We start from the raw sequence: 144,179 nt of genomic DNA, 5'->3' as shown, positions 1-144,179 counted from the left end.
GAGAAACTGTATTTCTCACAAGCAACACCAGCCTCCAGGCAGCAACTCCCAGCCTGGAACCCACCACCTACATTCCAATACCCCAGGATTCTAGCTAAGCCCAAGAAAATCATAAAACCCAACATTAGGGAAATAATAATAAATATTAGGATTTACTAGGGCTAGCAGAGCCCTCAGCAGCCACATTGGTGGTTAGCACCTCCTACTGACCAGCTTTTCCCAGACCCACAATGTCCCTCTTCTTTACCTTGGGTGCTGATGTGAGAAATGAAGAAGATAAAAAAACAGATTAGCGATTCAGTTAATCTCCACAAAATTATTATGACAGGCAAACGCAGTCACAAAATTGCGCTTCTCTAAAAAAAGTCACCTAAAGTACTAGTTTTGAGTCTATTGACTATCATTGAGTTGCCCACACTAATCTTAAAATCCCTATTATAAATTTCCTTAACAAAATCTACATTTTGAACTACTGCTTCGCAGAAAATGATCTTTGATTCTATTCTTGTTTTACAACCCCCTTGATGGACCAACTCAGTCTCCCTTTTTTGTAATGCTTAGATACAAACTACACATCCCTGTGAAATGGCTCAAAACTGTATAAGCTACATAAACAAATTCATAGGGAGAATGCACTACTCACTGATATTACTGATTCACTATGGTGACAGAAGGGCAGAAGAGACTGCATTGGCTTCTTAATTAATCAGCTAAAGTGAGTGCCAATGATGAGCTCGACTGGGTAGCGCTAAGCACCTGCCTAGCAGAAACTAGAAGCTGGAGCACATAATAATAATATTCCAATGTAAACTAAATGTAACTTACCTCTGAGTGTGAGCAGCATGCTTTTTGGAAACAAAATGTCAGCACTGAATAACATGCATACGATAAATAATTAATACTCACCGAGCACCAGAATTGATGCCTAGCAGGTCGAGCAGGTCCTGTTCTTGGTCCAAGATACCCACCCATCAGTGTGTACGCTGCTGGACTGTGTCCAAAACCTGGCTGTTGCGCCAAGCGCAAAGGAGCACCCTTCCCATTGCAGCTGACGCACCCACAGAGGGTATCTGCTGCTAGGCTTACTGCCTGCTAAAAGCATAGAGGGGAGGTGGCGCTACAAAAAAACACTAGTGCTGCCACTTCCTCCTCGCTAAAGATTGCCAAGGGCTGCACAGGGAAGTAGTCTCCCTGCCATGGTGCCGGGTGGAGTAGAAAAAAGGAAAAGGAATGGAAGGGAGAGAAGAAATAAGGAAGTATGGGGAAACTAACAAAATACAAAAAGTCACGAAAAACACCTACTAATATAATAAATAAAAATGAGAGGTAGATAAGTTCTAAAAGGGGAGGATTAAAGAGATTAAAAGGGATTAAAAAAATAGGCCCAGCACCATAACAGGGAGTAGAAAAACAAGATGGCCGTGCCCATGTGAACTGCGTGATGGTGTTCGCTCTTGAATTCCAATGCGAGGACGCGCACAAGAACAACGTACTGCTGTTCATGTGCGAGTTGCGACACAAGTACGCACTATGCATGGCAACACAAATAGGAGCCCAGCAAACTTAGCCCGCATTGCGGAGTTTTTTGCAACTTCACCTATACTTAACTCTTCTCCCATGTGCTGTCATAGATCCTTCTTTTTAAAAAAACAGTATCCTGGATATATGAGGATAAGTTTTGGACATAGTTTGGTAGAAAAAAAATCAATATATGTGGAGCTACTTTCACAAAGGCCTCCAATGGCTGAAATTATTGGCCTACCAGAGGGTGCAGTTGTGTTCTTATGGACCTTAGGTATAAGGTAAATATGGACATCAAGGCGCAAATCTCTTCTCAAGAACTGAGATTCCTGAACCTCATCATTGTGAAATTTCTATATGATAGGTCACCCTTGCACCACCACTGATCTATCAATTTTACAGTAACATTGTCATTCAGTTTCATAAGTGCCTCCATTTTATACATTGACAGCAGCCAAAGGACAATGTTTCCACCTTTATCTGACTGCCACACAACCACATCATTCCCACATTTCAATTTGACCATTAGTTGAACATGTTTAGTCATTTGTCTGTCCGTGGGAGTCTTCATCCTTCAATTGATGGCAGTCTGAAGACACTTCAGGTCGTGCACACCTAGTTCAGAAAAGATGTCTATTGAATCCCTAGGTAGAATTAGGATGAATGAAGACGTGTGTTTAAAGGGCATTAAGACATTGTTCAGAAATCAACTCTTGCTCAGAGACTTCCTCTGCCATTGATGTACTCTCTTTTTCGATCATATCCATCTCCATCATAAGCCTAATTTGTGATACTTTTAGGTTTATCATTTCCCTCTGGGAACCCATTCCGTGCTTTTGCCCAGTTGATGCTTATTGTGATGATATTTGCACAATTTGAGTCTTCTTCCACAAGTTCAATGTCAGAAAGTTTCACAATAGTCAGAGCATTTCTCCTAATCATTTCTTTGCTGGTTTGTTCAGTTTTAGCTTGTATGCTTTCTGTTCGGTACCTCCTGTTTTTTCTTTGTGGTCTCTTTGGGGTTTCTTTGTCAGTTTGGGTGTGGTCTGAGATTGATCGTCCGGTCTAAGCACAAATAAAATGCAGCTCCTCTTCTACAGAGGAAATATCTTTGCATGATCTGCCCTCTTCCGGATCTGTTTCTACCTTTGAGCTTAACTCTAAGCTGGTCTGCTTATGTTTGGATTGTGCACCACTTGGAGCACTTGCCTAAATTTTTTGTTTCCACAAGTTATATAGAAACATCTGGAGAAAGTAAATATTTTGCCTCTCTGTTAGACAAGCTTGTCCCATTTACATTTAATCGCCTTCCTGGCTTTGATTGCTTACAATTTCTCAAAATGTACTTTTATCTCACTCTCAGTTTTGCTGATCAATTCTTGCTTAGGATTCTCCTTCAGTTCTTGCATAGGAGTTTCCATCTTCTCCAGTAAAGTGATGTGGTCTATATCTGTGTATTTAATTAGAATCGCCATCATTCTCCTCGACGAGTCAGAGTTATTCTCAGCCCATTCCCTCTATCAATCAACCAATCAATCAATCAATCAGGGAATTGTGAAGTGTGCTGGGTGCAGCTCCGGGTCAGCCGAAGAGCCAGATCTTGAGGCTCTTCCTGAAGGTGTGTAAAGTAAGGGAGTGTTTCATGTTGACTGGAAGCTTGTTCCAGGCCTTAGCCATGACATAGGAGAAGGCTCTTCCACCCGCTCTGGTTCTTCAGATACACGGGGTTTCTGCTAAGGCGAGGTCAGCGGAGCAGAGGTTTCTTTTGGGTACATGGAAAGAGACTCTTTCGTTGAGGTATTTGGGAACTGTGTTGTGGAGAGATTTGTAGGCATGGTCAAGTAGTTTGAAGGTTGCTCTCTTCTAGATGGGGAGTCAGTGGAGGTCTTGCAGGTGTTGGGTGATATGCTCATGTCATGGGTGCCGAGGACGAGTCTGGCCGCGGTGTTCTGGATGGTCTGGAGTTTGCGTAGCAGGTATTTGTTGATTCTAGCGTAGAGTGAGTTTCTGTAGTCCAGTGTGCTTGTTATGAGTGCGTGGGTGACGGTCTTTATGGCTTCGGGGGGATTCACTTGAAGGTCTTGCAAAGTATGCAAAGGGTGTTAAAGGAGGTGACGGTGTTGATCTGGTGAGTCGTGTGAGGGAGGAGTCGAGTATGATGCTGAGGTTACAGGCGTGGTTTGTTGGGTTTGGGGGTTGCTGAGGGCAGTGGGCCACCAGCTCTTGTCCCAAGCTGAGGGGGTGGGTCCAAGGAAGAAGACTTCTGTCTTCTCCGAGTTGAGCTTCAGACAGCTGCTGCTCATCCAGGCTGCAACATCTTTTATTCCTTCCTGGAAGCTGAGTCTGGTGGATTTGGGGTCCTTTGTGAGGGAGACGAGGAGCTGGGTGTCCTCGGCGTAGGGTAATATGCTCACTCAATGCTGTATGACGATGGCGACAAGGGGGTCATGTAGATGTTGAAGAGCGTGGGACTGAGCGACGATCCTTTAGGTACTCTGCAGTTGATCTCAGTGGGTTAGGAGAGGAAAGGCAGGAGTCTGATCCTTTGGGTTCTGCCGGCAAGAAAGGAGCAGAGCCAATCAAGGGTGGTTCCCTGTATTCCAGAGTTTTGGAGTCTGGCTGTGAGAGTGTGGCGGGAGATGGTGTTGAAGGCTGCAGAGAGGTCTAGTAGGATGAGGGCCGCTTTGTGGTGTTGGTCGTGGAGCATGCGTATGTCGTGTGTGGCGGCAAGGAGGGCAGTCTCGGAGTTGTGTTTCGATTTAGATACCCGTACATCGGTTTCCCTAAATCATGTCCTTATATAGGTACAATTCGCATTGCCCCTATTTGGACATAGAATCCCCGTACTTATTTAGGCATTTGCCATGCTATCCAAATACAGGCATGGCCACCTACATCCGTCCATCCCACGTCACAACGAGTTCTTAGAAACCGGACCCTTAAGCCATCGGGACTTTCCCTAGCTAGGATTATTGATTTCTCCACGAACTCATCTATTATGCATGAACTACTATTCCTTAGGGGTTCATCCATGACGTCTTCCTCTGCCTGACTTTACGTCAATGCTAGCATTCCTAAGTACCTTCCAGGTATAAACATACCTTCCCTTATCATGGCACCGTTTGGCACGACTTGACTGCACGGTTCGCCACGAAAAGTTCGGAAGAGACCATATCCCAGCCTGATGCACTGACTAGACGCTGTCATCCCTGCTTGCAGAGAATCCAGCTTCCAGTGTTCTGACTCCCTTCGCGGGGTGTTAGAGCTTGAGACCCTGAAAGAGATTCCCACCTCTCTCATTATAAGGTATGGAGTTGACAAGAACCTAGAGGGACTCTTGGCATACAAACTTAGGGGCTTATTTACAAGCCACTTGCGCCACTTTTGCGGCACTTTTCCCATGTTAAAAGTGACGCAAAAGTGGCGCAAGGGGCTTGTAAATCTGCCCTTTAGTATATACCATACTATACAAAACAGCACCTACTTCTTACCTGGTACTATACTTAGGTTAGGTATACTGGGGTAGAACTATTTAGAAGCATCTGACGAGTATTCACTTTTTAGCCTGTGTTATTTATGTATGTATGTATGAATATATGTCATAGCTAAAAGACAATGCTATTACAGTATTATTTCTTTTTACTGCTTACGCTGTGCGTATTATATCTTGCTTACTGTCTAATGATTGTAACAGCTCATATCTCTTACACGAGAAACAAGACTGTTCAATATATCCCTTTTATTGAAACGCCCGTCTATCTATTTCTGTGTAACTCTAACTCTAAGAAACTAAGCATGCACGATTGACTGTTATCTATTGTTTCCATGATTCTGAGACGCGTTCTGATTCTAAGGGAAACAAAGTTGTCATGTTTATGCGGTTGTCAGAAACAAATCCCTTCTTGTTTATTCAAGAAGTTTCTAGGGACCTCTGAGTTAGCTGGCACACACAAGTAATTAAGTTTAATCTACTCGATAGGAGCATACTTACCTTAGTCCTATGCAAAAAATATAGTGCGTATTATTCCAATGTGCAGAGCCTATAAGGGAAATAGGAACTACACTACATGGCGCCCAACGTTTGGTAAGGCACTAATTTAACTCTAGATACTGAAGTAACTCATTTGTGCTTTTCTTAGAGACCCCTACTCATAATACTCCATAAAACATCTGGAGTGGGTAGGAATAATATCCGCCATAGCTGAGTAGGACGAGAATCCTATGTATTAGCTGTTTGGTTTGCTAAACTTTGAAGGATACAGTGTTCCAAAATATTGTGCACCTTCTCTCTGTTTCCTTGAAACTTGTTCTACATTTTTCATTAAACAAATGTCCCATAACGGGGATACAGAAGCAGCGGCTGACCAAGTTGCAACAGCTTTGAATGCTACAGGTTTAAATGAAATCGATGAGGGTGTTATAAAAATCTTTAAACTTAAGGAGAGCCATCACTCTAAAACTTATAAAACATGACCTAACACCAAGAGGTGGTAGAGCAGTTTTTGTGATAGAGGCACATGAATCTTTTCAGACAGAGGTATTCTATTTGTGGATTAAATTCCCAGAATCAAATCCAGTAACACATGTGTTTCACTTCTTCAAAGAAGATGAACCACCTGAGGAATACATTCCCTTCGAGGATATGGAAATTCCACTCACATACCAGGAGCATAAGCTCTGGTTTAAAGGCGCCCTAAAACATAACAATCACATTGCCAGGCTCGGTCTACTAGGTAGACCAGGAGCAACATGGCTGATTTTAGCCGGCTACACACCTCATTCTGACATTGAAGCAATGTCAGACGAGGAATTACTCACTCAACTTAAAGAGTTAATAAAAATTTACAGAAAGTTAGAACAATATGTCAGGCAGACTTTAACAGTCCAACCAGCAATAACCATTCCAAATCAAACCCCTCACCAGGGAAATACACTAAAGATTACTCCACAGACTTTACACGCAGTCATGGGTAAAATGCCCACAAAATGTGAACAAATTCCATTCTGGATAGCTCAAAAAATTACTCAAATCGAAGCAGTATTTCCTAATACTAGCCCTTGTGAGAAACACAGAATCTTAACAATCTGTCTACCAATGGGGATCACACCACATCTGGAAGACTGCACCACTTGGGGCACAGTTTTTGCTGCCACCTATACTAAAACACATGGTGTTCCGTCGATTGTGGTAATACCTCATGTCCTGAAACAAATTCAAAATGAATACGGGGCAGAGCCTGCTCTGAATCTAGGTATGAAATTACTAAAGAAATTCGACCAGGTCTCAACAATAATAATTTCTAATATTAAAGTGGAGGCAGCAGCAATGGCGATCTGCCAAAAATTAAGAGAATTTGATGTAACAGAACATCAACATTAACTACCCAGAATAATAGAAAAATCCTATGAAGAATTAGTCAGAGACAGTTTGGGTGGAAAACCGGTTAAACCACAACTGTCTGAGGCTCCTGAAAAGAACTCAATTAAACACAACCCTACATCTTCTAAAAAGAAGTGGGAAAACAACAAACAACTTTCAAAAGAGAAACGTTTTCAATGCCGAGGTAGGTCTCTGACAGGAGGTATAACCTCAGGAATAGGGATAATTTGAAAAAACCTTGACAGGTGTCAAGATACTGATACACGTTCCTCTCGTACCTTTCAGACATCTTCGCAGACATCCGAAAGAAGAGGACGGTCAGATCACAAAGAAGAACGTGTGAAGTCCAGAGACGATCAACACGTTCAGAAAAACAAACCAAAACCTCAATTCACTAAGAAAAAGGTGCAGGTCTGAAGATCAGACATGCAGAGAATTCTGAGAACACAACTCAAGAATGGAGAATGGGCTCAGATAATGCTGGACGGTGCAGCAGAAGTAACAATAGCTCACCAGAACCTGAAGGAACTTCTGGAGATAGTGGACTTGAATGAGTACATCACAGTTGAGACTGTGGACACCAGGGTTAGTTCTCCACGAAAGTTATATGAAATAACACTCCGGATGGAGGGAGACATACCAAGAAAAGTGAAAGCACTCTTTTGAAAAAACTTTCAAGGGGTTATGACATACTTCTAGCAGAACAAGACTAGCCACCAAAATGTGTCAGGGAGTGCCCACATGGCGAAAAAATCATTATGCCAGCCTTCTCCAACCATGTTCCTATACATTTAAAATATATTTATGCCAGTAAATGGGCCGTTGCCCAGGCCCCAGCATTATGCACAAATCATGTAGGATGGGATGAGGATTCACCTCACCATAAAATCCAATTAAAATGTCAACCTACTGCACAAAGACAGTACCCAATTAAGCAAGAAGCTAAAAACAGGTCAGGGAGATCTTAGATAAACTTGAATTCCAAGGGGTGATTGAAACATGCACCTCATCAATAAACAATCCTTTGTTTCCTGTTTCCAAACCAAACAACATGTGTCATCTAGTTTTGGATTACAGACACCTGAACACTTGTTCTAAAACCTTTGCAATACAAAATGCACACAGTACAGCACTAATGAATAACATTGTGCATAAAAAATATAAAACCACATTGGATATTTCAAATGGTTTCTTTTGTCAAAACATAGCACCTGAAAGTAGGTACTTGACAGCTTTCTCGATGATGGGGACACAGCGTCACTTTTGTTGACTTCCACAAGGGGTCAAGAACAGTCTGGGGTTATTCTTAGCGAGAGTAACAGAGTTACTACAAATTTTTGATGACGAGGCATTGTCATATGTCGATGATATCTATCTAACAGATGATGACCTGGATAGGCACTTGAACAGGGTAAATACAATTATACTGGGCTTTGCCTCTGAGGGCTACAAATTCAATTTAAAAAATCAAGAATTGCCCATCTCAATGTCCTTTTCCTAGGATATGAGCTTTCAAGTGAAGGCAAAAGCCTAGCAGCTAACTTTGTAGAAAAGTGTGCGCTGCTCCAATCTCCAAAAACGCTGAAAAACTTACAGTCGATTCTAGGTTTCCTGAATTTTGGAAGAACTTACATTCTAAATTACGCAGAAAGGGTTACCTCTCTACGAATTAATCAAACCTGATTTCAAAAACAAAGATTGGACACAGGAACACACAGAAAAACTGCGTTCACTTCAAGCTGACATGTTAGCAACAGATCACTTACAAACACGCGTAAATACACTCAATTTAGTGATCCGAATAATTTCAGGTCAATGCGGATTTACGTACTTAACTTTTAATGAAGGTGAAAAAGTACCAATTGCATACAAATCATATTTGTATACACAAGCGGAAATGCTATTCACTTTGACGGAAAAAATTCTGACAGCAGTTCAAACCGCTGTAGCAAAAGAAAGAGCTCTAGCTCAGGGGAAACACATTATTGTTGTGACTCCGGTATCAGCCTTAGAGGCAGTTACAAAATCGAGCATTCCAAATGCAAAAGCTTTACATCCAAGATGGATACAATGGGTTAATTCTCTTGCTGCAACAGATGTTGAATATGTATTTTATCCTAATTTAAAAACACAAACATTCCTGCAATACGAACATGTATGTCCTCTGCCGATTGCGATTCTCCCTCTTGACCAGTATGAATTCATAATTTATACGGATCAGCACAACCCGCTACAGAGAGTAAGCAATCTTACAGTGCAGCATGCGTGATCGTTAAAGGTCATATGTGTAATGGTAAATTACGACCGATGGTCACTAAAACACAATCTCTAGGAGATTATACAGCTCAGCGAGCTGAACTACAAGTATTCAATTTGGCACTTGAAAATACGGATCGCGAATTCCCCACATTTATAGTGTGCGATTCTTTTTACTGTGTTCAGTATTAATATTTACAGAATTGGATTCAAAATGGTTTCAAAGATGCAAAAGGTGGCACAATCAAGCATAAAACGCTTTGGGAGCAAGTAGTTCAGTTGTGAAACGGACTACAAAACACTCACGTGATACACACGGCGAGTCATCAACGTGATGGCGTTCACATTGCAGGGAATTAATTGGCTGACGAAGCCGCAAAGGGGGCTGTGCAAACGGCTTCCGTAGCTGCGATCACTCGTTTAAAAACGAAAATAGACAGTGACATATTGTTGGCTGTCAATGCTTCAAGCAAAGGCAGTGGTGCAGAGTTACTTAAAAACTTTCCACTCAAATAATCATATATAATTGATGCGAACAACGTTCGGTTTACCCAAATCGCTGGAGTGTGGGATAGAGTAATAACAAACATGGAACGTGGAGCAGCTTTATTTATGAAGCACATCTGGGAGAGGGTCTGTCACATCATGGGATCTCTAAAACAATGTTAACATTAAAAGAGATGTACTGGGGGCCTGGAATGAATACACTTATTCACATCTTTATCAATAACTGCATAGACTGCAATAGAGATCGCAGGGCAGAACGCCACAAGAAACCAGGCTGTGAAGTAGCCTACCCAGTACAAACACCATTGTTAGACAGCATTAGACTGTCTACGTGCAGGCGTTCTCTTGGACAAATGCAATCCTACAAACACTAAGTCAAGGTTCCTATGGATATGGCCTCAGCGCTCGGCTGACGCTCGAACTGTTATAAAAGATTTGCGAGTCTTTATCGGCACATACGCAATAGGCACGCTACACTCTGACCAGGGCGCTGCGTTTAGCTCTCGGGCTTACAAAGAAGCCATGGCCAGTTTGGGCATTGCATTGCGGTACTCCTCTCCATTCCATCCTGAGGGAAATTCTGTTGTGGAAAGGAAAAACCGGGACATAAAGCGGTCTATAATAGCTAGGGTATTGGGTTCGGGTGATGGGTGGGTCAAACATCTTCATGGGGTCCAACGCAATTTGCCAAAAAGTTCTCTGGGGGGTCACTCCATATGAGACCCTACTTGGGACAAGAATGTGGGTTCCTGATCTCGAACGTAAAGGCACAGTGGTGGAAAATAAACCCTTTGATATCAAAGATCGTTTGGCTGTTTTACAGGACTTAAATGAACTAAGATCGAAACAAAGAAACATGTTCCTGAAACAAACCACCACTGGGGAAAATCCAGCCGTCCCAGCAAGGCCTGTCTGGATCCCAAAGCTCGGGGATCTAGTCAGAGAAAAGATCATGGACAAGAAGGAATTTGGGCCTTCTTACAGACAACCAGTACCTGTCCTCGTGATCCACGGATCAAGAACAGTACTTCTGCCACCCCTTGCTGGTAAAAAGGAGAAAAGATTTGTGTCCACACTATGTGGCCAATACTAAGCAGTAGGCCATGTTGACTCCGACCAAGTAGCAGATGCACTCCTCTAGCTACTATCCAAGAGGTTCAGACTGAAAGACTCATCACCATTGAGAATCCAAAAGTAAGAAATTAAGGTCTAAGCAACAATGCTATGAAACTCATTTCTCTTGAAACCCAAATAACAAGTTCGTCCTGAAACACCTGTCCACACCAACGTAGCAAGTAATCAACTGGTTCCAGCTATTTCAATGAATTCTGATGCAATTACAACCATTGACAGAACTGCCTCTGGCTATTTCATTAACTTTGATACGTTTTCTGAGGATCCCAGCGAACCTGAATCGACGCCAGCCAAAAGAACTTTCAAAGAACAAGCACAAGACTTCTTTCATCACGTGAAAAAGACTTATCTGGTTTCACCATGGATTGAAATATGGATTATTTCTGAAATATTTTTCTTTCTGCTTTGGCTAGCTTTAGTAATGACTCTGAGCATGTTGATAAATGGAAGATATATTCAATTGGACACAGAAAGTTAAAATGTTAACTTACTTTTGAAACCACACAAATCATCCCATCGTGAAGCAAGAGACTTGTCAGCAGTGAACATCACAGCTGTTCCTTTACAAGATGGTATAGTTTGGGACAAAACGGATTATGATATATTTGGTCCATCTGAACTTTTGAAGATTCCACACTTATTTAAGATTTCATTCAGTGACTTTATTACCTCCAGTACCTATTCTGATGATTGGGACTTTGAGACTGTTAATAACATGATGTCTGATCTAGAAAGGTCTGCTGCATTCTCTAACCATGAATACTTAGAGGGTTCAACTGACTATGAACAGCTTTTTTGTTACAACCACTATGGTCATCATTGCTTGCATAAATCTGACACTCCTAGAAATGCATTATGTATAACCAATAGGAACATTGTCCTACACCACCAAGGGGTAGCTCAAAAATGTTTGAAATTAGGTTTCCATATTTTTCAGGATACAAAACATCCAATCCAGAAACGTTTTACTTTAAAAATGTGAACAAAAGAAGAACGAAAAATATGTTAACAAATACCAAACAGATTTATTCTGCAGCCTTTATTACCCAACTGTCTAGACAGGGTTTTGAGTTTTGGAAAAACACAATCAACACAAAATCCGTCTGGGGTACAAAAGTTTGGCAAGTACAGGGGATAGAAGCTTTGTTTAGAGCCAGCATCATCCCACAGCAGATAATGTCTTTGAATGACACTGTCCAACAAACGTCTTGCCTTGTGTTAGCCAAGATCAAAGACATGAACACACTGTCCATACCAGCACCTGCAAGTAATAGCACTACACAGGGGGAGGTCGACGTACATACTATTTTACAAAACAACAGATCAGATTCCAAATGGAAAAAATGGTTGCTCTGGCCCACAGACACAAACATCTGTCAAGAAAGATTCCTGAGCAAGATATAAGGTTTAACAATCAATAGGCCAGATCCATGCTATGTTCAAAGACAGCATCCAGGGGTAGTAACAACATACAGTGTAGGAAAACTATGCCTTGATTGGCTGCAGACATCTGCACTAGAGGATGTGAAACAACACTTATCTTTACTTAAAGAAGACGCAAACCTTAGGGAATTCTTGCTCGGTCCAAGAAAGCCGCGTCAAAAACGTTTCATATATGCCGGCATCTATACTGCTTACAGTGAAAAGAAAGAATATGAGAAATTGATCGTATTAATTTAGAGGAATCTCTCGCTGTGGTCGACAATGGGTTAATGACTCTGTCATCCAGGATATATTCATTGGGCAACATTGTATCCTCTGCTATAGACATTGTGGAACAAGATTTGGTCCTGCTGCGTCATGGCCAGTCTCAATTACGCTCTATTCTGTTATTAGACTGGACGCTACAAAACTTGCGTGCAGGCTATGTGCCTTGGCGTTTCATCAACACTTCTTCTCTGTTTTCTGATTGCAATCTCACTAATAAACAGATCGAACTGGCACAAAGGGGAGCAAAGTATACAGTGCTGAGCATTGAAAAACTGGAAAAATTGCCATTTACGGTGGCAGAGAAACCAGCTACAGAATGGATCATACATGGCAAAATATCTATCCCTGTTACAACTTTCCATTTTCAGTATTGCCTTAAACACATGCCAGTTGGCAAATATGAAAGGTTGGGTAAAGAATACATCAGGACATCCTGGGATTTACCTTACACACACAGATGTTGGAGTGGGGGGGCGTGAAGTATTTATTAGCGGTACACACTGTGAAAATGCACTAAGCGGTTCACTCATATGTCAGGATATTAGTTTACACGGGGCCTGTAGCGGTTCCACTGCAAATGTATCCTGCCACCTGCAAGGTTCACCAGCCGCTGTGATTAATCCAATGTTTGGACAACTTTCAAATGGGAGTTACCTCATGTTGAATGATCACAGCTGTTGCGGCATGTTGCCAGGTATCCCATCTCTAGTAACGCTTACTTCCAGGGTCACTTGCTGTATGCAAGTCTTGTTCCCCCAAATAGACACAGTCAGGGAGTCGCCTTAGTGGCCTTCACTGAACATCTCTTCTATACGAATTGATACTTTAAGCAGAATAAAAGCCATTCTTTTACAACAAGCCGTGCCTTTGACCTCGGCCAAAGAAACCTATGATCTACAAGTCGCAAGGACTTCGGCTGACATACAGGCTCTGTTAAGGACAAATTGCCCTACACATTTCACAGAAATGTTGGGACGTATCTTAAACATGTCTGATACGAGTGGTATTGTGCATATATTTAAGACCATATATTCTGGACTGTTAACACCTTTTCAAGCAGTCCTCGGAATCATTACAACCTTCATGCAATCGGTGTTTGGTGGTCTGCCGCTAATTCTAACACTCGCTGCAGGAATCCTGTTTTTATTCCTACTGCTATGCTATGGCAAGCCAATCCACCAGCATCACTCCCAGCACCTTGGAGAATGCTCTCCTGGAAAGGAAATGTCGTGAGCACATAGTGCAACTGTTGGGTTTACCTCATCTACGAGAACTAAATACCACATGGTTTCTGTCGTTCAGACCAATCTGTCAAGATTGCATCTTACCTGTTCTACGCTGCCTGCTTTGCGGTGAAGAATGCGTGCTAGACATCTGTCTAACACTCCCATCAGTCATGCCAATGGATATCGATACTCTGCTGGACCCGATAACGGCCCATGCTCTGTGTTGTCCCCAGAGGCTACCGATCCTGATGACGGCATTCATTGAGATCTCACAGACGCAACATGCTACTGCTGAGGTACGAGATGGATCAACAGGCACACAGGTAACATCGGCAACGAACACTGCTACTGACGATGCATCACATCTATGTGCAGTTAGTCTTCTAAACGAGGTAATCGACCTATCACCGACAACAGTAGACACATTTTTGTCTACAGGAATAGAGGATTTCATGTTTTCTCCAGCATCTTCAAATAACTTTTGATTTGGCTCACAGTGTACCATGTAATCTATGAATTCGGCCTTCAAACATTTTTTTTTCTTTCTTCCAAAACAAAAGACTAAATTGGGACTTTCCTACGATCACTTTTTGTGAATATTGACTTTTTCTTTTATGGCTAAAAACTCTGTTTACATGAGAACTGACTTCTTTGAAACACTTCCAGGGACATATTGTCACCATTCTGCGCATGTATGTAATCATGACATGAAATGGCTCTGAACTATTTGTTTTTCCTTTCTGTAAAACTAGACCATTTCATTACATATGTATATATGTTTTGGTTCCTTCGCTTAGCATTCACTGTAAATATATGCTTAGAATGAAACATTGCTTTCATATGTACAGCACCTTTGCATTTTATGTCTAGCAAAGTTTTTTAACAAACAACTTCTTTTAGTATGCTTTTACGAATGTTTTTAGTGAACATATGATTCTCGATTTTATGTGTTTAGCATGTTTAGCATTTAGTAATTATCGATCATTCGTCAATGGAGTGGGTTCTTGTGTTTCGATTTAGATGCCCATACATAGGTTTCCTTAAATCATATCCTTATATAGGCATAATTCGTATTGCCCCTATTTGGACATAGAATCCCCATCCTTATTTAGGCATTTGCCATGCTATCCAAATACAGTCATTGTCACCTACATCCGTCCATCCCACGTCACAACGAGTTCTTAGAAACCAGACCCTTAAGCCATCGGGTCTTTCCTAGGATTATTGATTTCTCCAAGAACTCATCTATTTTGCATGAACTTTTATTCCTTAGGGGTTCATCCATGACGTCTTCCTCTGCCCAACTCTACGTCAATGCTAGCATTCCTAAGTACCTTCCAGGTATAAACCACAGCACGGCTCCCCACGACTTGACTGCCCGGTTCGCCACGGCAAGTTTGGAAGAGACCATATCCCAGTCTGACGCACTGACCAGACGCTATAATCCCTGATCGCAGAGAATCCAGCTTCCAGTATTCTGACTCCCTTCGCGGGTGTTAGAGTTTGAGACCCGGAAAGAGATTCCCACCTCTCTCATTCTAAGGTATGGAGTTGACAAGAACCTAGAGGGACTCTTGGCATACAAACTTAGTATATACCATACTATAGAAAACAGCACCTACTTCTTACCTCGTACTACACGTAGGTTAGGTACACTGAGGTAGAACTATTTAGATTCATCAGACGAGTATTCACTTTTTAGCCTGTGTTATTTATGTACGTATATATGAATATATGTCATAGCTAAAAGACAATGCTATTGCAGTATTATTTCTTTTTACTGCTTACGCTGTGCATATTATATCTTGCTTACTGTCTAACGATCGTAAGAGCTCATATCTCTTACACGAGAAACAAGACTGTTCAATAAATTCCTTCTATTGAAATGCCCATCTATCTATTTCTGTGTAACTCTGAAGAAGCTAAGCATGCACGATTGAATGAGTAAAACTGTTATCTATTGTTTCCACGATTCTGAAATGCGTTCCGATTCTAAGGGAAACAATGTTGTCATGTTTATGCGGTTGTCAGAAACTAATCCCTTCTTGTTTATTCGAGAGGTTTGTAGTGACCTCTGAGTTAGCTGGCATACACAAGTAATTAAATTTAATGTACTCCATAGGAGCATACTGACCTTAGTTCTATGCAAAACTATAATGTATATTAATCCAATGCGCAAAGCCTATAAGGGAAATAGGAACTACACTACACTGTGGTTACTGCGGAATCCGGATTGGGAAGAGCTGAGGATGGCATTCTCTTCAATGAAGTTTGTCAGCTGGGCATTGATGATCTTCTCGGTGACTTTGGCTGCAAAGGGAAGGAGAGCGATGGGTCGGTAGTATTTCATGTCCATCGGGTCCATGAGCATGTCAGGGTTGGGATTCTCATAAGTAGCTGTGGAGAAGTGTGGCTCACTGGTTAGAGTAGGCAGACCTGGAAGCAGAGGTCAGCCCGGGACCAGGGTTCAATTCCCGGCTCGGCTGGGTCTTGAGTCCATAAATTGTCCATGGACTCGATAATTCTCGCTCCAGTGCATACTCGATTCATGGGTTCACACTCTGTGACTCTGGGCAATAGCTTGCTTAATCTCCACAATGGCCCCTCGCGGCGGGATGCCTGGCTTTCACCTTGTGGATGTCCTGCTGGGTTATTTCACAGGGGAATACCAGGACGGGTTCCCTAAGCAAGTGCTTAGAGACCGGTTGGTGATTTGTGCTATATAAATATCTGTACATTTACATTTACAGCTGGTATAAGAACGCGCATTCCCCATGAATTATGCCCTACTTCCATATATCTCTGGAGAGACTTGCCCTCCCGCCAAAATGAGATTTCCGTCCTTTGAAGCTTTTCTAGCCTTCTCAATTTCCCCCGTATATCGGTTTGTTGATCACCACCTCCTTGTGCTCCTAGCATGACAGTATTGTTGGGTACATCTTTCTCACTGAACATCCTTTCAGGTTCACTTTCTCCCTCTCATTCACTCTGTAACCATATAGATGCATATATAATTATTTCAAATATTGTTTAAATATTTGTAGCTTTTAAAGATATTTAGTTAATTGATTTTGTGATTTATTTAGTTCAATTGGAATTTTGCGTGATTGATATTTATTTTAATAATGTTATAAGATAATTATGTTGATAAAATATGTTTATATGTTATTTAATGTTTATTTTCCACATTTTGTTTATCGGAAAAAGTTGTTATTTTTGTGTTTTGCAGTTATAATTTGATTATTTTGCCAATATTTATGTAGTCAATATTGTGTGAGGCAATATTTTTGACTACTTATATGTTTATTTAAGGGTCATGATATTTCTAATTCTAATATTTTTGTCGATATTAGTGAAAACCTATATTTATAACACCAATATTTTTGTTGTCGATATTTGTGATTCTCTTAGTTAATTATAGGACGTTGATATTTCTTGAGCAATATTTTTTTCTGATATTTTTGTGAATCGATATTGTAGGCACTGATATTTGTCATTGATCCGGCGTTGAAAGTTTATCTAGCTGTTTTTATTAATCTTCTAAATCTCCTTCTTATGGGAAAGTATTGGCAGGATATTACTACTGTTCCTTTCGAGACGTATAATATGTCACTTGATTGTATATCAGAATGCCACAATAGAACAATCACTGCTATGTATGTTTCCATTCAAGGGAGTGGTGGCCCGATTGTTGATTTAGAGTTGCATTGAGTCGGCCAGTCATTCTGCAAATCTCATTCATTTTATTTTCTGGATTAGTATTAGGAGTGCAATTATGCCTCAGCCTAGTCATTAATAAAAAAATAAAAAATTGAACAAAGGGTGAGAACTTAGTTTACAGTAAGTGCTTCGAAACCCTTTAGCACCAGTCAATTCCAGGAGCAAAGTATAGAAAAGTCATTCTGCAGCCTGGGAAATGTTTGCCGCTCTCAAGAGTCATTGGCTGTGTGCAGATACATTATGCGTTTGTGAAGCGTACATGCACACGGTACATGCGAAGTTAAAAACTCATCTATGACCTGAAAAATGAGCACATGCTAATGCAATTCAACATACTTCATATGTACATAAAACTATGCCCAAGGTTAACGATCGTACACCCCATGGTAAAGCATTTTTTTGTTCCGTAAATTAAAATTAAAATCAGATCACATATTGTTATATCACAATGACCTACATATTTTTCATTAAAATTGGACATTTTGCAGGGCAGAGTTGAGTCTTGTTGGAAACACGTACTGTTGTGCATTTCAGGGGATATCAGGCAGCTCTGTTGAAGGACGAGATGAAAAATTCATTTTAAGCGCACTGTTTTGCAAGCATAATGCTAGGAAGGCATACAACAGTTGTCATGGAAATGTGTTTCTCATTTTGGAAAAGATGTAACCATGAATGTCCTTGCCAGGGCATGAATGAGAAATGACTCAAATGTCCCAGATGACAGTGCCATCAAAATCCCCTATACAAGCATTTCATTCTGCACATATGTCCCTGGCACCATTTCTATTGCAATCGTACTCCAATGCCTCCTTTCATCGACAAATAACGACCCATCATCATTCACTGAAGTTAGAGATGGCATTCTGTGGAATTTTGTTTTCTGCTCTCATTATTATAACTTTGCTCTAGTTGGAATAAGCATTATTGTGCTTTTAATGTGCTCTAAATGTGAAACTCACATATTTAATGGGAGTGTTTTTGTGCTCCTTAAGCATGTTTGTTGCGGCTGCCTTCATCTAAGTCCTGTCTCTGCAACAGCAAATTCTCTGGTTTGATTCAGTGCCTCTAAAGTTTGAGATGGCTGACCCGTGCCAGTGTTGGGGCAGACATCAGCTTGATGGAGAAGTTAGCACCGTAGCTGCTCTCCAGGACTGCCTGTTCTATGCGGATGATGGAATATCAATATAGTGCTGCCCAATGGCAGGTGCCCTCTACTCACTGGCCTCAGAACTGCTGTGGGCTCCCTGGGCTTACAGGGCTTGGCTGGGGGGGGGGATGGAGGGCACGCCAATCTACTGCATGGCTTCAAGCTTCTGTGCACACAAAAGTATCTTCAGCATAATGCAATGTTTGCCCCACATATACCTCAGACCCAGGCCTATCTCAAAGGTGCAGTAGGATATTTTGGAATCTAGAAGCCACAGAGCTTTTCTGCCCTCATGCTTGGTCTGGTGGAATCTCTGGCCAAGAGAGGAAGCCAAGGCAGAGACCGCCAGTTCTGCCCTGGAGGTGTCTGGTCTACATGATCACCTTAAATACATGGTGTTGCTTGAATCGAATAGTGCCCTTGCCAAAGCAGGCTGTTCTAGAATTTCAGACAAATTTTAATCTGAGCAAAATTCGAGTGCTTCTATTAGCAATCTCATGACCAGTCTGTAGAGAGCTGGCCCTACATCACAAAAAGACCCATTTGAAAGCCAACACTGACAGCCTGATAATTGGAGAAGCTGATACACCTTCATAGGAAGCGCATTGCTGCAGTCTGTGCTGTGTCCTGCCTTGCTTGATAACTTTGACAGATACTGAACAGATCTTGAATACAGATGAGTCTTGATGATGGCAGGCTTAGCGCTGCACATAGATCAAGGGCTAAAACATAGCCATTGATCATCACTGTTTATGCAATGGGTAATTGTAACATTGATCATCACTGTTTATGCAATGGGTAATTGTAAGAAACTGGCTTCATATATACTACACTAAAATGAGGTATAGTGTGTATAGCGTCCAAGGGATATATTAACAAGGACTTATCTCGTATTTATCTCCACCTTAACGCATCAAAAGTGGAGACAGATTTAACACCCCATTCACAAGGCTGTGCATACTGCAGACATCACCAGTATTTCCGCGATAACTGCCCCAGAATTTATCTCCACGGTGGACACCACCAACTAACCCTAATGAGATGCAGAGTAGGAGTTCCAGGGCAAAAACACAAGAAAAAACCACAACACCACCTTCACAACGAACTGCCAGATCTGCGATACGAACCAAAAACAGGCGACAAGCCGCGATAGCACCAGGGAATTAACACCTGCCTTTTGCTGGTGTTAAGAAGGACGACCACCTGCAGCATAAAAGGGAGCCCAGCCAAGAGTCACACCGGAAGACCCACAGATGTCATGGAGACAATGAACATGCAACGCGGATACCCATGAGGGCCACAACAACCACCGCAACCACCCCCAGCCCCCCCACCCAACCACCCCGAACATACACATACTTTGCATAACACAAGAGCCACAAAAAGCGCATGATGACGCACATTGCCAAAACTAAACACACAAATGTGGCCTGAAGAACGAGAAACAGCACTGAAGTAACAACCAAAAACTTTATTGAAATACAACACAAAACACAATGCGGAAGGCTCCTGTTGGGTCTGTCAGGGACAACTCAACGTCACAGCCTGGAACATAAAGCACAAAATCAGGACGTGTGTCATGCGCTCACCAAAGGAGCGAGACACGGAGAAACAGAGAAGGAAGGAAGGCCAGAGAGAGAAAGAGAGGGAAGGAAAGGAAGGGAGAGAGAGAGAGAGAGAGGGAAGGGAGAGAGAGAGAGACACCGCCTCCCCTGCGCACCCAGGCCCCACTGCTCACCTGCTGCTAATGGTGTGTCCATCAGTGGGCACACCACATGCCCATGCAAGCTCCAGGCCCCGGTCCCGCCACCATGGCATGGTCCACATAATGCAGATCTGCCCCGCGGCCCAGCAGGTTCCACATATGATGCTGAGTCCTGAATCATCAGTGGCGGACACCACATCAGTGCACACGTCATCATCGGAGGCTGCACACCCGCTCAGCTATTTCGGTGCCACTAACCCTGTGCAATGCCAGTCAGCGCCACATAGTGGTAGGCCTGTGACGGCCTCAAGGCTTCGGGTGCCACTAACCCTGTGCAACGCCAGTCAGCGCCACGTGGTGGTAGTTCCGTGACGGCCGCAAGGCTTCGGGTGCCACTAACCCATTTCTCAACAACTCATGGGCCCATTATAAATGAGAAATGTGGAGCATCCGTCATCCAGTCACCACCGGCAGAGGGGAATGTGACATTGTCGCCACTTATATTTGCGGGGTCACATGGCCTGTGACGCCTGTGCCGGATGGGTGTGGTGTGTGTGCAAACCTGCCCTAAGGGAGTGGTCGTGACATGCTGACAACTAGACCAGTGACCAGCACACCACAAGCGAGTAAGCCTGCGACAGGTAGCTATGTTGGTCCCCCCTCGGAGTGTAAGCGGAGTGCGAAGGGCTTGCAACAATGACTTGGGGGCTCTGGGCGTGGTTCAGTCCATGTCCAGACAAGGAAGTGACTAATGCGTGTGTCCCTGCTGTAGTGTCCACGGCACCCGGAACACAATAGGCAATGTAGCACACTGAGACTGGCATCCCACTAGATGAGCATTATTGACGTAAGGGGAATCTCTGTCCCTACCTCCATCCACGCTTTTATACATGAATGATGAAAGACATGACACAGCAGTGGAGTTTTGCAGCTGGAGCAGTACAGGGCCATGCCAAGCACACCACACAAAATGGGCCCGTGGAGTGCCAGCCACAGTCCATCGGGGATGACAAGCACTGCGGAAGAGGAAGGGTACAGTCTGCAGTCTGGTTGCCGTGTCATTGGTCATCGAACAGAAAATGGCAGTCCATGTTGCAGTCCAAAGTGAGCGCAGCGGAGTGTATCAGGAGTCAGTGGAAGGTCATGGGGACATGTGCGGCACCAAGCAGAGACAGGCCAGGTGGCGGAAATGAATGCTAGTGCCTCCTTCTGAACTCAACCCAATCCACGTCCTCGTCCTCGGATGTGTGCTCTGCCCCACCTGTGGGTGTTGCAGTACCGGCTGCAGCACTGTGTGCCACTGACACATCGGGTGCGGAGGAGGATTGTCGGCCGCACTCAGTGGCAGTGACACATTAGGTGCCAGAGTGGATACGGCTGCCGCACTGTGAGGCACTGACACACCAGGGGGCAGAGATGTGGATGGTGTGGGGGCAGCAGCATTCATCTGCACCACGCCTTGTGGAAGCAATGCCATGATGAGGATCTGCTGGGCATGGTAGATCCCAGCTACATTTTGCTGATGTGCAGCGGTGGCTGCCATCCTTTCCGCCTCCATCCGCATGTATGTGTGCCAGCTCACGGCTGGCATCGCTGGAGCCACTCTGAGCAGACCGGTTTTCTTCTCTCCACGTCAGGACTCCAGCAATGTCAGGCAGGGCTCATTGGAGACCATGGAGCGGGCCTCTACACCCATGGATGGTCTCCAGTTTGGTAGCCATGATGCCGAACCCCACCCGCACCTGCTCAGCCATCTCCCTCTGGCCCTCCAGCACACGGTGTTGGAAGGCCATGTATTGTTCCTGGGGTCGAGGGACTTCCAGGGCTGTGGGTGCCTCCTGCTGGGTTGTTTGGGTAGTGGGTGGGGTCTCCTTGATGTAGCTGGGCTGCCCTGATCCTGGAGGTGAGTTGCGGATGATGTCAATGATGTCTTGGAAGGCTTGGGTGTTGATGCTGGGGGTGTCCTCCTCGTCATCAGTGAAGAGTGGCTGGGACTGCTCTGCTGGAGATGTTGAAGGTGCCCCCGCAATATGAGGTGGATATGGTGTATTACAATGTGTTCACATGTATGTAGCCGCATGGTACATGTTGACATTCAGACAGCATGGCATTGTACATTGTGACAGTCTGTGGATCAGAGCCATGACCCAGAGTCATTGTGGATGTGCCCTGTGTTCTGCTTCAATGTGCATGTGTACAATTGTGGCCATCTTCACCCATCCCCCCAGTACCTGGTGGTCACTCACCCTGTTGCGGTTGTGTTGTGTCCTGTCAAGCAGTGTCCAGTCCCCCGACTCTAGCCACAGTCTCCACACTGATGACTGTCGACACCAGCTCCTCCATGTCATCCAGCACCAGCTGTGGTGCTTAGCTCCCACCTCCAGTCTGCATTGCTGCCTTCTGGTTGGCTGCGAGTTTCTCCTTGGTCTTCTGCTTGAAGAAAATGGCCTCGTCCATTGATCTCTTGTGCTCTCCGACGGCATTCACCTTGTCCACGATGTCCCGCCATATTCCATTTTTGGTGCCCAATGACACGTTAGAGGTGACAAACAGTTGTTGATGGGGTTCCATCACCTCTGTGACTAGGATCCTGTTTTCCTACGGACTGAACTTCGTCTTCCTCTTCTTCTTGTCCTTGCCCTTCCCTGTCCTTGAGGTCCCACGCTGGCCGTCCGCGGTGCTTGTGAGGTTGCGCTCGTCCTCTGCACATGCTCCGGCTGCCTACATGGTGCTTGGGTGTTGGTCAGTTTGTGTTTGAGTGTTTTTCTACTTTTATAGTGATTTTTCCCGCCTGCCATTTGTGTATTGCAGGCCTGGCACTGCTTATCGCTAATACCTCATCGCGCTTTGGCCCATCGCATGTTTTTTCACGTTGGGGTTTGTGTTTTTATCTCCGTTGAGGTGGTTGTCTCGCGGACATTGGCTGCGTTTTTGGCGGACTATCACATGGTACCGCTGTGTTGTGAATTCCACGTTGACACAGGGTTATTTTCCCACGATAGGCTGTGATGCGTAAAGTTGCCGTAGCATTTTTCAGTGATGTTTAGCACACCTTCTTGTGAATATACCCCCAAGTGTCCCCAGAGGTAGGCCGACATTAAAGTTAGATAGAACCTTACTCTCTGTTTGTGGTAGAGTGGTCGAGCAGTAAGGCACCGCTGAAAAACCATCTCAGCAGGCTCGGCAGCAAGAAAGCCTCCTGGTTCAACGACGACCTCAAGGACTCCAAGAAGAACTGCCGTACCCTCGAGAAAGCCTGGCGAAAAAACCCGACTACAGACAACATGACCGCCCTCAAGCACGCCACCCGCAAACAGCACCAGCTGATCCACACCACCAAGAAGACAGCATTCAAGGAACGACTAGACAACAACGCACACAACAGCAAGGAACTCTTCAGCATCGTCAAAGAGCTCTCCAACCCCAGCGCCGGAAACAACGACATCACTCCCTCACAAGACCTCTGCGGCTCACTCGCCTCGTTCTTCCACAGCAAGATCGCCGACATACACAACAGCTTCGGCGCACAGACCACGCACCCAACCACCGAACCGACGCCCCCCACCACCACCCTCCGCGCCTGGACCCCGGTCAGCACCGAAGACACCATCCACACAATGAACACCATCCACTCCGGATCACCAACCGACCCATGCCCCCACCACGTCTTCATCAAAGCCGACTCCGTCATCGCACCCCAACTCCGGGACATCATCAACTGCTCCTTCAACACCGCCACCTTCCCGGAGAGCTGGAAGCATGCCGAACTCAGCGCCCTACTGAACAAACCATCAGCAGACCCCACCGACCTCAAGAACTACCGCCCCATCTTGCTCCTCCCATTTCCTGCCAAAGTCATCGGGCCCGATTCACAGAACAAACTTAAGACAAAATCCTAAACTTAGTACCATTTTGGTATTCACAGAATGCACTTACTACTTCTGGTATTCACAGAATGAACTTACTACTTTTGCGATTCACAGAATAAACTTACTACTTTTGCTATTCACAGAATGGATTTACGACTACTAACTCTACGTCCGCACTCGGGTCGGAAATTCCGGCCCGGAGGCGGAGCTTCTGGCCCGGAGGCGGAGATGGAGATGGAGATTTTGGCCATGGCTAAATCTCCGCCACTGGCCGGAATCCCCACCTCCGGGCCAGAAGCTCTGCCTCTGGCCCGGAAGCCCCACCTCCGGGCCGGAAGCCCCGCCTCCGGGCCGGAAGCCCCGCCTCCGGGCCGGAAGCTCCGCCTCCGGGCCGGAATTTCCGGCCCGAGTGCGGACGTAAAGTTAGTAGTCGTAAATCCATTCTGTGAATAGCAAAAGTAGTAAGTTTATTCTGTGAATCGCAAAAGTAGTAAGTTCATTCTGTGAATACCAGAAGTAGTAAGTGCATTCTGTGAATACCAAAATGGTACTAAGTTTAGGATTTTGTCTTAAGTTTGTTCTGTGAATCGGGCCCATCGAGAAGACCGTCAACAGACAGCTTGCCGCCTTCCTCGAGACGAACGGATCCCTCGACCACTCGCAGTCCGGCTTCCGAGCCAACCACAGCACCGAGACCGCCCTCATCGCAGCCACTGACGACATCCGAGCCCTGCTCGACAACGGGGAAACAGCGGCCCTCATCCTCCTGGACCTCTCCGCAGCGTTCGATACTGTCTGCCACCGCACCCTAGTGCAGCGTCTCAGCAACATCGGAATCCAAGAGAAGGCACTAGAGTGGATCATCTCGTTCCTCGCCGGAAGAACCCAGAGAGTCCGCCTCCCCCGTTCAGATCCGAGGCCACCGAAGTCATCTGCGGCGTACCACAAGGATCATCACTCAGCCCCACCCTCTTCAACATCTACATGAGCCCCCTCGCAGCTATCGCACGCCAACACAACCTCAACATCATCTCCTACGCCGACGACACCCAGCTGATCCTCTCCCTCACCAACGACCCAGCCACCGCCAGAACCAACCTACACGAAGGGATGAAAGATGTAGCAGAGTGGAAGATGAACAGCCGCCTGAAACTGAACTCAGACAAGACGGAAGTCCTCATCCTTGGATCATCACCCTCTGCCTGGGATGACTCCTGGTGGCCCCCTGCCCTGGGCAGCGCACCCAAACCAACGGACCACGCACGCAACCTGGGCTCCATCCTGGACTCCTCCCTCTCGATGACCAGACAAGTCAACGCCGTCTCATCATCATGTTTCAACATCCTACGCATGTGCCGAAAGATCTTCCGATGGATCCCCACCGGAACCAGGAAGACGGTCACCCAGGCACTGGTCACCAGCCGACTGGACTACGGAACCACCCTCTACACCGGAACCACAGCCAAACTGCAGAAAAGACTCCAACGCATCCAGAAAGCCTCCGCACGACTCATCCTGGACATCCCCCGACACAGCGACATCTCCGGACACCTGAGAGACCTGCACTGGCTCCCCGTCAACAAGAGAATCACGTTCTGACTCCTCACCCACGCACACAAGGCCCTCCACGACCTGGGCCCCAGGTACCTCAACAACCGCCTGACCTTCTACACTCTCACCCGCCAGCTACGATCGACCAGCCACGCCCTCGCCGCCGTTCCACGCATTCGAAGAGCCACCATGGGAGGAAGATCCTTCTCCTACCTGGCAGCCAAGACTTGGAACTCCCTCCCCATCCACCTCCGTCTGACCCAAGACCACCTCTCCTTCAGGAAGCAACTCAAGACCTGGCTGTTCGAGCAGTAGCGGACCCCCTTCCACCAAGCGCCTTGAGACCCTCCGGGTGAGTAGCGCGCTATACACATTTCTTGATTGATTGATTGATTGAGGACAGTGTTAAGCATTTGATGTTCACACTCAGTCAGCAAATGAATTCACGCACTCAAGAATTGAACTCTAGGCCAATTGTTTTTGTATAAAAAATATACTGTTGTTTTATTTTTAGAACCAAGCAAGCCTGGCACAGGTAAGCATAAATATTCCACGGACCTGATAATTCTCGCCTCGGTGCCTATTCCAATCATGGAGCCCCACTCTGCAACTCTGGGCAATAGCTTGCTTAATCTCCACAACGGCCCCCACAACGCTAAGGATGCCTGGCCTCCACCTTGGGGGTGCCCAGGAGTGGACGCCTCACAGGGAAAGCCAGGATGGGTTCCACAGCGGTATTCGTACAAGCGCCTTGAGACCCTTGCGGGTGAGTAGTGCGCTATACAAGTATCAAATTTACAATTTTTTTACTTTGTAGCAATAAGTTGCTGATTGTAGAACAGTTTGAAAATGCAATCGAAATTGTACTTGTTTTGATTTACAGGGAACGCAGTAGGTTGCAACACTTAGCAAAAACAGTGCATTGTAATGAATAGGGTTTTTTCAGTAAATTACAGGTAAGTTACTGTTCTCGTTACTTTTCTTACTCAGTGCTGGATACCTCGATTCAGCACTAGGACATTTCCTGCTAACAGGTAAGTAAATACGTTTTGGCTATTTATGTGATTTGTAAAGAATATTTTTAGATTTCAAAACTCCACACTTGGAAACTTTTTAGGAAGAAAATTGTTCATGTTATTGTATGGAGGAAAAACAGGTTATCGGTTCACAGGTAAGTGATCGACTGTGGGAGTTAAGGTTCTGGGGTTATACTCAGGGGTCCCCCAGGGTCAGTAATGCACTGTTTTTGCACCCTCAGCGGCACTAGGACGGCCGGGTGCAGAGTGTTGAGGCCTTATGTTATACTATGGAGGATAGGCGGTCGCTGGGTGGTGGCTGCTGGCAAGCAGACCACGGGGTTGTGGGAGCAAAGCTCCTGGACTTTAGCTCAGGGCAAATGGAGAAACAAGTAGGCACAAAAAGTGCACCCTCAGCAGCACTGGGGCGGCCGATGCAGAGTGCTGTTTTGACGTCGGACGCCCTGTTGTTTTCTATGGAGAACCTCCGGTTTGAAGAAACACTGCAGGCTCGGGGACAAGGACCTTCTGGGTGCGACCACCACTTCAAGGGGTAAGTTGGGATGTCTTGGGTTGGTTAGGCACTGTCGGTTTGGGCACACAAGGCCGTGGGGCATCGGGTGCAGGGGTGCCTTTTAGGGTCGGATTTTCTTACCTGCTCTGGTCGCGGTAGAGTGGATCCTCTGGATTGAGATTGCAGGCGTCGTCTGGAGGCAGGTCTAGAGTTGCAAGATCTCGGGTCAGGATCGCCGGGGTGACCTCCTTGTGGTGTTTTTCCACTCGAGCTCAGGCCGGGTGGTGAGTGGGCTGGATTTGCGGTATCCGGCCGGAGCCAGAAGCTGCAGTTTGAACAAGTCCGGTGTTCACGGGAGATTCAGTCTTTGAAGTGAAGGCAGGCAGGGCCTCCGGGGTTTTTGAGGTTTCTGGCTGTAGGACACACCGGGATTTCACAGGAGCAGGTTCGAGGGGAGACAGGCCTGTAGGATTGGGGCCAAGTCAGTGGGCGTCGTCCTCTTGTTAGCTCTTCACGGCTCTTCGGTCCTTCTTCTTATATTCTTTTCTTGTCGTTTATTGATCTGAGGAAGCAAGGTTCAGGATGCCCCCTAAATACTAGATTTAGGGGTGTTACAGGTAGGTAAAGGGCAGGGACCAATGGGTCCCTTCCCTGGTGTGGTTACACCCCCTATTCTGCCACTCTCCTGTGGGATGGGGGCAGGAGCCTGTCCCCGGTAGGCTGGGTCCACCCATCCTCAAGATGGCGGGGACTCGAGGTTGTGCTTCATCTCGCCTCCCCCACCTGAGGGGTGGAGTTGGCAGAGGTGGGCTCACCTCTCTTCCTCACTTGTTTTTCCCGCTGGTTCTCCTGCCCAAAGTGGGGGGTAGAACCAGTGGGGACCAGTTGCTGAAAGCATGCCTCTGAAGCTTCTTCTTCGTGAACCCAGCCCATCCTGGGGGAGGAGGCTTGGCATCTCGTCCCAGGATGTGTATTGTTTCAGGCCCACAAGAGCAGCTGCTCTCGACCCAGATGTCCAGAAACATGTCTATTGGTGGCAGCCTAAGCAGCCACTCAGTCAGGTCACTAGAAGTTGGTCGAGTTTTCAGGGGGCATCTCTGATATGCCCTCTGTGTGCATTTTTCATTAAATCCCACACTGGCATCGGTGTGGGTTGAATGTGTTGAGAAGTTTGATACCAAACTTCCCAGTTTTTAGTGTAGCCTTTATGGTGCTATGGAGTCTGTAATCACAAACTCCGAGCACCATATACTCTTAATGGCAACACTGCACGTCCAATGCCCAAGAATGGACTTGGGAACTGTAGGGGCACAGATCTCATGCCCTTGTGCCCTCATCACTGGCATAGTGCACCCAGCTGGAGGGGTGACTGACCTAGGCTAGGGTAGTGCTTTGTAGGCATGGCACACAGGGATGTGTGCCATGTTGTCTTTTCACTTTGTTCTGCACCAAAACACGCAGCCTGCAAAGGCAGTGTATGAGTGTAGTGGCACAGGACCTCTAAGGATGGCACAATAAGTGCTGCAGCCCTTAGAGGCCTTCTCTGGTCACAGTGCCCTGGGTACCCGTGGTACCAGTTACCAGGGACTAACCTGTGGCCAGAGATGCCAATTGGGTTTGTTTTGGGGAAAAAACACAGGCTCTGGAAACCTGATTGACAGGGACCCAGGGCACACCAAGTAAAAGTGCATCAGTAGTCTGGCAAAAAGTGGGGGGGGGGTTACTGCAACAGAAACCCACTTTCCTACAGTAATCTAAAGAAGAGTTGTGACATACGTTGTTCCTTTGCTGCTGGTATATTCAACTGAGTACTCAATTCGGAGAACTACATGACAGTCTCTGATCACATAATACAAGGTGATCGCAATGTTTCTGCTCATTGATCAATCGGTTTGTGTATTTATTCTCCAATCAGGTGCTATTTATCAAATACAATTTTTCAATAGTGCAATGGCACAGTGCTCATTGGATGTGTGTATTCTTCATATACTGTGGGCCCGATTCACAGAACTAACTTAAGACAAAATCCTAAACTTACTACCATTTTGGTATTCACAGAAGGCACTTACTCATTTTGGTATTCACAGAAGGCACTTAGTAGTAGTAGTAGTATAGTTAGGACTCCTAACTTTAGGACTCCTAAATGCCTTCTGTGAATACCGAAAGTCTTAAAATTAGGATTTTGCTTAAAATGTTTCCCAACCCAATCCAGGTTTCCACAGGCAGCTGACAACTACAAATGTGCAGATGCACTAGTAAGTCGGCGAACCTGGATTTGGTCAGGATGCATTTTTTTCCGAAAGTTGAGATCTAGGAGCACAATTGCATGAACTTTCAACTGTCTCCTGGGAGCTGCATAGCCCCCTTGATGAGGTGTGAACTTGCTCTCAGAGCTGAGATAAAGGCTTTGGGTGTGGGGAGACGCTTTGCTCTTCTGGCAGGCTGGCCATCTGGTCTGTGCCCAGGAACTTAATTATCTTCAAGGAGGCCTACCCTGTCACAGGTAAATGTTAGCTGACCCCTGGGCAGGGCCCTCTTTTGTCCACCTAGTCAGCACCAATCTCAGTGGGAGGGAAGCTGACTCCAGAACTAGTTTGAAATGACCACAGAGGTTGTGTTCCTTTCCCTGGCCGTACATCTTGAGTGGGCAAAGGAACTTTGCACAGGGGAAAAAGGTACTGCCATCTTCGTTTTAGGTAGAGAGGGATATGCGGGAATGTTTGCAGTAGGGCACACAGTAACATCTGCAAAAATAGTTAGGGTTATCCCTGGGAACTTTTTCCCTATTGGGTAGCGAGGGTTTAGGGGTCACCCAACAAGTCTACACAGCACCGGTGGAGAGGTAAGAGTTCAAGTGGTATGAGTGTGGCTTTGACAGCTGAGTGATTTAAGGAGTAGAAGAACTAATGCATGAGTGTGTAGGGAAATTGAGCACCCCACCAAAAAACAACTATTACTAGATGGAAATAGAATGTAAAATAATGATTAGAAGTTTTTCTTTCATATCATGTTCACATAGAAGATGACTGATGTTGTTTACTTTCATTTATGAGCATAGCCAATTGACTAAATCTTATATAAACAATTCTGTTACTCATTCTAACATATGAATAAATAGGTACTTGTGAACAGGATATAGACTGCAAAATAATTTTCATGCCTGGATTTCCTCTGCTGTCCTCTCAAAAGTAATTGTTTGTCAAATCAGAGATTGAGGGCTCAGGTAAAAAGAAATCTGTACCATAAGCCAAGAAAAAGCAGAAAGCAAAACATAGAACCAGAACTGGATCCCCACTGAAGCAGGAGTCCGGTAAGGGTGGTTTTAATTTGAGGGAGTGTCCAGCCAAGATGGCGGAGTGGACCTGATCCACTGAGGCTCCGTGGCGAGCAAGCGAGAAAAGTCACCCACGGCAAGCATAGAGGGGACTCGCTGACATGGGAACAGCTCAGAGACAGCGGAGAGCAAGGAGGGTCTAAAATCTCACTGGATCTCTGCCAGAGAAATATCGAAATCGACAGAGAGGCAGAAGCTTGTGGAGGCCTGAGGCAAGGGGGAGAGGCTCTGTGGAGGAGATAAGCCTGCGGTGTATCACAGCGCCTCATTGCAGAATGGGATGATCATCTTGAAGCAGCAAGTTACCGGTTGAGCCGCCGGTGGTTAGGCTTTCCCCCCCCCCACGGGAGGAACGACAAGAGCGCTACATCAGTGGGGGGGAGCGTTGAACTGCAAGGCTCTGGGCATCGCGGGTCTGGCAGACTGGAAATTGAAATTCAGCCCACTAGACTAACGAGCGGGCAGTTGTAGACCTGGAGATTACCCTGGTTAATGGAGGCATCTGGGGGCAGCAAAGGAGGGATTTCAGTACACCAGGGTGCCTGACCTCGACATGGCCGCCACACCAAAGGCCTGAAACAGCCTGGCTTCTACCTACAATTTTTGACACTCATGAATGATCTTTAGCTACACAAGCAGGGAACATACTCAACGAGGGGACCCACATGGAGCAGAAGGAAACTAGCCCCTAGCAATGACAGACTCAAGGGAGGAAGAGGTCTGGAAGAAGAGGGTCCCAGTCTACAAGGACCAACTAGGCAGGCTGATCAGCAAAAGGAGAGAGGGACGGTGCAAACCCCTTGACCCTAGTGGGGGAAGGACTCCCCTCTAAAAGCAGGCTCCCCCCTGAAGTTGTGGGGACACCTACACAAGGTGAATCTAAGGTGATTAACCAAATCGGCACACAGAAGCGATGAACCTCCCATAGTTCCCAGATGCTCGTGCTCTGCCAAAGATCACTGCTCAACGGAGAAACCCCAGCCAGGAGGGTACTGTCCACAAGAGGAGGCAAAGGCCAATGGAGCTACACCGCAATTGACACTATAGGCTCTATGCCACCCAAAAAGGCACAGTTAAATAGCGTGTCTCTATTTTACCCTGATGGAGACGAGAAGGCAAGAAACAGGAGGCAGACAGGAGGGAGAGATGGCGCTTACTAAAGAAGACCTGCTAGCCTCCCTAAGGGACTTCAAGAAAGAACTTAGAGTAGAGCTTAAAGCTGATTTAAAGGGCTCATTGGAAGCCCTCCCCTTTGGCATTCAGAGCAAGCTAACATCGCTACAGCAAGATGTTGACTCTGTTAGCAGTCGCACACTGTAAGTGGAATCTAAGGTGCAAGAAATGGGGCGTAAAATGGTGGAGAATGGAAAACACAACAACTCCTAGTCAATACCCTGAAATGAGAAGATCTCCAGAACAGAGCTCGAAGAGACAATGTTTGACTGAAGAATCTGGAGGAGGGAGCAGAAGGAACAGATCTGGAAGCCTTTGTCTTGGGGGTATTCAGAGAAGTGCTTGGATGGGAGGCTCGAAGATAAAAATTGACAGGGTGCACAGGGTTGGCCCACCACTCTCGGAGGGAACAAGCGACCAAGGGACACCCTGGCTAAACTACACTCCCACAAGATGAGGGAGGCGATCCTTCAGGCAGCAAGATCGAAAGAGGAGATATCCTTCCAAGGATTTAAGTGTGAGCTATTCCAGGATGTGGCTCCAGCGACACTGGCGTGCAGGCAACAAATGCGAACAGTCACGCCGAGATCATATAAAATACAGAGGAACCTACCCCTTTGGAATCGCTTTTTCACTACATAATGAGCAACACCACTGCACCTCCTATGTGGAAGAGGCGGAACATTTGGGCCTGGAGAATCCAGAAGAGCGGGGACATGGTTCCTCAATAGGCGACCCAGGTAGAAAGGCGGTGGAGAAAAATGGAGAGGGACAATGGCAGCTGAAGAGAAGGTCGGAATCCCTAAAAGAAAAATAACACCGAAGGGGGGAGCATCGATCGACAGAGAGGCGGACAAGGGATGAATTCTGAACACTTTGCCAAGTGTGAGGGATAAGGACGAGGGCCAAAGAGTGAGGTGAACTAATGGGGGTTTTATCTTCTCATGGCCTTGCTATGTTGACGGAGTCCGGCTGTTTCTGGGAGTTCACTCTTGACGCCTCATAGTGTCTGGGGCTATGAGGGGTCTGGGCATCTTCTAGGTATAATGATATCAGAGGGAGGAGGTCAGGATGCCTTGAGGGAAGGAAGAGTACTGGAAGGGGGAACACACTGTTTACTATCTCTCCTGATGCTACCTAAACCAGGCGTCTAGAAAGTCATACTTTACAGCTCGCCAAACATGGAAAAGGACCAACGTGTGCACCATTAAACAAACAATAAATGTACTTTATCACTGTTAACCCGGTGGAGTTGGGTCATGTTGACCCTACAAGTTTAGACTTTGAAATCTCTTGTTATTATTTAGGGAGGGAGTGGTGCACAGATGATTGTTTACTCACAAGAGGCAGGTGGGGCGGGGGCCATGGATCAGCGGTGGAGACTGCTAGGAGGGAGGCAAAGGGGGAGAGAGACCCCATAAAAGGCTTATATCTACAGATTATATGATGGCAGAGCTCCTCAAACACTGATTATAAATGGCACTTACTTTGCTAACTTGGAATTTGAAGGGGCTTAACTCCCCTGGCAAGCACCAGAAATTGTGGAAGTATCTCCAAGACTAGAGGCATGATGACGTTGCAGTGCAGGAAACACATATGAAAAGGGTGGAGGAGCATCGATTAGGACACAGGACATCTCCCCATTATCTATCATTTTTCAACCATGACCAACCACAATGAGGTGGCGCTCCTCTTTCATAGAGCCCTGAAGTTCTAGCCGGAAGGCAGCAAAATGGATACTGAGGGCAGGATAGTGATGTTTAAAGGGAAGCTGCAGGGGAGACTTTGCACATTTGTCTGAGGCCTGGGCGTAGTTCGCGAAGTAGCACTTCGCGAAGCTACGCAAAGTGAAGTTCGCACTACGCGAGCTACGCGTAGCACTTCGCGAACTGCGTAGTACCTTGTTCGCACTGTGCCAGATGTCGTTTTCAATGATTGCACAGTGCGGACAAGCAACCGGCACTGTGCAATCATAGAAAATGGCATCTTGCACAGTGCGAGCTGTAGTTTTCTGCTGCTCGAGTAGATTTTTACTCGAGCTTCAGCTTTCTCAACGCGAACTGGTAGTTTCTCATCGCGAACGGTCGCGAGCATACGCGACCACTCGCAATGAGAAACCTGACCTCCTCGCGTTGGGAATCTCGCCGGGAGGTTTATTTTCCATGCTCGCGATCGGCAACTTGAAGTTGCTTATCGCGAACAAGGAAAAAGTCTCACCGGGATGTCATTTTGCTTGCTCGCGGTCGCCAACTTGACGTTGAGGACCGCGAGCAAGCAAAAAATGACCGCAGCACTACGCAACACTACGCTACGCGTGTTCGCACTGTGCTACTTGCAGTTCGCGTAGTGCGAAGTAGCGCGAACTTCGCAAACTACGCGAGCGTAGCGTAGTGCTTCGCCCAGGCTTACTAAATATGCACCTAACACCAACCAAACTACTTTCATATGGAAGGTCCTATTTTGGCTGGGGGGGCTCGCTGAGGGCGACATTTTCCTAGTAGGGGATTTCAATTCAACATGGTACGTAGGTTTAGACAGCAAGCAATCCCAAAAGGCAGCCTCAAGCACCTTTACCAAGCCTTGAAAAACGATGCTTCGGCATTGGGCTTAGTAGACATGGTGCACAATGAACCCAATAGATAGGGACTACACTTTCTTTTCTCATAGATATAAGTCCTACTCTAGGATCGATTACATATTTGCAAGCAAGACGTTAATCCCAGTGCTGCAGGCCACTTCCATACACCCAATCAATATCTCAGACCATGCCTCATGCACACTGACAAAGGCTTGGGATGGCCCTCCTCTGAAAGACAACAAGTGGTTTTTCCCGGTGGCCCTCACAAGGGATCGATTATTACGCAATGAATTACCTAGGGGTAAACTGAACGCTACCCACAACAATAGGCTGAGTTAACTCTACTACGTCTCAAAAGCACTACCTATGAGAAGGGCAAAAAGGTGGGGACACATCTGGCCAGACAGTTGAGGGTGAAAAGGGAGAGGGATATATAGGAGATATAAGGCTACAGGGAGGGATTTTGTGACTGCGGAACCTGATAACCAAAATCTGTACCAGGCAGAGAGGTACGAGCTGAATGACCAGGAAAAATACTTGAGGGAAGTGGAGCTACCGAAGGTGTCGGCCTCACAGAATGAGGAACTGGGAGCACCTATAACCCCGGAGGAAGTAAGCAGTGCCATAGCCAACCTAAAACCACATAAATCGCCAGGTCAGGATGGCTTGACGGCCCAGTTCTATAAAACTTTTGGGCCGGAGATAATCCCACAGTTGGTATATTTATATAACTCCTTCGTGGATTTGGGGGGGGGTGACAACATCTATGGGGGAAGTCCTTATCTCGGTTCCGCCCAAGACCGGGAAGGATCCTCAACAATGCAGCTTCTACCGCCCCATTGCGCTCCTCAAACTAGATGCCAAAATATATGCAAAGATATTGGCCGGTAGGCTAGAATCACTAATGCCAGAACTAATTCACCCGGACCAGTGTGGGTTCATTTGAGGCAGGCAAATTCACAATAATCTAAGACGGGTCTTTCATCTCGTGGAAAAGGCGAATAAAAAATCAGACCCAGCAGTTCTTCTGGTGCTCGACGCCGAGAAGGCCTTTGACCGAGTGGACTGGTCTTTCCTCTTTCGGGCTTTGGGGAGGTACAGGTTCTGCGACAGGTTTATTGATATGATGAAAGTGAACTATACATGCCCCAGTGCTAGGGTCTGGTTAATGGGGTGAGCTCAGGGATGTTCCCACTGACAAGGGGTACTTGCCGGGGATGTTCCCTTTCCTCACTCCTTTTTGCCCTAAGCATAGAACCTGTGGCTGCCAAAATTCGCATGTTGCTGGAGATACAGGGTTTTATGTTTAGGGGAGATGAACATAAGATTTCTCTGTTCGCAGATGATATGCTCTTATCACTCACGGCCCCGGAAACCTCACTAATAGAAGTAATGGAGGAATTGAGGCACTTTAAACTAGTAGGTGGGTTACGAGTTAACCTCACTAAATCTTACCTGTTGAACCTCACATCGCCACAGGGGGAGATGGAAGCGCTGGTCGATACCACTCCCTTTCAATGGGCAAAAAAGGAAATCAAATATCTGAGAAGTAAAATAACCTCTAGGATACAAGACCTTTTTTAAAAAAAATATTTTTATTAGAACAGGAAAATAATTAAAGTAGATAATTTACATGGCGGTTTACATATCAATAGCAAGACCAATAAATTAAACAAGCATAGTCAACAGTTATAAAAAGCATTCCATATTACAATTTCAAATGGCAACTTATAAGGAATCAGACTCCCACAGCCCTCAACTAGAACAACCTGACTAAACTTTTAATTAATATGTTACATTAAATAGAATTAATAAATAAAGTGCAAAGTGCCAAGTGCAAATCATTTTTATTTTGTGTCTGATGAATATAGGAATACCCTAACTTCTACAAAGTGCCGCGTGCATATATAATTTATTATTAACTAGTTCATGGTCATCAGGCTTCACCTATGAACCCATAAGGGAAAAAATGTCACCAAATACCCTTAAATCTTACCACAGCTCCTATACGTTTGGAATAGACCTCTTCAAGTCTATAAGTCCTGGTCATTTTATTAAACCAATGTTCAATGCTAGGTTGTAGACTGGTTCTCCAGTTTTGCAGAACAAGTGATCTAGCAACTGCAATGGCAATTAATATAAAATATTGCAGATTTTTTGTAAAACATTTCACTTCTCCTGAAGAATCAAATAACACCAGGATGGCTGACGGACTGATTTCCAAGGAGAAAATCAAAGAAATTTCTGCAAAATCCATCTTCTAGAAATTTTGTAAATCATTACATTCGAAAAATATATGTAGTCAACCCCCTTCACCCTCTCAGTTACAGCAAAAGCATTTATTCGGGTAGATTACAAACATTTTAGACAATTTCAGGGGTGTGAAATATATAAACCATCTAGATAAAAAAATTCATTCTTTTAAAATTTGCGCCTCTGAGAGCTTTTTGATGAAGTAACTGATACCAACAGCCAGCCCCTACCATTTTATTTACTATCGGCTTGACAATTGGCCTTATCGTCTAGCATTGAATAGTTAATTTTAAGGAAGTTGGAAATTTGTACAAAGCTCAGGGCCAGTGTGGTATTCGGTGTAATGGCCTGGAGACAAACCGTTTCCCAGTTAATTAAGGAATCAAGGTTATAGAAATCCCCGAGCTAGAGATAACCCAGTTCCTGCCAGTCTTGAAAAAACCCTCTGGAGAGTTTAAGACCTCCTAGTGCCCCATCCTGTATAGGGGTGTAAGCGTGAAATAAAGGGTCATCTCGTGATTTAAAAAATAACTGCATTCTATCAGCCAGTGAGAAGATAACCTTATATCGCGTTTTTTTGGGGAGTTTCGCCAAGCGTAGGAACGCAGGGAGTCCAATGGCGCTTTCGTTCAACACATGTATCAAAAAAAATTTATCAAAGACAGAATTCTCCTTAGCCAATTAGGAAAACAGATTAAGTAAAGAAGCCTGATGATATGTTATAAAATGTGGGAGTGCCAGTCCTCCTATACACGACCTTTACAAAGATAATTACCCCCCACTTCTCTAACAAGTGAAAGCAGACCTCGGTAGATGGGCGCCGTGTATCTCTCATCGCTGGGTCGCATTCAGGCGATCAGATGATGATTCTGCATAGAGCCTTGTTTCCAAGGACTCCCATCCAGGATAGAACAAGGGATCTTTGCTACATTAAAATCAATGATCATCTGCTTTATCTGGGGAGGGAACAGAGCACGGTTGATATATCGACAACTTTGGTTCCCCAAATACTCGGGAGGTCTTGCATTACCAGACATGAATCTCTAATATAAAGCAGCCCAACTCAGAGTGATTACAGAATGGTCTTCCCGGGTATCTGATAAACATTGGATAAACATGGACAGGGCAGTGGCGGGCAGGAGTATATGGGACCTACTGTGGAAACCCAAAGTGTAATGTTTACCTAACGTCTATTTGAGTACGCCTCCCAGAACTGTCTTTAAGGTCTGGGATGATATGCATGATATGATATGCACAGGGTAACTGCCTTGACCACATTCCCATCACCATTCACACCTGTACACTATAACCCAGCATTTCCACCTGCGCACGCACCGGGACTTTTCGATGCATGGAAAGAGGGGGGATGCAATACGATTTCTGATCTGTTTCACAACTGGACAATCCTCACATTCAATCACTGCCAGAGGGAGTTTAAACTCACACCCAACAAATATTATCACTACACTCAACTTAGACAGTGGATGCTCTCTAAGGAGGTCGGGAAGGCCGCATCCAGGAAACTCACTCACATAGAGAAACTAGTGAAATTGGAGAAGGGCACAAAAGGAACAATATCACATCTCTATAATAGTAACAATAATAACCTTGAATTTGTAAAGCGCACAGCTACCTCCGAAGTGGTTTCCTGGCACTGGGGGTCCTTAGGACGATTAAGCGAGGTATTGCCCAGAGTCACATGGTGCTGGGCTGACCTGCCATCGGTGCCGGGGATTGAACCGTGAACCCTGTGGGCTGGAGTCAGGCACCCTGGCCGCTGCGCCACACCTCTTCCACAAGATCCTTCTATAAGATACTACAATATGCATTGCATAAATTCAACCACTCTATGGGAATGAAGGAAGCTTACTATAAAGTACTTAACAGCAGGTACATGCACCCCGCAAAACTTTAATTGATCTTTCCCAAGACATCTGATTTATGCTGAAGAAGTAGTGGGCTTCAAGGGGGTTTTAGGCACCTTTGGTGGGACTGCCCATCGCTCCGACCATTCTGGGCAGAGATTCTAGCACAGATTAAGGATATCCAGGGTCACCCCATCCCCATTAATCTGGGATCAACCCTACTGGGGCTTAGAGCTGATGCACTCAAACAACAAATGATCAGCAACAGGTCGATTCTTTGGCTATGTTTGAGAGCAGCCAAAATGGCACTAGCGGCACGTGGAAGCAGAGGGAGGCCCGTCAATGACCCAATGGCATGGCTGACTCTGGCAGGCCCTCACTATGGAGAGAATGTCAAGCGTAACGGCGGACACCTTCAAAAACTTCGAATACACTTGGGGACCCTTAGTAGAGTTCTTATAACAGGCACTTCCACTGTTTGCGTGCCCTATACGGACACTGGCGCTTCCTCTCTTCCAATTCTAGGAAACAGGGGGGCTAGTAGAGAACAAGGGTAGGCGATCTGGGTAAATCGCCTTCAGGGGACCCTATGCGGAGGTCAGGCAATCCATGCATCCAAATACACTTCAGTGAATCACTGTGCACCCTCAAAGGTGGGGGGAAGAGTGGGAGGGGGGAGTTAAGAGGGTTTTTAATGTTTACTGATTAATGTATGAGAAAGATTAGTAGTGTTATTGTACAATCGTCCTTAAAGTTATTTGCATTTCTCTTCTTCAAAACATAGTAACTGTATTATCCTATAGCTCATTATTGTGGGAAGAGAGCGAAGGGACAGAAATGGCACTATGTATGATATGCTTTTGAAAAATGTAATAAAAAGATTGCTGGAATACTGTCAGTATTCTGTCAGCCATTCTTCCTGTTCTTTGCAGGACTCTTGGGACAGTACAATTAAAGAAAGGATTGGACTTACTGAGTATCACAGAAAGGGTGAATACATCGAACAGTAAAATGAACCTGGCATGTGAAGTTGAAGTTAGTAAGAAAGGTTTGGACCCAAACACACATTTTAAAAGGAAGAGGGTGGCTGCTTTAGCAAGAAACATGCATTTGAGGGATCAATGAAACATGACACCCTAACAGGTGTGTGAGGGCATTAAGATCTGAAATATAGATCCCCCCGAGATCATAAACAGCAGGCAGATAGTGATTCTTAACACCTCGGCCAAAAGAGAGGAACTGTCTCCTTCTGACAAAAAAAGAAAAGCAGTATCAACAACTGCACCCTCTACACTTCTGGTTTTTCATGGACCACCAACAGAAACAACATCAATTCAAATGGTGCAGCTGCAAGAAATTATTGTATACAAAAATTGCTCTAAATCAGGTTTTAAAGCAAGAGAAATAATCATCCCTCAAGTAAGTCAGTGCTACAAATGGCTTCTTGCTTGCTTTTCATTCCGTGATAGATATGTATTACCACCATGTTTCATATATCTGGATTGTTACTGGAGTTCTGGCCATTCTATTGGGGATTATGATACTGATTATCATTTTGCTACTGATACATGGGAGGTACATTCCTGATAAAACTGTACTATTTCCTGTGTTTTAGACATTGCAGCCGCTTACACAACGGGACTGTGATGCTGTGAACATCACTGCATAGCCTGTGCTGGATGGTGTTGTATGGGATAGAGTTAATTGTCAAATTATGTATCCAACAGAAATGATTAAACTCCCCAATGTTTTGAAAATTTCTCTGGATGACATCATAATTAATGGCTCTTTGGCAAATCAATCGGACAGACATGCTTTTAAACAATCAATCAATGAAGGAATTGAGTTGATATGGGATGATGAGGGTCACTTTTTAAATGCAGAAAATCATTAGGACCTGCATTCTTAACTTCATTAAGGCACCAATATATTCGTTGTCAAGCTGCCTAAGAAAAATATATAATTACACCCAGTTGTAGCAACGTCAGACCCCACCAAATTTAAAAAGATCAAAAAACACAGGTTAGTTTATTAGAAAGTAAAAATAAATGAAAAGTGCATGGGGCACTGCATTTTGGCACATTAAGGGTACTGATAACCTGATTGACTTTTGGGGGCCACAGCCCACAAGAATATAAACACTGTATATAATCCTGATATATGTTGTTGCAAAAAAATAAGAAGGCATATTATGAAAGAGAATTGGCAGTAAGAATTAGAGAAGCTGCAAAGAGATAATTTAGAGCTCATTTAAAATTACAAATGATATAGTTGAAACACTATCACATATGTATCATTTCAACTGACATTGCTTTCTCTCCATATATTTAAAAAAAATCGGAATCTCTGTTAGCAAAGGCAGGATCAGATGTGGGTAATAGCACAAATAAATTGGGCATTAAAAACTCTGAAAACAAATAAGGTGCCATGGCAGCTCATAAATGAATCAGCTACATTTTTCTCTGTAATTTGACCTCAAAACATATAATGTTCTCAAAGAAGAAACAGATAGAGAGTACATGTAGTAAATGAGTATACAGGGTAAGCAGTAGAATAGGTGATATAGGATCAGGTATATTCTCATGGTAGGGGTCTCAGGTTACAGGTAAAGATGGCAGTAAGGAAGCAGGGAGGCAAGCCCTACCAGCAGCAGCATCCTTGCTGCTCAGCCCACACACTCCAACTATCATTTACTCCACCAGACACACATCAGCATTCTAGTTACATGCCAGTCACTCTAGCTGAGCAGCAGGGGATAGACACTAAGGGTAGAATGCAAGGCATAGAAATGAAAGATACCACACACTCCATTCTCTATGGCAGAGGATAGATAGCACATGGGGCTCCTACATGGAGTAATCACCTAGCCAACCACTGCTTTCCATTTTTGTAATTGTCAGAAACACACATCCTTGAGTTGGTATGATAACATACACAGGATGATGATACACAAAACTTATGATCATCTTGTCTGTTTGTGCTGAGCTGTTGCATAAAAACAATCCTGCATTCTTTAGTACATATGTATGCACCAACCCACAAGGACATTCACCCCTTCGTGATTATGTCACTCTGCACAACACGTTAACCCTTTGAAGCTCGGCCTTGCTTGTAAACGTCTTGGAGCACCTGTTTCATTCATTTCTTCCTATAATACACCCCTAGGGAATGGTGCATATTCAATTAGAACAAATGAATCTTGCTTTTTAGTTAACCCCAGATTTCATCTATCAAAAAACTGTTAAATAAACATTGAAATGTTGTGGCATTACATTTTATCCTCTGCTGAAAAATGTGTTTGGAAGAGTTTCCTAGCAAAATGTAGACATGATAAATACATGCGTTGATAAATTAAACATGCTTGTTGCAATTCTGACACCAAAAGAGAAGTCTTTAACCTCTGCGTCAGAAACATTTGCCCTGTAACAGGCCGGTATGCATCTGAAATTCAACAGCTTTTGCAGGCTCAGTTCTGAACTCATCTTGTTGATTTAATGCATACAATCTTCCATGAATCAGACACAATAGGCAAAGTTCATGCTTTTAAAACAATGAATCTGGACTATTGACTGGCTGTTTGGTGACATCTCAGCTGCAGTTCTGCTAGTTGGTTGTGCTATTCTTATTTTTTCTTAGGAAAGGAATTAAGCTAGCATGACTGACAAGAATGAAAGTGAATTCTATTCAACTGAGAAAAAATGGCATAAAGCAATGAAATCCTACTTTGGATTAGAACTGTTGAACAGGTTGAGTGAGAACTGGAATATGCAATTGTATATGTTTCTGGCTCCCCAAATGAGACCTGCTTTCTGGTGCATGATCTGTTTATTTTGACATTCCATTGGAGCAACTGCCAGTGATGTCCCTTAACATTTTGCAAATAATTTGACCAATCAGAGTGCCTCAAGCACATGAAGCTATTCATGACAATCCACAAAGGCTGTCACTGGGTGACCATCACCCATGCTGAGACCGGTAAGCATCATACTGCTAACAATATCTGTATTTTCAGATTCAAATGGTATTGCCATGGAAAATGCACTAATTAATCTTCAGTATTTGCGATTTAGGATTCAACTGGTGTCTATTTACAGAATGCTTTAGCTTAATCTTCAATTTTGCCAATACAATGTTAACAAAAAGTGATAGATGGAATGCTTTAAATAATCTCAGGGATTTGTATTCTCAGATATGGGTCCCGTGAACACCGCCACTATAACCAAGCTATACATGGCTGATGAGCCCTAATTAGGGCACAACTGTTCCAGGGTTGCTCTTGTTCTGGTTCAGGTTGGACCTGGGCTGGCAATTTGGACTGGATTGTTCCCTTTGAAGCAGGGTCAAGACCGGTTCGCATTTGGTGGGGTCCAAACTGAAGTGGCATCGTGTGGAAAATAACAATGGATTGGCGTTGGATTTGGCCCTTTTTGCAGGGTCATCCCTGAACTTTTTGCCTTCCTCCTGTATTTTCTCTGACCTGTTTTTGTTGGTTTTATGACTCTGGGCACTTTACCACTGCTGATCAGTGCTAAAGTGCATATGCTCTCACTACTGTAAATTGACGTATGGATTAGTGACTCCATGATTGGCTGGTTTGGTTTCCTTGTCAGACCCTAGTACAATGCACTGAGTGTGCCCAGGTCTTGTAAACCAAATGCTGCTGGTGGGCTTGCAGCACTGGTTGTGCCAACCACATGAGCAGCCTGTAAAAGTGTGTCTCAGGTCTGCCATTTCAGAGCCTGTGTGCAGTCTGGTACTGCCATGCTGACTGGGCAATTGCACCCACTTGCCAGTCCCTACACCTTCCCTTTTCTGCATATTAGTTACCCCTATGGTAGGCCCATGGGCAGGGTGCATTGTAAGTATAAGGTAGAACATGCCCTGGTGTGTGTGGCATGTCCTAATAGTGAATTACAGCCATTTTCGTTTTTCTCTATTGCAAGGCTAGCTGTTTCCCATAGGCCAGAATGGGCAGTTTGATTATTACATCTTATAATCCTAACTGAATCAGAGAACGAGGTAGAAATTTGCGTTTAGTATGCCTGAACTCAGAATGATCAAATGCATCTTTTAGTGAAGTTGGTTTTAAGATTCTGTGTTTTAAAATACCACTTTTAGAAAGTAGGTAATTTCTTGTCTAAACCATCCAAGCCTGCCTCTGCTAGGTTGTGTATTCCTTGTCTGGAGTTTGAGTGACGGGGGCTGGGAGATTCCAGGAGACAGTGTGAGACAGTGTGAGTCAGCACAGGGCTGAATAGAGAGACCTGCCTGTAGATGGGTGGGAGGAGTTGCACCTGGGACCTGAATAGGGCTGTGCCTTCCCTCCACATTGTTGGCTCCACCTTCTGTGGTGCGTCTGATGTCTCTGCCCTGCACTGTGAAAGGAAAGAAGGAGTGATGTCAACAAAGTGCTCCAGGACTGACCAGAACTGGTTTGGACTAGGCAAGGGCCTCTCTGCTTTCAGAGAACAAAGAGAAACTGAGTATAAATATTGGGACCCAAACCCAAGAACTTCAGATCACTTTTGGGAAACAAGAAACGTTTGCTGAGGAGAGGAACCAGAGAGACTGAGGAGAGACTATCCCTAAGCTTGAGGGATTGGCCTGCAGTGGTTGCCTGACTGCTAAAGAGAGGAGAAAGGAACTTTGTGCGTACTTTATTCTACTTGTGAAGGATCTCCAAGGGCTTGAGAAAAGAGCTTTCCTCCTGCTGAAGTCTCAGGGACAACAGACTTCACCAACCAGCTCCCCAATAGTTCTTTGGAAGTACCTGCAGTTGTGCTGGGCTTTGTGAGGGACTGCGTGTCGCAAGGAGCTGGAAGCGTTATTTGCGAGCAAGAAGCATGACGCAGAACTGCTGCTGTCGCTTCACAACACGAAAGCACCTCGTATCGCCGGAGAAGAGGATCAACGTCGCATCAGATGCCGCCGCATCACCGGGAAGCGTGTCGCAGGGCATGTTGCGGCTCAGAAGAATGTTTGAGTCACCGCAGGGCCGTCGCATCATTGCCGCAGTGTCTCGCATCGCCGGAGAAGAGGATCGACGTCACATCAGACGCTGCTGCATCACCGGGAAGTGGGTCGCAGGGCCTGTCGCGGCTCAGAAGTATTGTTGAGTCGCCACGTTGCCGTTGAGTGTACACGCATCGTGTAGCATCCAGAAGAAGACGCCATCTTTGTCCCATTGTACCGGATCTTCATCGCATCACGGCGTTGTGGGCCGCATCGTAATAGAAGCGCAGTAAGAAACCAACGCATCACCTCCCCTTGCAGAGAAGAACCAACGCATCCCCTACGCAGCAGTAGGGACCCGATGCATCACCTTCCCTGCAACACTTTCGTTGTATAGCTTTACGCATCCTAAGGTACATTGAACTCAAAGTGTCGCATTTTAACATCTAAAGAGAACTAAGCTCATTCTACCATTTTAAGTACTGTATTGTGTATTTTTGTTGCTTATGGTCTTGTGTTAAGTCTATATAAAGAATACCTATTTTTGATATAAAACTTGTGTGGTATCCATCTGTAGTGTTGTCACTTGGTTACTGTATGTATTCACAAATGCTTTACACACTGCCTCTGAGATAAGCCTGTCTGCTCGTGCCAAGCTACCAAGGGGGTGAGCAGGGGTTATTTTAGGAGTGTACCCCCTTACCATGACTAGACGCAAGCGTCCCTATTTGTCAAACGTACCTACCTCTGCCTACTAGAGACCCCCAAATCTAACAATTGGGATGTGGCTGAGTGATTGCCAGTGAATGACGTTAATTCAAGCATTCCATCCATTACTTATTGTTTTGTATACTGCAGTGCATTGCCCTAAGCGGGGCAGGGATGCCCAGACATAGGTCCCGTGTACACTGGTACCAAGCTATATCTGGCTGATATGCTCTACTAGGGTGAAACCGGTGATGGGTAACTTGTGTTCCGGTTCAGAGAGGACCTGGCCCCTTGGGCTGGTCTGTTCCCACTGGAGCAGGGTCATGACTGATTTGCATATGGCTGGGTCTAAACTGAAGTGGCATGGTGTGCAAAATAATGAAGTATTTGGATGTGACCTGAGTGATTACCACCGGGCCAGATCAATTTAAGCATGCCATCATCACTTATTTTGTTTGTACACTACTAGTGGACTGTAGCATTTCATTGTGCCACCAAGACATTGGCATGGTAAGAAAGAATGACATGAGGGCTGCTACTGCAGCCTAGTTGGGGAGCCTTAAACCTGACAACTCAGCAATGCAAAAATAAACTCTTTTGCCAGGTCCAATACTTCCTGTTTACTATTAGTAAGCCACCTTTGGGAAGGCCTTGGTAGCCCACACAGCACAATACTTACTACTAAAAGAGAGACATTTTCACTTTGACAAGTCCAGTGGTTCCATTGGCTAACATGTAGTATAACTAGCCACTGTGCTTAGTACTATCTTTAATTTGGTACCACCAAAGATTTTACTCCAAGGTATCAAATAAAGAGAGTCACCACTCTGTTGCCCAAACCTTTGTTAGCCTTTCCTTTCTATATGGAGCAGATTGCACCCAAGACAACATGCTGTCCTCCTAATAGGAAGTGTGAAGCACTCCCAGGAATAAGGAACAAAGAGAATTGCTGAAGGAAGGAGGTGTGACCTTCTCCAGCAGGATGACTACCCGGAGGTGGCCACAGATGGCCCACAATCTCCAACCAACACATGCAAAGACTCCAAGCCACCCAGTATAACACTGTCAGACTCATCCTAGACATTCACAGGAGCGTGCACATTACGCTCTACTTTTCAGAAGTGCATTGGCTACCCATCCAGAAATGCTGCAAATGTAAGCTTCTCATCTATGCCTACACAGCCCTCCACAACTCAGGACCAGCCTAACTCAATGACTGACTCCAACTCAACCAAACCTCCGATCAGCTCCGCTCCACCTCACTCTCTATTGAACAAATCCACTGCATCCCAGAAGCAACTGGGCTGTTTGGTGCTTTCTCCTTCATCACCGCCAAAAGCTATAATAAACTGCCTCTACACATCAGGACCGCCACACCACTACTCAATATCTGCAAGAAGCTGAAGACCTGGATATTCAACGATGAGCACTGCCAAACCTATGCTTCTGCTGCAGCCTTTGGAAACCATCATGGGTGTAAAACTGCACCATACAAATCTAAATAACACAGCATAACATAGCAAGACATAACATTGCATAGAATAGCATAGCATAATATAACATAACACAACATAACAGAAGAACTCATATCCCTTACGTGGGAATGCCGCAGACTAGAACGCTAATGGCGTGTGCACCCCTGCTCAAGGGATAAAGACAAGCAGATATCTCTGCTGCGGAAGTACAAACATACCATCATCCTGGCCAAATCCCGCTTTCTAACCGATAAAATCATGTCAGCAGAGACTTCCTCCAGCATGCTATTCAAGGTCATTAACAAAATCTCTGAGCCACCGGGGACACAGCTGCTGACCCCCTCACAAGATTTCTGCGACAGAATAGCTACCTAATTTCAGGATAAGGTCCTCAAGATCTCTCAGGAACTTACTCCTATGGAAGGTGGAGAATCTGAACCGGAGGTTGCAGAACCTGATGTTGAACAGCTCATCCAGGACTCTGGGAAGGATGCCTTGTGCTCCTTCCCGCTAACTATATTCGAGCAAACTAAAGATTTTCTTTTGGGCCTTAAATCCAGCGCTCCATCGGATCCTCGAATGCCCTCCTCACTCACACTGGCTCCTGAGCCAGTAACCAACTTCCTCTGTAAGGTGTTTAATAACATACTTTCCTCTGGCAGCTATCTGATCATCTGGAAGGAAGTTATAGTCTCACCACGGCTTAAAAAACCTAACTCTGACCCTTCAGACTTGAAAAAGTTTTGACCCATCTCTCTTCTTCCTGCCCCTGCTAAGATCCTGGAAAAATTCATCAACATTGAATTGATGAAATACGTTGAACTCCAGGAGATATTAGACCACTTGCAGAATGGATTTTGTGCCGGTCATAGCACCGAGTCTACCCTTACTGTGGCTACTGACAAAATATTCGCGCACAAGTTGATCAAGGTGAATTGGCGGCTTTGATCGGTGGCATTTGATACCGTCTCTCTGGTCCACATTGTTCAGCGCTTGCAGAAAGTGGGAGTCTCGGGGAGGGCATTGCAGCTTCCCCACTCCTTTATGTCAGGGAGAACGAACACTGCAGAGGTTTCAGAGCAAGGCTCTTTAGCCTTCCATGTGGGGTCGCCCAGAGTTCCCCCTGGAGCCCCACCCTCTTTAACCTTTCTGTGACCCCAGGCTGAGCTGCTGAGATCGTTTGGGGTCCAGGTGCTTCCCTATGCGGACAACACTCAAATCATTGTTTCCGTCTCAAATGATTTGCAACTGGTCGAAGAAACATTCAATCAATGCATGCCCAGCATTATCTGTTGACTGAACAGTAACTAACTTAGGATTAATGCTGACGAAACCGAGTTACTAGTATTTGGTTCACAGAGCTCCATCTGGTCAAATGCCTGGTGGCCTACAAACTGCAGCCCCCTTCCTGTCCCGGTTAGGACAGCGAAAAAACCTGGGGGTCACTTTTGATGAGGGTCTGACCTTGACGCTCAGGTCAGCCATACTGTCAGCATCTGCTTCGATATAATAAGAACCCTCAGAAAGGTGCTGCCGTATATTCCACCTGAACTGCATCGGTCCACCATAATTGCACTTATCACCTCCCGGCTGGACCACTGCAATGCTCTGTACCTCAACATCAATGCAGTGTCCCTGGACGAGCTTCAGGTTGTACAGAACGCAGAGGCCAGGTTGATCCTTAACATCCCTAAGCACCAATCAGCCAGGGGGGGCATTTGCACCTTGCATTGGCTCCCCATTAGCAGGCGAATCTCGTTCAAGGTTCTGAGCAGGGTCTATAAGGCCCTACATAGAAAAGGCTTGTCGTAGTTGAAAACCATGTTCAAATGGTATATCCCCGGGAGGACCTGAGATCCACCCCCCAGAAAAAACTGGTCTCTCCAAAATTCCGCAGGGCCTGATGGGGTGGTCACTCCTTTTCTGTAGCGCCCGCCAAACCTTGGAACTCACTGCCGTCTGTCATCCCCAATGCGGAGACTCCTCTGACTTTCAGAAAATTGCTGAAAACATGGCTTTTCTCATCCTATGCGGCTACGTGCTTCTTGCTTCTCCCCGTCTGCTCAGCGCCTTGCCACCTTTGGGTACTGGTGCGCTCTATAAATTGTATCCTATCCTATCCTCTCCTATAGCATAACATAAAATAACATAACATTACATTACAGCTTTAAAGATGCTACTGTCTCAGTGAAGTAAATGGAGATCACACCTTTGCCTTCCCACTCTTTTGTGTATGCAGTCAGGCTGACATCTCCTCCAGAGGGTGAAAGCCCTTTCTAGAACTGGATTTCCTGGAGAAGTGGCTCATTATGATGAGTATACCCCAGGGGTGTGACCAGGGTTGCTCATGAGAATGCTTGTGCCCTCTTGTATCCTGGTAGAGAGGAATGTTCTGGGATTGTTTGCTGGCCAAACCCCCAAGAAGTGATGATAAGTGGAAATTGTTGCCTCATTGGAACCTGCTCCATTGGCTATTGAATCCTCCCATTGCAGAAAAAGGAAGATGGCATATAAGTGCCCCTTTACCTTCAGACACACAGCCCTCAGAGCACTACTGAACTGGAAGAGATACAGAAGAAGTACTGTCCTCCTGCTTCCTGGACCCAGTAAAGAGAGTAATACACCTGACAGCCTAGAGGTGGTCTTCCCCCAAATGTTTGCCTGCCTCCCTTCAATTTTGACCTTGTTTTTGCTGGCTTTATGACTCTTTGCGCCTTAACACTCCTGACCAGTACTAAATTGATTGTGATCCCTCCCCTAAACATGGTAATACTGGCTGAATCCCAATTGGCATATTTAATATACTTATAAGTCCCTAGTAAAGTGCACCACATGTGCACAGGGCATATAATTAAATGCTACTAATAGGCCTGCAGTACTCACTGTGCCACCCACCTAGGTAGCCCTCTAACTATGTCTCAGGTCTGCCATTGCAGAGCCTGTATGTGCAGTTGTAAACTGCCACTTTGACTTGGCAAGCTAAACCTCTTTTTATGCATATAAGTCACCCCTAAGGTAGGCCCTATATGCCCACAGGGTAGGGTGCCATGTATTTAAAAAGCAGGACATGTACTTTTAAGTTTTTCATGTCTTGGTAGGCAAACCCCCCGAAATTTGTTTTTCACTACTGCAAGACCCATCCCTTCCATGGGATAACATTAGGATTACCTTACCCTATCTTTTAAATGTAAGTCACAATTGTGAAGAGAAAGACTTTTCACGTTTGGTGTCTCTGGACTTACAATTTAAAATCACAATTTATGGTGAAATCTGATTTTAAATTTCTGTTTGGAAAACGCTACTTTTAGAAAGTTGGCATTTACTTACTTAAGCCATTTGGCCTGTGTCTGTTCAGTTTGGGTTGGGTGACAGCTGGGCTTTGTGTATTCCCTCATGACAGCCACACCCAAAAGGAGCTTATGTGTGTCTTGATGGGGCATTCTGGGAGATGGGAGGGAGAAGATGGGTACAGGCTCATATTATCACCTGAATAGGCTGTGTCCTGTCCGCACATGAAGGGCTGCATACCCCCTCTGTAGTGAGTCTGGAGTCAGGGAAGGAAGGGTGACCTCTGTACACTTTAAAGCTTTCTTTGAAATCTCCCATGAGTTAAGGGCACAACTGGGTATAAGTACTGGACCTCTGACACCATGACTTTATTACACTTCTGGACCTGTGACCACTCTGCCAGGAAGAAGAACTGCTGGGTTGCTAGAAGGACTGCTACTCTGCTGGACTGCTACTATACTGGACTCTTGCCTTGCTCTGATTCTGCCTTGCTGAACTGCCTTGCTGCCTGCTCCTGCCTGGGTGAGAAGGACTGGACCTGCATCCCTTGATCCTAGTGTGGCTCCAAGGGCCTGCTGGCTTGCCTCCTAATTGAAATCTCAGGGACACGAAAAAACTCCCAACTACCTACATCTGCATTTGGACTCTGTAAGCTGTGACTCTGCCCTGTCAAGGGTGCCCGCCCTGGACACTTGGAAGTGAGGCCTAAGCGTTCTCAAGCCAACTCACAAATCCTCCTTGGAACTGTTGCATCTTTGCATGGGTCAGAACCGCCACATCCTCGTCGAAGCATGGAACGGATCCGGAGCATCGCACTCTGAACCAGTTCATCACCTTAGGAATCAACACATCCTCTGCTGCGGTAGCAGTAGCTGTGTATCGCATTTGGAACCAGCACGTCGCACTGCCAACCATAGCATCACTGCATGGCTTGACTCGGATGTATTGCTTTGGCTAGACCTTGCATTTTCTTCAATGTCAATGGAAAACTGGATAAAGGTACTGTTGTTTAGTTGCCCTAAGTGGGTCTCTGTAGCCGGACCGCACTCCATCGCAGTCAGCCTAAACAGTATACTTTGCCCCAGTCCAGCACAACCAGAAAACCCATTTAAGCATTTATTGCTTCTAAGCGATATTTGACAGGTTTAGGTCTTGTTTTACTTAAAAAATGTGTCTCTATTTTTCTAACCTGGTGTGGAGTCCTTTTGTGTTTTTTTATATATTACTATTTGAACTGTTGCACAAATACTTCACACATTGCCTCTTACATTAAACCTGGCTGCTCTGTTCCAAGATACCAGAGGGTAAGCACATGAAAATTTAGGGTGTGTTGTGACTTACCCTGACTAGGTTTGTGGTTCCTGCTGGGACAGGGTGCATACCTCTGCCAACCAGAAAAGCGATTTCTAACGGAGAAGCTGTACCAAAGATTGAACTGCACCTGCTGCACCCGAGGAACTCACAAAGAGGACAGTGCCCACTCATGGAAAATAGCTTCACTTGTTCCAGGACAGAGGAAGTAGAAGTTACTCTGAGGACTAGGTGGCTAGCCTCCTGTTCACTACATGCATGCTAATACAGATACTTAATCAACATTTACTCCATCAGATCACACATGACAATCAACGTGACTGAGAAAACATTTGTTTTTATTTTATTTTGTTTCAATAAAAAATTGCAAAGTCTATTTTTGAAAATCTCAATGGTTAACGCAAACATACATTGACCAATTCTTTTCATAGACCACACATATTAAAGCACATACATTACATTTATTACATATACTATTCATCACAAATATTGAAGGACACTAGATGTGACAACAAGTTATGCAATTTAAAGAACGAATAAACAAGCTCAAGTTCCAAAATTTCAAGACATGAAAAATACCCAAATAAACCAGAAAAAGGAAAAAAGGGGGGAAGAAGAAGCCCAAATCGGTTGCAAATTATTTGAAAGCCCAGTGCTTTTCAACAAAACTACACTGGTCTGGGAAGTGACCAAACAGTGTACTATTTAGGGTGCCCAAACAGTCTCATCAGTCTTTTTTTGGGGAAAATATTTACAAAATGCAAAAGAGGGTTAGCCTGACAGTATGTTTTTCTCCACTTGTTTAGTCATATTGTGGTCAACGCGTTTCGAACCCTGAAAAAACAGTTAGGTGGGGTTCTCCTCAGGACCTGGAACTCAAAAGAGCTTACATGAAAAAAGAAGAAGAAAAAGTGCTCATATAATCACTTGCAACACCACTTTTTTCAACCACACCTTCCCTGTGGATTTAACTGTGTTAAAATTACCTTGGTTTGAGATTAGCCAAATCTGCCAAAAAGTAGATCTTATATTTGTCCTATGGAATTTGTTTCAAAGCTGTGAACAAAGTGAAAAGAAAAAAGAAGAAGACAAATAGGAAGCGAAGTCAGTCTTGTTTGAAGCACATTCAGATACAGTCCTATACTGTATTAGGTGTTTTCAACAGACTAATCGCCAAACTAATAACCAACAACAGCAATCAGGATCTTTTTTAGGCAGAGGCCAACAGAGACCACGAGGAAGAAACAGACGACAATATTACAAGACATAGCTTTGTTCCCAATTTTCAACTTATCCAATCGCTCCCTTTCAGAGGCTGAAGAAACAATTTTGAGAAAAGGCCTTTATTTTCTTCCAACTAAAACAACAACATTGGTCAAGATGAAGACAGAGATTATTCAGTTCTGCAGAATAATTAGGTTAAAACTCCCTCTTTCTAGATAATGAGGTTCCCTTGACTACTAAAACCACAGGATTAAGAAATAAATCTACCCTATTCCCTCCAGCTAACAAGGTTCCAAAGAAGATATTAACATTTTAACACAAGGTCCTGTCTGCAATCACAGAAATGGAGAAAAAAAGAAACTTTGTCGAGCACAACATTTCAAAACTTGAAAAAGATGCAATATCTACACACAAGAATGATTCTTCCATAACTATAAAGCCAGCAGACAAGGGAGGCTAAATAGTTATTTGGAGCACTTCAGACTATGGAGCAGAAGTTCTAAGACAATTACAAGATACTCAATCTTATCAGAAAATTGAAAAAGACCCCACACCAGAAATCCAAGAAGAACTATTGGCACTTCTCAAAGATGGTCTAGCTCAAGGAATTATTGGACCAAAAGAATTTGACCTTTAAATAAAAGACACCCCAGTATCCCTTTGCTGTATATTTTGCCGAAAATACACAAGAGTGAAACCCATCCACCAGGTCGACCCATCGTATCTGAGGGTGAATCAGCATTAGAACCCATATCAAAATATGCAGATTGTTTCCTTAAACTATTTTTGAAAGAGGTGCCATCCTATCTTCGAGACACTACAGATGTTATCAACAAAATAGAAACCCAGGAATTCAGACCTGTTGATCAAATTCTGGTCACATTAAACGTGGTATCGTTATAGATAACTCAGGATGATGGGTTATCTGCCATTGAAACCTTTTTGGAACAAAGACCAAAACCAGTGAGAGTCCCAACCGATTTCCTTATGCAAATAGCTAGCTTTGCACTTAAAAAAAACTACGTTAGATTTGGTACTGACTTCTATTTCCAAACCAAAGGGACTGCCATGGGCTGTCCCTTCGAGTCGGAGCTAGTCTTGTTATACATGGCAACATTTTAAGAGATTTGTTTACAACAACAACCCCTTTTTTCACCACATTTCACATTGGATGCATTACATTGAGGATATTTTTCTAATATGAAATGGTGATGAAAGCAACCTGCTTCAATTTCACAGCTGGCTCAATGCACGCACACCAGATATCAAATTCAGCTTAAACTACAACTCATGCAGGATGAAATTTTTGGATGTTGCGGTATACGTCTCAGATGGAGTACTAATAGCAATTCTTCACAAAACAATGACAGACAGAAATAAAGCTCTGCATTACATAAGCCACCACCTGTGAAGTCTCCGCGACCATCTTCCATTCGAACAGTTCTTGAGGATCAAACGGAACTGCACACAAAAAACAGAATACACGTTTCATGCCACCAATTTACTTGAGAAACGAAAACTACGAGCTTTCCCCAAAAGACTTCTAAAAAATACCATGAAAAGGGCCCGGTAGACACCCAGAGAAGCCCTTCTGCAGAAAAGAGAAAAACCAAACATGAAACGTCTTGTGTGTATAATCACGTGTTGCCCACGAACAAAATCTCTGAAAAAAGTGATCAACCAAAATTGGCACTTAATCTAAAGTTATGATATGTCGTTTACAAGACCACTTTTTGCTCTAAACAAGGAAAGTAGCATAAGCAACCAGGTAATTTGTTCACCATTGCCAATCGCGTCTAGTAGGAGCACACTTAGGCAACAACTAAGTTTACCACCCATTGTTGGCCACCACAAATATGGAACCTGTGTATGCTGCCTGCAAACCATCGAAGGAGCACTATTTTCATTCAAGGACACCAAATGGAAACGCAACGTATTTTATAACTGCAAAACAAAAAAGTCATTTATGGCATAGTGTGCCGATGCCCAACATTTTACATTGGAAAAACGAACCAGGAGATAAGACAGCGAATAACACAGCACATATCAAGGATTCGCAGAAAAACAGTTAATGCCCCATTAGTAAATCATTGGATAGACAACAACCACACTGCAAATGAAACACATTGAAAGTGGTATTGATCTATAGGGACGACACTCCTAGAAATATTCACGACTTGTTTTTCTTGGTGCTGGTATTTTTGTGGTGCTAAAAGGGGGGAGAGAACCACCCACCTCTCCTAATAACTGCGGCCTAAGCTACTGAGCACTAATTATACATATCCCCTAGCACACAACACTATTATAACTTGACAGTAGTGTAATAATATTTTTCAATACACAGTGTCCACGCAAATAATTATGTGAATCTTTGGTCTTCAGTTCTTTTCTTGATCTTTCTTTAATATTAGTAACTGTGACAAGTCGGAAAGCCAATGCCAGTGCCAACACGTGTTTCGTCGCCTTCATGTATTTTACATGCAACTTTTTCAAGGCTACATGAAAGATAGACCACAGTCACTATTGTTATATACTAATTCATAACACAACTCTAAGACATTTCACCCAATTACCTCCACCGTGCCAATAAAAATCATTAATTGGGTGAATCTGATCCAATTATAGATCAAATCTTACTTCGAGCTACGCAGTTTCTATTTATTTGATATTTAGAAGAAAAGGTAAGTGCTCAGAGTCCCAATATTTAAAACCTATGTATTATGTGTAAATATATGTATCTAATGTGACTAATCACCAGTGTTCCTAGAGTACGGTGTCATATCAATCACCAATCACCTAATTGTCACACGTGAGTGCCCTGCCACCCACACGTGTCAAATGCAAAAGGTAGGTAGTATACGAACCACCATCAGCTCCTAACAGTACTTACTGCAAGGTGAAGCAAAAAACAAAATAATAATTATATTAATAATATACCCTGTAATTTTATGTGGTTTATATATAAGTCACACAGGGGCATATCAGTCCCCATCCTGAATACGTACTTATTGTGCGGTGTTAATCCCGACCCACACGGTCCTCCGGCATGGGTCATTTCTCTCTAGGGGTGTTCACTGTGGTCGCTTGCTCCAAACACTCATTAAGTTAACTATATGAAAAGAGGACTAATATCAGGCTGTTGAACGCAAAATCCATGACTACAATTAAATCCTAAATGACTATATTCTTAATATCGTCATCCTGTTATCCCAAAGTATCGGATAGGACCTTAAGTTTAATATATTGTCCCCATCTATACCGTGTATCCTCTAATATGGTATACCCAGATACACACGTACTAAAAGAAATCCTGCACCATATGTCATGTGTATGCATTAAGATTATACGGTCCAATCACCAGTATGTGCTGTCCCTCAAAATTATGTCTTTTTTTACTAACCAAACCCAGCTATTCAATGCGATTTCGCATGCTACAGATCTCGTATCGGTATTGCCTTTAAATGCTCCCACAACTTACATCAAAGCTTGTATAACAATCAAGTGCCTGTCATGTTGTTATTCTGCCTAGTTCATTCCCAATCATTTCCAAGCTCGCACATCTATAGAGTATCTACCATACTACTCCTACCGCTACCAAATATTTCCTATTACCATATCTATCCCCCGCATTTAATAACAATTTCAACACGTGTCTCTCACTTCTTACCGTCTATTTTCAAATCATTCTCGTCAGCAACACTCCTCATGCCGGCGTCCTCGAGTACGAGGTCGTATCCTCCATTGCAGAACTCTTTTGAACTGTGACCCGAGTCACTTGATTACCTAAAACCTAAAGCTAATGTGAACTAACATCGGCTCCATCTTTAAAGTGCTAAGTAGCCGCTTCACGCACTATGTTCTGCGCCGAACAGACAACAAGTAACTTACCTAACCAAATGCCAATACTATAACCTCAACCTAGAAGAGGGTGAATATCCTATGTGTCACTGCAAACGATTTGAGGTGGACTGTGTAATTAAAAGTTGAGAGAGACCCCTGTGGGGGAGATATGGATAGGAAACTCATGCAGAGAGAGGCAATGCTTATTGTCAAGTTTAATAAAGCTGTCGATGTATTGAATAAGTTATCAGAAATCTATAATTTATAATATACATATCCACCACAACAGAGATACAATCACAGTGTTTCTTTAAGCCTACAGTGAGTATGACTAGGTCAATACCATCATCATCCGCTCATCCGCTAACCTATTAAGCTGGTTTTCCACCAAGCGTATTGACTGTATTATGAGCGATCACCGTGGCCAATCGATAACTACAAAAGACCCCCAAATACCCCCGATTCAGAATGAGCAATTATCACCATCCTGTCGGGAAACCTACCACTCAAACAACTGTACTTGCGACTATTAAATGGCCAAGACACTTCATTGGATTTTTCCCTGTGGTTAACACAATTCTTACACAACAATACGATCACTGCCTTGTGTAGGCACAACAATTCTTTCTCTTTCTCACAACATTTTTTTTTAATCCTCTTTTCTTTTCTTTTTTCAAAACAACTTTAATTAAATTCTACAGGGCTTACAAACAGCACCCATAAGCACACACAAAAAACTATAGGCGGTGCCACGCTCTGACGTAGTACGTGAGCACGCTACAAATATTGGCGTAAAAATACACTGTTGCAAACACCCAAAAGCGGTTTCATTGATTGATAGAGGACACTGAAAACTAATGATGAAGATGGGAAGGTAGGTGCTTTGTTCACTGCATGACTGTGGCCTTTTCACCATAAGCTGGCCACAACAAATGCACACAGCGGTGATTGAAACACAGGGAGTGTTTACTGATCACTGGACTCAGAATGTTTGGATCACACACAAGAGCATCTCAAAAGTGTTTGGTGTGACTAAATGTATTCAAAAAAGCATGACACATTGGCAACACTTTAATGTAAATGTTCTTTCTCTTGTTAATCAGTGCACAAAACATCGGGTTCGCACTTAGCAAAATCCATTTCCAAATAAGCTGCACGGAACACGCCAGGAATCTTTGCATGCTATGAAGTTTCTCAAACATCCTGACTAACCACTCGACCAACGCCATCCAAAAACGTTTTCTGCAGAAGACATCAATGTACAATTTGCCACCAAAAGCACTCTAAACATTTTCTCAATGTACAAAAAATTGAGAGGTTTTTATCCTTTTCTTCCTCCGTTCCAATATTCCATGCAATTGAATCTCGCACCCACCCACAATACATGGCTGTAAATTATAAGATAATTTGGTACCACACTTTTTTGGTAAAACCAACACCAACAAACAGAATGGACCCATGGCAAACTCCTTTTTCTTATAATTTCCTTTAGCTTTTACATCAAAATTAACAGCCTCCTCATTCAAACGCCATCACCAAAATACTAAGTGAGTTATTTTTATTTCTTCACTAAATCAAGCCCACTTTCTACAAACACTTGTAAAACCAGAGTCCCTCTCAAAAAGAATATTCCTTTTTTCCTTTTAGTTACCAAGGACACCCATCGTCCAAACCACACCATACCATCGCGGACACCAGAAGTAAGTGTCCCCTATCAAATGAAACTAAAACATCTAATACAGTATAGGACCATATCTGAACGTGCCTTCAAACAAGACTGACTTTGCTTCCTATTTGTCTTCTTCTTCTTCTTTTTTCTTTTCACTTTGTTCACAGCCTTCAAACAAATTCCACAGGACAAATATAAGATCTTCTTTTTCGCAGATATTGGCTAATCTCAAACTAAGGTAATTTTAACATAGCTAAATCCACAGGGAAGGTGTGGCTTGACAAAAGTGGTGTTGCAATTGATAACACAAGAACATTTTCTTCTTCTTTTTTCATTTCAGTTCGTTTTAGTTCCAGGTCCTGAGGAGAACCCCATCTACTATTATTTTTGGGGTTCGAAACGCGTTGACCACAATATGACTAAACAAGTGGAGAAAAACATACTGTCAGGCTAACCCTCTTTTGCATTTTGTAAATATTTTCCCCCAAAAAAGACTGATGAGACTGTTTGGGTACCCTAAATAGTACACTGTTTGGTCACTTCCCAGACCAGGGTTGTTTTGTTGGAAAGCACTGTGCTTTCAAATAATTTGCAACAGATTTGGGCTTCTTCTTCCCCCCTTTTTTTCCTGGTTTAATTTGGTATTTTTCATGCCTTGAAATTTTGGAAATTGAGCTTGTTTATTCTTTCTTTAAATTGCATAACTTGTTGTCCACGTCATATCTAGTGTTCTCCAATATTTGTGATGAAAAGTATATGTAATATACGTAATGTATGTGCTTTAGTATGTGTGGTCTATGAAAAGAATTGGTCAATGTACGTTTGTGTCAACTTGTTGTCAACGTCATATCTAGTGTCCTCCAATATTTGTGATGAATAGTTTATGTAATATATGTAATGTATGTGCTTTAATATGTGTGGTGTATGAAAAGAATTGGTCAATCTACATTTGTGTTAATCATTGAGATTTTCAAAAATCGACTTCGCAATTTTTTATTGAAACAAAAGAATAAAAAAAGAATGTCATGTGTGATCTGATCTGATGGAATAAATGTTGATTAAGTATCAGTATTGGCATGTGTGTTGTTGTGAGCTTAATATTATTGGCCTGGCCTTACTGATTATGGGCCATAACCCTCTATAGTTGATCATGCCTGTTAAGCATCAGGGCTACCAAAAGCAAAAGAAATATTGATCTGTCAAAAGCCTAGCTGCCAGGAACACCTACCCGCTACTGGACTACGAAGTGCTTGCAGGGCAACCGAGTCCAGGCATTTTAAAAGAGCCTGTATGTCTGTGGGGCCCCTAATCAAAGTCAAAGGAGACTTTGGTCCTCCAAAGAAAAAGATTTGCTTACTTGCGAGAAACCTCTGAAGTGCTGTAACTGGTAGACCAGTGGCAACTGGACACTCACTAGACTCCCCTGCTGCATTCTGGACACTGAGTCCTGGGGCCAGAGATGACCCCTGAGTATGTGGACCCAAGGGGATCCAAGAAAATCTCATTGCATTTCTTCAGCACCTCTACAGCATATTCAGCACATTCAGCATCTCAGCATCTTCAGCATCCATCATCTCTAGCTTCAAGACCACTTCTGGACTGGACTGCGTCAAAGAAGAAAAGTGGATTGAAGTCCCTAAGACTGCTGACTACAACAGGTAAACAGTCCCTTCTGACCAGAGTGGTCTTTGTGACTGGCCCCAGTGCATTGTGGTTAGTCCAAGAGGGCTCTACAGATATGTTTCTCCATTGATTACCAACCATTTGGAACGATTTACTGCATCTAAGAGTTTGAAGTTAAAGTATTTTACTTACATTTGAAAAATCATATCTTCAGTTCCCCTTGATAGATTTTGCCATATTAGGTCCCCATTCCAATGTCGGACGGACCTGAGTCCGTCCAATATCAATTCGGTCCTGTCGGCGGTCTCAACTCAGCCATTAGGATGGAACTGAACACTGTTTGCTCACACTCCTATCCTTCACAATGGGAGTATGCATTCCGACCAGAATGAATGCTTTCATTGTAAAGACAAGAGGTGCAGTTCATTCCTGCACCTTAATATGCCTGCCATGGGGTGCAGGGATCAACCGGAGACCGTGCACCCATGGGGACCTTCTGGGACCCCAAAAGTCAAATTTCAACAGCCTTTCTGTGTCAGAAAGGCCAGCACAGAAAGACTGTTGAAATCCAACATTGTAATCCCTCTGGCGGAAAGTAGAAGTAAAGTTAGACTTTTGGTCTAAGTTAGTCATTTGGTCTAAACTTAGACCAAAAGTCTAACTTTAGTCGTAGTAAAGTAAACTTTTGGTCTAAGTTAGACTTTTGGTTCAAATTTAGACCAAAAGTCTAACGCTACTAGTAGTAAAGTTAGACTTTAGTTCTAAACTTAGACTTCAGGTCTAAACTTAGACTTTTATTTGTGAATCAGGGAGGGAGTGGCTATAGCCCGAGGAAGATGGCGGCACTATCGTGACTCGCCTTGGAGGTCGGGGCTCGCTGAGGAATTTTCTCGCACCAACCGTGTCTGGATATATTGCAAATTAACTAAAATGAAGTCGGAATGTGAGCTCTTTCAGATGGAGAGTCTCTCGTTTCATTTCTGACAAGCTTTGTACTTCAATTGCGCATTGCGCTCACAGCTGAGTTATTTCATTGTGGCTCACGCGATGAGGGAGACGTTTTTCATCGCAAATTTTGTCTCCACTGACAGCAGGAATTCATGCTTGACAAGGAAACACACCAGCGTGTAATGGAGCCCACAAGCTACGTTTTTGTAAAGATTTATTGCCTCTCTTTGACCCGCAATGCACCCTTTCTGGTCCTCTTTACGCCCTAACTAAATAGAACAGCATCTATTACTTCATAGCTGTCTGCATGCTGAGGGAATCGTTTTTACCACGCGCTGTGTCTGTTCAGAGGAGGAAATGATTTACTGCCTTCATATTAATGACTACTGATGTCTGGCACTAGAAGTTAAGAAGGAAAGTGACATTTGGCCTTTTTTCAATGCACTTATTCTTTTTATTAGCAGTTTTTGTCTAGGCATATTAGTAACCTCATTTCTAAATTGCTAATTTGTTTTTGTGGAACTGTCTGCATCACTTGGTTGATTTTTCCAATGCTTGCAATGTTACATGGAAGTACCTCACAGCTATTTATTTAGAATTAGTTTTTTGATTCTAGCATTAAGTCTAGCATTCTGTGTTGCTCACTATGTTGTAGATATGCTCTTGTAATGACTTATGGTGCCTCACATTTTACACACTTTCCTCTCATTAAGCCTAAGGTTACCACTTTTATACCTTATTTAATGCTTATTGGTAAACATGTGTCATAAACATCCGTTACGTGCCAAATGCACATAATTTCCATTACAGTGTATTTTTTCTATTATTGTTAAGTGGAATTACATACTTAAGTTGTATCTTGTGGTTTTCTACACCCTTTTACGTGCAGACCTCTACTCTTCCTGTTATATGGGCAGGCTAAAAAGGGTATCCCCTCTGCAGGCATCCTCACGTTGTAGTTTCATTGTTCGTCCAAAGCCACGTGCAAACTTCATTCAAATGGAGGATTCCCAAGCATCAACACCCAAACAGTTGCTTCTCCAGCTGTGGCTAATGGTTCCTCTTCTCTTAATAAGGTAACAACTAAACGTCTTAAAAAGGATCCCCCTTCTCCACCAAAGCAATCTTCGTCTGTTTCCATGGATCTTCTTTTGGAGGAAATCCAAGCCCTACGACCATTTGTCAAAGAGACAGACTCCAAGATACATATCCTAACAGATGGTTGGGAAAAATTGGAAGAAGGTGTCACTAAAGTCGAGCATAGTGTTGAAACTCTCAATGCATCCTACACCAAAGTTGGCATTCTTCACTCCCAAATCACATCTCTGCAAAAACAGGTTGAAAACCTTGAAAACAGAAATAGACGTAAAAACCTCCGCATTTATGACCTATCGGAGGGCGTGGAAGGGTCAGATCCTATCTCCTTTTTTCAAAAATTCTTATCGTCAACACTGAATCTACCGGAGGGCACTACTCTCAATATACAACGTGCGCATAGATTGGGCCCACTGCATTCCACATCCTCAAGTACGAAAAGACTGAGAGGAGTCATATTGTAATTTCTTGAATATACGCATCTCCTCAAAGTGCTATCAGCAGTTAGGCTCCTGAAGCGTATCTCATTCTCTGGTCACCAATTGTTTTTTTTGCAGGACTATGCCGAACACACATCAGATAGACGTAAGGAATTCCTTGCTTTGCTTCCAGCATTACGTTCTATCGAAGCACGGTTTGGACTGTACCACCCTTGCTTATTCAAAGTCACTCTCAATAATAACACCATGACCTATGAGGATCCAACAAAGTTGAAGAATTTCCTTAACACACATTGCCCAGAAATTATGGACATTTCTAGCACTCGCTTTAAATACCTTCTCTTTTGTCATACACTGGAACATGGTGTAGCTTCTCAGCATGCTGTGTTACTTCCAGAATTTTAGAATAGTTTCTGTCATGGTTTAATGGTTTGTTCTCATTATCTTCTTCCACTTCAGGTCATGACCTTATATTGTCTGTTATCATAATTTGTCATGACATACTTCATCCCATCTGTATTAACCATTTCTTTTAGTTTTTTGTTTCTATTTTACACAGAACCTACCTCATGTGCTTAACCTATTAGTCTTGAGTGTTGTTTACATCCCAAAGTCTTCCCCGTCTTGCCTCATGGAGTCTGGGTAAGTCATCATTCCATGTGGTCTCTCCCCCCCATCCTTCCATTGTTTTGACTTCTATGTGTATATGATCCTTTTTCTTATGATCTTCTTTACAGCTCTCACCCTTTCTCCTTTCTCTTCTTCTCTTTCTTCTTATCATACACGTTTCTACTATTTGTCTCTTTTTCCGATCTTACTTCTTTTTTTTCCTCATCTTTCCTACCCTCTCAGTTTTTCTCAATTGGTTTCAACTTTCAATATCTTTGTACCTAATATATGGTTTACTTCAAAGTTTATTACAGTTCTCATTGTTAAATTTTTCACAAGTACTATTGTTCACAATATACTGGATCTCATTGGTTCACTTATGTTCTTATTACTGTCATTTTACACATGTTTTTGAAAATTGTCACATGGAACATCAGAGGCTTGAACTCCCCCATTAAGCGACAGAGAATCCTTTCCCACCTCTCCAAATTAGATGTTAATATTGCGTTATTGCAAGAATCCCATCTTACCGAAAGCGAATCATTAAAACTCAAAAGGAATTGGTTTGGTGAAGTCTTCTTCTCACCAGGTGATGGAAAACGGAATGGGGTTCTAACTCTTTGTCACAAAGCACGCCAAGCTTGTATCTCAAGAATCTGACTCAGAAGGCAGATGGATTCTCACTAACCTCATGTTGGGAAAGACCCCTTTGACCTTGCTTAACATTTCTGCCCCTACCAGCGGTGATGTCACATTTTGGTCTCGTGTATCTCAGTTACTGCTCAAGAACCCATCAAAAAACTCTATTCTTGCAGGTGACTGTAACCAAGTGATGGACCCATTTATTGATAGAAATTCTAAATTCCCCTTTATCCCGAACACGCCACACAAAGCTTTCACACAAACTATTCAACAGAGAAACCTATTAGACTCATGGCGCCTTTGTAACCCATCCACAAGAGAATTTTCCTTTTTTTCCCCTCCGCATCAAACACAGTCTCAAATAGACCATATTTTTATTTCACGTAACATTTCCCAATCTTTACGTTCTGCCGACATAGGCCCTATCCTCATTTCGGATCATGCACCAGTTTCGATTCAACTAGACATTTTAAACCAATTTACATTAACAAAAAAATGGCGCTTCAATAATTCCTTACTCCTTGACCCCAACTTCAATACATCTCTTACCTCTTTCATTCAGGAATTTTTTCATATTAATTTAACGAATGATGTCTCCTTTCATACAATATGGAACGCTTTTAAGGCCACCGCTCAGGATTTCATCATCAGATTTGTGTCAAATAAACGTAAAGCCTCCCACACATTACATAACATACTTCTTGCTAAGATTAATCAGCTTGAGCATTCCTTCCATACCTCCAAGTCGAAGGACTCCCTCAAAAATCTCATCAATGCAAAAATCGCCTTTAAGGAATCCACTACTAAACAAGCCTCCCTATACTTTTCTAAAATCCTCAGCGAAGTATTACAGGGGCCAAAACAAATCGGGCAAACTGTTAGCTAATTACTTAAAGATTAAACTACAGAAACTCCATATTGATCCCATTATAGATCATAACCAAGCATCGAAATTTAAAGATACTGAAATGCTCCAAGAATTTGTACATTTCTATCAATCCCTATACACACACCAGAAAACACACCCTCAGATACAGACATATCCCAATATTTCTCCACAATTCAAACACATATTAATCCCCAATTAGATTTAGCTTCTTTGGAAGCTGAACTTACACAAACAGAATTGTCAAATGCTTTAAAAACTCTTAAACAAGACAAGGCCCCGGGTCTAGATGGCTTCACAGTGGAATTTTACGCACATTTCGCTCATTTATTACTCCCACATTTACACACTCTTCTTTCTTCCTTTATTACTTCCCGTAACTCCACTGGCTCTTTTTCCGAAGCCTTGATCTGTTTAATTCCAAAGGCCGATAAAGATCTTCATTATTGTAAGAATTATAGACCCATATCCTTAGTCAACATAGATTATAAAATGTTCTCGAAAGCTCTAGCCCTACAATTAGAACCACATCTTCCCATGCTGCTTGGAAAAGAACAATCAGGTTTTGTCAAGGATCGTAATATTATTGACAATACACGCCTATTCATTAACGTTTTATCTAAATCCTCACACTACCCAGACTCCCTAGCAGCAATAGCATTAGATGCAAAGAAGGCCTTTGATAGGGTATACTGGCCTTTTATCTTCCATGCTCTCAAGTGGTTTGGGTTTGGACCGAAAATAATTTCTCTAATAGCCCTACTTTATTCTGAGCCCAAGGCCGCCATATCCACCAATGGCCTCATCTCCCCTTACTTTAATCTCAAATGAGGAGTACGACAAGGGTGCCCCTTGTCCCCTTTTTTTTCCATTTGGCCTTAGAACCTTTTCTCTCAAAAATACGCCAGAATAACTTAATCACAGGTTTTGTCTCAGATCCTCAACAAATTAAGTTGGCAGCATATGCTAACGATATTTTAGTTTTCCTCCCCCAACCACAATCTTCAATTGCACCTTTCATGGATGAGGTAGAGGTCTATGGATTGGTATCTGGCTATAAACTGAATAGAGGAAAATGTGAGATATTACCCTTAACCATGATTAAGGATGATTTTAAGATTTCTAACTTCACTTGGAGTCCTAAACATATAAAATATCTTGGCATTTGGTTCTCTCCCTCTATAAAGACTTCCATCTCTTTAAACATAGACAAATGTTCTTCCAAACTTAAAACGCTGGTCGCAAGATGGCATCCTCTTTATCTTTCTTGGTGGGGTCCTCTTGACACAATCAAAATGATGTTGACTCCGATAGTTTTGTATATCCTTTCTAACATTCCATTGTCCATCCCATCTAAATTCTTTCAAAAGATTAACTCTATTTTGAATTCTTTTTTATGGAACGCTAAAAAATCAAGAATAGCGCTACAGAAATTAACAAGACCAAAATCTGAAGGCGGTGTCAATTTCCCCCATTTCTCCAATTATCACAAAGCCTTTCAGTTACGACAACCATCGAATTGGGTCACTACCAATCTGAGGATAAACCTCTCTGGGTGGATGTCGAGACCTCATTTTTAGCTCCCTTCTCATTTCAGGAATATCTCTCCTTTACCCGCAAACCACAAAAGCTCTCTACTCCCATAATTAGGCAATCCTGTAAACTATTATCCACTGCACCTCACCTAATGGCACATAATTTAGACAATTTTCTCAATTCCATGATTTGGCACAATAAACAAATCCTCCTTAATAGGAAACCTATATATTGGAAGGTTTGGAGAAACAAAGGTCTAATCTGGGTTCATCATCTTTTAGATCAGGGCTCACCCATTCAATTCACGCAATTACAAACTCTTTATCATTTACCTTCTTCCTTTTTTTTAGTCCTCATTTCACCATCTGCATCAGCAAAATTAACAATCAAGCCTCATTTCGACCTGGGCACCCTGGGCTTATGTTATTGCCTATGCATTAGACCGACCAGGCCAGCTTCTTTCGTGCGAGGCTTGGTGTAATCATTGGACCTATGAGGCCTTAAACCAGCCTCAATTCCTTGCCCCAAAGGATCAATGGTGACCAGATGTTATTATCCTCATTGTCCAACATGCCCTGATCCAGTCTTGCTATGCCCAGTGCTACGTCCAACCAGCTCTCATAAGACGGAGGTCTAGGATCCTTCCATAGCTTACAGATCTCTCTATGGGCTATCAATATCAAACTAAAGAATAGCCCCACTTGCATCGTAGAGAGCTGCCTCATAAGATCATTATCCAATCCAAAGATTACTCGAACTAAGTTAATATGCAGCTTAATTTTAAAAACGCCTTCCATAGCACATTCCAGATTATGCCAAAAGTCTCTCACATGTGTGCAGTCATAGAAGATATGCATATCATCGGCCTCAACCAAGTCACATCTGGGACACCTAGGGGATGGACAAGAAACAAATTTTGCAATCTTCTTAGGCGTGTAATATAGCCTATTAATCACGTAAAAATGTTTTTTTAAGAGATGCTGGCTTAACAAATTTATATAGGATTTGGAGAGAAAGAGCATATAGACCGGCTGATACATTTTCCACTGTAGTGGAACTCCATACCAGATGAGAAGGGGGAAGCTCTTCATCCTCGGCATCTAATAAACTCCTATACCAGAGTCCAACTTCCTTTCTTCTTGGGTTTACATTCTGAAGTATAGTCTCAATCTCCCAATTTCCACCTATAAGCTCCTTTTCTGCTAAAAATCAGGAACATAATTGCAAATATTTGAATCTAGAAAAAGAGTCGCCTATTTTTGATCTAAGAACCTCCCAAGGAAGGACTCCATCGGACGAAATGAGGTCAGACCAGATCATGATTCCTGCATTTCTGATTGGGGACGCCAAACTGTCTTTCAGACATACTGGTAATCCCGGGGAGTCCCAAATTGGGGCAAAGTCTGAATAAATGTTATCCCCCATTTCGCCTTGACTTTATACCACACATTGAGTGCAGATTTTAAAACCTTTAAGCAAACTTTCTTAAAAAAACCTAGGCGCCCCAAACTTATACAAAAATCCAATACCCCCACCCTCTGAATTAGCCATTACCCTCAAGATCCTCCCCCAATTAGTATTGACAGGACTAGAGAGTAGGGAACGTATATTTTTAAACTGGAAGACTAAGGAATACAAAAGCACATCTGGAAGGGCTAATCCGCCCTTTAGCAGTCTTCGTTTTAGCTTCTTCCAAGATAGTCTAGAGTTTTTATTAGACCATATAAAACTGCCAATTTTACTTTGGATTTTTCCCAAAAATTTACCTGGGAACTCAAGAGGAATTGTGCTAAATATGTACGTCAATTTAGGCAGTATTACCATCTTGACCAAATTTACATGGCCATAGATGGTGAGAGGTAAATTCTGTCATCTAGAAAAAAGATGATCAATTTCCTTAGCCACTTTCCTCAGGTTTATCAGTGGGATGCTGCTTAAATCCTGCACTATAGTTATCCCCAGGTACCTAAACTCCTTACTACTCCTTTCAAGCCAAATATCAACGCCCCAACACATTACCTCCGTCTTGGAGGAGTTAACCAAGTACCCAGAGTACAGACCAAATTCCTTCAGGGTGGCTTCTACCTTGGGAAGCACCTCCACTGGATTGTTGGTGTAAACCAACAAATCGTCCGCATAAAGGGCTAATTTGCATTTATAATCTAAGGCTTGAAAGGGGGTGATTTGTGTATCTAGTCTCAGTGCTTGTGCAAGGGGTTCGATATAGATGTCGAACAATAGGGGTGAGATTGGGCACCCCTGTCGGGTCCCCCTTTTTATACTAAAACTCAACGTCAATAGACCATTTAAAAGGATGACTGCAGAGGCTCCCTCATAGCACTTGATGAGGGTATGTATGAATATTGCACCAAATGCCATCATTTTTAAGATTTCCCATAGAAAGGCCCAATTAACACGGTCAAACGCCTTGGCTGCGTCATATGCCACCACAGTCAAGGGCTCTGACAGTGCCAACGCCAAATCAATATTTCCTATCAGCTGTAGAGTTTGCTCTTGAATGAACCTACCCGGAATAAATCCCTTTTGTTCGACATTAATCAACCGTGGGACTATCCTGACCAATCTCCCCGCCAAAATGCTGGTAAAGATATTATAATCCGCGTTAAGCAGGGAGATTGGCCTATAAGAGTCTGCCTTAAGAGGGTTGTTAGACCTGGCATCTTTGGCGTGGTTACCCCTAAATTTTTGCCTCTACCTCCTGTATTTTTGATGCTATGCTGGATTTCGTTTTTGGTGGATTAGATGCTTTGGGCACTTTTGCCACTGCTGATCAGTGTCAAAGTGCAAGTGCTCCCTTGGTAAATTGTCATATTGATTGGTTATCCATGATTGGTATATTTGTTTCACCTGTTAGCCCCTAGTAAAGTGCACTGCGTGTGCCAGGGCTGGTGATTCAAATGCTACTAGTGGGCTGCAGCACTGATTGTGCCACCCACAGGAGTAGCCCTAAAAATGATGTCTTAGGCCTGCTTGCAGTGCCTATGTGCAGTCCAGGACTGCCATGTCGACCTGGCCAGTGCACCCACTGACCAGGCCTTATCCTTCCTTTTCTGTACATGTCAGGCATCCCTATGGTGGCCTTAGGTACCCCCCTGGGCTGGGTGCAGTGTATCTGAAAGGTAGGGCATGTACTGAGGTGTGTAACATGCCCTGGTAGTGAATTACAGCCATTTTCGTTTTTTACTGTTGAGAGGCTATCTTGCCCATAGGATAGAATGGGGGAGGCTGTTTACATGCCTATCTTCCCATAAGGGCAAGAAAGAAAATCCAAGTTTGGTATCTCTGCGTTCAGAATTTATTTATACATCTTTTTAGCAAGATGGTTTTTAAATTCACTGTGTGAGAATGGCACTTTTTAGAAAGTAGCTATTCTCCTGTTTAACCTTCCTGTGTGCCTGTGTGCTGGTTGGCTGACTGGTGTCATGTGATGGGCCAGGTGGCTCCAGGAGCCTGGATGAGTCAGCAGCAGGGTGAATAGGGAGATCTGCTTTAGATGGGTGGGAGGAGTAGTCCCTGGGTTTGAATAGGGCTGCCCCTGCCAGCACAAAGCTGGCTCCACCCCCTGCTGGCCAGGCTGAGGACTCTGCCTCTGCTGGCACAAAGAAGGCTCCACCTCCTGCTGAGCGTCTAACGACCCTGCCCCTCACTCTGAAGGGAACCAGGTGCTCCAGAGCAGACTACACCCAGGAACCGGTTTGAGCAGGGGAATCCCCCCACTGGAACAAAGAGAGACAAAGACTTGGAGGGGTATAAGAAGAGGACCCCAGACACCTAAACTTTAGATCACTTTGGAACTAAGAAGAAACCTCTGCCAAGGAGAAAGCTGAAAAGCTGAAAAGGACTGAAGAGGAGAAGACTGCCTGCTTGCTGTTTTGCTTTGCTGCCAAGGAGAGGGGAAGGACTTTGCTGTGTCCCCTTCTTTTGATTCTGATCTCCAAGGGCCTGAGAAGAGCTGGCTCCCTGTTAAGAAGTCCCAGGAACAAAAGGACTTCACCACCAGCTCCCCTGGAACTCTGCTGAAGGAGTTCTGACCTGCCTTGGAGTGCTTGCCCAGTCTTGGGGCCTCAGGAGGTCGTTTTGCTGTGTTTTGGGAGCTGGGAAGCAGAAGCGTGAAAAAGAGTAACTGGTACCCAACGCATCATCCGACTGCGTGTCGCAAGAACGAGAGTGCGAGGAAAATTTAGTCGCGGCACCATCGCAACACGCAGGGCCCCCGCATCGCCGAGTGCGTCGAGCATCGTCCCGAAGCTTGAAGATTCCTGACATTGCGAGGGTCGTCGCAGAACCAGTTTGCGAGCCGCACCACTGCCGGTGCGTGAAAGTCTCCAGTCATCGTGTGCGTCGACGCAGAGTCCCGTTCTGTGGCGCATCGAGAGTTGCGTCACCGGAAGTCAACGCTGCGCCGCGCATCGTGCCACATCGAAGAGTGTCGCATCGAACCTGTGCGTGAAGCTTCCCCCTAAGAAACCCACGCAACGAAAGCCAAAGTCATCGCATCCTCCCCCTACAGATCGGAGCCGGCGCATCCACCTCTGCTGCGTGAAGCAGGGCTGCTGCAAAGCCTCCCCAGGATCTCAGGAGTATCGCATCGCCTTTGCCATCTTCCTTGTTATAGCTTTTGGGAACCTTATCGCAACTACAGGTACTGTTGGGCACGAAAGTGTCGCATTTTGTGCATTGAGAGTCGCATTGTGCAAGACACTGACTTTTACTTTCTGCAAACTCTTGAACTATCTATAAAGTAACCTTTTTGAATTATATGTTGGTTTGTCTGTAGTATTTGGTCTTGTGAAGTTTTTAGTAAAGATACCTTATTTTTCTAAAACTGGTGTGGAGTAAATCTGTGGTGTTTTCACTGTGTTACTGTGAGTGTTGGTACAAATACTTTACACATTGCCTTTGATAGCCTAGACTGCTCAGGCCAAGCTACCGAGAGGGTGAGCAGGGGTTATCTTAACAGTGTATCCCCCTTCCCCTGACTAGAAGCAAGGGTCCCTACTTGGACAGTGGTACCTACCCTGCCAACTAGAGACCCCCAGATCTAACAGGGGTCCTTTCCCAGCTTCATAACAAGTACTATTGTTGCCTCTTTCCACGAGGGGAGAACCCTACCTTCTGAACTGTAGATGTAATTAAAAAGTTCTTGTAGCCTAGGAACTAACACCTCCTGGAGTGCCTTATAGACTTCCCCCGGTAGAGCATCTGTCCCAGCTGCCTTATTTTTCTTGATGTTCTTAATATGAAGTTTAATTTCCTCTTCTGTAATAGGATCATCTAGCATATCGCGCTCCTCTGCTGTCAATATTGGTAGGGCCTTATTTTTTAACCATTCTCGAATATTGTTGGGACTGGAAGATGTCTCCTCTCCATAAAGATTAGAAAACACAGAAAGGAGGCACCTTTGCATATCCTCTTGATAACAAGAGGTTTCCCCCATCTCATTTATAATCAATTTATTGATGTTATTTTTTACTTGATCCGCCTTTGCTTTCATTGCCAGGATAGCACCAGCTTTTTCTCCATATTCATAATTTTCCATATTGTGGACCAACCATTGTGCTTTTACTTTTTGGTCTAACTTTCCTCTATATTCCGATTGCAAATGCTCCAGGTCGCTGAGAGTTTGTGCCACGCTGTCCACTTGACAGCACAACCTCACTCTTTCTAGATTAGATATCTCTTTTTCCAATTTTTGGAATACTAGCGCCTCTTCTCTATTCTTAGCACATATCAGACTGTGTAGCAGACCACGGATATGGGCCTTAAACGCATCCCATACATAGTCTAATGACGTCGAGCCCATATTATCTGAAAAATAATTAGTAGTAGATGTTTTAATGGCACAAATTATTTCCTGGTTGGATAACCTTACCCTTTTTAATGTCCACCTAGGGGTTGAGTTAATCTTAGGCTTATTTCCTAGGTATGAGAAAGCTATAGGGGCATGGTCAGATAGAATACTTGGAAGAATAACAATATCCTCCAGATTCTACAACCCCAATCTATCCATAAGGATATAATCGATTCTAGAGGAGTGTCTATGTTTTTTACCAAAGAAGGTGAAACCTGGTTCTCCTCCCTTCTTAGCCCTCCAAGCATCTACCAATCCCAGCTCATGTATCATATTGTTCATTGCCCTGCGCGTACGCGGGGCCTCCACATAGTGACTACAATTCGATCTATCCTGATCGGGATTAAGAAGAACATTAAAATCCCTTCAAATTACGACTGGAATAGTAACATCTACCAATTTGGTCTGTACTCTGAGCAGACAGGCCGGGCCATCAACGTTAGGGCTGTAATAAGATGTTATAGCAATCTCAGTACCCCTAATATCTGCCAATACCAAGACCCATCTACCAGATTGATCTGTTTGTACGGACCTTATGGAGCCACCCACTCCTACTCTAAATAAAACAGCTACTCCCTTATTATGTATTGTCTGCTCAGAACAACAAAAAAATTCAACCCATATATATTTTCCAAAGACAATCTTACACTCAAGATTACTCAAGTGGGTCTCTTGTAAGAGGTACACTGGAAGATTGCTCCAAAAAAGACATTATCAACCTTTATCTTCGTGGACATCGTAGCCCATTAACATTCCACGAAATAGACCTTATCCTAGCAATCATCGTGTCCGACTCTTCTCTCCCCCTCCTTGACTAAGCACCCCCAAAAGAATGTACTCTTTAAAAAATAAGAAAAGATGGAAAGAGGACTTATTTTTATGTTTTTCCACACTGCTACCCCACCCGTGCATCCCTTCCCCTTCACCCACCCCTCTCCCGCCCGTGACTCCCTCTCACCTTCAACCCCCTGGGGAACCCTCCCTATTTCTCTGGGCATATGCCCTCGGCGGGGTCTACCCGGTGTGTGACTTAACCGATTACAGATTAATCAAGTCCGAACGGCAACAATATTCATACAAAACTATAGATTTCTCCTTTATCTTTTGCATTCTGTTTTTTTTTTTTGCCCTCTCTTTTTCACTCCTCTCTTCCCGCTCCCCCTCCCTCTGCTTATTTATTAGTTAGATTAGATTTCCAATGCCAGATAGCTTTAATCCTTACTTCCCTCTCCCGCTGCTGCTTCACCTCCTTTTCCAATCTTATCTCTTAAGACATCAACTTCCTCTATTTGATTTAGTTTATACATGCGATTATTCCACATGATTCGTATGGAGGCAGGAAATTTCAACTGTGTCTTAGCTCCTAACGAATTCAGAGTTACCATCCTCTTGCCCAATTCCCACTGCTTTGCGGCAGTGATATGGGAGACATCGGAGTGAATAAGGAATGAAAACGGGCTGGATAAGGAAGCATACTTCATATGGCCGGCTTTCAGGGCCAAGGACAATATTTTCTCCTTAATGGCAAACATAAGAAATTTCACCAGAATCTTCTTTGGACGCTCTTTTCCAAGTTTCTGCCTAAATGTATCACGGTGGACCCTATGAATATCAGCCATCAAATCCAGATTTTCCCCTGACAGATCTTTTAAGATTGTGGTTTTTAAGAGGGAGACAACAAAGGTCTTGATATCACTCCCTTCCAGATCCTCAGGGACATTTAAAATCTTCAAATTATTTTTTCTAGAATGATTTTCAAGGCGCTCAATATCGTCCTTCAACTCCCTGTTATGTTGAACCAGCTTATCCAACACTGCAGAGGAGGAACATAAGGCTTCCTTGATCTTAGGAATTTCTGCCTCGAGGGCATCCGTTCTTTGTGAAACCTCCTCCACTTTCTGAGCCAGTAATTCGCAGGAGGCCTGAATAGCTACCTGGTTGGTCTCGGAGACTGTAAATCTCCTGCCTATATCTTCTTTAAGACCTAACAGGATGTCAGAGGGGTGGAGGGACTGGTCAAATGAGAGTCCGGTATGATAGATTTTGGAGCCTCTTCTCTCCCCCCCGATGAAGTTCCGCAGTCCTCTCCTCGAGCATTTTCCTGATCGACCCCCTGGTCTTCTAATGCCAAAAAACTATTTGTTAACTCCACTGAAGAGTGTACTATTGTCCGCTGATCTTGTGATACGCACCCCTCTGCATTCCAGGGAGAACTCTAAGGGCCCGATTCACAGAACTAACTTAAGACAAAATCCTAAACTTACTACCATTTTGGTATTCACAGAAGGCATTTACTCATTTTGGTATTCACAGAAGGCACTTACTCATTTTGGTATTCACAGAAGTTAGGAGTCCTAACTTTAGGACTCCTAAATGCCTTCTGTGAATACCGAAAGTCCTAAAATTAGGATTTTTCTCAGTTTAGTAGTAGTATAGTTAGGACTCCTAACTTTAGGACTCCTAAATGCCTTCTGTGAATACCGAAAGTCTTAAAATTAGAATTTTTCTCAATTTAGTAGTCCTAAATCTAAGAGAAAAATCCTAATTTTAAGACTTTCGGTATTCACAGAAGGCATTTAGGAGTCCTAAAGTTAGGAGTCCTAACTATACTACTACTAAACTGAGAAAAATCCTAATTTTAAGGCTTTCGGTATTCACAGAAGGCATTTAGGAGTCCTAAAGTTAGGAGTCCTAAATTTAGGACTACTAATTTGAGAAAAATCCTAATTTTAAGACTTTCGGTATTCACAGAAGGCATTTAGGAGTCCTAAAGTTAGGAGTCCTAACTATACTACTACTAAACTGAGAAAAATCCTAATTTTAAGACTTTCAGTATTCACAGAAGGCATTTAGGAGTCCTAAAGTTAGGACTCCTAACTTCTGTGAATACCGAAATGAGTAAGTGCCTTCTGTGAATACCAAAATGAGTAAGTGCCTTCTGTGAATACCAAAATGGTAGTAAGTTTAGGATTTTGTCTTAAGTTAGTTCTGTGAATCGGGCCCAAAGAGAGCTGATCAGCAATACTGGGGAGGGCAGCTATAGGAACGGTGGGAACAGCCATATCCATATTCATATTTATATGTTTATCTCGCCCCTGGTCCGATATAGTAGTAGAAAGGACCTTATAATAGGACTTCAATTAAGGCGTTATCCTAACCCAGTCCCCCCTCGAGCCATTTTCCTACCTCTTCCTTTCCCAGGGGTGTAATATCCACAGTCTGGCTTTCCTTCCTAGAAGCTGCCTTAATTTTTGTTATGGGAGGTGAAATTATAGGGGGCTTAGATAAAACTGAGACGGTATTCAGATCCCTATTGCGCAGGGTATATCTGCTAACCGCAAGCTCAGAAATGGGTATCCCACTGCTACTGCCACTGCTCAGACCCCCACTGGCTTGCTTCTCCATGCGGCTCACTTGAATCTGCCTGTACTCATTAGTCCCGGTCTCCACTACATCAGTACATTCCCCTGATTCTCCAAAGGAAGCTCGAACCCCGTCTCCTGCGCCCCACACCCACTTCTGGGCCGGCGCTACCTCTCCACGATTCCTCAGAGGGCGAGACAAAACAGAATCAGGGTTTCCTGGGCTGCACGTAAACCTCCCGATCTCACCTTCGATTACACTTTGCTCCTGATCTGGTGGGGCCCCTCAGCCGACAAAAAATCAATTTCCTCGAGGAAGGCTGCCAAGGACCCCCGCCACAGACTTCTCCGCCTCCACTGCCTGGCGGCTCCGAGAACGCGAAACCACGGAGGCTCCGACACTGCTCCTTCCGCTTCGTCACAGACCATCGAGTTGGCGCTCAACCAGAACGCCCTGGGAAAGGAGGAGGAAAAAGAGGAGAGAAAATCGTGGAAAAAGGCACTCGTAGTAAACAAAAATCCTTTAAAAGAAATTTAGAGCAATATTATTAGAGCAACGAAGATTATGCGAGGAGAAAAATTAGAAATGTTGCCGTCCGCTAGCCATTAGTAACGCCGCACATCGGGAGCTCCACCACGGCCGTTAGCTACCGGCTGCCATGTTCCCCCGCCATCTATCTTTAAACCTACATTTTTGATATTGCAGAGCACAACACTTGATACTTACACTAAACTAAAATCTTCGCCTTCCTCGCCCTCCCAACCCCTTGTCCCTTGGCGTCCACCATGTATCGCGTTTAATGGCACCTCCTGAGATCCGGGACAAAACCGAAGTGGAACTTTCATGGGAATCCGATTTAGGAAAGAATTGACCCATTTCTTTTTGGAACAAAATTTGGACGAAACTCAAGAAATTGTCCAGAGCGGCCAGCACAACACAAGCACTCTTCTTTATTTACAATGGATTGTTTATTACCCCCACATACTTACATAAAATACATAACATGAATCTCAACACTTGCTGGACATGTTCCCAGGTTGACGCTAATCTTCGTCATATGCTATTCACCTGTACTCATGTTTTTATATTCCGGAAACAGGTTTGGCACCAAATTAACACTACCTTTCACACCACAATTACCCTCTCTTTCACAAACCTTTTCCTAGTTTAACATCGGACTGGAAAACAAGTCATTCCCAGCTACCACTTATTGATTTGTTAATAGATGTAGCTTTCCAGCAAATATCAAAAAATTGGAAAGACTCCTCTAAATTGTCCTATTTAGCTTGGTGGTATGCTGTATGTCACAATCACTGCCTTGATACAGCACTTGTTCATTCTATGCTACTAAACGATCTCACCTTTGGGGCTCACTCATACAATTCCTAGATGATACTGTGAAGAAAACTTCTTTACATGTCCCCTCACAACAAGAAGTTACCAAGCCTCCCTGACCTCCTATTATTTGTTCATAATTATGCTTAAATTATAATTATTTTTTTTTATATAAAAATAAAACAATTTGTATTTTCTTGACATGTACTGTTATTTACGCTTTTTGTGGACCTTTGACTATATTGTATCCATATCATCTTCTATGTTATCCTTTTTACTATTTTAATGGATCTTATAAATTATTATTATTCTTTATTACATCTTCATGTATCTATGTATTAACAAATAACTATGTATACGAAGTACTGTTTTTATGACCATAATAATTTTTTCAATAAACCTTATCTTGAACTTATTTGCGAATCAGGCCCCTTATCTTGTGCACATTTTCTCTAAGTTGAGCTAGTCTGCTCTGTGCCATACAAATCATGGGTTGTGCTCAGGTTTAACAACATGTTAGTGACTTTACCACTTGTAGTACACTCACATCCACCCCAATTAATATTCTCACTTTCACACAGTGGCACGGCTCCCTTCAGTACTGTTTACCTTAACCTCCAGTAGATTGTGCACTGTCCTCTTGAACAGTAGGGCAAATAAACATAGGAGAAGAGGCATGTGAAATATCTCCTCACTGGATCAGCTGTAGCTGCACTATTACAGGTACACAACAAGGCACAACAGTGACCACAGAACCAGTTATCTTAAACAGAGTACATAACTTGTCCAAGGCTGGACTGGCAATATGGGACATACCTAAGATAGGTTAAAGACTAGGGGGCTGCTTTTAAGAGTGGATGAATGGAAGGGCTCATTCCATTCATACCCAGCCTGCAAACAGCCCTGAGAAAACACACTAAATGCTTTGTAGACCGGTGTATTATTTATTCGAGTGCCTCCTGGAGATGGTTGGACTTATTCACCACAAAGTCAACCTCTTCACTTGCAGTTTAGTGTGTATGTGTAAATCTTATTTCTAGTCAAACTATTTTTGGTCCTTTTTTCTTTTATTCCAAACTGCAGGAAAGAATATTACTATTGGTTGTACAAAATGGAAGCTCACTAGAGCACAAGCTGCAAGATGAAGACACAAATCTGGTGTTATGTAATTTGGATTAGCCCAAAGCTTCCAAGTGGAATTTGTTTTTTGATTTTCCACTATGTGTAGCACACAAATGCAAGATTCCTTAGGTCTTTTCCCTCTAGAAAAGTCACATTGTTTTCTCGTGCCACTTGAAAGGGGTACAAAATATGCTTCATGTAAGCCTATGTGAAACATACTCTGTAGTTAAGGAAAGCTACATTGAGCTTCACCTTATCTCAAGGAAGCAGGATATACAGTATACATTATACATCTGGACAAACAGATCCAGCTGATTCCTATACTTCCTGAAATTTCACCTATTCCTGGATTTTTCAAACTTGGTAAACTTTTAAAGAGTTTGGGTTATGGAGTTCATTAAAGTTTATTAGTTAGGCAGCCACTGTAACAGTCCACGGCTTCTATAGCTTATTAGCAATCTTCAGGAAGCATCCACCAAAGAAAAACAGAGATGGTTGTTGTTGTTTTCAACATTGTATATAGGAGAAAGGCAAAATGGAATTTTCCAAAGCATAATTTTAGACATGGTATCATTTAATCTCATTTATTTTGAGGTTTTATTAAATGTCCAAGACCAAGAAGACAGTGAAAGTGTTTATGTAGAAATGCTACATTAATTTGTACAGAAAAAGACAATCAGAAAAAGATAAAAATACCAAATAGGTAGTAACAAATTATAAACACATTACAAGGATTAATTAAATTTTCTTTGGGGATAGAATGAAGAGATCATAAAAAATTAATGAAACAAAAAGGAATTAACATTAATTTTTGTATGCAAAGAAATAAGCAGTATACTAGCCTATGTAACTTAGCATTATAATATATAAATATGATATATAATTAACTGGAGGCAAGCAATATATATCCAAAGTAGAGATTATGGATTGATTGAGGAATGCCAGTCAATTCCATTGGGGAGTGTGCTTGAGGACAAATATTTGTAGAGGTACTAAACAGAAATGAGCATAAAATATATGCAGAAAAATATAAGGAAAAGCAAAATAAGTTGAACAAAAGAATATACATATTAAATGCATAATCTAAATAGAAAATCTGTCATGAAAAATATCTATGGTGTAAGAGGATATAGAGGGTTTTAACGCTAGAGATAACAGATGAATGAATAGGAGTGGATACGCGAGGGAATTCCAATGGAGTTTGTAGATCAGCATTTTGGTCTAACCTCTCAATTGAACATCTACTTTGTCAGGTCAATTATGCACTCAGAAAGGGCACCCAGGAACCCAATCTAAATTGGAGCATTTTAAAATCCTGTCATGGGTGTGAACCACAATATCAATGCTGCAATACACTACAGATAAAAAAATACCCACTGGTTTATTTCATCTTGCAAAAAATACAGGTTTAAGATTCACATGGAGTGTATAACAGAAAAATAGGCATTCCAGGGGTACAGTTTTATTTGACTAATCCATCCCACTAGAGAGAGATGGAATAATCCTCATTTATTTACCAACCAAAGGTCTGTAGTTTAATAAATATAATCTGAATACTGAATATAGAAATATCACTTCACACGAATATCATAGCAAAAATCTTGAGAATGAAAATATCGTGGAAGTATATATTTACAGATTGCTATGTATAGATTTGTCATTCCTAACTCCACATCTAGGTACCTTAATTATATTTATATAAATTGGCAAGTTATGCATATGCAGCATTAAATATAGTAAACCTATGCTTACCTATATGTATTCATGTTGTCGATATTTGGTTCATGATATTTTGTATAAAATATTTTTGCAACACAGTATTTAAAATACAATATTCTAGCACCATACCAATTTATCTTATACAGGTCCTGTGTCCAGCTGATGACCATCACAACTGGATACCTCCCTGAAGCGCTTTAATCCTATCTAGAGATATTGCAGTAGAGTGTCATCAGTGGAATACAGGAGAATTAATTCAATGTTTGGTGTGTAAATTCTGATTCATAATCTGAAAGCCTTGAGCACTCTTCTATAATGCCTAACACCTCAGATTTTCAGGGGCTTAGTTACAAGCACTTTGAGCCACTGGTGCGGCACTTTTATCATGGGAAAAAGTGACGCACCCTTTGCACAAGGGGTTTGTAAATAAGCCCCTCAGTTTCTAGACACAGGTAATAGTCATCATAAAGATGGATGTTAGAGATACCAACCATAAATCACCCCCACCTAGTTTTAGGACACTAACCCTCACCATTTTCTCGGTCAGAGGCTCAATAAAGAGAGAGTGAGCAACAAGTCCCCTCATAGAAAGAGGGAATGAACCTACTGCAGTAGGAATGAAAGTCCCATCATATTACGTGTATAACTCAAATATTACAGGTTGGCCAGGTCAAAAATCTTTCCTTTGTCTAAAAGAAGGAGAAGAGCAAGGGTTTTTCTCAACATGATTAACTGTCTCAACCACATAATGGACGTTGTCAACTAGCAGGCACAAGGGAACAAGTTCTGTTTGTATCTCATCAGCACATTGGAGTCTGAGTTGGGCAGAATGATCAGCCTTTAAGATGTACACCTGGATCAGCTCTCATCTAGTTTAGGAAACAGTATCAAATCCGGTATTGAAAGAAGTGGATGTGGCAATGTAATCAGGTTGTAATTGAAAAGTGTTATGAGTTTTGTGACTAAGATTTCACCACAAATCTGGTACAGTGTATTTAGAACACCATCAGGGCTCATGACCACCTCTTTCAGCATAGATTTAGTGTTATTCCAGACATCTTGAGATGTAATTTTGACAACTATAAGAGATCTTTGGATACAAAATCTTTCAATGATGTCACTGTCGGAGGAAGGTACAATCTAATCTAATGTTCGTGCACAGCCTTGTCAATGTATTCTTTTTCCATCTCTTGTTAAGCGTGTCAGTGTCACTCATCAAGCCTATTTGGCTCTTGACCTGTTGCACCTAAACAACCAGGGCAACAAATAGTACAAAGGACTGCTTTCCTCAAAACCCTTTTCCAACACCATATTGTGTTGGTGAGTCTCTGCCTCTTAGTATTTCTCCTTCGAATTTCCAGATTCAGAGTTCCGTTTCACTACTGGAGGAATTACTAATTACCAAAACTTGTGCTTTTTAAACTGTTTCCAATTACTTCCCAACCATCCTTATTTTTGCAAAAAAATTGTTAGCCAAGTGTATGAAAAAAGGTTTATATGTGTCCCATAGAACTAGATCATTCCTTGGTTACCTAGGAAACACATTTCTGCTCTTCAGTATTACAGATGAAAATCTAATTTAACAGAAATAATCTTTTCACTCTCTGATATGTTTTTCCTGCCCTCCCAGTGCCCCAAAGGAACTCACACTAAATTGCTATCAGGGAGTCATCTCATATCACACCAGGTGGATTTTCAGTTCTTCACACTGCAGGACTCTGGAAATCATTAGGTAATCAAGCATAGCTTGAAATATATGACTTTACAATGCATATAATTACGACGCATACTTCTACAGCGCCACTACCGCTACAACGCATATTTTTATAATACAGGTCATTACAATGCACGTTGATAGACATACATAAAAATAACCATTACAACGCGAACAATCACAACACATACTATCGAATAACATTACAACAGATAATAATCATTCCATGGTAAACGTTCACATATAATAATAATAAAAAAATTCAAGAAATTAAACAATAATGCTTCCCAGAAATTTTTAAAAAATAGTCCAACATATACAAAACCTTTAACAGAAAAAAAGCAGTGTACATTAATTTCACAAACAAGCATTTATGTCCAAAACATCAAAATAAAAATTATTTTCACTATTTTCAAGAAAACATCCTAGTCATTAATGACCATAGAACAAATAGTGTCCTTCCACCATTTCCACTATATTTGCCTGCTTACCATCTACCTAAAATGTCTCCCAATATCAACAGAAATGTTAAAACCAACATTTATACACAACATAAAAAATACACATTAAGTCAGAATCTGCATCGTGCTGAAAGATAGATTTCAACACATACTTTCATTTACATTTTCGTTCACCCCTAACAAACATATAAATTTACCCACCCACCATTTTGTGCTCAGTGGTGCCATGACTTCCATGGTAACCACACGCATCTACAGTAATAGGACAAAACAGCCAGCCGGCCCTGCAGATACTGCTATCTATTGACAAAAGTAAGTGTAAGTTTTAAACGAAGCACATTCAGATAAAAAAAAACATTGAAAAGGGTGAAATTTCTTTTTACTTTTTTTTATATATTCACAGAACTTGAAAAATACACCCAACCATACAATAGCTATATTCTGACGAAAGTAATTCTATGTTTGAGATAATTATCAATTAACCTTAAATTTGAAAAGAAAAAAATTACAAATCATTGACAGAATTTGACCATAGTCAAACAACAATTTAAAGAAATTTCACAGAAAATTCATTTTGTAAGTACACTGTAAAGTATTTGTAATACATAAAAAATATATACAGTTAAATATATGAAAATTAATGCACTAACTACGTAGCCTGTTGCTGGTCACTGGTGGCGGGCAACGTAACTATTATAACTCGCAGCCTGCTTACCTCAGAGAAGGTGCTGGTCACTGATGTAAGGTAAAATAACTATTCTAACTCCACAGGATGCTTCCATTCAGGGAAAGTGCTGGTTACTGGTGGGGGGCAAAATTACTATTCTAACTCCACAGGATGCTTACCTCAGAGAAAGTGCTGGTTAGTGGTGGGGGGCAAAAGTTTACCTCAGAGAAAGTGCTGGTTAGTTGTGGGGGGGCATAATTACTATTCGAACTCCAACAGGTGTTTGCCTCAGGAAAAGCGCTGGTCAGTGGTGTTAGGCAAAATTACTATTCTAACTCCAACAGGTTTTTGCCTCAGGGAAAGTGCTTGTCAGTTTGGGGGGGAATTACTATTCTAACTCCAACAGGTGTTTACCTCAGGGAAAATACTGGTCATTGGTAGGGGGCACAGTTACCATTTTAACTTTAACTGCTGGTCAGTAGTGGGGAAATACCCACTATTCTTACTCCAACAGGTGTTTGCCTCAGGGAAAGTGCTGGTTAGTGGTAGGGGACAAAATTACTATTCTAAATACAACAGTTGTTTACCTCAGGGAAAGTGCTGGTCAGTGGGGCAAAAAACTATTTAAACTCCATCAAGTGTGTGCCTCAGCGAAGGTGCTGCTCAGTGTTGAGGACCAAAACTAATATTCTATCTTGACAACGTGTTAACCTCAATAAAAGTGCTACTCAGTGATGGGGAGCATAATTAGAATGTGTTTCACTCACAACATGTGTTGTTCACTTCTTGCTTTTTAAACAAAAAACAATAAAAAACTGAACACATACATTGATTATTTTTATCTTTCTCACAGCTTCAATAAAGTCCATCTAAAATCAATATAAACAAATTCTTCAACAGGATTAGAAAACATCTTCTTCATCCCTTCTTCACCAAGCAGAAAGCCTTTCCCAAGCAAAATATTGTAGAAAGGTAACCAAACCATTTCTTTACCAAAAACCAAAAACCAAAAAAACACAGATGATTAAAAATATGCATTCCATTTAGACCTATCCAACATCACCACCAAAGGGAGAAAACAAACATCAGCAAAAACAGCTGAAAATACCATCAACCGACAAACAAGCAAACAAAGCAACATTAACAAGGTGAGGCATACCCCCATAACCATATAAAATGCGTCTGTATCTTTTAACAGAAATCAACAACAAAATATATTTGAAATTCAATTCTAGCAAAATATAAACCCAACTGTTTAATAAAGAATAAGGGGCTCATTAGGATGGTAGGCAGAGGCACATCCGCGGTGCTGGCGGTGGCGGAAAAGGTCCTTTTCCGCACTCCAGTGGCGGTCTACGGGACCGCCATATTACGATGGGCAAACATAGCCCATTTCCCGTCCACTGAAGAGTTACTTGAACCGCCAGAAATTTGCGCCCGCCACCGCGGTGGAGGGATCCAATAGAGACACACCACCATGTTGAATGACGTCCCGTCTGCCGTACAAATCAAGATGCCGCAAACAGCGCAGCGGAGGATCTACCCACCCGGAGACGGCGGAAGCACGACAGCGGAGAGCCAAACCAGACTCCCGGTCCCCTTCACCCGGTCCTGACTGCAATGGATCCAGGTCTTCAAGCCTTTTTTCTGCTGTACTGCATCCACTACCAGCAAATAATACACTGTCGCAGACAACCCCGCAGGTACCCAAATACACAACTCCGCACACAACCACAACACACAACTACTGTGCCGACTTACAGTTCCTGTCCACATCAGACACTCTGGTGGGGACAGGAACACATCCCCCAGTGTAACCACACATGTCCTACCTGTCAGAGACTCACACCTCCACATCCGGGTCACCCATCAACCGCAAAATCACTGCAATATCCTGGTCAAGTCACCTCAGCGGTGAAGACGTGGGAAAACCTGCGCACAGAGCCTGCGCCAGGCATGGGCAGTCTGCCCAGATTCACAGGGCTCCACCTTCACCCTTCCCACACTACGCCTCCCACACCCATTTGGGCACATGCTATGTGCTCCTCCTGTGCCCCCCCTGCACAATTAATCTGCCAGGTGTAGCCAAACCTCGCACCTCACACATCAAAGGACAAGGGAGATTGACTGGGAAGGTGGGGGTGAAGAGGATCACCCTGCACAGAAGCTCTGGGGCTGGACAACCTTCCTCCTACACCGACATTCCACTCATGTGAATCAAACTGAGTATGATTACAAAATGAAGACTCACACTGCATATGAACATCCACTGAACTGTTAACACTGCCTGTCAAGTCACTCAGAAACACCCAACACTGACACCCAGCCACATGCTCATACAATAGGTCAGCACCAATGGAGGACTATAAATGGGCCAGGCAAAAGTGAAGTGGACAGTGCTGGAAAACCATGGAGCAAGCCATATTGCATCTGTACATCACATGCAAGAGAAGGAACATATCACACAACACTTAGGCCATCAAATCAGACATGGGTTGCACAGTGAGTGAAATTAAAAACCAAAGTGACCTCTGTGCAACAACTCAGGGAGACATCAACGCAAGCCATGCACAGGCACAGGAATAATAGAAAGTAGCTGAAGTCATACAGTGACCAGCCACACATCAGTGTCAACTTACTTGACATATGTATGTCATCAGCACAACACACTTGTCACATTGCCTGACTGTCAAACACAAGTAGGACCTTCACACATACCCCTCATCTACCCACCTCACACCTGCAACACTCAACACCTGTGAGAAACACACATAAAGGTGCAAATAATGTCCTGTGAGTTCAATGACAACCAATCTCACTCCCTGTGGTGCATCCACAAATATCAAACTCACACTCAGGGATGCCTGAACCAATGCTGACACAAAAACAATAGCCAAACACAAAACTCACAAACAACATCCACAGAAGCCCAACAAGCCCAGACATGTGTAGCCAAACAGTGGAAAGGCAATGTGACCCTAGACACAACATTGTTACCCAGGTGCCAATGCACAGACACCATACCCCAACACAAACAAGAATTGCTTCATCAAAAAACAATCATGAACACTAACTGGGATCAATGGGCAAATCAGCTAACACAAACAGACACATCACACCACTCATCAATTGAACATGGTGTCATAGTGTACCACAAGCATGCACATTCACAATCCTGACAAGTGACAGGTCGAAAATGGGAGGACAAACCACCAATGTGCACTCAAAACAAGCTCACACAAGTAATGCACACTACACTTGCAACACACATCTGAGTGTAGCACACATCAACAATTACTCACACACAATGTCATGCAAATAGAACATCACACACACATAGCATCTGTCAGTAGAAAGGGCCAACACAGGCCAAACACTGCATACATCCACAACAAAAACACAACAAATGAACATACCAATCCATCACATTACAGACTCAGCTGTACATCAGGGGGATGCACACCAGGCAAGTACAAGGCAACATACACTGACAGCACTCCATTCACACCAAGCAGTGTGTGCACGCCAACCAAACCAGTAGCACACATATCTGAGTGCCACACCATGGACTCCCACAACACAAATCATCACAACACACAGATAAAGATCACACTCAGGAAGGGTAGCAGTACTTCAGCAAACACACATACAGCTTAGTCTTCACCCACAGATGCACAACTCCGGAAAACCCAGATGGAAACAACATGACTAGAGGACTGTTCTGCTCAAACATATGCACTGCACATGAGCAACCATGACAGCAAACCAGTAGAAGAAAATAACACATAACTACTTGTGAAATTGTCCTGAGTGGCAGATTGATCTTGTACACAGATCAGCCTCACACAGCATAGTGTCACACTATGAAGTGGTGGAGTGGCTCACACATTGGCAAGCCATGGGGTGGAAGACATGCGATTGAAGTGGTGTGTACTTCAGTAGTGGCCAGGTGAGAAGTGTACAGTACACAAACACATAGAGGAGTTACTCACAATGTGTAGGCATCAGAAGCACATATAGGGGATGGCATGACTCCACATACTATACTGGAGCCAAAAATGGGTCAAGTGACAGCAATGCATGAGAAAACTCACACATAATGTCAGTGTGGCTGAGCAGGTCTGCACAGTGAGCACAAACAGAAACAACACACATGGCTGATCAACAAAACACATCACAGATTTGGCTGTCACACACTGTGCATACTAATAACTGGCAGCAACAACAAGTAGGTGTCCCCAACACACTGCACAGTGCCCAACCTACAACTCCTAAATGAGCCCACAATCTGAAGCACATGGCAGACAATTGAAACAAACAGACACTCATTACCTGGATCATAAATGTGAGCAGTTGGCATTGCAGGGGCCCACACACATCAACACTACTGACAATGACAGCCCATTCACACTGTATGACCACTCAAGTTCACATATTCAAATGTACCCATGTGACTAGGAAGACAGGCCTACAAAAGATGACCGCACATCAACACTGCTGTTCACACATCAAGAAAGATCACACAGATATGATGCACTGTGGCCAGCCAACAAGTAATCCTGTGGATAGAATTCACCCTGTTCTGGTATTGCATCCTAACATGACATTTGTACAATTTAGCAAACCTGACCATAGAATGATTAGGATAAGAGTAGATCATCACAAACAACCATCATTGCACCCTCAAGCCTCAGAGTCAAGAAGAACCAAAGTGCATGTCACCTCTGGCAAACTCTGAAAAAGTAAAACAAGCAATTGGCATCATTAAAGTGGCATACAGAGCATGTGTCACATGAAACCATACCCATACATAAAACCTTATATTGAGCAAGGACATTGACAAATCAGAAAACAAGAGTATCTGTCTTTATTACATATTACCCAGATAGGCATCAAAAGTAGAAAACAGCAAGACCATTGGCCAGTACAAATTCAAAGTATGTACATGTGTGCATGGGAAACTGCACAGGGAATGGGCATCCAAGGTGACAAACAGCAAGGCCATTGGCCTGTCCATAGTTCAAAGTATGTACATGTGTGCATGAGAAACTGCACAGGGAATGGGCATCCAAAGTGACAAACAGCAAGGCCATTGGCCAAGTCATAGTTCAAAGTATGCACATGTGTGCATGAGACACTGCACAGGGAATGGGCATCCAAAGTGACAAATAGCAAGTTCATTGGCCAGTCCATAATTCAAAGTATGTACATGTGTGCATGAGAAATTGCACAGGGAATGGGCATCCAAAGTGACAAACAGCAAGGCTATTGGACAGTCCATATTTCAGAGTATGTACATGTGTGCATGAGAAACTGCACAGGGAATAGGCATCCAAAGTGACAAACAGCAAGGCCATTGGCCAGTACAAAATCAAAGTATGTACATGTGTGCATGAGAAACTGGACAGGGAATGGGTAACACCATACACTGCCATGGGAATCACCACAGCTCCGGGGATACAAATGGGCAGTCCAGGCACCGCTGTGGGAGAGATGGGTTTGGGAGGGGGACTTTGCCTCAGACTTGGCTGTCAGTAGAACTGGGAGGTGGCTGAGTGTCTGAGCCCATTGGAGGACTGGACCTAGGAGAGAGAGGACCAGCTGAGGTAGAAGCATCAGTGGCTGTGGGAGCCAGAGTGCCGCTTGGACCGTGTGGCATGGTGGCACGGGGAGGTGGACACATGCTGCCGTAAGACACAGTGTGTGAGGGTGAATGTGGAGGGCTGAGCCTACACTTCTTGGGGATTAAATAGGCAAGAATTGTCTTGGTAGGAGTGGGAAGTGGAGCGGGCACAACAGTCTCACTCACCACAACAGTCTCACTCACCACTAAAGGTTTATCAGGTACAGGTGGCTCTCCCTGCGGGGATTTGCTGGATGTGGTGGTACGCTTGGGCTGGCCTTGCCTTTTCCCCTCCATCCCCTGTTGTCCAGGTGAACCCCCCACATTGCTCTCCTGTCCACGCTTCACAGGGGTGTGGGTGGGAGTTGACGTTGTGGGTGAATCTGCCTTAGAGAGCTGTTTGTGCTGACTCTTTGCAGGCACCAGTTTCACAGCAGGCAGGGCAACTGTTTGCTTCTCTTAGGGAGCAGGTGTGGGGATGGGAGTGTCCTTGGCTGTGGGTGATTTGGATGAATGTGAGCCTGAGGACTGCTTCTTGGCATAATGCCCCTGAGTGTCACATGAAGGGCTTTTGCCTTTGCAATCTTGTGTGCATGTTTTTTGTTTTGAGGATGGTTTCTGTGCTCTGGGTCGCTTGGCGTGCTGCTGTTGTGTGCTGCGTGTGGAGTACTTGGGGCCTGAGGGCTGTGGTGTGTGGCCACTCTCGTCGGATGTTGCCACTGGCACAATGGTTGCTGAAGGGACTATAGCTGGACTTTGAGCCTGTGACAGCTGAATGGCTGCCATCACTGTGGAGGACAAAGACTGGACAGTTCTGAGTAGCCCACCCACATCAGAATGAATGCCCTCCATGAAGGCAACTACCTGTGCCAGCTTCTTGTCATGATTCTGGAAGGCATTCAGGAGAGTAGTCTGATCCACACACAGCTGGTGCAAAAGGTCCACCACCTCCATACTGAGGGCAGCAGGGGAGACAGGGGCAGCGGTGCCTGGGGGTAGGACACTCTACCCTTCTTAGTGCTGCGAGCACGGACAGCACTAGTGGTAGTAGCCGGGAGGGTGGGCACTGAACAATATGTGGTGGAAGAAGAGGCAGATTTCCCACTCCCTGTGCCCGCCAACATCGAGGAGTCACCGTAGGAGTCAGATGATGTTGAGGTTCTGGGCGTGATTGTTCCAGGGCACTCCTGTCCCCCTCAGAGGCGCTGGTCACATCAGTGTCAGTGAGCTCATGTGTAGCTGTCGTGCAAGAAGCTTCACCACTGGTGTCTGTCCCCTTTCCTTCCGTGCCCTCAGCAGATGCTACAATAGACACAGACGTAGGTTCAATATAGTGCCATACTCACAAACATCATATGCAAGCAAAGCACAAAACTAGATTATGATACCCCTATGTTGCACAACACCCTGTGCAGTCTGCATGTGCAACCTTAATGCAAAACTCACAAAATGCATGGAAACATGCATAGTTGACATTAATGACCCATGTGACGTTTTCACAGCCAAATAGCTGGGCCGTGCCTCCTTGCAACCTAACATACTGATCTCTGTAAGCATACCTATGTGCCTGTAGGTGAGATAGATATACATCTCAACATGTTGTCTCAGTCACATTTGGAGTCTCTTTAGGGGACAACACAGATGCTGACTCCAAAAATTCCTTTAACAATGGCCATGAGCTACTGATGTCCACCATGTTGTGCTTTGAAGCACAACGACTGTTGCACATTCCAAGTCAGGCACTACACACATGGAGGAAAGCACACTAAGATGTGCTGCCGTTCACTGCCCGGTGATGTCTATGACACACATAATGCAGCAGATGTCATAAGGCCACATCTCATCTTGCAATGTCAAGGGCCATTATATTATACACATGAAAAAGTACATGTAGCGAAAATGCATGACAGCTGCACTCTTCACAGAGGCCCCTTACAAGCTATTGCATCACACTAGAAACATCACAGAGCTCTGCACTGGCTCAGGGTTGGGATACATGCAGTCACTCACACCCAAAGTCTTCTTTGCAGAATACTCACCCCCAACTTGCTGCTGATGGGCCCTTAAACGTCGATCCAGCTCTGGCTGTGTCACTGCAAAGAAGTGGGCCATTAGTGCTGTCATGCTCCTGTGCTCCAACCTTCCAGTCCAGGGGAGCAGCCCCAGCATCACCTCTACCGCGTTTTTGTTCAGCCGGCAGATGTCATCCCACTTCTTGTGACAGTCTGTGTGCCGTCGGTTGGAGACACCCAGAGCCTGCACCTTGTGTGCAATGTCCCTTCCTAAGGCCTTACGCTGGGGGACTTTAAGCTGCAGGCATGGGAGACAAGAAGAGGAAGTTTCAGTGACACTGTGTTATGTACCACTGTGTCTCAGTAAAGGAGCATGCAAAAACTTAGAACAGCTATACAGAAATGTTGAGCAGAGGACATACAGCATGACATGTAGTACATTTGCATTAGATAATCGCATAGAAATGCATGCAGGTATGAGGATGGACACAGTACCTGGCCATCTCACACACATGCAGAATGCCAGCACAGAAAGCAATGTGAAGAAGGCCCTCATCTGTGTTGCAGTATGTGATGGTGCAAGACATACATTACATTGGAAATGATGTGTCGGGGCAGACTCACTGTGTCCAACACTACACACCCCTCAATGTCCTTGGCCTGTGAATGGCTCAATGTGTCATGGAGGTCACATTTAGGGACATGATCTTACATTCTCACACCCTTCTCACAAGGTCTGTCTTTTGCAGTCCTCAGGCCTAAGATAGCTCATTGAGAAATAGGGTGGCAGACAACACATATGTTTCACTCTGTCCATTTACTGATGGGTCCTTGTCAAATTGGGTAGTATCTGTGCAGGCCAGGGGGACTCACACTGAGGTTAAAAGTGGGCCATCAGAGCATTCACATGCATGTACAATATGAGAGGGCAAGCAGTGCCTACACATGCAAGTCAGTACACATAATGAAAACAATGGAAGGAGGATGCTTCAGAATTACATTAATCTGATGTGTCATAGGTGAATTTCCACCAAGAGTGTCATCCTCAGGCATTTCAATTGTATGTATAATGCTTACACATCCATGGTGGGAATATGAAAAATGTACACAATTCCTTCAGTACCCTCTGGACGAAACACATTGGTAATGTCACAAATGAGCATGTGAAAACCTCATGGGCTCTGACATCCATTAGCACAGGTAATGTTTGTTCTGACTTCCACTGTCCAAACCAGCAGTGTTACTGTATGGAGTGCAAAAACACTGCATATCCCTCCCATCCTTAAATGCAGCCATGGATCTGTGGAAATAAGGCTACACACCCTATTGACATTAAGTCAGCATGCTAGGCAGTGTATCACACAAACTTGCACTCACAGGCACATACTACAGCAGAGCAACTTCATGTGTGCACTCTTTGCACTCTCCAACTTTCACTCTGAAACACTTACTATTACATTAGGAGCACCATATAGCCTCCCATACTGTGAAAGCACCTCGTCCACCAGGATCTTCAGTTCCTCTGTGGTGAAGGGACTGGCCCAGATGTTCTCAGTTCTCGCCATCACTGGGTCCAGGTGACAGGATTAGCAGCAGTTGGTGTTGAAGATTGTCAGGCAGCAGTATCTGGATGCAGTGGAAATGTGTGGCTCTCTCCCAGACATATATAGCCCCCTGGGGTTGTTTCAGTGGTACGCAGATGCTGAAATTGGTGTTCCCGGTCAGCTTTTTTCAAATGTAACCAATGACCGACCCCGCGGTCGCGGTGCACGCCTACCACGATTTTTAAAAGTGTATTTCACTACGTGATTGCGGTTCCCATTGGCTGAAAGGGCATGGGCATTGGTGGTGTCACAACGCGGGGCCCAGGCGGTCGCTACCGCAATCGTGCATCTTTCAATTATATCCAATGACTGGGCCCGTGGTAGCGGAGCACCCCAACCACGATTTTCAAAAGTGTATTTCACTACCACGATTACGGTTCCCATTGGTTGAAAGGGCATGGGCATTGGCCGTGTCCCACCGCGGGGCCCAGGCGATCTCTATCGCGATCATGCATCTTTCAATTGTATCCAATGACCATCCCCGTGGTAGTGGAGCATGCCTACCGCGATTTTCAAAAGTGTATTTGTAGGAAGGTGGAATCTGACTACATGGTTGCCCCCACTTTTTTCCTGGTGTTTTGCTGGTTTTCAACTTGGTTGGACTGGGATCCTGCTATTCAGAGTCCCAGTTTATCTGCTTTCTCTTTAAAATGGATTCCATGTACCTTAGGTACACTCCAGATTGGCTTCTGGGGTACCCTTATAAGTCCCTAGTATATGGTACACTATGTACCTAGGGCATAGGTACCCCAGAGGCATACCAGGGGCTACAGCATGTATTATGCCACCACTGGGGAGCCTTCCAAAATGACACCACAGGTCTGCTACTGCAGCCTCAGTAAGGTGGTGCATGCCCCACTTACCGGGATGTAGGTTCACTATATCCCACCCTATCACTGCACATATAAACCTATCAGTCACTCCTATGGCAGGCTTTATCAATCCTGAAGGCAGGGTGCTTGGTTTCATGTGAGAGGGTGCCTATGCATGAGCAGAGCCCCTCTACAGCCTTCAGAATCTATTCTCCGGGGTTGTCTGTGCTGCAGCCAGACCATATACTCTTAAGTGCATTATAACCTCGCAGTAAATGTTAACTTTAAAACGGCTGCACAGAACCATGTTGTGTTTGGTGTCAAACACCTTGGAATCATAATTCCCTGCCAGTAACTGGCGGGGGAGGTATGATTCCACCTTTATTGAGGGCAAAACATGGCACCACCGGTATCCCCGGTATCAGCTAACAGAGCCCTGGCATCACAAAATGTATGCTCCCAGACACAGACACGAGTCTGGCCTCCTGCTGCTGACCGAAACTCTGGCAGTGGAGGCCTGGACAATAGGTTTCCTGTCACAGAGAGGTGTCACCACTTCCCAGACAAGATTAAGTGTATTAGGGCTGGGTGGGTGCCTTCCAAGAGTGCTTTGAAGTCTGCACTGGGGGCGCATTTGGTGACCCCGTGCATAGCCCAGTTCAAACCGGTCACAGGGGCTACCAGCCCCTGCTCTGGCATGAAACTGGACAAAGGAAATGGGTGTAAGAACCCCTCTTTCCAAACCCTCCCATAGGTGGGTCACCAGAGTTAGTCCAACCCCTTCCTTGGGTATAAAGAAGGACCCCCTGTTTTTAGGATTTTAGATTATACCTGAATGAGCTCTGCTACTGAAATCCTGGAACTTCGATGATCTACACGACTAGATGACTGAAGTATCTCCCTTGGAGTAAAGGAGTTACTCCCCTGCTTGGCAGGCACCAAAGAAGCATCTGACTGGGCTGCATCTCCAAAGCTCCTGAGGACTCCGAAGATATTTGCAGCACAGGAGGTGGGTTCCCGCCGTCATAGAGGTCGGTCATTGCCCACAGCAAGTCTGAGGCCCGTATCCCTCGTGGCGACCATGTAACCCGAACCCCTGGCCACCGCGTCACTATGCAGCTGCACATGCCTTTGGCATCCCCCAAGGCTGTGCATTGGGCTACGTGTAGTCTAGACCCCGAGCAGCAATTTCACCGAAGATCACCCGCCTACCCACTCTGAGTGTCCCGTGGGCTGTTTTCAAGTGTTTCCTCTCGAGGTACCTTCGCGATCCCTTGCCTGTCGACTTGTGGGTCCCCGAGAAGGCAACTATAACTTTCCTTGGGCTTCCCTGGTTGCTCCAGATGTGCCCTGACTCTCCATCGCTTGATGAGTCCCCCGGACCTTGCTGGTCCGCACCGAAGCCATTGTTCTCTTCCTGCGTGGGTTGCTGTTGCATAGGCTTGTTGTGTCCAATCCGGGCACCGACGCTGCAGCACTCGACATCCTTTGTGGGACGGCTCAAATTCAGCTCCTGGTTGTCATCGACACCTCCTGGTCCTCATGGCTGAAGAGTCAAGCTTCCCCTCTTCTCACCTGAAGCACCCGATATCGGTAGGCATTCGTCTATCGTGCCCCTGGTCACTGGCTAGTGACCCAGACTCTGTCCCCTCTGCTTTCAGGTTCTTCACATCTTCGATCCAGGCTTGGATCTCTTCGGACACTTCTCCTCTTCCCGGCAGCAGCACTTTGCAGCAACCCACCATTGAAAACGATGATGCGACTGACACCATTTGACACCCATGCAGCTAGCTTCCCTGGGTTAAGTAACACGAGTACTCCGGTGCTCCCGTGGTTGTTGGCCCTAGAATCATCTAAGTCCAAAAGGGTTTGTTCCTAGTCCACCTCTAAGTGTCCTTAAACTTTAAAATTCTAACCGCGATTTTCCCCATAGAAACTAACGGCGTTCGCGGCAGTGTTCTCACACTGCACGCGTCCCCGTGGGTCACTACCTTGGGTGGTTCCCTGGGGTCCCAGTGATTCTACAGGCTCAGGGTCTTGTGTCTAGTCAAGTCATGGTTCTTATACCACTTTCTTAGTATATGGTTTGGTCCCCCCTGGGGCCTATCGTAAACTGTGCTATTTACTGTTGATTGATCTAGTGTACTTTGACCTCTAACCTCATAAAGAGACTAGAGGGGTGTGTTTAGCAATAAATGCATATATTTTATATATATACCTGGTGTGGTTCCCTTTCATTTTGTCATTCAAGAGGTTATAGACTGGTAAAACAAGCTGCTTTACATTCCTTCAAGACTTAGCCTGAAGGCTGCTCTCCATAGCTACCACTAGGATAGCTTTCATTAAAGGTTGTCTTTAACCTATCATCAATAAGGGGTTGTTTGGACTGGTGCAAGGTGCCCACTATAATTAATGGACAGCATATACCAGGCTAACTTCTCACATCATAGACATGTGTCCCCTTTCATCTTACCTAGGAGGCGACCAAATGTGCATCTGTGTAGGAGAGGAGGATCTGCACTTATGTTGCCCCCACTTTTTTTCTGATGTATACACTGGTTTCTGACTATAGTCTGGCTGGGTCCCTGCTAATCAGGGCCCCAGTCTCACTGATCTCTCTAAAACAACTTGGTGTGCATATTAGATGCACTAGTGATTGGATACTGTGGTACCTTATGAGCCCCTAGTATATGGTACCTTAGGTACCTAGGGCATTGGTACTTCACAGGCCTACCAGGGGCTGCAGCATGTATTATGCCACCGCTGGGAAGCATTCACAATCTGACACCACAGGCCTGCTACTGCAGCCTGTGCGAGGTAGTGTTAGCACTCCTCACTGAGGTATAGGTTCCTATATCTCACCAGACACACACATATAAACCTATCAGTCACCCCTCTAGCAGGCCCTAACAATCCTGAGGGCAGGGTGCATGGTTTACTATGTGAGGGGGTGCTTCTGCCTGAGCAGGACCCCTCTGCAGGTAGCAGAGTCTATTCTCTACTGCTGTTTGTAGATGCGGTTAAACCATATACTCTTAAGTGCATTATAACCTCGCTGTAAATGCTAACTTTGAAATGACTGCATCAAAACATGTCGTGTTTGGTGTCAAACAACTTGGAATCATACACCCACACCAGTAACTGGTGTGGGAGTATGATCCCACCCTTCTAGAGGGGACGACATGTACCCACTGTACTAAACGGTAGAAATCTTCTAGAGCCCTGGCATCACAAAATGGATGCCACCAGCACAGACACCGGGCTGCCCTCCTGCAGTAGGCTCCTCTGTGCATATGCCAGCTCAAACCGGTTCAGGGGCTACCTGCCCCTGCTCTGGCGCAAAACTGGACAAAGGGAAGTGGGTGTAACCACCCACTACCCTGACCCTCCTAGAGGAGTGGTCATAGAGCTAGTCCCTCCCCTATCTTCCCTATAAGATACCAAGCATTGCCAATGCAATTCAGATTACACCTCGACAACGCTCTACAAAGAAGAATCCTGGACCTTCGACATTCCACTATCTCTGGAAGACAGAAGAATCTCCCTTGGAGTCAAGGAGTGACTCCCCTGCTTGGCAGGCATCAGTAACTTGATCATTGGTTGCAAACTTCACAGCTCCCGCCGGATTCCGAGGTCCCTGCATCCCTTGAAGCAGATTTCCTGACCTCTCGACGGCCATTTTGAGTCCCCAGCGAAGCTGTGGTGTCTGGACCCCACGAGTGATGAGGAACAGCAATACCAGGGAACCATGCACTGATTTCGAGTGCAAACCCTAAACAACGTTCTACGAACTTGTGCTTTGGACCATCTGTAGTCCAAGTCCCTAGCAGGTCTGGTGTCAAAAATCAGTGGCCTATGCCGTCCCGAGTGACCATGGGCTCCTGTGGAACTTTTCCTGCAAATGCGTCTTTGCGGTTGCTTACCCGTTGGCTAGTGACTCACCCGAAGACTTTCTCATCAACTTCAAGGGCTCTCCTGGTTGCATCAGGCCTGCCCTTACTTACCCTCACTGAGTAAGTCCATCAGATCTTGCTGGTCTGCACCATCTTCAATCTTCACTCCACACAAGACTTGCAGTTGCCAAGGTTTGTTGGCTCCAATCCGGTTGCCAACACTGTCATCAGCTGCAGACGTTACGGGACCCTCTGAATCCAGCTGCTGGTCATCGTCGATCTCTCCTGGACCTCGTGAGCGAGGAGACAAATCACCATCGACGACCTGAAGCGACGCAACATCAGTGGTCATCCATCCTGATGGCCACCAGTCACTGGCAAGTGACTTTGAACTCTGTCCCCTCAATTTTCAGGTCCTCTTCAACTTCAATCCATCTTCGGATTCCAGCGGACACCTCTCCAGTCGTCACAAGCAGCAAGTCTTCAGTGATCTCCATTGAAAACAGCATCGCGACCCGACACCAAAAGACACCTATGCACCCGGCTTCCGTGGGTGAGGTAACTCATGCACTCCGGTGCCCAAGTGTGTGTTGGCCCTCGAAATACTTACCCTGTAAGTGGCTTGCTTGTTGACTTCTCCGAAGTGCCCTAAAACTTTAAATTACAAACCGTGACTTGTGCCCTTGAAACCAATAGGAAACCCGCGGCTGTGTTTAGACACTGCACACGTCTCCCGTGGGCTGATTACTTACCTGCTAACACTGCAGAAGTGAAGCCCCAGCGATTCCCAAGGCCCTAGGACTTTTCATTTTGCAAGTCGAGTTTGTTAAACCATTTTCTTAGTATATGGTCTGGTACGCCCCTAGGGCTACTGCCATATGTGTGCTTAATTTATTAGTAGAGATTAGTAGAGTGTATCTAAGAATAAATACATATATATTTGATATGTATACCTGTGTGGTGTCCTTTTCATTTGGTAATTCAAGAGATTATAAGGTAAAACAAGCTGCTTTACATTCCTCAGAGACTTAGCCTGAAGGCTGCTCTCCACAGCTACCACTAGGATAGCTTTCTTTAAAAGGTTGTCTTAAACCTATCTACCAAGAGTCGAATTGGACTGGTGCAAGGTGGCCACTATAACTAGTGACCAGCATATGCCAGGCCAACTTCTCACATTGGTGGGCAGCGTGTGGGATTCCAGCTTGCCATTGTTTTACCAGAAAATCTCTATTTGAATTACTAACTGAAAACCACTAAAGGTACTCAAGGTACATATAAAGTCAAGCTAGTATCAATAAGTTCTACTGAACTTAGAGCTGTTTGTGAAGGGATAAGCACACCCTTGCTACAGCTCAAGCTAGGTCCAGTAGGCCTCAACTAGTGTAGGGAGCACAACACTGCACAACACTAGTATGTCTCACCAAGGTGGAGCCAGTGGGTCCACCCCATCTCAGTACAAAGATATAGCCTACACTGAACTGAAGGCCTTATGCTTTGAAAGACAACTGAGGGTGGGCAGGAGTCCCTCATCACAACACCTGATAGATCTGTTAGTAGCAGATGACCTGAGACAAGCTCTAGGAGCAAGTGGGTCTGCATCAGGGAGTGGGTCAGCCATAGGCTCTGGGTCTGATGATGAAAATCAAGATGACCTGGAGTCTGTGATTGAAGGGCCAGGCCCAGAAGGGTCTGAAAAGAACAGAGGAATTCTCCCTAAGAGAACTGACAAAGTGGGAGAAAGGCCTAGGTCCCTCTCAAGGGACTCTGACTATTCATACCACTCTGGAAGAGAATCTGTTCACCAGAGGAACTCCACCTATCCCAGGGAGTCCTCCTCTGAAAGAAGGTTGAAGATGCTCCAGTATGAGGAAGCTAGGCTTGCCCTCAGAACCAAGCAATTGGCCTTAGATAGGGAAGCCTTCGAGCTCCAAAGAGCTTCTAAGAAGGAGGGGTAAGATACCCCTGGTGGCAGCAACAGTATCCCTAGAGGCAGAGATTACATTCCAAACCATAGGAACCTGTCCAAGGTTGTTCCTCCCTACCAGAGTGGGGATGATATCCACAAATGGATAACTGCTATGAAGAGGGCCTGTAAAGTTCAACAGGTCCCCCAGACACAGTGGGCAGCAATCTTGTGGCTCTCCTTTTCAGATAAAGGTAGAGACAAGCTCCTCACTGTTAGAGAAGAGGATGCTAATGATTATAAAGCCCTGAAGAGTGCTTTGATAGATGGGTTTGGCTTAACCACTGAACAGTACAGGTTGAAGTTCAGAGACACCCAGAAAGCACAGACTCAGGATTGGACTGACTTTGTTGATTGTGCAACCAATGCTCTAGAAGGTTGGCTGGTTGGTAGTAGAGTAACTGACTTTAAGGGATTGTATAATCTTACAATGAGAGAACAGATCCTTAATAATTGCCAGAACCAGTTGTTGCATCAGTACCTGGTGGACTCTGATCTGACCTCTCCCCAAGAATTGGGAAAGAAGGCAGACAAATGGGTCAGAACAAGGGTGAGGCAGAAAAACCAGAACCAAGGTGGTGACACTAAGAGGCAAGATCCTAAAGGCTCAGAGAAAGGTGGGGATAAATCTAAAGATCAGAAGTCTTCAAAAGGGCCCCAAAAATCTGCAACTGGTGGGGAGTCACAATCTGCAAAGGGAAAAGGCCAAAAGAAGCCCTGGTGCAAATTCTGTAAACAGAAAGGGCACTGGACTTCTGACTGTACAAAGTCCAAAGACCAAACCACCACCACTCCAGCCCCTAAGGCAACTGTTCCCCCTAGTGCATTCATTGGTGGAGGTAATACTCAGAATAAGGGTGTAGTAGGGTTGACCCTGGGTTCTGATGTGGACTCTGGCCTAGTCAGAGTACCAACACAGGCATTGCTAGTTTGTGAGGGAGACCTTGATATGTCCTTTCTAGTGAGCCCCAGTAATCTGGGCAAATACAAACAGCAGCCTATCATAAATGGCAAACAGGCTTTGGCATTTAGGGACACAGGTGCTAGTGTCACCATGGTGGCAGAGGACCTAGTGGACCCTACACAGATCATCCTGGGTGAAATGTACCAGGTAACCAATGCAAGCAACACCAGGACCAACCATAGCCTGGCAGTTGTGAATTTCTCCTGGGGAGGGGTAACTGGCCTCAAAAAGGTAGTAGTCAGTGCAGACCTCCCTGTCGAATGTTTGTTGGGCAATGATCTGGAGACTTCAGCCTGGTCTGAAGTAGAGTTATAGACTCATGCTGAGATGTTGGCCATACCTGCAGAGGTATTTGCTGTGACCAGGTCACAAGCCAAAATGCATAAAGCTGAACCAGCTCTGGATCCTGAAACTATGGACCAGGTGCTACCCAAGAGGAGAAGCAGTAGGGTTAAGTCTGGGCCTTCCCCTCTGTCTCAGATTCCCCTCCTGAGGGAGGAGAAGCAGAGCCTGAAGAAGGAACTGCCCCAGAGGAACTTGAGCCTGGTCAGGTTGAGTTATTGGGGGCAGGGGGACCTTCCAGGGAAGATCTGAGCAAAGAGCAACAGTGCTGCCCCACTCTTGAACCCCTCAGACAGCTGGCTGCTGCTGAGGCTGCTGGGAGTGCTAGTGGGTCCCATAAGGTTTATTGGGATGAGGGGCTCCTATATTCTGAGGCTAGAGATCCTACCCCTAGATCCACCAGGAGGTTGGTAATTCCTCAGAAGTTTAGGGGGTTCCTCTTGACTCTAGCACATGATATCCCATTGGCAGGACACTTGGGCCAAAACAAGACCTGGGACAGGCTTGTACCACATTTTCATTGGCCACACATGTCTGAAGACACAAAGGAGTTTTGTCGCTCCTGTGTCACTTGTCAAGCCAGTGGCAAGACAGGTGGCACCACAAAGGCCCCCCTGATACCACTACCTGCGGTGGGGGTTCCCTTTGAAAGGATAGGGATTGACATTGTTGCTCCCCTTGACCCACCAACTGCATCTGGGCATAGATTTATACTGGTGGTAGTGGATCATGCCACCAGGTATCCAGAAGCTATACCCCTAAGGACTACCACAGCTCCTGTGGTAGCAAGAGCCCTCATTGGAGTCTTCTCCAGAGTGGGTTTCCCTAAGGAGGTCATCTCTGACAGAGGTTCTAACTTTATGTCAGGATATCTAACTGTAATGTGGAAGGAGTGTGGTGTAAACTACAAATTCACTACTCCCTATCACCCACAATGCAATGGGTTAGTTGAGAGATTCAACAAAACCCTAAAGGGAATGAATAAAGGACTCCCAGAGAAGCTTAGGTGAAAATGGGACCTTTTACCTCCCTGCCTTCTGTTTGCATACAGGGAGGTTCCTCAGAAGGGGGTTGGCTACAGCCCTTTTGAACTTCTGTTTGGGCACCCTGTTAGAGGACCATTATGTCTGGTGAAGGAGGGATGGGAGTTACCTCTCAAACCTCCCAAACAAGATGTAGTGGACTATGTACTTGGTCTCCGCTCCAGGATGGCAGCATATATGAAGAAGGCCACTAAAAACCTTGAGGCAGGCCAAGAACTCCAAAAAGCTTGGCATGACCAAAAGGCTGTCCTGACTGTTTACCAGCCAGGCCAGAAAGTGTGGGTGTTGGAGCCTGTGGCCCCAGCAGCTCTCCAGGACAAATGGAGTGGCCCCCATACAATTGTTGAAAAGAAGGGAGAGGTCACCTACTTGGTAGATCTTGGCACTCCCAGGAGCCCCCTTAGGGTGCTCCATGTCAACAGACATAAGGCATATGTGGACAGGGCTGACATGAGCTTGCTCATGGCAACTGATGAGGACCAGGAGGAGGAGAGTGACCCTCTCCCTGACCTGCTCTCACAGAACCCTGATGATGGGTCAGTTGATGGTGTTGCTTTGGCAAGCAGCCTCACTGAACATCAACAAACTGAATGTAGACAAGTGCTACATCAGTTTAGACATATGTTTAGCCTGACCCCAAGTCAGACTTCCTGGTGCACCCATGAGGTGGACACTGGAGACAGTCTGCCTGTAAAGAATAACATCTACAGGCAACCTGACCATGTCAGGGACTGTATCAGGACTGAAGTCCAGAAAATGTTGGAGCTAGGTGTTATTGAGCCCTCAGATAGCCCTTGGGCTAGCCCAGTAGTCCTTGTCCCAAAACCTCACACCCAGGGTGGTAAGAAAGAGATGAGGTTTTGTGTTGACTACAGGGGCCTCAATGCAGTCACCAGGGCTGATGCCTACCCAATACCAAGGGCAGATGAACTAATAGACACTTTGGCCTCAGCCAAGTATCTCAGTACATTTGACCTTACAGCAGGCTATTGGCAGATCAAGTTAGCTGATGATGCCAAGGCTAAAACAGCATGTTCGACCCCTGGTGGGCACTATCACTTTGTGTTAATGCCCTTTGGTTTGAAGAATGCACCTGCCACATTTCAGAGGTTGGTGAATAAAGTTCTGACTGGTATGGAAACCTATTGTTCAGCTTATCTTGATGATATTGCTGTCTTTAGTTCCACCTGGCAGGATCACCTGGTCCACCTCAGGGATGTACTGGAGGACCTGCAGAAAGCAGGCCTCACTATCAAGGCCACTAAGTGTTAGATAGGGCAGAGTCAGGTTGTGTACCTGGGCCACCTTGTAGGTGGGGGCCAGGTTCAACCACTGCAGAGCAAGATCCAGACCATAATGGACTGGGTAGCTCCAACCACCCAAACACTGGTGAGAGCCTTCTTGGGCCTGACTGGGTATTACAGGAGGTTTGTTAAGGGATATGGATCTATAGTGACCCCCTTAAATGATCTGACCTCCAAGAAAATGCCAACAAAGGTTCAGTGGACATCTAGCTGTCAAAAGGCATTTGATGACCTCAAGCAGGCAATGTGCACTGCCCCCATCTTACAGAGTCCAGATTACAAAAAGAAGTTCATTGTTCAAACAGATGCTTCAGAGCTGGGTGTGGGAGCTGTACTGTCTCAACTTAATGATGAAGGTCAAGACCAGCCAGTAGCTTTCATAAGCAGAAGGCTGACCCCTAGAGAGAAACGTTGGTCAGCTATTGAGATGGAGGCCTTTGCGGTGGTGTGGGCCCTGAAGAAGCTGAGGCCATACTTATTTGGCACTCACTTCATAGTTCAGACTGACCATAAGCCCCTCCTATGGCTCAAACAGATGAAAGGTGAAAATCCTAAACTGCTCAGGTGGTCCATTTCCCTACAGGGGATGGACTATACAGTGGAACATAGACCTGGGACCCAACATGCCAATGCAGATGGACTCTCGAGGTATTTCCACTTAGAACATGAAGACTCAACTGGTCAAGGTTAGTTTAATATCCCTGCGTTTGGGGGGGTGGGGGAGGTTGTGTAGGAGAGTAGGATCTGCACTTATGTTGCCCCCACTTTTTGTCTGATGTATACACTGGTTTATGACTATAGTCTGGCTGGGTCCCTGCTAATCAGGGCCCCAGTCTCACTGATCTCTCTAAAACAACTTGGTGTGCATATTAGATGCACTAGTGATTGGATACTGTGGTACCTTATGAGCCCCTAGTATATGGTACCTTAGGTACCTAGGGCATTGGTACTTCCCAGGCCTACCAGGGGCTGCAGCATGTATTATGCCACCCCTGGGAAGCATTCATAATCTGACACCACAGGCCTACTACTGCAGCCTGTGTGAGGTAGTGTTAGCACTCCTCACTGAGGTATAGGTTCCTATATCTCACAAGAAACACACATATAAACCTATCAGTCACCCCTCTAGCAGGCCCTAACAATCCTGAGGGCAGGGTGCTTGGTTTACTATGTGAGGGGGTGCTTCTGCCTGAGCAGGACCCCTCTGCAGCTAGCAGAGTCTATTCTCTACTGCTGTTTGTGGATGCGGTTAAACCATATACTCTTGAGTGCATTATAACCTTGCGGTAAATGCTAACTTTGGATCAAACTGCATCAAAACATGTCGTGTTTGGTGTCAAACAACTTGAAATCATACACCCACACCAGTAACTGGTGTGGGAGTATGATCCCACCTTTCTAGAGGGGACGACATGTACCCACTGTACTAAACGGTAGAAATCTTCTAGAGCCCTGGCATCACAAAATGGATGCCACCAGCACAGACACCGGGCTGCCCTCCTGCTGCTGACCGAAACTCGCAGTGGAGGAAGCCCAACAAAGGGTATCCTGTCATAGGGAGGTGTTACCACCTCCAAGACAGGATTTAGTGTATTGGAGCTGGGTGGGTGCACTCTTAGAGTGCTTTGAAGTCCTGCACTGGGGGAGCAGTAGGCTCCTCTGTGCATATGCCAGCTAAAACCGGTTCAGGGGCTACCTGCCCCTGCTCTGGCACGAAACTGGACAAAGGGAAGTGGGTGTAACCACCCACTACCCTGATCCTCCTAGAGGAGTGGTCATAGAGCTAGTCCCTCCCCTATCTTCCCTATAAGATACCAAGCATTGCCAATGCAATTCAGATTACACCTGGATGACGCTCTACAAAGAAGAATCCTGGACCTTCGATGTTCCACTGTCTCTGGAAGACTGAAGAATCTCCCTTGGAGTTAAGGAGTGACTCCCCTGCTTGGCAGGCACCAGTAACTTGATCAACGGTTGCAAACTTCACCGCTCCTGCCAGAGTCCGAAGTCCCTGCGTCCCCTGAAGTGGATTTCCTGACCTCTCGACGGCCATTTTGAGTCCCCAGTGAAGCTGTGGCGTCTGGACCCCACGAGTGACGAGGAACAGCAATACCAGGGAACCGTGCACTGATTTTGAGTGCAAACCCTAAACAACGCTCTATGAACTTGTGCTTTGGACCATCTGTAGTCCAAGTCCCTAGCAGGTCTGGTACCGAAAATCAGTGGCCTACCCCATCCCAAATGACCGTGGGCTCCTGTGGAACTTTTCCTGCAAAGGTGTCTTTGCGGTTGCTTGCCCATTGGCTAGTGACTCACCCGAAGACTTTCTCATCAACTTCAAGGGCTCTCCTAGTTTCTCTGGGCCTGCCCTCACTTACCTTCACTGAGTAAGTCCATCAGATCTTGCTGGTCTGCACCATCTTCAATCTTCACTCCACACAAGACTTGCAGTTGCCAAGGTTTGTTGGCTCCAATCTGGTTGCTGAGACTGTCATCTGCTGCAGACGTTGTGGGACTTTTTGAATCCAGCTGCTGGTCATCGTCGATCTCTCCTGGACCTTGTGAGCGAGGAGACAAATCACCATCGACGACCTGAAGTGACGCGACATCAGTGGTCATCCATCCTGCTGGCCACCGGTCACTGGCAAGTGACTTTGAACTCTGTCCCCTCAATTTTCAGGCCCTCTTCAACTTCAATCCATCTTCGGATTCCAGCGGACACCTCTCCAGTCGTCACAAGCAGCAAGTCTTCATTGATCTCCATTGAAAACGGCATCGCAACCCGACACCAAAAGACACCTATGCACCCGGCTTCCGTGGGTGAGGTAACTCGTGCACTCTGGTGCCCAAGTGTGTGTTGGCCCTCGAAATACTTACCCTGTAAGTGGCTTGCTTGTTGACTTCTCCGAAGTGCCCTAAAACTTTAAATTACAAACCGCGACTTGTGCCATAGAAACCAATAGGAAACCCGCGGCTGTGTTTAGACACTGCACGCGTCTCCCGTGGGCTGATTACTTACCTGCTAACACTGCAGAAGTGAAGCCCCGGCGATTCCCAAGGCCATAGGCCTTTACATTTTGCAAGTCCAGTTTGTTAAACCATTTTCTTAGTATATGGTCTGGTACGCCCCTAGGGCTACAGCCATATTTGTGCTTAATTTATTGAGAAGTGTTGACATTTGAATGTGTATCTGGGTTTTAATCTCATAAAGAGATTAGTAGAGTATATCTAAGAATAAATACATATATATTTGATATATATACCTGTGTGTTGTCCTTTTCATTTGGTAATTCAAGAGATTATAAGGTAAAACAAGCTGCTTTACATTCCTCAGAGACTTAGCCTGAAGGCTGCTCTCCACAGCTACCACTAGGATAGCTTTCTTTAAAAGGTTGTCTTAAACCTATCTACCAAGAGTCGAATTGGACTGGTGCAAGGTGGCCACTATAACTAGTGACCAGCATATGCCAGGCCAACTTCTCACAATCGTCCATTCACATTGCTTGTCGACATGGAGGATGAGGAGATCATACGTAAATTCAGTTTTGATCGACCTACCCTTCAAGACCTATGTGGTCAATTGAAGCCCCATCTGAGGCCTCACAGAACCTATCCCACTGTTTTGACACCAACATGTAAGTTGATGGCGGGCCTGCATTTCTTTGCAACTGGTTCGTTCCAGTACATCGTGGCCAGTGCAGGTGGGATGTCTCAACCAATGTTCAGCATGGTGCTATGTGATGTCCTGTCCGCTATGATGTCCTCCATTTTCCCAGGAGACATGAATTGGCAGCTGTGAAGGGTGATGTTTATGACCTTGCCCACATCCCTAATGTTGTTGGTGCCATTGACTGTACACATGTTGGCCTGGTTCCATCACAGGCACGTGAGCACATATACAGGAACAGGAAGCATCTCCATTTCATTAATGTCCAAGTGGTATGCCAAGCGGATATGATATTCTCCCATGTCTGTGTCAAATTTCCAGGATCAGCACATGACTCCTACATTCTGCATAACAGCATCGTACCACAGCTGATGGCAAATCTGCATACGGAGCATGTGTGGAGTGTGGGTGAGTATGCAGAGTCAAGTAGAGTGCTGTATGTGTGACATGCTGTCCTCAGCCACAGTTATATTACAAAATTGCTCTGTGTATCTCACACCTATGTGACTCTGCATTTCCCAACCGGCATTGGTTGCTGAGCCCACTGAGGAATCCCAGGACACCTGGTGAAGTCTGCTACAATGATGCCCATGGGAGGACACGTCATGTGGTGGAGTGTACTTTTGGTCTTCTAAAGTCTAGATTCCGGTGTCTGGACAAGAGCAGAGGTGCACTACTCTACTCTCCCAAAAGGTGTGTCACATCGTAGTTGCATGCTGCATGCTGCATGCTTCACAACCTGGCCTTGCGCAAAGAGATCCCCAAGCTCCTGGACGATGATGAGCAGCAGATGCCCCCGCCTGCAAACCCACACATGTCCAGTGACGAGGATAGTGGAGAGGAGGGAGGTGTCGACCTGCGTCAACAGCTCATCAACCGCTACTTCCCTTGAGTGTGAGTGACATTGTACAACAGTGCCATTGTCTGCTGTCTTTGATGGTAGAGAAAAGGCCTAGTGGAGCTTTTTGACTGCTGCCTGTTGTTGACTCTGTGCTGATGGCTGATGTTTGTGGCACAGTATAGTCATGACCAGCCACATGATGTCTATGTTGATATTGTTTTTCATAGTAATGTGTGCTGGGTTGTGTACCTTGATGACTAGTGTTGTGTACTGGCTGTGATGCCATCACCTGACAAGTAAATGTTGTTCTCTTGTGTCTTTCTAGGTCCCTTCAGCCTCTCAATGGCTCGTAACAGTCTGAGCTTCTGGTACATTGGAATCAGAGTCAACATAATACATCCTGTGATAAACATGGAGCTGACACAAAACATAGGTGTTTAAAGGGTTTTATTTACAAAGAGTGTTTGTGACAGACAAGTAATGTTTCAGAAAATGGTGCAAAGTGAATCAATGAGTTGTCAGTGATGGTAAACGAGAAAATAGAGTAGTCACCACATTGATGTGGTGACACAGTCCAACAGACACCTGCCATCAACATGGCAGTGTGGGTAAAGATAGTCAACAAAGTCAATGTCAAGGTGAAGAGAGGTGCCATCATGGCTGGCTCTTTGACTTGCGTTTGGCGGGTGCTTTGCCACTTGATCCTCCCATGGTGTTTCTCAGACGGCCCCTTTGTGTTTTCCAGGGAAGGCCTCTGCTGCGGGCTCAGCGGTGTCTGAGGAGTCATCCTGTTGCAGCTCACCCCTCTCTGTGGCTGCAGCTGAGGAGGTGGGAGTATTATCCTGAGGGCCACTGGAGGGAGGTTGAGCTGTCCTTTTGTCCGCATGACTGTCCCTCAGAACACCCACAAGCTGGCCCATGAGGACCACGATTTGGCACATACGCATGTCCATGGACCTCAGCAGCATCCTGTCGATTTTGTCCCCCAGTTGCCCTCCTACCTGCCCTGCCGGACTGGTGGCGTTGCCATTCGACGCACCCACTGACTCTCCCTGCCCCCCTCAGATTGTGTGGTGGTGTTGGTATCCACTGAGGCAGGGAGAGTGTTGCAGGCAGCACTGGTGGTGTTACTGAGGTGGTGGTGGTGGTGGGGACAGTGGGGGCCTGGGATGTAGTGCACCCTGGCAGTCCTGATGGGCCAGGTTCGGGCTCCTCCTCCAAGAAACTTAGGCAGTCTACATCCGAGAGTTCATGTTCGGGGGGTAGACTGGCTCTGCAGGTCAATGTATTCTTCTGCAGCAGTCAATTGTTGATCTCCTGTTGGACAGAGGTGAAATGCTCATTGAAGTGCACCCCACAAGCTGGGTGTTAGATGTTTGGATGTTATATGTTATACACCACACAGATTACATTGATATATTTTTGTATGGCTTCACGGTACTAAGCATCATGACATGATGTGGAGGTACATACAGCACTTGTCCATGGTGTGACATGTCAATAAATACCATGTTCCACGTGCAGATTGTGTGATTACAAGGACATGTCATCATCTAACGACTAGCAGCACAACAACTTTATGTGAATTGTCTTTTTTGTTTACTCTGCATGTTTGACGTTACATCTGAGCATGAACTAGCCATTGTAATCTTATGCATACCTTTGTCATATCATGCACTTTACTTTCTTTTTACAACTGACCATGCATGTTTTGTGTTTATATGGGCCTTGATGCTCTGCCCCCATGGCACTTACACATAGCATTCAGTGCTGTGCATGATTGTGCCATGAATTTTTTCAACATGTGATTTTGTGAGTCAAACTTCAATTACTGTGACCGATACATATGCTTTGTTGTCTGAACACTGAAAGTGGCGATTGGATCTATGCCAACTTGGATGACATGTGAGGGCTGTTGTGGTCATATGGCTCCAAGCTTTTTGAGAAGAATGGCAGGGTGCATGCACAGTCTACCTACCTGTTCTGTGACACAGCTGAGGGGAATTGCTGCCACATGGTTCTGGGTGTGGGGTGTGTACCACCCTGCTGAGCTTTTGGTCAAGGGTGCCTGGTGGGAGTTGTAGTGCAGGCTTCCCACCCACAAACACCCCTCCCTGTTAAGATGGCTGCCTCCCTGTGAAGTGGAGGAGAGGAAGGGAATAGGCTACACATGGCTCTTGGATGTAGGGGGGTGTTCCATCCTGCCCAGGGGTGGGACAAGAATAATAATAATAATAATAAAAGGCATTTGTAGAGCGCAAAGCTACCCTAAACGGGGTGTCCCAGCGCTAGTGCAGACAGAGGGCAGGGAGAGGTGCCACGCAGAACTAGTCATTCTGACTAAAGAGCCAGGTTTTCAGGGACTTGCGGAATTCATGTTCAGACTGTATCATGTGCAGATAGGGAGGTAGGTTGTTCCAACATTTGGTGGTACCCACCTTGAATGTTCTTCCTCCAATTCTAGCTTTTGCAAACCGGGGAGTGGAGAGAAAGCATTTGTTGTTAGACCTTAAAGATCTGGTTTGTTGTTAGGGTCGGAGTCTCCTCCTCAAATAGATCGACCCTCTTCCTTTGTCTGCCCGATATGCGAATGTCAGGGCGTTGAAGTCAATCCGTTTGGCTATTGGCAGCCAATGAAGTTGCTGAAAGTACGGTGAGATGTGGTGACGAAGCGCCAACGGGCTGCGGCGTTTTGAATGATCTGGAGTCTATGATGTATAGGCCATTTGCATATTCCAGTTGAGAGGTGATCAAAGCATGGGCCACGGTTTTGCATTAAACAGAAAGTTGATACATTTCCTAATCATTTTAATTTTGCCAAAGCAGAATGCCGAGACCGTTTGAACATGCGTTGAGAGGGACAGATCGTTGTCCCATCTCACTCCTAAATATTTTGACCGAATCCTTAGGAGTGGGAGCGTTACTCAAAAGGCCACCAAACAGTAGGCAGGGGAGGGGAGGGTTGATTAAAGAACAGAACCTCGGTCTTGTCCGCATTAAGTTGAAGGTGAGCAATGCAATGGCTGACACATACTTCTGGCTGGGGGGAGTGCTCCATCCTGCTGAGCTTTGGGACAAGTGGGCCTGGTGGGAGTTATAGGGCAGGCTTCCCACCTACATACACCCCTCCCTTTTAAGATGGCTACCTACCCGTGAGTTTGAAGTGAGCAGTGCAATGGCTGACACATGGTTGTGGATGTGGGGTTGAGAACTCCATCCTGCTGAGCTGTGGGACAAGGTGGCCTGGTGGGAGTTGTAGTGCAGTCTTCTCACCCACAAACACCCCTCCCTGTTAAGATGGCTACCTACCTTTTAGGTGTTGGTGAGCATTGCAATAGCTGCCACATGCTTCTGGATGTGGTGGAGTGTTCCATCCTGCTGAGCTTTGGGACAAGTGGAGTTGGTGGGACTTATAGTGCTGGATTTCCACCCACAAACACCCCTCCCTGTTAAGATGGCTACCAACCTGTTAGGTGTAGGTGAACAATGCAATAGCTGCCGCATGCTTCTGAATGGGGGAGTGCTCCATCCTGCTGAGCTTTGGGACAAGTGGGCCTGGTGGAAGTTGTAGTGCAGGCTTCCCACCCCCAAACACCACTCCTTGTTAAGATGGCTACCTACCTATGAGTTTGAAGTGAGCAATGCAATGGCTGACACATGGTTGTGGGTGTGGGGTGGCGCTCTCCGTCCTACTCAGGGGTGGGACAAGGTGGCCTGGTGGGAGTTGTAGTTCAGTCTTCTCACCCACAAACACCCCTCCCTGTTAAGATGGTTACCTACCAGTTAGGTGTAGGTGAGCAATGCAATGGCTGACACATGGTTGTAGGTGTGGGGTGGAGTACTCCATCCTGCTAAGCTGTGGGACACGGTGGCCTGGTGGGAGTAGTAGTGCAGTCTTCCCACCCACAAACACCCTTCCCTATTAAGATGGCTACCTACCTGTAAGTTTGATGTGAGCAAACCCCCCCCTCCCTGTTAAGATGGCTACCTACCTGTTAGTTTGACGGGGCAGTGCAATGGCTGACACATGGTTGTGGGTGTGGGGTGGTGTTACATCCTGCTCAGCTTTGGGACTGGGGTGCCTAGTGGGAGTTGTAGGGCTGGCTGCCTGTCCACATGCCCCCATGGAAAGATTGCTAGCTACCTTTGGAGTGAATCAGAGGGAGTAAATGTGGGATCTGTGAGACATGTGTTGGGGAGAGTGTGGTGCACATGAATGCATTTGGGTCTATGGGGTGTTGCTTTGTAGTTGTGCAAGACAGTAAATGGCAGTGTAATGAGAGACATTTGTTGGTACTTACCAGCCTCCACTCCCCCGGCTATTCCTGTGAGACTCTCTGGATGCACTGTGGCAAGCACCTTCTCTTCCCATTCTGTGAATGTTCGTAGTGGAATGGGAGGGCCACCACCAGTATCTGAGCCAGTTTAAGGTTCTTGTTGTTCCTCTCTTTCACCTTGCTCTTGAGGTCATTCTACCGCTTCCTGATAGGATTTCTGGGAGCGTGGGATGGTCCCTACTGCATTGACCTTGTTGACTATCCTTGCCCACATTTGATTTTTAGTGGCTTGTGGTGTCTGTTGGACCAGGCTTCCAAACAAATGTGGTTCTACTCTGATTACCTCATATACCATCACTGACAACTCATTGTCAGTGAATTTGGGCATTTTCTTCTGTGACATGGTGTGTGATGTGAAAATGGGTTAAAGGTGCAGGTGTGATGATGGTGGTGGTGATGTGTGTGGTGTGCGTGTGTTGTTGTGATGGTGTGATGTGTGCAGATTTGCCTCTCCTTTGTGCTGTGGGGTTGGTCCCTTCAGTAGTGGAGTACTGCAAATGATTCTGATCAGGGAAGGGGCTGGTTTTATACTCAGCTATGTGGGTGGGTCAAAACGGAGTATTCCTGTCAAGTGTGTTGTGTGGGTTGACCTGGGATTTGTATTTTTTAATTGCCATGGGGATGTGTCATTGGGGTGTGTTAGGTGTTTTTTGAGGCTGAACCAGGTTAATGGCCACACTTGGTAGCCTTGTTTTGTGTTTTTTTTTCCACCGCCATTACTGTTCCGGAGTGACCGCGGCGGTTGGAATACAACAGCCCTTCCACCAGCTCTCCCATTCATCAATAGTTGCGATCGCGGTGGTCAGAAACAGCTGAGCGTTCCGCTGCCACTGCAATCGCATCCTAATTTAACGTGCGGTCAATTCGCTGGCCGTGCGGCAGTTTTGGGTCTTTCTGCTGCAAATCCGACAACCGCGGATGGATTTTCACCTGCTCTGCACGCTCCCGACGGTCTTTCGTGGAATCTGTCTACCGCGGTCTGATTTTTCTGGTGATTCAACCTAATCTGACGTCCGGTTTTCCCGCGGTTCCTGTGGACAGTTAATTTCCGCTACCACGGCGGTCGGAATAGTTTTCCGACCGCCATCCTAATCGATCCCTTAGTTCTTCGAAAATTCAATTAAGCACAGATCAACTTTTAACCATATTTCTTTTACAGGTTATAAAACAATTACAAGTAACAAATGCATATAATTACTGAAAACATCGTAAAACATGTATTTTAAGATATATATTCTCAAACATGTAAAACTAACAACATTTTCTTTACAGAGTGAATGTAAATTTAACAAAATGTTACTCAAAACCCCTTTTTCTACCCTCTTTTACAAACATATACATAATTGCATCCTATGTGAAAACCCAAAGAGGAAATCGACTCCTAAAGCACGATGGCTACCTTTATTGTAAGAAGAGATTAACTGAGCTCAGGAGTCATTGGAGGTGTGTACAATATTACTCATCCCATTGCACAGGCAGAGCGGTTACTCTGTTGAAAGAACCACAGAGCACAACCAATACTTCTGTCCACAGACTTACTTTTCTTTAAACCAAGCATGTAAAAAAAAAATCACTTCAACGTGGGCCTACAACTGCTACCTGTATAGGAATTAAATTGTTGTTAAATACATAAAAACATACTTCCAAATACTTACATCTATCTACCACTCTCCTCTATCCTTACAATAAAGTATGCCACCCACGATCTCTATTAAATAGAACGTTTTTTTACCTGACCGCAGCTCTTCCTTGCTTCCAATCTTGATTGTGACACTCCACCGACTGTAGAAAGAAATGCTCAGCCGCGTACATCATCTGTAAACAGAAAAATGGAAAAAAGACGATTTCACCAATAAATATATAATTTGACATGTTTGTATCTTTGATATCTTTGATAAAAAAAATTGAAGTTAGATATTTATATTTTTTTAATAAAAATATATTTTTATAAAGACTTTTAACTGTCTCATTTATTTACTTTATATTCAAAATATAAATACATGCCTTTTTATTGTTATACTTTAAACTATTTTATTTGAAAAAAGATTGGTGTGTAAATTTAACCCTTTTTACCTACTTTTGGAACTTATTTTAATTTTTAACTTATTAACAATTCTTTGTTAAATAATGTTTTTTAATTACTACTCTGTCCTTTCCTAGAAATCTATTTCTATGTCTTACCATACCACATTGTTAATGTTAAATCATCATTATCTTTTCTAATGTTTAAAAAAATGTTAAATACAATTAAATTACAAAATAAGTATTCAAATTAATATCCGAGTACTAATCCACTCCACCAGCCAAAACCCCTATTTCCCTAGCATCACATGCCAGAGAATGGGTGTCTTACCCTCTAAAATATTATTATTTTTATTTTTAAATTACACAAAAAATAATATTGAGAATAATGCAATTTAATACCTGGGCATGAAAATGAATACACAAGTATTAATACACCTCCCCACCCAAACCCTTATTTCCCTGGCATCCTATACCAAAGAAGGGTTGTCACACTCTCTCTAATTTTATTTGCATTTATTTTTAAATTACTTAAAAAATAATAGTAAGGGTAATATAAATTAATACCAGTGTATTAAAATTAGTACATGAGTATTAATACACTCTCCCACTCAAACCCCTATTTACCTGGCATCCCATGCCAAAGAAAAGGTGTCACACCATCTTTGATTATTTTTTTAATTACTGAAAAAATATTAGTAAGGGTAATATAAATGAATACCAGTGTATTAAAATTACTAGCCAAGTATTAATACACTCCCCCGCCCATAACTCCTATTTCCCTGGCACCCGTGCCAGAGAAAGGGTATCACACCTTCTAAAATATTTTTACAAATATTATTAAATTACATTAAAAATAATATTCATATTAATGCAATTTAATACCCGGTATTTAACATGATTACACAAATATTATTACCCCCCTACCCAAAACCCCTATTTCCCTGGCATCATTTGCCAGAGAAAAAGATGTCACACCCTCTCAAATATTATTTAAATGTAGTTTAAAATGATAAATTATTTAAAAATAATATTGAATCAGCAAAGTATCAAAATGAAGGTATATAAAGATAAATGGCCCAATTCCCAAAAGTAATCTGAGACAAAAAGCGCATTTAGGAGTAGTAAAGTCAGGATTTTGTCTCAGTAAAACTTGAATTTAACTGTGAAAAAATTCTAACTTCACTACTCCTAAATGCCTTTTGTGAATACCTAATTTCGTAAAGTTAGGATTACTTTTCCGAATCGGGCACAAAGTACTTATCTTAACACCTACCTTAATTCACGTTGTAATAGCATGTGTTGTAATGTCAAATGCATTGCAATTGCATGCATTGTAACGGCACATTTGCTGTAATGGCTGCGTTGTAAATGCATTACGTTGTAATGCATGCATTGTTATGGATGTTCCCCTAGCTTGACGTTAATATTGCTGACTTACATGAGTACAACTCTCTGAACAGAGAGGGCAACTCACCATACATTCTGTAGACGATAGTAATTGAGCAACCTCTTTAATAATGAAAGGTATGGTGCTATTCTTTTTATCCCTTTTGACCTGATGCTATCAGTGTTATTAGGGTCCCTTGCTACATTGCCACCAGCACACATTATAATAGAGACAAAAGTGCTGGTCACTTTTAGTTTGGGCTCATTTATGTAATTTGCATCATCATTCACAAGTCTATGAAAGATCCTTCAAAATAAATCACAACCTAGAACACATAATTTCCTACAATTACCACTGCCCTTTTTTAAGAAATGATACAATGCCCATCTTCACTATCTAAAGTTTTCAGGTACTCATACTTACTCCACTGTGGGTTTGTCAGATATCGGCGCTAACTGAAGCCCCTGCCGGGATTCAACCGCTCCATGCGTCGCTCTGGAGGTTATGGGTATGAAAACTACAATACCCATAACCCCTAGAGAACTAGCAGAGACACTTCCTGAGGCGGTTACAAAAGCCTCGCTCACTGAAGGCCAGGGGCTTGTCAATCAAGTCCTGCCTGGCGTTTGGCGAGGTAACTGACCTCGCGCTGACCGCATCCCGGCATTATTCAGTCCAGAGAACCGTTTAGAGGCTCGGAGACGAACGTGCCCGTGACGACGTGACCAGCGCTAGAAGGTGCGTTTTCGGGACCCTAAGTGACTTTGCGCGCATCGCCGAGACGGAGGAAAGTGCCTGTGGAGTCAACCAGCGCCTCCTTTCGGCTACCAGGATCAAAGCACCGAATCACCGCGTGGGTGATTATTGCAACGCGGAAACCACACGCAGCGCTACCACGAGCGCCCTCCTTGCGACTCCCCTGGAGGGACTGGTTGTTCCTCTCACACCACCGCAACCGGACACCCCTTCCCATGCTTGGAGCCGCTTTAAAGGCTCGGAGAGCGACCCAGTGAAGGAGAAACAGCAACGTCCACCCTGTCGTCCAGTTCCTGCGCTTGGAGCCGCTTGAAAGGCTCAGAGAGCGACACCTTCGACTGCGGCTCGACTACCACTGCATTCAAAGGACTCTAGCACAATCAACCACTCAGATAAGTACCCGCGTAGGGGGTATCATGAGTACCTGCCTTCCAGTAGTAACTATTTGTTTGAGGCTGCACTATGAGAGACAGATGCTGCGTTCTAGTGAGTGTTCTGAGCTTTAACCCTATGTGCATGTCTTTGTTTCTACGTCACATGTCTGTCTAAAAGGAATACTACAACACAGCGTGTTCTTTCTCTTCCTACAGTGACACGGGAGTAGGCATCCTGAGTGAAGGTGCCACCCCTTGGGGGGAGTCGTGCAGTCGCCTCTTCCCTTTCCTTCTCCCTGTTTTCTTTTCCCTTTTTTCACCGGTGGTGGTGTTGCTTGTAGAGTGGTACATAATTGCTCTTAAGTAATACCGTCGTGGGGGATAGGGCAACTAGCTACAAGGATCGCTCCTGCTGTATCCTGCTTCTCAGGTTAGTGAGCAACCTGTCTGCACCCTGACAGGGTTGTGCTAGGCATTGACTGATGCATTTACTGTATCCAGTTATATTCACTTAGGAACCTTTGTTTATCTAATATTTATGATATGGCATAAATAAATCAAAAGTTACAAAGTGTATTACCTCACATTAAATAGACACAGAATACCAAAGACACATGTACAATCTCCATAGGTTAATCAATTAATCAGAAGGTCTTGTATAGCTCGACTTGTCAACCCAGGTGGTCTCCAGGTGCTGGTGGGCTGTGCGAGCTTCGGTCGAAGAGCCAGATCTTGAGCTGCTTCCTGAAGTCCTTCAGAGAAGGGGTGGTGCGAAGGTGGAGGGGTAGGGAATTCCAATACCTGTAGGCTAGGAAGGAGAGGGAGCTTCCTCCACATTGGCTGCTGTGAAAGCGGGGAATGAGGGCCAAAGCCAAGGTGGAGGATCAGAGATTCATAGTCGGTCAGTGGAATGTTAGGTGGGCACTGATGTAGGCAGGTCTGAATTTGTGTAGGGCTTTGTAGACGCAAGTGAGTTGCTTCGAGAGACATCTTTCTTGGGCGGGCAGCCAGTGGAGAGCTCTCAGGTGGGGAGTGATGCTGGTCTTTCTGGGGAGGTTGAGGATGAGTCGTGCCACCTAGTTCTGGATGATCTGGAGGCTTTTGGCTGGATCCGGGGTATAGTGCATTACCGTATTCGAGTCGTTGGCAATGAGGACCTGGGTGACTGTCTTCCTGGAAGAGACGGGGATCAATTAGAAGATCTTGTGGACCATGCAGCGAGTGAGGAAGTAGGAGGAGGAGATGGTGTTAATCTGTTGCTTCATGGACAGGAGGGATTGAAAAGTACAATAGAGTTAAACCTTCCACAGAGGAGCAATATGTTTTCCTTCAGAGTCTTTGATGTAAATTCACCTTGATCATACAGGGGTGTCTTAGGCGTAGTTGATACAGCCTCAAATTATTGAAATCATAGTTATAGTCAACACATGTCTAGTCACAATGTCTTCTTCAGGGCTAATTATGAATTCACGCCAAGGTTTAAATATATGCCCAATAAACGGAAACAGAAACGCTCCATATCATTGATTCAGGAGCAGTCAAAGGAACTATAAATGATTCAATGAGCCATTCACAGTTTCACTGTATAGGCCATGTTTACTTACACATGCATGGTTTAAACTTTGAGACAAATATATGCTAGTGGCAGGACCATCCAGGTTATCTAATGTTTAATTATTTCATTACAATTGAAGAATCTCGATTTTCTGCCTCAATTACCAATTCATTCTCTAACAACATTTTGCCTCATTAGTAGATATTGACATTTACTGAAGTTATTTTCATATTCGCTTTAGTAGCCATGTCTGGCTATAATGACAAAGTTGAGCCACAGAGCCTGATCTATAGTATTACCACTTTTATAAATATCTGTCTCTTTGCTTACATATTCATATACAATCTTTTTGTGTGATTTGCCAAACCACCATGTAACTTTGTGCATTGATAAAGCAGTGAATTACAATTAATTGACAACAGCAGTGTGTCACATGAGTATAATAACGTTCATAATTTATACCACCAACCTATGCACCCTTCCTCACCACATATCAACTTTCCTATTCCGAGTGTTTAATAGACAATGACAGTTATCCTGCAGCTATAAAGTGACGAACGTCAGTGATGTGTACAACGTACTACATAATTGCAATATATATTTTTTCCGGTAACCAAATAGGTGTGTCCAGTAGTGGACTTCAAGTCACTAATTAATTTCCACTCTACTTTTCCACTTAGAAACAGCTTTCTCTCACCCTAACATTTCCAGTAATCGGATGCTATCCACTCTCTCCCCCTCCTTTCAGCAAGGACAGTGACAACAGTTCTCCATTAACCCCTAAAAATGTACTGTGTCACATTGCTTTAAGTTAGAGTGTAATTATATAGTTACATTTGGAAACAATCTAGTGAAGATAACCTTGAAGCTTGTCACTTTTACGTGAATGTTAAATGCAAACAGGTAGCTGTGACAATAACTAAAAGATGACTCACAGTACTGTTAGAAATGGGGTCTCTAGTTGGCAGAGGTTTGCACCCTGTCCACGTAGGGACCCTAACTCTAGTCAGGGTAAGTCAGATACACACCCTAAATTAACCTGTGCTCACCCTCTGGTAGCTTGGCACAGAGCGGTCAGGCTTAACTCAAGAGGCAATGTGTAAAGTATTTGTGCAACACTTAAATTAGAATAACTCAATGAAAACACCACAAAAAGACTCCACACAGGTTTAGAAAAATGGAAAATGTTATCTGTGGAAAACAAGACCAAAATGACAAAATTCCAATTAGTAGAAGTTGAGATATGTATTTTTAATGAATAAATGTGACAACAGTGCTCAGAAGACACTAGCGGTCAAAGACTTACTTGAGGTCACGAGGGGCCTGTGCAAATTCAAAGTTAAGGCCGACCCTGATAGGTGCTGCTGAAGAAATACATTGGATGGAGCTTTTGTCAATGTTGAGAGCCTACTGCATCGTCATTAAGCCGCACAAAGGGGGTCCTGCGTCGTCTTCAAGCTCCATTAAAGTCAATATAATTTACCATCATCAATCCGCGTAGCCCAGGCTGTGGATCTGTTGTCCTTGAGCAGACACTGCGACGGCGTTGAATGTGATGTGGCGGAAATTCTAACACAGTTGAGGCAATGCATTGGTTTTTGCAGACATCAGCTGCAGAACCCACTTGTGAGGCTCAGGACTGGAGAGGGCACCCCAGGCAAAGGTAGGACTCACAGATGGCAGATTCCAGTAAAACCAGCCAGATTGTAGGAAGTCTTTTGTGTCCCTGAAACTTTAGTAAACACGGGCAGGCCAGCAACTCCTTGGAGTCACTCAGGGTTTAAGAGAGGTGGGTCCTGTTCTTGTCCTCAGCAGGGCAGTGATCAGCTCAGCAAAGCAGAGAAGCAGTTCCTCAGCAGATTCAGTCACAGCAAAGTGGCATTTCTTAAAGCACAGCAGGCTTTACTCCAGCAGAGTTTTTCCCAGATATAGTAGTATATTGATTTGGTAGGGCCAGAGCCTAAGTACTTATACTCAAAAGTGCATTTGATGTAGGGGGTGACTTCAAAGGAACTCTCTGAAGTGCACAAGAATTCCTTTCAACCCAGTCCTATCTGCACTGGTTATCTGTAGGGGGGAATCAGCCATTTGTTTGAGGACATGGCGCAGCCTTTTCAGATGTAAGTGTGAGCATCCTCTTCCCCTTCCAGCCTAGGAAAGCTACAGAATGCAGATGAATGCAGATTAGTCTTCTATCCCACTGAGCCCTTCCTGTGTTTATGGGTGTCTAGAGGGAATGCACAGTGAAGCTGTCACCCAGCCCAGACGACTAATGGATACAGGCTGCAGACACATAGAGCAATGTTTAGAGAAGAGAAATGTCCACTTTCTCAAAGTGGCATTTCTAAAATGGTAATGCCAAACACCGGTTTACCACTAAAGAGGATTTATCACCACCATTTCAAAGATTTGAAACATGATGTAGATAGTCCTTTCTGATCTGGAATCGCAGCTTAAAAATTGATTTAAGGAATCCCCAGTGCTAGCCTATGAGAGGAGTAGAACTCACAGCCTACTCTGCAGAGAATTCAGCTGTTTGTCACTACAGGACATGTAAAACTGAAAAGTACATTTACTCTCTTTTAGTTAGAGAGCACCCTGCCCTGTGTTTGCCTGGAGGGTTGTGTTCAATACCCTCCAAGTGTGTGTGAGTACAGACTGCTTGTGCGAGTGACTGGATGTGAAGCTTACGGTATTCCTATACTGTTAGAATGTCTATTTTGCTAATTTGCACATTGCTGGTTTGGGCCCTTTTATTCTTTTAAAAATCTGTTTTAATTGCAATTTGCTCTGCACTGTGATCACCTTACCTTGAGGTCGCTGCTGAAGCCGGGTTCGCGGGTTCCTACCGCATTTAGACTCGGTGAGCGGCGGCCATTACTCAGTCAGCGCTCTAGACGCGCTCGAACCTCCCATGCTACATAAACACGCCCTGAAGCGACCGCGCAGCAGTGTTTACCTGGAGGGTTGTGTTCAATACCCTCCAGGTGCGTGTGAGTACAGACTGCTTGTGCGAGTGGCTGGGTGTGAAGCTTACGGTATTCCTATACTGTTAGAACATCTATATTGCTAATTTGCACATTGCTGGTTTGGGCTCTTTTATTCTTTTAAAAATCTGTTTTAATTGCAATTTGCACTGCACTGTGATCACCTTACCTTGAGGTCGCTGCTGAAGCCGGGTTCGCGGGTTCCTACCGCATTTAGACCCGGTGAACGGCGGCCATTACTCAGTCAGTGCTCTAGACGCGCTCAAACCTCCCATGCTACATAAACACGCCCTGAAGCGACCGCGCAGCAGACGTGCGCAGAAGGGCGCGCTGCCGGCGGGCCCAAGGCAAGCCCGTCTGCGCCCGTCCACGCTCGTGCCGGGCTCAGGGCGGTAAACCCTGCCTTTCCGCCTGAAACAAATATTTCCTACGGTAGGGAGACTCTTTTACTGCTTAACCCTGCCACTGGCATTCTACCCTGCTCTAGATTCTCCCCTATGATACCCGCTAATACGTTGCCTCATCTTTGTGGCAACTGTTCCTGTGCACTTCCTCTAATCATAGCTGTGCCTATTAAAACCCCTACACACGGCCGCTTAAACATCGAGCTACCCATGAAGGCGTCTCCTCTCAAATGCCTCCTGGTAAATGCTCGATCGCTAGTGAAGCACAGCCAAGAATGCTCCATGTTGATTGAAGATCTGGATATCAAGATGGCCTTTATTACTGAATCTTGGACAGATAACGCGTCAGGTCCAGATTTGGTTAAAGCAACCCCACCCGATTTTCTGAGCTATAGCCTGGATCGCCCTTTTAAAAGAGGGGGCGGCCTGGTAGTGATTTACCACAAAAGCCTCTGCCCCACTTTTGAGGACGCGTCTAATAGCTCCTGTGAAGCACTTTCCATTAATGTGCGGTCTGGCCCTCATGATTCACTCAAGGTGATGCTTATCTATCGCCCCCAGGCTCCAAAGTGGCCTTTCTCCACTCAATAGGCCTGTTGCTGGAGGATGGGCTCTCTGCCAAATCCTTCACCGCCTTGGGAGATTTTAATTTTCATTTAAATGACCCCTCGGACCCTGAGACTGCTCGACTGGTTGACACTTTGAGTGCCGTAGACCTTCACCAACTAGTATCCGGTCCCACTCACAAGGCCGGTCACACCCTGGATGGGATTTTTTCCAACTCATCTTGTCTGTCTTTCACCGGCAACCTACCCCTACCCTGGACCGGCCACTCAGCTATCCTCTTCGAGATTGCCCAGTCAACCCCTCCTCAAGTCCTCCATAAGCATAAAGACGGGATAGCCATTCGGACCTGGAAAAATATTAATCCATCCAACCTTAGCAAAGCATTAATTAGTTCAGCCCCGGACCAAACACCCAGTGTAGAGGATGCCTCAGCTGCCTATGCTAACTGGATTAATTCAGCATGTTGCCTGCTCGCACCGGTTAAATGGTGCATTCCCAAACGTAGAAATCCTTCCGCCCCTTGGTTCTCGCAGAATGCAAACGTTTGGAGCGATTATGGAGGAACGGATATAACTCTATCAATATAGACAGGTATAGATCCCGCCTCCTAGACTATAAAAATTCACTGATTACCGAGAAAAAGGCCTATTTTTCCAATAAAATCAACAAAGCTAAATCAACTGCAAAGGAACTTTTCAAAACTGTTACTGCCCTTCTTACCCCCCCCCCAAACCCAACCCGGCCAGTAGCTATGAGTTCTGCAATACCCTTGCACAATTCTTCCTGTCCAAAGTGGATGCCATCTTCTCCTCTTTCAACATGTCCTCAGGACCCCCTGTTGTTACTAGCACTAACGCGATACCGTCCAATAACCTCCCCACCCTTGATACTTTCACGCCTTTGTCTGATCAGATGGTGACCAATTTGTTGATGGGCTGCAATTCTGGTTCGCCGAAAGACCCATGCCCTGCCTCGATAATTAAATTAGCCCCAGATATTATTGCTAATACCCTCACTCCACTACTTAATCAAATTCTGGCATCAAGGCACTACCCCGCATCATGGAAAATTGCCTCGATCCTTCCTCTCTTAAAAAAACCCAATCTCGACCCAAAAGACCCCAACAGCTACAGACCCATTTCCCGTCTTCCCCTACCAGCCAAAATACTAGAGAAGGCGGTGAACGCGCAACTAAGTCTTTTTTTAGACACCAACACTCTGTTGGATCATTCCCAATACGGGTTCCGGCCCGGGCACAGCACCGAATCGGCCCTGTTGAAAGCCACCGAAGAAATTAGGGAAGCCGTCGACCAGGGAGGATCAGCCATTTTGATCTTACTGGACCTGTCGGCGGCTTTCGATACGGTTCACCATGCTATCCTAACAGATAGACTTGCTCAGGTTGGGATTCAGGGCCCTGTCCTTGCCCTCCTCAAACAGGGCCGGACTGGCCGTAGCGGGCACCGGGCAATCCCCCGGTGCGCCGCACGGGTGGGGGCCGGTTTTGGGCCCCTGGGGGCCGGTTTTGTTACAGGGCCGTTTTTGCAGCATAGCTGCAAAATCGGCCCTGTAACAAAATCGGCATAAAACCGGCCCTGGCAAAGAGCTCGGCGGCACCCTCCCTCCCTCCCGGGAGGGGGCCGGCGGCCGGCCGAGCACTTTGCCAGGGCCGGTTGTGGTTCCCAGTCCGGCCCTGTCCTCAAATCCTTCCTGTCTAACAGAACACAAAACGTGGACATGGGTTCTTTTTCCTCCAAATCTTTCGTTCTTCCCTGTGGAGTGCCTCTGGGGTCCTCGTTGAGCCCGACGCTTTTTTTTTTTTTTGCGAAAACCTTTATTGCCCGACGCTTTTTAATGTTTATGTCAAACCTCTTGGACCTCTCATACGATCCTTTGGTCTCAGGTTAACTTCCTATGCTGATGACACCCAGATTGTGATTTCCCTGAACAAAGTGACCAAAGCTTCCAAAGCCTCCACATGTCAAGATTGCATATCCGCCATCACCAAATGGATGGCTGCCAACTGTTTAAAACTTAACGCCGGCAAAACAGAGGTCATCTTGTTTGGGAACGATCCCTGTCTCTGGTCCCCAGACTGGTGGCCCAGTAATATGGGTCCCCCCCCCCTCCTGCTCTTAAAGTAAAAGATTTGGGGGTGATTGTGGACAACAAACTCTCTTTTGAGAAACAGGTTAATAAAGTGACTTCCACCTGCTTTTTAACCATTAGGATGCTGAGGAAAATAAAGCCTTATCTGACCACCGATAGCTTCAGGTCTGTTGTGTCTGCCCTAGCTCTATCTCACCTGGATTACTGCAATAGCATTTTTTTCACGGTCCACATTAAACATCTTAACAGACTCCAGATAGCACAGAACGCGGCAGCCAGGCTGCTAACGAACACTCCCAAATTTGTGTCCGTCAGCAAAGGCCTACGAGATCTGCATTGGCTACCTATTAGACACTGGGTTCTTTTCAAATCCCTCTGCATAGCTCACAAATCACTCCACGGAACTGGACCTCTGGACCTTAGAAAGCGTTTCCAGTGGTACACTCCGGGAAGAACTCTTCGCTCTAGCGATGCCAAATTGGCACTCATTACCAGGGGCAAAAAGGTAAACTGGGGCGGGAGGAGTTTTGTACGCTAAGCCGCCCGCGCCTGGGACAAACTCCCTTTTTTCTCAGGTCCACTACTGATCTCCTCTCTTTTAGAAAAGGTCTAAAGACCTGGCTATTCTCAATCTAGACTATCTCTCCGCCTCTGGCGACAGTTTGTTCACTGCCTCTCCAGACACTCTGCAATAGCGCCAGGACACCCTTTGGTATTAGAGCGCTCTATAAGTTTTTATAACATACCATAACATAACATAACATGGTCACCTATGTGTTTTAAAAGCTGATTTTGGGGCTTGGTAAGTGGCTTTACATGCCAATTCTAGGTAGCAGGAAACTGCACGCACAGGCCTGCAATGGCAGGACTGAGACAGTTTTAAAAGGCTACTTGTGAGGGTGGCAAAACCAGTTCTGTAGGTCCACTAGTAGCATTTAGATCACAGTTCCTAAGTACATGGTATACCACTTTACAAGGGACATACCGGTCAGCTAAATATGCCAATCAGGTGTACACTAATGTTACCATATTTAGGGGAGAAGGACATGCATTTTTGCACTGGTCTGCAGTGGCAAAGTGCTCAGAGTTCTAAGGCCAACACAAAGATATCGAAAAGAGAGAAGAGAAGCAGGCAAAATATTGGGGGAAGTCCACTGTAAGGATGACAGGCATAAAACGTACTCAACTTGTCAAGGTAGAAAGTCTGCAGTAAACACCTCTGTACCTGTAATGCCAATGATAGTGTTACTCTAAAGAATAACAATACACTAAATCATAAAACAGTATACAATATTTTAACTATCACTGTTTGAGGACATATAACCAGAAAAGTCAGTCCATAAGTGTAAAGTCATCTGATATATTTTCATCATCTTTATTGTATTTACACGCTTCCAACCAAGTACATGATCGTCAGTCAACACGTATTGCATCCCCCACGAGACTTGCTTAAGGCGTGTGACTACAAACTGTATTTCTTACTCCTCTAACAATAATACATGCAGTAAGCTGATATAGGTCCAGGAGTACACGTTTCTTCTAAATGATCTCTCCTGTGCGTTTTTGACCGTTGGATTCTTTCTAATAACAAATGTAGTCATCTTCATCTGCATATCATCAATATTTTCAAGCTCACAATGAAGTGGTATTGCCATTCAGTCATTAGCAACACTGGCATAGAGAGCCCTAAAAAGCCATGCCTTGTTCTTCACAAAATAATTTTATTTAGGGATGTGGTTCATCTAGAAATTGTGATATATGAAGATTAGCTGTAGTTTTACTGCATGGTGTGCCAACTCATCTGGCAACTTGACAAGGTCGTTTAGGCTGCTGATATTGTTGAATATGTGCTGAAGTGTGCATGCCTCTGTGCCTGTGTAGCATTCTACACCCCAAGCCATTAAAATAATCCACATGTGAAAGAGGTAAGATAAAGAAATTATCAAATTTCACACCAAACAGAGTGACTCAGAGGATTTGTTTCTTTCTTTCTTCCATTCTTCTCTCTGACCTGTGGCAGGCTTGCAGTGACTGAGCATGCACTTGTATTTCGAATTTAGAAAAAATGGCTTTGTCCTCAGCCGTCACGGCCAGTTGTTTTTCATGGAAATTGACCATATGACTGTACGCTGCCAGCAGCCCTGTACTAACATAACCAAATCACACTGTAACGTGTGGGAATTGTTAAATCTAGCTATGCACTTAATGAGCAGTTCTTGAACTAGAGTGTGTCCAATGCTCTTGATGGAGCAGGTAAAGCAAATGTTTGTATACCTTCTCTATTTTGCATAAAAATACTAACTACGTAATCAATTTCATATTTTTAATTTGAATTAAATTTTTGCTGTGTTATACTAATCAACAAAGTGCATTTTTGGTAAACACAAATTACACGCTGGACTCATTGCTATTTGCATGGCAAAATAACTCTAATAACTAATTGTGGTATGCTTATTAACAGTAGTATGTGTGGTGATAGATTATTGCATGATTTATGTTGCTGGGGTGACGTTTGCGTTCCTGTTGATGCCAAATGGTGAGTATTATTGCTTTAAATGTCGCTATGAGCTAGGAAAATACTAATACATAAAGGGATTAGTATGGGTTTAACATTAGAATCTTAATTTCCACATATTAATTATTATTTTGTGTTTGTTTTGCTTAAGTTGGCATTCGGGCCTACCAAGCCATGACATTCAAAATGGAGTTCGCAAGTGGCCACCGTCTCGTGAGCGCGATGTCTACTGCGCAGACTCGGATGGCTCCGAAGATCTCCGGGCATCCTCAATTCAGAGCACAGTGTTCCTGGTCAAGGATAGGAACATGGAGGACTGCCAAACTTCAGTCAGTGAAACTTGTCCGGAGGAAACAATAGTCACATACAACCAGGAATCAACAATGTTGCATGAGTATGACATAGACCGAGGAAGTGACCCAGCAACTTCTCTGAGAACCCAAGCCAGTGGGAAAACTGGACAGTCTAAGAAATGTTTCATGTTACCCAGAATTTTATTATAAAAAGGGTAGTAGAATAGGGAGAGGTTATCTCTCCTTATCCCCACAGGCGATGACAGACGAACTGCACACTGACATGCTTGTACGATTATTTGGTCCTTTGGAGATCTTTGGGACTGAGTCGTGCTGAGCAAAGAACTTTCGCGTACTTTTGAGTCTAGGCCTGCTTTCTATTCGGACAATTGAGCAAAGAATTTGGTTTATGCAGAGCCAATTGAATTAGAAAAGACCCCGATAGCAAGAATAGGTAAATATAAAATGTCATACAATTTGTGTTGATTAACTGAAATTCAAGTTTGATTGAACGAAATGCTAATTATATAAATTGCAAACAAGATTTTAGATAAACAAAATTGATTAACAGAAATAATGAGTTTGTGGTTTTTCCAGTAAGTTACTAGAGGATTCTGAAGCTTCAAAATGTGTGTTTAGCTAGTTCTAAATCACCATCAACCAATCCAACTAATTGGTCCATCGACCAAGTGGTGGAGTGCCTTGATGTTAAGGTTAGGATCCTATAGGTGTTGATGTAAATATGTATATTCTGTAATAAAAAAAAATCCCTATAGGTAACAAGGTACCCCCCGCAATTGTCCAGCGCAGCATCATTCCTCCTGTTTGCAGACTCATGAGAGAAACATAAGAGTGTTGGTGTTATGGGCCCCACCAATAAATGTGTGTGTGAATGAGTTGGAGTGAAGACGGGTCTGTGATGCAGGGAGGATATGTAAATTTACCCAGTTTGCGCTGCATCACTCTGAAGAAATCAAGATACCTAGACTGACATCTGAAGTTGAATGCAATCGAAAAGATGCAACAGACAGGGAACAAAGGTGGGGTGATACTTTGCATGTCTAAAAACTTTGTGTCAGATAATGGGCTATGTGAGGTGGTACCCCTAACAACTCATTAAATCCAATCTTGCAAGGGCAAAACATATTTCTGAAAGAATCTCTGCTCAACCCCTGGTAGCTACGACACAAGCAGCAGGCAGTTCCCAGAGAAGTGGGCAGTAAATTTAAAAAGCCCCTGAAATACTAAAATAAAGAACACAACAAAATTCCCAAACCAATCTAAACAAGCACAACAATCTATAGAACAAACAGACACCAAGTTCATCAAAATAGGTTGAGAAGAACTGGAGATCTAAATTTTTTTAAGGCGAAGAGTACCTAGAAAAAATCAAACCCTATGTTTGCAGTGGGTTCAGGCTTAGGTGAAATTCAGGTCAACTGAGATGGACTGGTGGTCGAATACATCAAGCAGGTTGTTACATTCAAAGGTTTTATCTTCATACTTAGGGCCCCATTATGATGACAGTCAGAAAGCCTCCGACGGACAGTCGGATTCCCCTATACTGTGTCGGAACCCATCCGCCCGACTGGGTCAGAAACAATTTTGACTGACCGATTACGATGCTTGCAGTCGGAAGGGGAACTGTTTTGTCATTACGAATCGGTTTCGACTGGCAATCAGAGAACTTGAGTCTGTTTGCGGCGATGCATACAGCTCTATGGACAGTGTTTACTACTGACCGATTACGGTGTTGGATTCTGACAGCCTTTCCAACTTGGTCTGTCTGACATGAAAAGGCTGTCGGAAACTGTCTTTGGGGACCCCAAGCAGGCCCCCTTCATCCTCAGTTCTCCAGTTTGGGGCAGAGGGGGTACCCAACCATGTACAGTGTGGCAGGCACCATGGGGTGCCCATCTCAGGGTGCAAGGTTTTAAGCAGACACCCATATTCCCAATAGGAGCCTGTGTTGTCATTCGGAACACAGTCTCACATTGAAGTCAATGGGAGTCCTTCCGAATGGGGTTTGGAAGCATCATGATCAGTCGGGCGGAACCGCCGACCGTGAGTCGGTTGGAACTGAATCCAACAAGGAGTCGGGCGGTTTGGTTTCCGACCAACATCGTAAAGAGGCCCTTAGTCTGAAACTGCTTGGAAGCTTTCTTTGATCAGTAATGCGGCCCCTCCTTCTTCAGGACAGGCTTCTGGGCACCTGTTCTCTCTCCATCCAGGTCCCCTGCAGGGTCTAATTCTCTTTAGTGAGCTGGGTCTTCTTGGAGGCAGGAGTCCATCTGCATTTTGTATCCTTGAAGCAGGTAAACAGGATTCCAACCACGTGACCCTTGGAGAGCAGTTCCAGTCCTTGAGTGCTAGTAGGATTAAGAAGTCCTTGAGTTAGTCCTCTACTTCCAGTAGAATCAAGGAGACTGAAGCCAGTATTCATCTTCCTGTAGGGACTTCTTGTTTAGATAGACTATTCCCAGGTCAAATAATGGTCTGGTGTGGTGGTGGTGGAGGTATCAGATTTATCCTGAGCTTAAGTAGTGATTGGAGAACTTCTACCACCCTATTCTAATAATTTTCTCACAGTGTCCCAGCTCCTTTTCCAGCGCATTCTCTTTAACTTACTGTAAAATTACCCAGGAACCCCTGTTTCAACATGGCATGACCCAGCTCCCACGAAGCAAGCCTGTCTTCAGCTTCTTGTCTACTCCTGTACCTGGCAGTGTAAAAACGACTTTTCTGCGGCTGGAGCCTGATTGTTTAGGTAGGTCCTATGGAAGAAGAGGTGAAGCCCTCGTTGGCATCTTGAAAACAAAGGTGGTATTGCGTAAGCAAACTAAAGTTTTGCCAACTATTCTTGTCTCTCCCTAGTTAGCTAATAGTTAGTAAGTGGTCACCATTTAACATCCATTGACCTTTCCTGAGTCCAGAGGCAATCCATTGTCCTCTGAGCCAGAGTTAATAGCTTTCCCATCCATTACTGTGTATTCTAGGTGTAAATGTGATAAGTGACAGAACTGATTCCCTCCCCATAATGTGACTGGAGGCTGGCTGTCTGTAAGGGTCCTGGGAGTAAATAAGATAAGCCCTCTTTGGCATCTCCTAGTTAGAAGAGGTAGTGCTAAAGTTGTCATTTGTCCTATTAACTGCTCCTCTCCACTCCCAGATCGCTAAGCTCTGCTAAGTGGTCAGCAGATAACAGCTATTGGTCTTTCGTGGGCTCAGAGGCAGGCCATTGTTCTATGAGCCAGTGTTGTTACATTGCCCAACCAAGGATGCATATTCCAGCCCTAGAGGTGTGATGAGTGGCAGAACTGCTTTTATGCCAGTTCTGACTCAGGCAGTCTAAAGTAAATTTGTACAGAGATTCTTTTCTGCTTTAAGTTTTCAAAAATCTGATTGTTGAAATTAAGCAGGATATAACTTTGATGATATTTTCTAACCCTTTTCCAGCAGAGGTGGAAAAGAAAGTGTTTAATCCTGCTTAGGATTTGCGCCCTTACTTGTGGGCTGAAAAATGCAGACTTTAGGGTAACTTATGACTATATAAAAATAGATGTAATATAAGGCAAGGGCACTTTTCCCTGCCATGTGTCTCTGCATTGCATTTAAAATGTAGCCTAGCAAGATCACAGTGGTGCTCTAAGCAGAAATAGATTTTTGTCAGATCACAAACACACACTGCACCCTATGTACAACATTTTAATTTCCATGCTAATTAATAGACGGTCGGAGAGAAATTCAGGTCCAACCCGCTCCCTCTCCGTTTTTTACAATACTGTAACCAGGGGGCACTTCCTTTTCAATGTCAGGATACCTAAACTCAGTTCCCAAGACAAATATGGGCACATAAATTGTACATAGTCAAAGACCATTTTTCCTCATTAAAGTTTCTAAGGCAAAAGGTAAGCTTTCCAGAAGTAGGAACCTGGTCCCTGTATCTGAACCACACTGCATTGCAGTCGGCCTTAACTTTTGACTTTGACCCAGTGTAGCACGACCAGCTAACTGTGGTTTGCAGTTTGTCCTGATTGGTGCTATTTCTTTTCAAATTTTAAAAATACATGTCTCTGGTTCTGCTTACTGGATATTTGTCATTTTAGTGTAATTTTATTTATAAGAATAATCTCTATTATAAATTGGTTTAGGATTTTTCTTGTGTTGTGTTTCACTTCATTATTGTTTGAGCATTGCAACTAATACTTTACAAATTGCCTCTAAATTAAACCTGACTGTTTTGTGCCAACTACAAGAGGGCTAAGCACAGGTTTATTTACGGACTTTGATGGTTCAAGCTTACAAGGATTCTAGTTATTATTTGAAGTGGATTCTTATCCTCTTCAACTGATACTCCAGTTTCTTACAGTGATGCTTTCATGATCAGTTCCCGAGTGTTGACTTTGCAGTGGGTGGGTTAGGTGACGTGCAGCTTGCTGTCCCAAGTTCTGAGGCCTGCAGGAAAGGATTCTTTACAGTCCTTTAGGGGCACATTATGATGCTGGTTGGATGAACAACCAACTGCCATTGCCATGGGATTGAGACTGGCCGACAAGTAGTCGTCGGTCCCACCCACCATATTTTGATAAGACTGCTGTGTAGGTGGTCGAAAACTGCATTTTTCTATTGCGGATTGGGCCGCAGACTGGAAAAGGGCCGAAGCACAAGCCACAGTAGAAAAAGACAATTTACAAACATCCATGCACTGTGTGCCAGGCACCATGTGGTGCCTGGCACATAGTGCTTGGATATGTGAGGGAACACCACAAGTGATGCCCTGACCACTTATTAGTGACCCACAGGGAAGTGGGTACCTGCCTGGGACCCCTGTTGCAGTGCAAAAACGCAGGTAACAGGGAAAGCAAACCCGTACCGATATCTTCCCTGCGTCACAGACCCAACATCACACTAACTCATTCACTCATACAGTCATTGGTGGGGCCCATAACACCAACACTCACACTATTCTTTCACTGGTCTGCACGCACAGGAGGGATGAGTGGTTCAAGCGCTGGACATGTAGGGGGAATACCTTATAACCTATAGGGAGAAAAGTTATTTTACAAATTATTCATTAATACCCCTTCCGCCTACAGATCTCATTTCTAAACATCAAGGCACTCCTCCCACATGGTCAATGGACCATTTAGTTGGATTGGTTGATGGTGATTTAGAACCAGCTAAAACACATTTCAAGATTTAGATCTTACCTTTCTTAATAAACCGCAAACTAGTTTCTTGTTAATCAATATCTGTGTATCTAAATTTTCATAATGAGTTAAATTCGCATTTGAAAAGTTTATATCAAATTTCATGTAAGTCGCAGAACATCATATTTACCTAATCTGGCTATTTGGTGTCCTCTAATTCATTGGCTCTGCATAATCAAATTTGCAGTTAGTCGTCTGAAAGCAAACTAAAGTTCAAAGTTCTTTGCTCAGCACGCTACAGTCCCAAAAGATCGGCAAAGGACCAGAGATGTGCAAGCATCTATCATTGCCCGTAGATCTAAGGAAAATTCGCAGTCATCAAATAATCGGGCAGCATCCGGACCCTCTAGGATTCAGGAAAACGCAGCAGTCGCCCTAAGTAGCATCAAGCCCTCTCTATTCTACCATGCATTTTTATAATAAAATTGAAGCAAAGAAGATACAGTTTAATATTTTAACACAGTCATGATTGGCTGGTTGAGATCGTCCGAAGTAAGTTTTTGAGATCTTAGTACAGTTCGAGGGGTGAGGTCATGAGTGTGTTTAAAAGTCAGTCTGTTCCGGTTTATTGTAAGGTCGATTGTTTTCTGTCTTGGCCGTCTTCCCACTGTGTCCTTGTTCGGGTACATGGTGAACAAAGGTCGTGACAAGGTTTAGGAGCTTTCTTGCGCCTGCGCAGCTCACTCCGCACCTCGTGGGACAGTGGCCACTTCGTCGTGTAGCGTCAGTCGCCATCTTTGATTTAGGCCCAAATGCCAATCTTAAGCGAAACAAACACAAAAGAGTAATTAATGCATAGAAATAATAAATCTAATGTTAACCCCTTACTAATCCCTCTATGTGTTTGTATTTATCTAGCATATAGTGACATTTAAAGCAATTATATTCACCTTTTTCGATTCTCCTCATGGGCAACATTACAGAAACATTACAAAAGCAACATATATCATGCAGTATTCTATTACCACATATACTACCGTTCATATGCGTACAAATATTAGTTATAAAGGTTTATTTAGCCATGCAAAATGCAATTCCCACGTGTAATTCGGATATTAGTAATGTTGGTTTAATATACATGCAAACTCGTTTAATAATATTATAATTAATAGATTATATAATTAGTATTTTCATGCAGGATAGGGGAGGTATACAAAAATTTGTACTACCCGCTCCATCAATCCCCCCTTTGCTGATTTTATCACCACACCATTAAAATTTTATATCAATTTGGCATGAAAGCTAAATGAATTCCTTGTTTAAATTCACATCTCTGTTTCTCCAACTTCTTCTCTTCTTGCTGTTTTATACATACTTTCTCTCATCTCTTCTAATTCTACTTCTTCAAATTCCCTCTCTTGTCTCTTATTCTGTCTTCTTTTAAAATTTTCTCTTTTTAACTTTTTCTGTATTTTCTTTCTTTTATGGCATAAACATCCTAGTCTTAAAATTAATACTATAAAAATCACACATGTTAATAGAAATAAGATCTTACCTATAAAGGTACCACCTAAGTTTAGCAAGAATTCTTTAATAGAAGAAAATGTATTTCCAATCTTTTACCAAACACTTTCAACCTCCAGTGGTGCAATTTCCTCATGCAAATCAGTTATATTTTTAATGTAGACTTTCAGATCTTTACTTTTGTCAGGAATGTAAGCACAACAATGTTGAACTTTCAGCATTCCACAGACTCCACCCTCTTTTGCCAATAATATATCAAGGGCAAGTCGATTTTGCATTGCCATAGCACGCATGGCAACCATTTCAGTATTTACCAATATAAATCCTCCAGCGGTGCTTGTTGACAAGCGATCCACTACTGTTGATAGTTTTCTAATTTTGTGTGCATTCAGAGATATTCCCACTGCTGGTATCAATGCTCCAAAAATGTCTCCTACAATTTCTGACCAAGATTCTCTCTTTCTACTTGCTAGATGACTACTTAACTTATGTACACCATCTTCTCCTCTTCCCATGTGGAATATCTTTGGGAAAACCCGACCTACATAACATGTGCCATACCAATGGTCCGGCAATCGATAATATGCCTTGTTCCCGCAGATAAAATATAACCCAGGAAAAACTGGATCATATCCTCCTTTAAATCCCCATCCACCCATGATTCGGTATGTATCATGGCATTCACTGTTCCCTACAAAGTAATTATCATATGCAGTTTGATTCCTTCTAATACACAACTTTCCTTTCTGAGGCCAATCTAAAGTCATAGTTGGACTAGCTTCTTCTTTCATATGTTTTTCCATTTCAACATCCCAAACGGTCTTTTCTTCTGTTCCTTCATGTACTTTTCTTTGCATTTTTAATCTCCTTTCTTCAAACATATCTAAAAACTTCTTTTTCTCTTTCTTTAAACTGCAAGTCAAATTGTTTCTAAATATAGATTCTAATGTTAGTTCTTTAGTTTCTAAGAAAAATTCACCTAACACCTTTGCAGGCTTTACTTTATTCAATTTATTAATCGCAGGTACTTGTGAAAATATGTTATCTACATCTGAAAAATAATATTTTAACTTCCCTATATTGTAAAACAGACTAGCTATTACACTACATGTTATTCCATAGGTTACTGGGAGGTGATGGTAGGTAACTCCCTCCGATACAGTGCAGGTAGCTGCATACAAACGTAGCAATCCCTCACATCCATTTTCTTTACATATTCGTACAGAAGTTTCGCAAAAAAACATTGTTAGAGAAATCATTTATAGACATGTCTTTATGTAGATAATTTCTATCTATTTTAGTTGGATATACCTTCTGAATCTTTTCTATATTAGTTTTATTTTCACTATGTCCTTCTATTGTCTCTAAGGTAATCTTAAATGAGATCATCAAAGCTAACACACTCCATAGAAGCATTAGTAATCCTGTACAACAACAACACATTTTAAACCATCATTTTTAGAAATACACATTTAGCTTTTCTACTTTCTGTGTTTGCCATTCTTGTAAAATGATCAGTGTCTTTTGACTTAGCCTCTTCTACTTCAAAACTAATTTTTGTCTAACCCAAGGCTCTAAGCACCTACTTGGTTCTATCAGTTATGTCTTTTCCTGTATTTTATTGTTTTTCCATTAGCAGCAATTTTGCCTTGTTCAGTTTGGCATTTGATCGTCTTTCACTTTCCTCTCATAATCTTGATACAGAACTTCCTGAACATTCGTTTCTTCTCCAATATCGGACATGATAACTCTCAGGATTTCTGATTCTTCGTCTTCCTCAACCACTTCTGGTACAGTCACCTCTGGGTTTTCTTGGCTATCCGCCTCTTCTTTTATTTCAGGCAGGGCCACATACGACCATTCTGGCGACTTATACTTCTGGTTAGGTTTCCTCGTTCTTTTGCTTTCCTCTACTGTAGTTACTTTCTCGGTCTTCGATTTTTCTTGGCTAGATACTTCATTCACTTGTTCTGCTCTGGGTGAATCCACTCGTGTCAGCCGATATCTCAGTCTCTTTATTTTGTTTGGCCAAATTTCATCTCTTGCTGACCTTTTCAATTTACTTCCTTTATCATTCTTTTCAGATCTCCATGCTCTCTTTCTCAGGACTCGACCTTCTAGTACATCTCCTTCACTATCCTCTGATTCTGTTTCAACTTGCTTTTTACTTTCAACTATTCTTCTTTCCACCACTTCTTTTGTTTTCCCTACTTCTGTCCCTCCTCGTGTTTCTTGCACAATATCTTCCTGCTGACTAACTGTCCCTTCCTCTAACTGGATGTTGGAATTCCCTACGACTCCTTGGGGGTCTTCCGCAGAAATCTTTCCCTCACTTCCTGTATCTAGTACCTGTTCATCGATTTTTGTTATTTCAGGTGGAATTTCTCTCAGCTTTTCATCAGGAATTTCCTTATCAATAATTTCTTTGATTGTCCCTTCACTGCTTTTCTCCTTTCCGGAGCGTACCGGTATCTGTTCAGTCTCTGAGTCTGAGCTGGTATCGGAAATCTGCAACCTGATTCTCAAGGGAATATTCTCTGGGGCAAATGTCAAGTTTTGCTCTGTCTCCCCCCTTTCAGGATTTTCTCTTGTTCTTATTTCTTCAGCATCCGATTCAGAACTACTTTCTGACTCTTCATAATATTCTCGTTCTTTGTTATCCACTGGATTTGGGATTCTCAATGTGTGACTAGCATGGATCCAGTTCTTAATCCCAGCACACTTCACAGCTGTTGTTGTAGTCAAAATCACTTGTCGTGGTTTTCCCCAACGTGGGGCCAAACAGTTCCTCCTTCTGTGTACTTTAATTCTCACCCAGTCTCCTGGGCTCAGATCATGAGCTTGCTTCTTTTCAAGGGTGGTGGCATCCGATCCAACCTAATGAAACACAGAATGAACTGCGTCAGCCAGCCCCTTACCGTAATCCAACACCAAGTCATCAGTTATAGGCCACAGCTTGTTGACTGGTATGAATACATGGCGCATTGCTCTTCCCATGATAATTTCATGGGAACTCAAACCTGTGTTCCTATCTGGAATTGACCTAATAGTCATGAGTACCAGAGGCAAGACATTAGGCCATTTCAAACCTGTGTCTAAACACATTTGTCCTAATCTGTTTTTGATGGTACCATTTACTTGTTCCACCACATCAGAAGCCTCTGGGCGATAGGCACAATGTAGTTTCTGTTGTACATTCAATGCTTCACAAATCAGTTTCATGATCTCATTATGGAAATGCTTTCCTCTATCTGACTCAATTGTGACTGGGAACCCGAATCTGGGAATGAACTCTCTCAACAGTAATTTAGCTACTGTGATTCCATCTCTCCTTCTTGTGGGGTATGCTTCTACCCATCTAGAAAACAAGCAGACCATTACTAGAACATACCTCAACCTATTACGGGGCGGCATCTCAATGAAATCAATCTGCATTCTGGTGAAAGGCCCTCCTTCTCGACCTATTGTTCCTAGACTTACTACTGTTTTACTTCCAGGATTGAACTGCTGACATATAAGGCATCTTTGACAAAGGCTCTCAGCTACAAGTCTAATTTTTGCATTGTACCATGTCTGCTTAAAGGACCTAATCATCGCATCTCTCCCTATGTGTGCTTGTCCATGATACATCCGTGCCATGGCAGACACCATGCTATCAGGCATGACTGGTCTTCCATCCCAATAGACACACACATGATCTGTTTCCCTTGGTGCACATCCTGCTTTTACCCACTGTCTCATTTCCTTATCTCCTGCTTCTTCCTGCAATTGCCTCACTTCCTCCCATGTACTCACAATGTTAGTAAACAATAGAGGACAAGAAATCATTTCCCTCTCTTTTGCCCTGTTGACCGAATTTTGATTACGTGCACAATATTGAGCCATATCGTTGGCGTGTCTGTTTCCGACCGCGATATAATCGGCGGTTTGCGCATGGGCAGCACACTTTACAACAGCCAATTGCTTAGGAAGCTGTATCGCCTCAAGCAATTTCCCAACCACTTCAGCATTCCTTATGGGAGTTCCACTTGAAGTCAAAAATCCTCTCTGCAGCCATATCTGACCAAAATCATGCACAACACCGAAGCCATACTGACTATCGGTAATCACAGTCACTCTCACATTCTTTCCCAACTTGCATGCTCTAGTCAACGCTACAAGTTCAGCAACCTGGGCTGATTTTACTCCCTTCAGGTAAGATGCTTCCATTACGGCTGCAACTGTGCATACTGCATATGCTGCACTCAGATTTCCTTCGTCTGTTCTCAAGCATGACCCATCTACAAACATCACAAAGTCACTCTCAGACAAAGGTACATCTTTTTTATCAGGACGTGGTTTGGTACAGAAATCCAGTACATCCAAACAATCATGGTCCACTTCGTCCCTGACTTCAACATTCTTAGCATCAGGCAATAGCGTTGAAGGATTCACATTCAGACATCTCACAAGGCTCACATTTGTTGCACCTAATATGACCTTCTCATACTTAGTCAGCTGACTATGTGTCATGAACTGAGTGCGGCTCCTTGTTAAAAGGATTGCCACATCATGAGGTACAAACACTCGCACAGGATATCCCATCACAATTCCCTCACTCTGTTCCAGACTCTTACAAGTAGCAGCCACTACTTTCAAACAACCTGGCAATGCTACAGCTACAGGGTCAAGTATAGCTGAAAAATATGCAATTGGTCTTCTCAATTTGCCATGTTTCTGTATTAATACAGAGAGTGCACATCCATTCCTCTCACTGCAGTACAGCTCGAACTCCTTCTCATAATCAGGCATTCCTAATGCTGGCGCTTCACACAAACTGTCTCTCAATTGTTTAAAGGCTGTCAATTCTTCCTTACTTAATTCAATGGGATCTCTCACATCACTTCTCGTCAGGTGTACCAAAGGTTTTGCGATCAGGGAAAAGTTACTTATCCACTGACGACAATATCCAACCATTCTAAGAAACATTCTCACTTGTCTTTGCGTCATTGGGGCTCTCATTCCTTTTATTATCCTGATTCTGTCTGTTGTTATCTTCCTCAGTCCATTTTCAATTTTATGGCCTAAATAGTGTACTTCCTTTTGACAAATTTGTAATTTTGATGGTGACACTTTAAGTCCTCCATCTGCCAAATGATTTAGCAATGCTATGGTGTCCATCACACGAGCTGCTCGAGTTTTCGACGCCACAAGCAGGTCGTGAATGTACTGAACTAACACGGAGTTCTCGGGCATTTCTAGATCTTCTAAGGACTTCTTCAATATCTGATTAAATATTGAGGAGCTTTCGGAATACCCCTGTGGGATTCGGCACCATGCCAAAATACGTTCGCCAAAACGGAACGCAAAAATTTGCTGGCTATCATGATGCAATGGGATGGAAAAGAAAGCGTGACATAAGTCAATTACTGTGTATCATTCTGCATCATGAGGAATCTGATACAAAATCACAGATGGATTTAGTACAATAGGACAGCATGACACAACAATTTTGTTTATCTTTCTCTGATCTTGTACTATTCTTAACTTTCCATTAGGCTTCTTCAGGCCCATAATTGGTGAGTTACATGGACTACTCATTATTTCTCTCAAAATTCCTTGTTTAATCATGTTCTCAATTATAGGGGTAACTCCTTCAATTATCTCAGGTGTCAATTTATATTGAGAAACATTTGGGTAGCTTATTCCTTCCTTCACTGTTACTTTTACGGGATCCACATTTTTCATCAATCCTACATCTTCTCCTGTGAAATCCCAAACCTCTGCTTTTACTGTCTGTTTCAATTCTCTTGGTAATTCGTCAGGGTTGAATACAGCATAGGCTTCAGTAATCTCAGTTTCCATATTAGCCATAGTCATTTTATATAGTACATCTTTATCAGGGGTCTCAAATGCTATTCCATCAGGGGTACAAAATATAGTGCAATTCATTTTGCACAATAGGTCTCTTCCTAATAAATTTACAGGACTTGAATCGCACACGATAAAGCGGTGCATTTCGGAAAATTTCCCTATACTGACTTTTACTGGTTCTGTGAGATACGTTTTAATCTGTCTGTTGGATACTCCAACTACTTAGATTGTTTCATCCGAGAGAGGAAGATTCTTAACATCAGCTGACCTAACAGTTGATCGAGTAGCACCAGTATCTACTAGGAAAGTAATATTTTCATCATTTACTTTTCCGACCACAAAAGGGCCTGTCTGGTCTACTTCTAGAGTTGCGGGAAGTACGCACTCTTCTTCCTCCCCTCGGCAGGTCAATAATTTTCTTCTGACTCACTCTCATCGCGTTGTAGCCAATACTGTAAAACAGCGCTAGCGGGCGCCAGCTTAGTTACCTGTTCTTCGTTGTAGAATCCTGTCTCATTACTGTATTTCTGTGAATTTACGCTCTGTGGAAAAGGCGGTTTTGGCGCCTGATTCTGTTGGGTAACAACCTGCTGCTGTCGCTGCGGTTGACCACTCACCTCATTCTGCACCTGCGGATTCAATGATGCATTATCACCATTAGTATTCGGGGGAAATTTGCACTCGGATTTCCAGTGCTCTATTCTTCCGCAATTATGACATGGCCATTTCTTTTTTGCTTCTTCTATATTAAACTGTCCCTTTCCTTTCCCAGCATTTAATTTAGGTTTTGGTCCTGCATTATTCGCTTGTTCAATCAGTTGTGCTTCCTGTCTTTCTGCGACCTTTAGCTGTGCCCACATATCTTTTTCTTTTCATTTACGCTGCTTGGCTTCAATTTCATCACTAAAGTATTTTGCATGTCTTAGTACTTCATCTATTTTCTTGTTTTGCCAATCCACAGTATGCTGCTTAATCATTTCAGTAATTTCTGGACGTAGGCCATATACAAATCTATATACAAAATGACTCAAATCCTTTTCACTTAAATTTTCGTCACCACTAAATTGCTTAAAGGCACGTATCAACCTTTCATAGTACACATGCACTGACTCCTTAGTTTCCTGATGAGATCGGTCAATTTTTACCCAATCGGTCTCTTTGGGAGATACTTTGTTTTTCAAAAAGGTGATTACTTGTTCATATTTTTTCATCACCTCGGGATCAGGGGCACCTGTCTTTGGATCTCTAGGGTATTCTTTTGTAGGCCAATCTATTACAATTTTGCACTCTGTCCATAAATCTGCTGGTACTATTATGTCAAATAGACTATTTAAATCAATCCACAAAACTTTTGATAATTTTACAAACCTATCTACTTGTCTATACTTCTCGACTGGCTTTTCGCGTAGTCGAGGGAAATCATTTGCAAATGACAAAATATCCTCCCTAGTCCAAGGGACATGTACATATCCTTCACCTGGAATTTCTCTCATAGGGCATTCTGTTACTACCTTTTCCTTCTCTCTCATTGGGAAGGCTGCAAATGTTTTTTCTGAAGCATCATCTCGTTTTCGGTACCACCTGCTCCTCCATTTATCCACATCTCCCCATTTTCTCAAGAAAATGATTATGTCTTTAATCTGAATTATTCATCCTGTGGTGTTCAAATTTTCAATATCTTTCTCAGTAAAATCTACTCGATATGGTTTTTGCAAAGCTTTTACCTTCTCGATATCTATACCCATTTCATTTGCACTTCCTCTAGTCTTTCGTGTAGATTCTTTCCTCTCCAAGTTATACTTTTGCACAAAAATAGTAATTCTTCATCCTGATAAGTTCTTAACTTCTCTGTGGGGATAGTACCTACTATTAATTATTCCAGAACCATCCTTAGCTTGGCCACATCTATAGATTGGGATTCTCTGTCTTTTCTCTGTAAACTCCTCAACCATTCACTTAATTCTTCTGACATTGGACCTACTGGTTTTTCCTCATTACCTCGTTCTGAGTCCTTTGGAGTCTCTGATACAGATTCTGTAGTCATTATCAGTCTTTCCACTACACTTGGGTTTACTGTCAAATATTTAGGCGTACTTCGTTCCAATGTACTTACTGTTTGTCTCCATGGGTTCTCGTCTGAACTTTTCCTTGGCCTCTCAATCTGTTTATTACTGTTATAAGGGACCATCAAACAATGCTCACTATCCTTTTGTTTGTCAAAAATAGGCATCACAGGGCCTATAGTTGCAGGGACAGTCACGGCTTCTACATTTTTAGTCAATTCCCTAATCTTTTCAGTTAATTATAAAGTGGTTTTTGCTAATTCCGCCGAATTTTCACTACTCACTTTACCATCCTGTTTTCTCTCTATTTCTCTGAAAGAATTATTTCTCCCTATCTCTTAGGGTACTAGTTCAATTTTAATGTTTCGCAAAGTCTCTCTCATTAGGACACTTGGGGTTAACATGTCGGATTCTGGTTGATACGGGGTGGATTTTTATAAAACATGTCATCAAGAACATCATCCTCCGATTCATTCACTCCATACCCTCCTGATTCTATATTATGTCTCTTTTCCGTACTTTTTCTACCACTAACTTCTTCAACATGTCTCACAGGAAACAAACCATCAGTTATATTTGCACTTCACCATCTCCTCATTCTGTCATAATGATTCTCCTGTCCATGTGATCTACCAAACTTGTACCTATACCTTCCGCCACTCCTTTGTCTTTCTCTGTTATGCATCTCATCTTCCCATTCTGTCAATGCTTCAAACTGTGTTGGTCTAGGTCTCGGTTCTAGATTCATCATTCTGTCTCTCAAATTTCTCAAAACCGCTAAATTGAACGAACCATGCTCTGGAAATGCCAAAACTCCATCATCTTTTGTATACTTTACCCAATTGTCCAACCAAATGCATGTATGATATCCGTATTTCGCAACCATGAAGGATGCGGGCGATTTCGGTGGGGGAAGCAATTGTCCTTCCCTAGTCACAATCGGTTTATCCTTTTTAAATAAACTCTTAATCTTTCCAAACCAGGACATTTTCTCTTTTTCTGGTGGATCATAATACATCATTTTGTCTATTCTGTGTATCGCTAGTTTTCTCCGACGACTATTCTGTTGTTTTAAACAATCGTAGCGCGACTTACACTAACGCACCAATCAGGAGCGTCTACGTCACTCTGCAATTCTCCACTCCTAGCGCGGCATACACTAATGCACCAATCAGGAGCGTCTACGTTTCTCACTGACTAGCCAATCCCAGCGCGGTCTTTCTGACGTCAGCTTTTCTCGCTACTCCTGCTGACCTCTCCTTTACAACATTTTCTCAAGAAGCTCTTTACGTTCTTTTAACTTACAAATCTGTTAGTAATGACATAAAAACGCCACCATTATCTGTTTTGCTAACCAAGAACAGTTAATGACCTTTCTTACAAAAATTCCGTCTTTCCCGAGAGCAGCGCTTACCTCTGCCCTACTACGGAATCGTTATTTCCGTTGATAAAGTAGCACATCCCTCTACCTTACCCTTCTTACAAGCATTAGCTAACTGTTTCTCCAGAATTAAGACACCTAGTTGGAGACGCTTTGCTCCTGAGAAATAAAACCAGAGTTTCGCAATTAACCCGAATGCTATTTCATCCACGCACTTTCATACAGAAAATGTAGTTCATTCACACAGAATTCTGTCTTTCCCGAGAGCAGCGAACAGTCTACCCTACTACAAAATTATGACATTCATTGACGAAGTGGCACTTCCCTCTACTTTATCCTTCTAGCAAGCTTAGAGAACACCTATTACCTTTCCAGTGATAAGCGTAATCAGAGTACCTTTTGGACTCCTGGTACCTAAGACCAAAATTTCACAGGTGACCTTCGCTACCATAGACTTCTCTCATACAAGAAATATCCCTAATGGCAACACATGACGATGTTACCGAATCGAACCCAGACAATGCGTCGTGCAACTCCAATCGTCACACGTTTTACCCGTGTACCTACATGGCAATAACAATTCCGTTTTTCCCGAGAGCAGCGCTTACCTCTGCTCTACTACAGAACCGTTACAAACTTCCAACTTCCTACATCCCAGAAGCCGTCAAACAACATAGAACTTGACGCGACTCAACATAGAGTGTTAATACATAAACCAATACTTTTCCACAATCAATAATCAATAAGCTATTTACAAGCAATAATCACCAAACCAAAACAATAAAAACCATAACTCTGCTACCAGAAAAACTGTTGCAGCGCAAAAACCCAGGTAACGGGGGAAGCAAACCCGTACCGATATCTTCCCTGCGTCACAGACCCGACATCACACTAACTCATTCACTCATACAGTCATTGGTGGGGCCCATAACACCAACACTCACACTATTCTTTCACTGGTCTGCACGCACAGGAGGGATGAGTGGTTCAAGCGCTGGACATGTAGGGGGAATACCTTATAACCTATAGGGAGAAAAGTTATTTGACAAATTATACATTAATACCCCTTCCGCCTACAGATCTCAATTCTAAACATCAAGGCACTCCTCCCACATGGTCAATGGACCATTTAGTTGGATTGGTTGATGGTGATTTAGAACCAGCTAAAACACATTTCAAGATTTAGATCTTACCTTTCTTAATAAACCACAAACTTGTTTCTTGTTAATCAATATCTGTTTATCTAAATTTTCATAATGAGTTAAATTCGCATTTTATATCAAATTTCATGTAAGTCGCAGAACATCATATTTACCTAATCTGGCTATTTGGAGTCCTCTAATTCATTGGCAGTGCATAATCAAATTTGCAGTTAGTCGTCTGAAAGCAAACTAAAGTTCAAAGTTCTTTGCTCAGCACGCTACAGTCCCAAAAGATCGGCAAAGGACCAGAGATGTGCAAGCATCTATCATTGCCCGTAGATCTAAGGAAAATTCGCAGTCATCAAATAATCGGGCAGCATCCGGACCCTCTAGGATTCAGGAAAACGCAGCAGTCGCCCTAAGTAGCATCGAGCCCTCTCTATTCTACCATGCATTTTTATAATAAAATTGAAGCAAAGAAGATACAGTTTAATATTTTAACACAGTCATGATTGGCTGGTTGAGATCGTCCGATGTAAGTTTTTGAGATCTTAGTACAGTTCGAGGGGTGAGGTCATGAGTTTGTTTAAAAGTCAGTCTGTTCCGGTATTGTAAGTTCGATTGTTTTCTGTCTTGTTCGTCTTCCCACTGTGTCATTGTTCGGGTACATGGTGAACAAAGGTCGTGACAAGGTTTAGGAGCTTTCTTCGCCTGCGCAGCTCACTCCGCGCCTCGCGGGACAGTGGCCACTTTGTCGTGTAGCGTCAGCGGCCATCTTTGATTTAGGCCCAAATGCCAATCTTAAGCGAAACAAACACAAAAGAGTAATTAATACATAGAAATAATAAATCTAATGTTAACCCCTTACTAATCCCTCTATGTGTTTGGATTTATCTAGCATATAGCGACATTTAAAGCAATTATATTCACCTTTTTCGATCCTCCTCATGGGCAACATTACAGAAACATTACAAAAGCAACATATATCATGCAGTATTCTATTACCACATATACTACCGTTAATATGCGTACAAATATTAGTTATAAAGGTTTATTTAGCCATGCAAAATGCAATTCCCACGTGTAATTAGGATATTAGTAATGTTGGTTTAATATACATTCAAACTCGTTTAATAATATTATAATTAATAGATTATATAATTAGTATTTTCATGCAGGATAGGGGAGGTATACAAAATTTTGTACTACCCGCTCCATCACCCCAAAGTCTGTTTCCGTCTGCCTATTCATGGCGGTGGTACTGCTGTGAAAAGGCATTTGGAAAGGGACCTCGTGATCCTGACTGCAGTGCCTGAGCAGGTGCCTCCTCTATTCGGGATCACGATTCTGACATCCCCCATGACATGGTCAGTAGATCCTGTCAGAGTCAGCTGTCCGTCCCCGGGAGTCAAGGCTCTGCCCGCCTGCATTGTAATACAGCGGTCGGCTGGAAGGGCTGTCTGTTGGTTGGACTGCCAGAGATGGACTGTCGGTAGCGGTCCTGCCGGCATCGGGATGATGCCCTCAGCTCTTAAGTGATTTAAAAGGCTGAAATCTCCGAGTGTACTGTATGCTGTTTACCCAATGTAGGATAATTAAAAAAGATTGCCATCTAAACATAAGTCTCATGCAACTACGGTAACACATCATGCATGCAAGAAAAGAATATCTTCAAACAATGTGTGGACGATGACCACCGCACAGTTTTAAGATGTACGAAATGCACCGGCA

This window comes from Triturus cristatus, chromosome 5_2 (genome assembly GCF_964204655.1).
Source record: "Triturus cristatus chromosome 5_2, aTriCri1.1, whole genome shotgun sequence".
Lineage (NCBI taxonomy): Eukaryota > Metazoa > Chordata > Amphibia > Caudata > Salamandridae > Triturus > Triturus cristatus.
The sequence above is the reverse complement of the archived record's forward strand: the minus strand, read 5'-3'. Positions refer to the sequence as shown.